The sequence below is a fragment of the Trachurus japonicus genome, chromosome 12, assembly GCF_045865225.1.
Source record: "Trachurus japonicus isolate A0001 chromosome 12, Traja_1.0".
NCBI classification, from domain to species: Eukaryota; Metazoa; Chordata; class Actinopteri; order Carangiformes; family Carangidae; genus Trachurus; species Trachurus japonicus.
In genome coordinates this window covers 3,112,340-3,256,518 of record NC_140918.1, presented here as the reverse complement: position 1 = coordinate 3,256,518, position 144,179 = coordinate 3,112,340, and the positions used below count along the sequence as shown (strand labels likewise).

General features: G+C 39.9%; 5 protein-coding genes across 7 annotated transcripts in view; 2 read left to right on the top strand and 3 right to left on the bottom strand.

Moving 5' to 3' along the window:
• Positions 1 to 2,401, top strand: part of fgfr1b (fibroblast growth factor receptor 1b) — a 22,286-nt gene extending 19,885 nt beyond the window's left edge. Inside the window, exons 14-16 of one of the 2 annotated variants that reach the window (XM_085792612.1) lie at positions 236 to 373; positions 964 to 1,069; positions 2,205 to 2,401. In XM_085792612.1, coding sequence (XP_085648738.1) covers positions 236 to 373; positions 964 to 1,069; positions 2,205 to 2,282 — 322 coding nt within the window. In that variant the 3' untranslated portion in view covers positions 2,283 to 2,401. The remainder of the gene's footprint in view (positions 1 to 235; positions 374 to 963; positions 1,070 to 2,204) is intronic. The other variant, XM_085792613.1, reaches the window with a different exon arrangement.
• Positions 2,402 to 11,788: 9,387 nt separating this feature from the next.
• Positions 11,789 to 17,512, bottom strand: stc1l (stanniocalcin 1, like). The gene is made up of 5 exons (XM_085792370.1): positions 17,348 to 17,512; positions 14,811 to 14,953; positions 13,841 to 13,948; positions 13,021 to 13,124; positions 11,789 to 12,150 (listed from the first exon to the last, which is right to left on the bottom strand). Exons 1-5 carry the CDS (start codon positions 17,469 to 17,471, stop codon positions 11,844 to 11,846), a joined length of 786 nt encoding a protein of 261 aa, XP_085648496.1. The 5' UTR covers positions 17,472 to 17,512; the 3' UTR covers positions 11,789 to 11,843.
• Positions 17,513 to 26,054: 8,542 nt separating this feature from the next.
• Positions 26,055 to 63,983, bottom strand: LOC146976836 (cGMP-dependent protein kinase 1-like). 2 transcript variants are annotated; one of them, XM_085792610.1, is made up of 21 exons: positions 63,906 to 63,983; positions 58,941 to 59,147; positions 57,245 to 57,383; positions 57,093 to 57,159; positions 56,914 to 57,013; positions 52,707 to 52,820; positions 45,028 to 45,133; positions 43,608 to 43,671; positions 43,369 to 43,446; positions 39,662 to 39,756; positions 36,295 to 36,360; positions 36,122 to 36,196; positions 34,750 to 34,846; positions 33,660 to 33,799; positions 31,977 to 32,066; positions 30,587 to 30,728; positions 29,923 to 30,086; positions 27,445 to 27,567; positions 26,529 to 26,591; positions 26,311 to 26,377; positions 26,055 to 26,205 (listed from the first exon to the last, which is right to left on the bottom strand). In XM_085792610.1, coding segments are annotated over exons 1-21 (2,097 nt in total). In that variant the 5' UTR covers positions 63,907 to 63,983; the 3' UTR covers positions 26,055 to 26,106. The 2 variants fall into 2 exon arrangements, with proteins under 2 accessions (XP_085648736.1, XP_085648737.1); XM_085792611.1 differs by lacking the exon at positions 63,906 to 63,983 and having other exon boundaries at positions 58,941 to 59,166.
• Positions 63,984 to 65,388: 1,405 nt separating this feature from the next.
• lage3 (L antigen family member 3) lies at positions 65,389 to 68,472 on the top strand. The gene is made up of 3 exons (XM_085792368.1): positions 65,389 to 65,474; positions 66,711 to 66,839; positions 68,216 to 68,472. Exons 1-3 carry the CDS (start codon positions 65,425 to 65,427, stop codon positions 68,328 to 68,330), a joined length of 294 nt encoding a protein of 97 aa, XP_085648494.1. The 5' UTR covers positions 65,389 to 65,424; the 3' UTR covers positions 68,331 to 68,472.
• A 5,464-nt stretch (positions 68,473 to 73,936) lies between these two features.
• On the bottom strand, positions 73,937 to 84,786 carry wdr45 (WD repeat domain 45). Its single transcript, XM_085792609.1, has 11 exons — positions 84,628 to 84,786; positions 84,317 to 84,412; positions 82,741 to 82,815; positions 81,674 to 81,778; positions 79,823 to 79,928; positions 79,341 to 79,435; positions 78,630 to 78,709; positions 78,315 to 78,523; positions 76,781 to 76,882; positions 75,808 to 75,953; positions 73,937 to 74,450 (listed from the first exon to the last, which is right to left on the bottom strand). The coding sequence occupies exons 2-11, from the start codon at positions 84,363 to 84,365 to the stop codon at positions 74,341 to 74,343; spliced, it is 1,077 nt and encodes a 358-aa protein (XP_085648735.1). The 5' UTR covers positions 84,366 to 84,412; positions 84,628 to 84,786; the 3' UTR covers positions 73,937 to 74,340.
• Between the last annotated feature and the right edge of the window lie 59,393 nt (positions 84,787 to 144,179).

The following is a 144,179-nucleotide window of genomic DNA, read 5'->3' as shown; positions in this document are numbered from 1 at the left end:
ACATTTCCACTTCCCTAATTCGAATGTATACATTGACTTAAAAAGTAATGTTTGTTTCAAAATTTTGTCCGATGGGGGTCCGTGGTCTAATTTGTGTCAATTTAGGAGTCCTTGATGTAAAGAGGTTTGAGAACCACTGATTTAGGGGGTTATATTGGCTGGATTTGGATTTTTTTTGTGGGTTTATAAACCCCAGTTTATAATATCAGTTTGCCTCCTTCTTTTCCTGCTGCAGGTGGTCGTTCGGCGTCCTGCTGTGGGAGATCTTCACCCTGGGGGGGTCGCCGTACCCCGGGGTCCCGGTGGAGGAGCTGTTCAAGCTGCTGAAGGAGGGACACCGCATGGAGAAACCCTCCGCATGCACACAGGAGCTGTGAGTAGCTACACCTGAACGCCTCGCCAGCCTCGGCCTACACCTGAAATCTGCTCTGTTTTTATTTGATCACCCAGAAACCAGTCAGCCAATCAGAAGAGAGGCTTTTGTATATATTCTATCAATACACGGATGAAGTCTTGATCTTTATTTCTATAAATCGCAAAGACAAATTGAAGTGTTTAGTCCTAGAATACCAGAGCACCGTCTCAGTTTGTCCCATTTAACAGCAATAAAACTGATTTAAATGAGTGAAAACTTAAAACAGATGTTGATGCAGATGTTTTCCTTTCACAACATAATTAGCAGCTGCAAAAAAAGAAAAAAAGGCGATTACCGGTAATCACAATTTATCACACTATGGTTTTGCAATACTCAGGATATCACAGAATGTTTAAAGCAGCCATAATAATATGATGATAATATCATATTGTGGGGTTTCATTTTATTTCCCATCATCCTTAGCTGCTCTTGTGGTTGTTAGCATCATTAGCTACAGACTCAGTGTAGTTTTTGTTGTTTATTTGTGTGTTTTCATTGAATTCGATCAGTTTTTTTTTCTATCACTCTGACTTTGTGTGTGTGTTCAGGTACCTGATGATGAGGGACTGCTGGCACGCCGTCCCGTCCCGCAGACCGACCTTCCAGCAGCTGGTTGAAGACCTGGACCGGACGCTGTCGCTCATGGCCAATCAGGTGAGAGGAGACGTTCATGCTCAAAACTCACCTTTTTAAATGAGCTTTTAATATATAATATTGTGTGTTTTATACAGTTTTATTGCTGTTTTAAATTTTTATTTTATTCTGACTTTGCTTTGTTTTATGATTTTTAAAGTGCAAAGTGTCTTTGAGCATATGTAAAAGTGCTTAGAAATAAAATGTATTATTATTATAAATGCAGTAAACATCACACTGTGTTTTATTCTAACTGTTAAAAAAATCAATGGGCAATAACTTTCGCTAATATTTTGCATTTGAACAGAACATCAAGTCATTCAGGATTCAGCCTTTAGTATTTTTACTCATTCAAAACAAGAAAGAAAAAACCCAAAAGTGAAATTATTTCCACAAAGCAGAGAAAATATATACGTCTGTTGGTTTAAAATGACCATGAATGTGATGCTAATTTTTGTTAGCCCGTCTATGATGTTTTCCATTATATGTTAGCATCAAGCTAGTGGACTTTATATTTAGTTTGTGATAATGAGAGTGATGCTATATCCTTGTAATCGTTGGCGACATCATTAGTTGACGTGCGTAGGCTGAGCATAGAGTTTGGTTCGGTTCATGTTAAACAGAACCCAACTAACGATTATTTTCATTATCGATTAATCTGTCAATTATTCAAACAATTAATTGATTAGTTGTTTGGTCAATAAAATGTAAAAAAAAAAATGTTAAAACATCAATCAGTGTTTCTCAAACCACCAGACGACATCGTCCTCAAATGTCTTGTTTTGTCCACAAACCAAAGAGAGACTCAGTTTATTGTCATAAAGGAACAAAGAAACCAGAAATATTCACATTGAAGAAGCTGGAATCAGAGAATTTGGACTTTTAACCAATTATTAGATTATGAAAATAGTTGACGGTTAATTTAATAATAGATTATTGTTCAATTAATTGTTGCAGCTGTAATTGTTACACATATTTCTTGTTAAACCACTTCAAACTCTGTGTTGGTTGCTGAGGGAGCAGCTGTAACTGCAGCCTGTAACTTCCCTCTGGGGATCAATGAAGCGTCTGCAGACAGATTGTGATTAATTAATAGACGATAGAGTGATTGATCGCCTGTCTGAACCCCCCGTGTGTGTGTGTCTCCTTCCTTTAGGAGTACCTGGACCTGGCCGTCCCTCTGGTCCAGTACTCTCCGGTCGGCTCCTCCTCTGCTTCCTGCTACTCCACATAAAGCATCGTGGGTCTGTTTCCCATCATGCATCACCTTCATCCCGTTTCCTCTGCCGGTGGTGGTGACGATGGCGATGGCGGCGATAGCAGCGGCGATAGCAGCGGCGGCGGCGGCGGCGGACGTCCCAGAAGAAGGAAAAGAAAGAAAAAGAAGAGGAGGAAGCTGGGCAGAGGAGCTGCTGCTGCTCCACCGTCATCCATCACAGCAGCAGCCTGATGTGAAGAACATCTGGACACAGCTGGAGCCAGCCAGCGGCCTCAGGGTGAAGGACTCGGTTGAGCTGGTTCTGGTTCTGGTTCTGGTTCGTGTGCAGCTCAGAGTCTCAGTCAAAAGACGAGAACGTCCTCAGTGTGAATAATGTAAATAAATAAATAAATAAATAAAAAAAGAGACCAAACTGGAAAAAAAACATGAATAAAGACGATGAATAGAATACACAAGAAGTTCAAGAAGGGATAGTTCAACATTTTGGCAAATTGGCCCATTGTCATAATCCCTATAGTCATAGCAGTAGGTTCGTTACCTTTAATTGTCGGTGCAAGCTATTTTTAGAACGGCAGAGCAGAGCCGTGAGCTGCTCAGAGCTACGCTACGGAGGCTCATTATGGGATTTCTTGGTTTCCCTCATCAAATACAAATACACAATCCAACAACTCCACAACGCTCTGGTGGACAAGTTGTGATCTGCACATTCACCACGCTATGAGATAATAACACAACGTTACCAGACAGAGTTGTTTTAGAGGGAAATTCATGCAAAACCGCTGATGCGCGTTGCCTTCAGGGACAGTTTTTCATCAACAGTCTCTGTATTTCCCTCTAAAACAACTCTGTGTGGTAACGTTGTGTTATTATCTCATAGCGTGGTGAATGTGCAGGTCACAACTTGTCCACCAGAGCGTTGTGGAGTTGTTGGATTGTGTATTTGATGAGTTTTAATGAGGGAAACCAAGAAATCCCATAATGAGCCTCCGTAGCGTAGCTCTGAGCAGCTCACGGCTCTGCTCCGCTGTTCTAAAAACAGCTTGCACCGACAATTAAAGGTAACGAACCTACTGCTATGACTATAGGGATTATGGCAATGGGCCAATTTGCCAAAATGTTGAACTATCCCTTTAAAATAAATCTATAAGAAACTGCAGTTTAAAAACATCAAAACTTATAGATTTATTTCTTTATTGTGCATTTTATTCATTAATTTATTCCTCAGCGCCTCGTCGCCGACGACGACGCTCGTCTACGTTGCACTTACACAACCTGCTTCAAGCTGAACGTGTGTCATGACTCATTAACAGTATTAAAGTGATTTAAGTTTGTACAGAGGCTGAGGTGTCGTCATGGTGATTTAGTGTGTCTGTCTGTCTGTCTGTCTGTCTGTCTGTCCACATTAAAGATGTTTGTTTCACTACACTGCAAAAACTCAAAATCTTACCAAGAATATTTGTCTTATTTCTAGTCAAAACAAATCACATTATATTTAAAATAAGACTTATCACATTTAAAAAGTAGCTTGTTTTTAGACACTTTTTAATTTCTTTCAAGCATATTTTCACTTGAAATAATCTGATAGTGGGGCAAGTTTTTCTTTCTTATTACGTTAAGCACAAAAAACTTGCTTTCACTGGCAGATTTTTCTACTTATTTCAAGTAAAAAATTGTTTGAAACAAGTGAGAATGATCTAAAAACAAGTTAATTTTTAGGTGATGAGTCTTATTTAAAGTGGAAAGAGATTCGTTTTGACTAGAAATTAGACATTTTGACAAGAAATAAGACAAATATTCTTGAGAAGATTTTGAGTTTTTACAGTGTAACTAAGACCGACTGAATACGGTTTCTCAGACCTGCACTGCAAAAACTCAAAATCTTACCAAGAATATTATTTTTTTGGGTCAAAATGTCATTTCTAGTCAAAACAAATCTCATTATACTTAAAATAAGACTCATCACATAAAAAGTAGCTTGTTTAAAGGCACTTTTTACTTCTTTCAAGCTGATTTTCACTTGAAATAAGTAGAAAAATCTGATAGTGGAGCAATTTTTTCTTCCTTATTACAAGAAAATGATCTAAAAACAAGTTAATTTTTAGGTGATGAGTCTTATTTTAAGAGGAAAGAGATTAGTTTTGACTAGAAATGAGACATTTTGACAAGAAATAAGACAAATATTCTTGGTAAGATTTTGAGTTTTTACAGTGTAACCTATTGAATACAGTTTCTCAGACCTACACTGCAAAAACTCATAATCTTTCCAAGAATATTTGTTTCATTTCTTGTCAAAATGTCTAATTTCTAGTCAAAACTAATCTCTTTCCACTTAAAATGAGACTCATCACCTAAAAATTCACTTGTTTTTAGATAATTTTCACTTCTTTCAAGCTGATTTTCACTTGAAATAAGTAGAAAAATCTGATAGTGGAGCAAGTTTTTCTTTCTTATGATCTAAAAACAAGTTAATGAGTCTTATTTTAAGTGGAAAGAGATTAGTTCTGACTAGAAATGAGACATTTTGACAAGAAATAAGACAAATATTCTTGGAAAGATGATGAGTTTTTGCAGTGCACCAAAATAAGAGCCCCCCCCAAAGTGGATGAATGTTAAAAAGAAAGCATTAAGAAGAGGAAGAAGAAGCATCAGGCGTTTTATTTTATTTTTATTTTATGAGGTGAATCATCAGTCAGAGAGAAGACTGACAGATGTTCAACACCTGGCTCCTCTCACCTGAACACACCTGACCAATCACTGCAGAGAGAGAGAGAGAGACGCCTTCACCGCCCTGCAGCTGGAAAAGACAAGTGTGTGTTTGTGTGTGTGTGTGTGTGTGTGATAGATGTTGCAAGGCCCCTAGGCCAAGTGTCTCTTCCTACAATTCATCTGTCTTTGTCCAACAACACACACGAACATATTATCCAGCGAGTCGACAGTTGCCGTTGGAGACACTGGGAGTCATCATGCTTCATTCATTCACCTTCCTCCTCCGGCCGGTTTCTGTCCCACCGGGAGGAAACGAAACGCTGAGATCCAAACGAAACGACAGCAGGAGCTTGTTCATCATCCAGACAGACAGACAGACTGAGTCTCTGTTACCGAGTCAGGTTCAACGGCCTCAGGTGTCCCCTTCACCTCCTCCCACCTCCTCCTCCTCCTCCTCCTCTGTTTCCTGTTTCCTACAGAAACACCTCAGAGATCTGAACCTCCCCCGAAGAACCTGAATCACTTCCAAAGAAACAAAAAAGATGCTGCAGAAGAAACTCAAGAGGACGACAACAACATCTGGACCGAACAACTAAAACTCCATAGAGTATAAAGGTAGATGTTTGTATTAAAGCTCCTTCAGAATAAAGGTAGATGTTTGTATTAAAGCTCCTTCAGAATAAAGGTAGATGTTTGTATTAAAGCTCTTTCAGAATAAAGGTAGATGTTTATATTACAGCTCCTTCAGAATAAAGGTAGATGTTTGTATTAAAGCCCCTTCAGAATAAAGGTAGATGTTTGTATTAAAGCTCCTTCAGAATAAAGGTAGATGTTCGTGTTAAGGCTCCTTCAGAATAAAGGTAGAGGTTTGTGTTAAGGCTCCTTCAGAATAAAGGTAGATGCTCGTGTTAAGGCTCCTTCAGAATAAAGGTAGATGCTCGTGTTAAGGCTCCTTCAGAATAAAGGTAGATGTTTGTGTTACTCTCCTTTAAAATAAAGGTAGATGTTTGTATGAAAGCTCCTTCAAAATAAAGGTAGATGTTTCTATTAAAGCTCCTTCAGAATAAAGGTAGATGTTTGTGTTAACGCTCCTTCAAAATAAAGGTAGATGTTTGTATGAAAGCTCCTTCAGAATAAAGGTAGATGTTTGTATGAAAGCTCCTTCAGAATAAAGGTAGATGTTTGTATGAAAGCTCCTTCAGAATAAAGGTAGATGTTTGTATTAAAGCTCCTTCAGAATAAAGGTAGATGTTTGTGTTAAAGCTCGTTCAAAATAAAGGTAGATGTTTCCGTTAAAGCTCCTTCAGAATAAAGGTAGAGGTTTGTGTTAAAGCTCCATAGAGTATAAAGGTAGATGTTTGTGTTAAAGCTCCTTCAAAATAAAGGTAGATGTTTGTATTAAAGCTCCTTCAGAATAAAGGTAGATGTTTGCGTTAAAGCTCCTTCAGAATAAAGGTAGATGTTTGCATTAAAGCTCCTTCAGAATAAAGGTAGATGTTTGTATTAAAGCTCCTTCAGAATAAAGGTAGATGTTTGTATTAAAGCTCCTTCAGAATAAAGGTAGATGTTTGTATTAAAGCTCCTTCAGAATAAAGGTAGATGTTTGTATTAAAGCTCCTTCAGAATAAAGGTAGATGTTTGTATTAAAGCTCCTTCAGATTAAAGGTAGATGTTCGTGTTAAGGCTCCTTCAGAATAAAGGTAGAGGTTTGTGTTAAGGCTCCTTCAGAATAAAGGTAGATGCTCGTGTTAAGGCTCCTTCAGAATAAAGGTAGATGCTCGTGTTAAGGCTCCTTCAGAATAAAGGTAGATGTTTGTGTTACTCTCCTTTAAAATAAAGGTAGATGTTTGTATGAAAGCTCCTTCAAAATAAAGGTAGATGTTTCTATTAAAGCTCCTTCAGAATAAAGGTAGATGTTTGTGTTAAAGCTCCTTCAGAATAAAGGTAGATGTTTGTGTTAAAGCTCCTTCAAAATAAAGGTAGATGTTTCTATTAAAGCTCCTTCGGAATAAAGGTAGACGTTTGCGTTAAACCTCCTTCAGAATAAAGGTAGATGTTTGTATGAAAGCTCCTTCAGAATAAAGGTAGATGTTTGTATGAAAGCTCCTTCAAAATAAAGGTAGATGTTTCCGTTAAAGCTCCTTCAGTATAAAGGTAGATGTTTGTGTTAACGCTCCTTCAAAATAAAGGTAGATGTTTGTATGAAAGCTCCTTCAGAATAAAGGTAGATGTTTGTATGAAAGCTCCTTCAAAATAAAGGTAGATGTTTGTGTTAAAGCTCCTTCAAAATAAAGGTAGATGTTTGTGTTAACGCTCCTTCAAAATAAAGGTAGATGTTTGCGTTAAAGCTCCTTCAGAATAAAGGTAGATGTTTGTATGAAAGCTCCTTCAGAATAAAGGTAGATGTTTGTATGAAAGCTCCTTCAGAATAAAGGTAGATGTTTGTGTTAAAGCTCCTTCAGAATAAAGGTAGATGTTTGTGTTAAAGCTCCTTCAGAATAAAGGTAGATGTTTGTATGAAAGCTCCTTCAGAATAAAGGTAGATGTTTGTGTTAAAGCTCCTTCAAAATAAAGGTAGATGTTTGCGTTAAAGCTCCTTCAGAATAAAGGTAAATGTTTGTGTTAAAGCTCCTTCAGAATAAAGGTAGATGTTTATGTTAAAGCTCCATAGAGTATAAAGGTAGATGTTTGCGTTAAAGCTCCTTCAGAATAAAGGTAGATGTTTGTATGAAAGCTCCTTCAGAATAAAGGTAGATGTTTGTATGAAAGCTCCTTCAGAATAAAGGTAAATGTTTGTGTTAAAGCTCCTTCAAAATAAAGGTAGATGTTTGTATTAAAGTTCCTTCAAAATAAAGGTAGATGTTTGTATGAAAGCTCCTTCAGAATAAAGGTAGATGTTTGCGTTAAAGCTCCTTCAGAATAAAGGTAGATGTTTGTGTTACAGCTCCTTCAGAATAAAGGTAGAGGTTTCTGTTAAAGCTCCTTCAGAATAAAGGTAGATGTTTGTGTTAAAGCTCCTTCAGAATAAAGGTAGATGTTTGTATTAAAGCTCCTTCAGTATAAAGGTAGATGTTTGTGTTAAAGCTCCTTCAAAATAAAGGTAGATGTTTGTGTTAAAGCTCCTTCAGTATAACAGTGGATGTTTATATTAAAGCTCCTTCAGAATAAAGGTAGATGTTTGTGTTAAAGCTCCTTCAGAATAAAGGTAGATGTTTGTGTTAAAGCTCCTTCAAAATAAAGGTAGATGTTTGTGTTAAAGCTCCTTCAGAATAAAGGTAGATGTTTGTGTTAAAGCTCCTTCAGAATAAAGGTAGATGTTTGCGTTAAACCTCCTTCAGAATAAAGGTAGATGTTTGTGTTACAGCTCCTTCAGAATAAAGGTAGAGGTTTCTGTTAAAGCTCCTTCAGAATAAAGGTAGATGTTTGTGTTAAAGCTCCTTCAGAATAAAGGTAGATGTTTGTGTTAAAGCTCCTTCAGAATAAAGGTAGATGTTTGTGTTAAAGCTCGTTCAAAATAAAGGTAGATGTTGAATGAAAGCTCCTTCAGAATAAAAGTAGTTGTTTATATTAAAGCTCCTTCAAAATAAAGGTAGATGTTTGTGTTAAAGCTCCTTCAGAATAAAGGTAGACGTTTGTATTAAAGCTCCTTCAGAATAAAGGTAGATGTTTGTATGAAAGCTCCTTCAAAATAAAGGTAGATGTTTGCGTTAAACCTCCTTCAGAATAAAGGTAGATGTTTATGTTGAAGCTCCTTCAAAGTAAAGGTAGATATTTGTATGAAAGCTCCTTCAAAATAAAGGTAGATGTTTGCGTTAAACCTCCTTCAGAATAAAGGTAGATGTTTATGTTAAAGCTCCTTCAAAGTAAAGGTAGATATTTGTATGAAAGCTCCTTCAGAATAAAGGTAGATGTTTGTGTTAAAGCTCCTTCAGAATAAAGGTAGATGTTTGTGTTAACACTCCTTCAAAATAAAGGTAGATGTCTGTGTTACTGTAAAGCTCCTTCAAAATAAAGGTAGATGTTTGTATTAAAGCTCCTTCAGAATAAAGGTAGGTAGGTCCAGCTGCTGTGAACTCTCTGAGCTTCGTCTTCCTCCCCGTTCAGGTTTAACGGCTCTAATTCCTGGAAACGAGGCTGTTAACACCCCCCACCCCGACCCCCCCTGACCCCCCTGACCCCCCGCTGAGCTGCTGCTGGGGCAAACACACCTCTGTCTGCAGGATGTGATGAAGGGGGGAGGAGGGGGAGGAGGAGAGGAGGGAGGGGGAGGTTGTCTCTCTTCTCTCACCTTCTCCTGATGGAGGTTAATGGGCCGTAACTCTGAGGTGAGGAGCCATTATGGGTCAGTGTCACCTGAGGGACAGATGGCCGAGTGTCACTTAACACCTCCAACAGGTCTGGACAAACACCGAGGGAGGGGTGGAGGGGGGGTTGATGAAGTTATTTACCCCCAAGACAGTAGAGGAGGGGGCAGCTGTGACCTCTCACCTGCTCTCAGCTTCCTTCACCCTCAGTCTGAAACAATCTCTTTGTTTTTGTTTTTTTAACAGGAAAAACAAGAAAAAATGCAACAGAACAGAACTGAACATTAATATTCATATTATAGCTACACATTATATATTACCAGGCCATTGCCTAAAAAATAATGTATTCTTAGCAATTCTTGCCTGGTTAAATAAAGGTTTATTCCTACATATATCTTTATATATAACACATATGTTTCTTAAATCTTTGTCTTTGTACGACAGAAATACAAAACCCAACAGTAAAACTCTTACTCCTCCACTGAAAATCTAAAGGAGAGAAAAGTTAACACCCCCCCAAAAAAGGAGAATCTAATGCAAATATATGTAAAGATTGGTAATAATATGGTAGGCTATATTAAAATAACTACTTTTGTTTATTTAAAAGTTGGCCACAGATTGAAAATGTTAACAATCAAAGGAGTCAAACAAACTGGAGGAAGTGGTGAGTTTGTTTGGGACTATTTTCTGCGGCGCATTAATCCACTGACAGTGTGACACAGCTCCATCTGATCACTGTGTGTTTTTCAAAGATGAATTTCTGTTTCTCACATTAAACTTCACGGTGCAGCTCAGTGACGCCCCCATGTGGCTGATCTGAGGTCAGTTCACTCAGAGTAAAAACTCTGAGAAAACACTGTGGGGTGTTTTCATTCATGTGCAGTGACGCCACCTGGTGGCAGCTCAGAAAACTGCAGCTGCTGTGAAGAAACTTAAAAGTCATTCTCCACTTTTTAAATTTTTTTTATAAAACATGTTAAAGATGTTTAACACACACAGACAGATGTGTTTATGACTCATCGTCTTGGAATAAAATCCAGAGGTTGAAGTTCAATTAGAGTTAAAGTTCAGAGTGAAGAATAAAGGTAGATGTTTGTATGAAAGCTCCTTCAAAATAAAGGTAGATGTTTGTATTAAAGCTCCTTCAAAATAAAGGTAGATGTTAGTGTTAAAGCTCCTTCAAAATAAAGGTAGATGTTTGTATTAAAGCTCCTTCAGAATAAAGGTAGATGTTTGTGTTAAAGCTCCTTCAGAATAAAGGTAGATGTTTGTGTTAAAGCTCCTTCAGAATAAAGGTAGATGTTTGTGTTAAAGCTCCTTCAAAATAAAGGTAGATGTTAGTGTTAAAGTGCCTTCAGAATAAAGGTAAATGTTTGTATGAAAGCTCCTTCAAAATAAAGGTAGATGTTAGTGTTAAAGCTCCTTCAAAATAAAGGTAGATGTTTGTATTAAAGCTCCTTCAGAATAAAGGTAGATGTTTGTGTTAAAGCTCCTTCAGAATAAAGGTAGATGTTTGTATTAAACCTCCTTCAGTATAAAGGTAGATGTTTGTATTAAACCTCCTTCAGTATAAAGGTAGATGTTTGTGTTAAAGCTCCTTCAGAATAAAGGTAGATGTTTGTGTTAAAGCTCCTTCAAAATAAAGGTAGATGTTTGTGTTAAAGCTCCTTCAAAATAAAGGTAGATGTTTGTATTAAACCTCCTTCAGTATAAAGGTAGATGTTTGTGTTAAAGCTCCTTCAGAATAAAGGTAGATGTTTGTGTTAAAGCTCCTTCAAAATAAAGGTAGATGTTTGTGTTAAAGCTCCTTCAAAATAAACTTGAATGAACCACAGAGTCGGAACAGATTCATGTCATATATTTTATTTCTAACACAAAGAGCCGAGTCGACAGATCTGACAGGAACCGACGTCCTTGAACGCCTCACACACCCACACACACCCACACTCACACACAGCCACACACACACACACACACACACACACCTCCCGCCATCAGACTGATCTCAGACCAGCGACGTGGCCCCTGACAGAGTCACAGGGAGACCCCACGACCAGCGTGAACATCCCCCCTCCCCCCCTCTCCCCCCTTCACTACATTAAATATCACAGCACGACGACAGCTTCATAAATTAACTCCTTATTAAGAAAATAAATACCAATGTTTTTCACTGTGATCGGCCTCGAGTCAGATAGAAACAATGACATATACAATATATATCAATATACAATGACATAACAATGCTATATACTGTGCATATAATTCATTTTTATCTATTTATTTTTATATTATTTAAAGTGTTTTTATATTGTATTTTTATAGTTTGCACTGAAGGGGGGGAGGAGGGCTTAAAATGTCGTTATACAGTAGTATAATGACAATAAAGGCATTCTGATCTTCTGACATTATAATAATAATAATAATAATAATCCTTGTTTTAATAATAATTATAATAATTATCATTCTGAATCCCGCCAGAGGGAATCACAGTGAGACGTTTACTGTAATTGCATGTTAATGTGCGTGATGATTGTGACATTTGTGGCGTTTTTTTTTGTTTTTCTTTCTACTTCTCGGCGTTATTGACTCCGCCCTCGCCGTTGTTCCCGTCCACGGAGCGGCGGGCGAACAGGTGTGTGGGGTCGCGGCCCCTGAAGCCCGGCTGGATGTTGAAGACGGGGATGTTCCTCCAGCTGGCCGGGTTGTTGTAGGACGAGGCCGAGCCCGGACCGCCGCCGGAGCACGGCTTGTTCTGCACCAGCTGCAGGAACGTCTCCATGTCGGGGCCGAGCCGCGCGATCAGGCCGGACCGCACCGCCGCCACCGTCTGCTCGTCACACGACTGGAGCGACTGCAGCAGCGTGCTGTAGTACCTACACACACACACACACAGGTTACTGTAATGAAATGAATAAAGGAAAAGAAAAAATAATATCCAGGAGACTTTGTCCCGTCCTCAGAGATGTCTGTCACTGTCAGCTGCACATCTGTCAGCAGGTCCGCTCGACCGCTCCACACATCACAAACTTTAGGAATAAGCTAGATGTTGATTTTGTAAACAGACAGTGACATGTTGGAAATAAGCAGACACCATAGGCCTACTCGCCCTCGTTATTATTGATTATTGAATTACGTAACGTCATAAATGTAGTCCGGTTCATCACCTGTCTCTGTGGGTGTGTAGGCTACGTCATCTCCAGGTGAAACAACTGTAACAACTGTAAAACACCTGGAATTGATAATAACTAAAGGCAGATCACCAAAGCTGAACTAGGCTATTAACACGTCCTAATCAGGTTAATTCATCTTTTCCTCGCATTTTTTCAAAGTAAACTTCCCTTCGCTCACCGACAGAGCAGAAGTTGCACTTTCTGAGATCATGGTGCACTTGGTCCACAGTGTTTGTGGATGAAGCCTACAGGATGAGAAGGTGACGAAGGTGAAGGTGACAATAATAAGCGGAGGGAGGACGACGGAAGCTGGAGAAGCTCCGCTCAGCTGTGCATTCAAGTGGGCACCATATGGCCGGAGAGACTTGAATTGGGACTATTTACTGGGCTGCACTACAGGCAGAGTAGCATTAGATTTGATTTAAAATGAAAGATTCTTCTATGTTTTATTGGTTTATTTCATTTGATGTGGGTGGGACCGGGGGAATTATTGAAACCGGGATAACGGCCTATGGTGATCAGCGACCGGTAGAGCAGGGCAGGGGCGTAAAGTGGGGGGGCCAATGGTCTCACCTGTTGGGGAAGTGGGCGGGGACCTGCACCACCTCTCCGATGGCGTCGGGGTTGGTCCGAGCCACGGTGCAGATGTCCAGACTGGAGTAGCACTCCTCCTGCACCTGGAGGAGAGAGGACAAGGACAACACATGAAGGAGAGAGGAGAGAGGAGAGGAGAGGAGGAAGGAGAGAGGAGAGAGGAGAGAGGAGAGAGGAGGAAGGAGAGAGGAGAGGAGAAAGGAGAGAGGAGAGAGGAGGAAGGAGGGAGGAAAGAGGAGAGAGGAGAGAGGAGAGGAGAGGAGGAATGAGAGAGGAGGGAAGAGAGGGGAGAGGAGAGAGGAGTGAGGAGAGAGGAGAGGAGAGGAGAGGAGAGAGGGGGAGGAGAGGAGAGGAGAGGAGAGGAGAGGAGAGGAGAGGAGAGGAGAGGAGAGGAGAGGAGAGGAGAGGAGAGGAGAGGAGAGGAGAGGAGAGGGGAGGAGAGGAGAGGAGAGGGGAGGAGAGAGGGGAGAGGAGAGAGGAGTGAGGAGAGAGGAGAGGAGAGGAGAGGAGAGGAGAGGAGAGGAGAGGAGAGGAGAGGAGAGGAGAGGAGAGGGGAGTGAGGAGAGAGGAGAGGAGAGGAGAGGAGAGGAGAGGAGAGGAGAGGAGAGGAGAGGAGAGAGGAGTGAGGAGAGAGGAGAGGAGAGGGGAAAGAGGAGAGAGGAAAAAGGACAGAAGAAAAATGAGTGAGGAAAGAAGAGTGAGGAAAGAGGAGAGAGGAGGAAGGAGAGAGGAAAGAGAAAAGAAGAGTGAGAACAGAGGAAATAGGAGTGAGGACAGAGCGTCGTCCTCTCCGTCTCACCTCAGCGATCATCCTCTGGAAGATGTTGCAGCGTCGGATCGTCTGGAAAACTTTGGCTGAGATTCCCTGAGTGATGCAGTGGAGACTCTTCTTCACAAAGGTCTTACCCTGAAGGACGGAGGACAGAGGTCAGAGGTCAGACAGGCAGACTGAGAGACAGACAGACAGACCAATTTTATTTGTATAGCCCGTTTTTACCACCAGTTTGTCTCAAAGGGCTTCACATGGCATCATAACAACATCCTCTGTCCTTAGACCCTCACATCCACTGAGGAAAAACTCCATGGAAAAACCCTTTTAACCCTAGAACACTAACGTTACAAAAAGTAACATCATCACTAACGCCGGGTATTTTTTACCCGATATAATATACCCATAAAAAATATTTCTCACCAAAGTATATTAAAATACAACAATACATGGCGAATTGAAGTAGGCTACACTTCCTTGATTTTCCACTATACAATGTTTCACAAAATGAAAAAAAGGAATCATGCTGACCCTATAAAAAAATGTCCAAAATTTGTGATTTTTTTTTGTTTTTTTAACAAAAACTTCCTTTAAAAAAAACAAATGGAGCTGGGACTTTGTCCTTCAGACCCATTTGTGGGACATCTGAGCCTTATTTGGTGGAGTAAAAAGAAAAAAGAAACATTTTCAGCATCACCAGAAACGGTCGCCAGATTTAGATACATAAACACTAACGTCAGGTGAAATCCACCCGAACATGTGCCTGCTGAAAAAACTAGGGAGCAGGGTTCAATGACGTCAGTGAGCAGTATGAAGCTACAGGGACCCATGAAACTCAGACTACAGCAACATAATGAAAATTATGAAACAATAATTTCATGGGTGAAAATCACCCGACGTTAGTGTTCTAGGGTTAACAGGGAAAAATCGGCCGGTGGACAGACAGACAGACAGGTGGACAGACAGACAGGTGTAGAGGTGTATGGACTCGGACTCGGACCTCGGTGTTGAACGTGGCGGCCGTGTGCAGGAAGAGTTCACAGATCTCGTGCATCCCGTCGGTGTCGCAGGTGGAGTTCTCCAGACAGGAGAAGAAGCCGCAGCCGACGGTCACAGCTCCATTCAGACATCTGGCCACATCGGCTGCACACACACACACACACACACACACACACACACACACACACACACACACACACACACACACACACACACATCTGACTGTTAGATACAAGAATATTATGTTTTTAGTCAAAGTTACAACAAAAACCACATCACCCTGCAGGCAGAAGTGTGTTTCCTGAGAGACAAAACCCAGGGATTAAAAACCCACAAATCACCTGTTGCTGCTGTTTCCACTGAGTTTTCCACACTCCTTTTTCCTTAGCTTCTTTCCACCCTCTTTTGATCCAGTTGACCTGTCTGTTCCCTCCCTCCTTCTTTCCTTCCCTTTCCCTTCCTTTTTTCCACAATCCTTTTAGCCTCCCTCCCTTCCTTCCCTTTGTCCTTACTTCTTCCTTCTTTTGACCCAATCTGTTCCCTCTTTCCTTCCCTTTCCCCTTTCGTCCTTCTTTCCCTTACTCCTTCCTGCCTTCCTAACTTCCTTCCTTCCATCCTTTCGTCCTTCCTTCCTTGACCCAGGAGGACAGCAGGAGGGTTTAAATAAAAACATGCAGCTAAAACTACTAAAGTAAATTATCATAGGAATATGTATTCAATCATTTATGCAAACACAACAAACTGCTTTTGAAAATAAATGATGTAAAACATAAAGAAACTCAAAAACAAACTGAAGCTGAGACTTGCAAACTAAAAAAATGACTGTGGAAGTTCAACCTCTGCAGAAGAAAGAAAGAAAGAAAGAAAGAAAGAAAGAAAGAAAGAAAGAAAGAAAGAAAGAAAGAAAGAAAGAAAGAAAGAAATCAGCTGCACACACACATGAATCTGACTGACTAATTCTTTTAACAAAGTTACAACAAAAACCACATCACCCTGCAGACAGGTGTGTGTTTCCTGAGAGACAAAACTCAGGGATTAAAAACCCACATATCACCTGTTGCTGCTGTATAACATTTTAAAAGTGATTTAAATAAAAACATGCAGCTAAAACTACCAAAGTTCATTTATTCAATCATTTATTATTCATCACTTCTCAGCTTGTGCCCCACACATCTGGAAACATCTACAACTAACTCTTAAATTAAACTCATTTGTCCCATTCAATCACTTCAAATTATTAATTAATAATTCCCTGTCTTCCGTTTGTAATTCTTTCCTCTGATGTCTTCTGTTCTGTCCTTTACTGTATTTTATTGTGTATATCTCTTCTGTATTTTGTTTGTTTTGCTTTGTACTCTCGTCTGCACTGTAAATGAGGCTTGCCTCAGTGTACTAACGAGTTTAAATAAAGGTAACTAAACTAAACTAAACTAAACTAATTTATGCAAACACAACTGCTTTTGCAAATAAATGATGTAAAACATAAAGAAACTCAAAAACAAAACAAAAAATTGAAGCTGAGACTAAACTAAAAGGTGACTGCGTAAGTTCAACCTCTGCAGAAGAAAGAAAGAAAGAAAGAAAGAAAGAAAGAAAGAAAGAAGGAAAGAAGGAAAGAAAGAAAGCTGCAGACACACATAAATCTGACTGACTAAAAACATAATATTCTTTTCCTGAGAGACAAAACTCAGGGATTAAAAACCCACATATCACCTGTTGCTGCTGTTTCCACTGAGTTATTATAACCTTTTAAAAGTGATTCAAATAAAAACATGCAGCTAAAACTACTTAGGCTAAGTAGGCTACATTAACATAGAAATATTTGTTCGTATACAATATAAAATATAAAATGGGCTTCCATAGCCTAGTAAAACATAAAGAAACTCAAAAACAAACTGAAGCTGAGACTTGCAAACTAAAAAAAGTGACTGTGGAAGTTCAACCCCTGCAGAAGAAAGAAAGAAAGAAAGAAAGAAAGAAAGAAAGAAAGAAAGAAAGAAAGAAAGAAAGAAAGAAAGAAACTGACTGACAAAAACATAATATTCTTGTATCTAACAAAGTTACAACAAAAACAACATCACCCTGCAGACAGGTGTGTGTTTCCTGAGAGACAAAACTCAGGGATTAAAAACCCATATATCACCTGTTGCTGCTGTTTCCACTGTGTTATTATAACCTTTTAAAAGTGATTCAAATAAAAAAAGATGCAGCTAAAACTACTAAAGGACAATAACAAAGAAATATTTGTTCATATTTAAAAAACAAACTGCTTTTGAAAATGATGTAAAATATGGAAGCCTATTTCCGCCACTTCTCAGTAGTTTGATTTAGTATCTCATAATTATGACTTAGTAGCTATCTCTCTTTTTTTGGCGGAAATGGGCTTCCATAGTAGCCTAAAACATAAAGAAACTCAAAAACAAACTGAAGCTGAGACTTGCAAACTAAAAAAAGTGATTGTGGAAGTTCAACCTCTGCAGAAGAAAGAAAGAAAGAAAGAAAGAAAGAAGAGGTGGGGACAGAGAGAAGCGGACTCACTGGGGGTGTTGGAGGAGAAGCGGGCCCGGCGGGGAGCGGCCTCCTCCGGCAGCAGCTCGAAGCAGGAGGCGCCGCCGAGGAGGAGCAGCAGGAGCAGAGCGGAGCTGGAGCCGCTGGGCACCATGGCGACGGAGAGGAGGAGGAGGAGGAGGAGGAGGAGTGATGAAGATGAAGATGTCTGAAGGAGGAGGAGGTTATAGTCAGGCTGTGGTCCTGGTCTGGTCCGGTCTGATCCGCCTCAGACTGCACAGCCGGTATTTATACTTGGCCGCGGCGGAACCGACCAATCAGAGCGCGCCGTGTCCGCGGGGGCGCAGTTAATGGTTTATTCATGGTTGTAATTAACCCACAGAGCTAATTGGATATTTTTTTTCCACACACACACACACACACACACACACACACACACACACACACACACACACACACACACACACGAGAGAGACACGATGGAATTTCCGAGCAGCAGTGAACTCACCAACCAAGATAAATTTAGCCTCTGGTCTTTTTTTTTTTTTTTTCTTCCTTTATTTTACTGTGTTTGTTTCATTCTGATATAAAATAAAACACAAAAGTAAAAATTTAGTTAAAAGTTTATTACAGGAAGAAAACTAAACGGCACGAGCACATCAGGGTTAAAGAAAAACAACAGGAAACGGCCATAAAGTGAGTTTAACAGTGTTTCCATAGCAACCTACACACTGCATGGCTCTTTCTTACCCAAGTCATTTAAATAAACCGCGGGAGTTGCGTTTCCGGTCCTCGTGTGATCTATAGGGGAGAAACATCCCATAGTAGTCATTCCAACATTACAAGGAAACTTAAAGTCTATCCTGTTCATTCTTTTAACTTATTCTGACAATAATTTAGGCTATTAATAAGTCCAAGACAATCTGTGACATTGTGACTGTGATTGTGGTTGTCACATCTGATTTCAATGGGAAAAAAAAAAAAAAAAGTGGTGAGAAGGGTGAATTTTTATTCAAATTGCATGAAAATAAAAGAGCATAAAAGAGGATAAACACGTATCCGCTCCAGCTCTGTATCCGGAAGAAATGAATTCCCAGATATCTGTCATCACTGTCTCTCAGAAAGTGAATAGTTGACTCATTGCAGCATCGTTTAACCTATTTCAAGTGATAAATGAGGCCTAACTGTTTCCATTTACATTTTATTCTAAAAAATTACCATCATTTGTTTCTTCATTTTTGCCACATGTGACAACCAACCCCAACGGGAATCTTTTGCTAGTAGCCTAACAGAGTTTACAACCATCCTGCAACAATGAAAATTAGAGCTTTCCCTTCATACTTTTTTAATTGTGTCAATTTCTTTGTTACAAACCCATTGTGTAAAAGCCCAGAAGGAAAACAGGAAAGAGTTTAAAATGTACTCTGAACTAAAGGTTGAGTGTCACGCTCCAGCAAGGAATATGTAGCTGAACTATGGCAAGAGGATTTAACATTTAAAAGCTAAGGTTGACTATCCGGAATTAACATCGTAGATATCAACAACGTCTTTCTGACTTGTCGTAACTACATTTTGAATAGTTGGATTTTTTATTCAAGATATCTGTAATTCAGTTTTGCCTCTAGTCAAAAAGAACATTTCAGATATCCACAACCACATTCTTCCTAGGACAAATGACGTCACTTTTGCCGTTCATGTGTATGGGGTTTGTCATTACAGATATCTACAATTCAGTTGCGGATATCCGCTATGTGAATTACAGATATCTGTAACTGAATTACGACTAGTACTAATTCCAGTTACAGATATCTACAATGTGATTCTGACTAGTCATAATTCCAGTTACAGATATCTACAACGTCATTTCCCCTAGTCAAAACTTAATTACAGATATCTGAAAAGGGACATGTAGATATATTTAATTGAGGTGAATTAAAGATATCTGTAACTGGAATTATGACTAGTCAGAATCAAATTGTAGATATCTCAAACTGGAATTCGTACTAGTCGTAATTCAGTTACAGATATCTGTAATTCACATAGCGGATATCTGCAACTGAACTGTAGATATCTGTAATGACAAACCCCATACACATGAACGGCAAAAGTGACGTAATTTGTCCTAGGAAGAATGTAGTTGCAGATATCTGAAATGTTCTTTTAGACAAGGCAAAATTGAATTACAGATATCTACAACACATATCCAGTCTGGCTTTTAAATGTTAAAATGGCTTGTTGCCATATCTGAACTCTGGTCATTTCAATACCAGAGCTGTGTTGTGTTGTGTGACATTGGTGAGTTATGATGAGTGTGACAACAACCAAACCTCGTTCTCCTCTAATAATCATTCAACTAACTTTCTATAAATAGCAGCAGCAGCAGGAAACTGTCTGTCCGGCTCAGTGGAGCTCAAACAGCCCATCAGTGACCGACACAGGAGGGGGCGGGGTCAAGGGGTCGCCCCTGACAACCTGCAGAGATAGCCTAGCTACTCTGGCTAGAGGCTACTGCCGCTGTTTACCAGAGTAAAAGTAAAAAATACTCCATAATAAGTTACATTACAAGAGTCCTGAGCAACTAAAACACTGATTTACTGCTTCTCAGATCAACGTGTCAGGGTAAAAGTACTTCCTGTGATTCAATGAGGGCCACAATTTCACAATAAGAGTACTTCCTGTTGTTAGGCCTTTCACAGTAAAAGAGTCAGAATCAGAGTAGGATAACTTGAGTACCTGTAAACAAATTCATTTACTTTTTGATTTATTTGAAATTTGAAACCTCATCAGCTGCTACAGTAATTAATTAATTAATTAATCCAGGCTAACTCTGGTATCAGGCTAAAATAAACTTAACAAAGCTAAAGCTTGATTTGTTAATCCAGGATTAAATTAGCTCAAACTTTAGATAAATAGGCTATAAACTGAGTAGCGAGGTGAAACGATGATCAATATGTTTTACAAGTTGTGTTAAAGTTGATATATAAAGTTTATTTTATTAGTGAATGTGGTGCTGCATGGTGCATGATGGGTAATAATCACCAACTGTGAAAATCAACTTTTACAAACGTCCATCAAAAATCTATTTCAATTACATCAAGAATTTCTCCGCAAACTGAAACTTCTGTTGTTATTATTATAATTTAATCAGCTTCAAATAATAGATTCACATTTTAAATGTAATATATATGCAAATATATAACACATGCACATGCATATTAAACTGATATATAAACTGCATTAATGTGTGATATAAGCGACAGCCGCTCTGAGCTCCTCTCTGTGAAGAACAGGATGAACTTCATGAACCTCGGATGAGTCAGAGCCTCTCGTCTCTTTGTGTTGTAAATGTTGCTATTCAGGGTTTTTCTGAGGAGTGATGAAGAGCGGCTCCTTTCCGAACGGCGCCTGAATGCAACACTTTTCTTTGACAGTGTAAAGTTGTGTGTTGTTCTTCGTCTTCTTCATCCTCTGTCTCTCGTGCTTTAAGGTTATTCTGGTTGTTTCAGCTCATCATCCCCCAGGAAACCAAACCAAACCAAACCAAACCACCGGCCTCCAAACGCCCTCATGCTCTCTGAGTTAAGAGTCAGGCACCGGCTGTGAAACCAGTTTTCAACCTCAACTTTATTATTATCCTGAAGGAGATTTGTTTTAAACACACAGAGACAAAACACTGATGAATGGACACACAAAATAAATCAATATGACGTTTTAAATAGACTTAGTGTGCTGCAGGAAGTCTTTGATGACACATAATAAAACATTAAAACATTAGAAAACTATTGGTAACACATTTCAATTAAGGTCTTATTGTTATGGCACTTTCATAACTCAACAGTTTGTTTATGAATAGCCAGTTCAATCTGTGTTTATCTGTGTATAAGCCCATTATGGTGAGTTATAAACCATTTATTATACTGTTTAATACACATAAACCTGTTACTGAGGCTTACAGTGAACCGTTACAAAACATTTTTACATAAAAAGAAAAGTTACAATTGAATATAAACCAAAAAATGTTAATAAATAGACAAAATAAGAGCAACAATCTGCATATACAAAGACATGCGTACTCTACAACACACTACACTGCAAAAACTCAAAATCTTTCCAAGAATATTTGTCTTATTTCTTGTCAAAATGTCTCATTTCGAGTCAAAACTAATCTCTTTTCACTTAAAATAAGACTCGTCACCTAAAAATTAACTTGTTTTTAGATAATTTTCATTTGTTTCAAACTAATTTTCACTTGAAATAAGTAGAAAAATCTGCCAGTGAAAGGAAGTTTTTTGTGCTTGTAATAAGAAAGAAAAACTTGCTCCACTATCAGATTTTTTCTACTTATTCCAAGTGAAAATCTGCTTGAAAGAAGTAAAAAGTGTCTAAAAACAAGCTACTTTTTAATGTGATGAGTCTTATTTTACGTATAATGAGATTTGTTTTGACTAGAAATAAGACAAATATTCTTGGTAAGATTTTGAGTTTTTGCAGTGTACAATGTAGGTTTAATTAGATATTTGGACTTTTAAAGAATGAATTTAAGTCTGAGTCAATGATTGTAGAAACTATTTTCCCATATGTTGAATTGTTTCTTCGTAAATTAAGTAACTTCACATCATTAAAGTTGTGTAATGTCTTGTGATCTTGGTGTGAAGGAGTCGTGAGGTGCAGACGAGCTGCTGCTGCTGATGAAGATGTGGAAAAAATGTGTGTGTGTGTGTGTGTCTTATCTCTGCGTCAGTCACCAGGAAAGTGTGAGAGAGTCGTTAGTGGAGACGACCGTGTTTCCATCACGACCCAGTTCAACCACAAGAACCAGTCAACCTCGCAGACTCCATTACCCCCGGGGTCAAGAGACACTGATAAACATCTACCACCTCTTAACAACACACACACACACACACACACACACACACACACACACACACACACACACACCTCCCCAGACCTGCGGTTGTGGGAAAAATGATCACGTTAAAAGGATAGCAGTTCAACATTTTGGCAAATTGGCCCATTGCCATAATCCCTATAGTCATAGCAGTAGGTTTGTTACCTTTAATTGTCGTTGCAAGCTGTTTTTAGAACGGCGGAGCAGAGCCGTGAGCTGTTCAGAGCTACGCTACCGAGGCTCATTATGGGATTTCTTGTTTTTTTTCCCTCATCAAACTCATCAAATACACAATCCAACAACTCCACAACGCTCTGGTGGACAAGTTGTGACCTGCACATTCACCACGCTATGAGATAATAACACAACGTTACCAGACAGAGTTGTTTTAGAGGGAAATTCATGCAAAACCGCTGATGCACGTTGCCTTCAGGGACAGTTTTTCATCAACAGTCTCTGAATTTCCCTCTAAAGCAACTCTGTGTGGTAACGTTGTGTTATTATCTCATAGCGTGGTGAATGTGCAGCTCACAACTTGTCCACCAGAGCGTTGTGGAGTTGTTGGATTGTGTATTTGATGAGTTTGATGAGGGGAAACGAAGAAGAAATCCCATGAGCCTCCGTAGCGTAGCTCTGAGCAGCTCACGGCTCTGCTCCGCCGTTCTAAAAACAGCTTGCAACGACAATTAAAGGTAACTAACCTATTGCTATGACTATAGGGATATTATGGCAATGGGCCAATTTGCCAAAAATGTTGAACTACCCTTTTAAGGAAAAATCTGAGGCTTGTTAAAGTGTCGAAATATTCACTCTGTGCTTTAAGTTAAGTCAAGTAATTAATTCCCTGATTCATTTGAAAGCATCACACACACAAACAAGCACTGAAGCCGACACAGTGAGACAGCAGCGAGGGCGTGTTGGTGGTTGTTGTCCGTGCAGAGCTGCTATTCTCAGAGTGGGTTTCTTTCAGCTAACACGCCACAGAAAAGCTGAAAAATGTAAAACCACCTCCACACTGAAGTGTACAACACAAACAGAGGGAGCCATGAAGGAGGCAGCAGCCTGAGGGCACATCCACCGACCGGTCGACTGTCACTCAAACAACCGGGAAACCAAACTATAACGACTAAAATATAGCTTCAATCTAAAAACCCTCGTGTGGTTTTAGTGCAAAAAAAAACAAAAAAACCCAACAACAACAAACCACAACACTGTCGAAGCTCCTGTTCTCACGGGGACACGGTCAGGTCACAACAATGATTCATCATCATCATCATGATAAGAAAAGCTTCATTTAATCTGATAACTGTTGTGTTGATTTTTCTAAAGTTTCCCATGGACTTTTCAGAAGATTACCAAACATCATGTGTTGATTAGATGGCGATTTATGGTTTATTCTAATTATGTGTTACCGATAAAACACCAAAATTTTCTTTATGTCGAGTTTCAGCACCAGAGTTTTAACATGATGTTTAATACGTTAATGAGACATGTTTAGCATCTTTTGTAAAGTTACACTGCAAAAACTCAAAATCTTACCAAGAATATTTGCCTTATTTCTCGTCAAAATGTCATTTCTAGTCAAAACAAATCTCATAATACTTAAAATAAGACTCATCACATTAAAAAGTAGCTTGTTTTTAGACACTTTTTACTTCTTTCAAGCATATTTTCACTACTACTATCTATTTTCACAGTTTTTCTTTCAAGCACAAAAACGTGCTTTCACTGGCAATTTTTTCTACTTATTTCAAGTGAAAATTTGTTTGAAACAAGTGAAAATAAATAAAAACAAGTTAATCTTTAGGTGATGAGTCTTATTTTAAGTGTAAAGAGATTAGTTTTAACCAGAAATGAGACATTTTGACAAGAAATAAGACAAATATTCTTGGAAAGATTTTGAGTTTTTGCAGTGTAGACTGATGTCTATGCAGGGTTGCCAACTTTTGGTCCTGGGCTGGAGTGAGATTCTGTTGGCGGGGGGGGGGTAGTTTTTCTCTCTGTCTGTCTCTCTCTCTCTCTCTCTCTCTCTCACTCACACACTCACACACTCTCTCTCTCACTCACACACACACACAGACACACACACACACATTATACCTGCAAACTGAGTAGGCTAGAGGTGTAATAGGTGACAAAATACGTATATTCCTCTAGGGGGGTCTGGTGGCACCCCCCCAGGAAAAAAATTGTGATTTTAACATGTATTTGAAGCATTCTGGTGTACTCAGAGAAGAAAATAAAGGGAAAACACAACATTTGCTTCAGATAACAGGGGGAAAAAAGCAGATCTGTGGTTCCTATCATTGTATGGCTGGAGTGTATGAAACTGGTCTAGTGGGGAGCTGTGGCTTTTGGCCTGGACCAGCCTATTGAGCCTATTAATTATGAAAGGACAGAACAGACATGTCCTGTGATTTTCAGTCTTCTACTACAGCCTGATGATACATGAAGTCAGGTCCTGAAATGTGTGTTTCTCTTCTGTAATAAACATTCTACATACCCATTCGGAGTTTGCAGGTATGGCACACGTGCATGCATGCGCAGTTGCGCACACACGTACACACAGACGTACACACACACACACACACACACCTGTTGCTGCGCTGTCTCTCTCTCCTCTGCTCTCTGGACTGAGCTGCCTGGCTGTATTTTTGTGCTACCCAGTCTGCATCTTGATTTTATAGTTTTCAACGGACTGGCCCAACCAGCCCGACCGCAGGCGTCAGTTCGAGCCGCGTTCAGTCTGAAAACATAACTCGGTCAGGTCAGGTTGTGTCTCGGGCTTCGCTCTCTCCCTCTTTTTTTTGGCCATCGGATTCGGACCAAGTCGGGTCCAGGCTTCAGCACCGTGCCGCTGTTGGTGGACAACTCCCCGTCCTACTGTGCTGTGATCACAGGCTTGAGCAGCCGTTCAATCGACACGCGGATAAGCATCGCGCACACCAATCAGAGAGCCTATTGATGAGTGCCAAGCTTGCTTTAATTTTTTTTTTTTTTTTTTTTGCCAAATCGCTTGATTTTGGCGTGAGAATTGTTTGAGTGGCGTGAGAGCGTGAGACAGGACCTAAAAGCGTGTGACACACGCCAGATGCGTGAGAGTTGGCAACCCTGGTCTATGTCTAATGTACTGTACAACTTATTTTCCCTCTGTTTTCAGTTAAATTTAGCCTGCCTCACTATACTAACAAGTTGCATTTCTTAGCTTTCTTAGCCTTTCTTGTTAGCAAAAACTAGCCTATAGCTAAAATTAGCCTGCTAATTACTTGAAAGCAAAAACTAGCTTTTGTTAGGCTACTTTTTTTTTTACCTTCTTTTTCTTTTTTTTCTTTAACTTTTTTGTTGTTTGTAAGCTAGTTTTTGCTTTCAAGTAATTAGCAGGCTAATTTTAGCTATAGGCTTGTTAGCTTGTTAGCTAGATTTAGCCTGCCTGGATTGTTAGCAGATTAGCCACAGTTTATTGGTGACTTGAATCAGTTCAGTGCTTTTGGTGGCTAGAAAATGATGTGTAAAATAGACTAAAGAATCAACGCTGCTCTGTCACATCATGGAGCCCGTTATTATTTATATTCTGAGGAAAGATTTAAGACCAGGTGCTCATTGTTTGTGTTGTTTGAACATACTTTGCTGTGTACGTAGCCGATGTTAATCCAACAGTGGTGGGACTACGGATGGAAATGACCCTAGAGCTAAATCTGGTGTAGGGATGTTGATGAATACGCAGAGTCCCGTTTCAGATAAACAAATAAATGAAATGAGTAAAAGGTGTTCATCATGTTGTGTCGATCTGCTCAGTGTACCATGTTTGATATTGACAATGTCTTGTTCTGTCCTTTTGACTTCTCTAGGCTATGGCTTCACTTCCTGCTCCCGCTCTTTGTTCATCACCTCGTCCTCTATCTTAAAACTCCTGGTCCCACCCGGACTCTTCGTCAGGAGGAGGATCGTCACTGTCGTCTGGGAAATGGTCGAAGTTGCTGTTGTCGAGGGGCCCGTCCACCTGATGGAGACACACACACACAAACACACACACACAATCAGTTTTCCCATCTTTTCTCTCATGTATGTTGCAGCTGACAGACTGTGGAGGATGAAGGACACCCACTGTGGGGGTGAACGGAGAGTCGATGGTTCCCTGGCGGAGACCGTCCCAGTTGAAGCCCTCAAACCACCTGAAAGATAATATAAGGACGTGCTGCCATGACAACAGTTTCATCTGCCGCAGAAAGTAGCTACACACAGATACAGAGAGAGTGAGAGAAAGAACGAGAGAGTGAGTGAGTGTGAAACAAACCACATGAAAAGCATCTGTTACTGCCTCACTTGTGTTTCTGGATGTCCTTCACGCCGTTCTTCTGATTGCCCAGTCGCTCTGACGGGTTGTCCCTGAAGACGACACACAAACACAAGCAGTTATCCTGAACAACCTCCTGTAGCTACTGTGTGTTATACTAGCAAGCATCCATGAAAGATAAGTAGCTAAATTATATTAAAAGGGATAGTTCAACATTTTGGCAAATTGCCCCATTGCCATAATCCCTATAGTCATAGCAGTAAGTTTGTTACCTTGCTCAGAGCTACGCTACAGAGGCTTCTTGGTTTCCCTCATCAAACTCATCAAATACACAATCCAACAACTCCACAACGCTCTGGTGGACAAGTTGTGAGCTGCACATTCACCACGCTATGAGATAATAACACAACGTTACCACACAGAGTTGTTTTAGAGGGAAATACAGAGACTGTTGATGAAAAACTGTCCCTGAAGGCAACACGCATCAGTGGTTTTGCATGAATTTCCCCCTAAAACAACTCTGTCTGGTAACGTTGTGTTATTATCTCATAGCGTTTTAGAGTTGTTGGATTGTGTATTCTTTCTTCATTCTGGCAAAACACTACCGCTTTTGTCCACAGGTGTCGCCAAAATCAACACAAAATGAAATTTCCTTTTTAGATTTTATACTCCAGTGTTTTTCTACTGTTGGTTGTGTAATCAAAACCCATTCATGGATTTATATAAGTTTGAGTGTCTCTATAGGGAGGTTATAAAAGAGTTATGTCACTCATTATCACTTCTTAGCATCATGGTAGCACATTTCCCAACACATTGAATGTTCCCAGTGCTATAAATATCAACATTCTCACATTTTTACATCACGATGAAAGCTGGTGATGCGTATTAATGTCACTGTAACATACAGTATGAAGAAGTTCGACATTTTGAAGGAGCTGTGAGAACCTGCAGAGCCGTTTGATGAGGTTGGCGGCGCTCTTGGTGATCTTCTTAGGAAACTCGATCATGTCGATGCCTCTCAGGATGATGTTGTAGGTCTTCATGGGGTCAGAGCCGGAGAACGGAGGACTGGAGAGAGAGAGAGAAAGAGATAAAATATCAACAGTCTCATTTAATCAAACAGGACCGGAGCTACACTGCAAAAACTCAATATCTTACCAAGAATATTTGTCTTATTTCTAGTCAAAATGTCATTTCTAGTCAAAACAAATCTCATTATACCTAAAATATGTATACAGTTATACATAAAAAAGTAGCTTGTTTTTAGACACTTTTTACTTATTTCAAGTCTAATTTCATTTGAAATAAGTAGAAAAATCTGACAGTGGAGCAAGTTTTTCTTTCTTATTACAAGCACAAAAACTGGCAGATTTCTCTACTTATTTCAAGCGAAAATTAGTTTGAAACAAGTGAAAATGGTCTAAAAACAAGTCAATTTTTAGGTGAGGAGTCTTTTTTAAAGTGGAAAGAGATTAGTTTTGACTAGAATTGAGACATTTTTACAAGAAACAAGACAAATATTCTTGGAAAGATTTTGAGTTTTTGCAGTGTAATTTAGCTCCTCACCTCTGACTTCATTACACAGTTAATACAAAATCACATTTCCAGGTTAAGGAGGAAACATTCGTTCTCTCAGACGCAGCATCTTTAGTGTCCAGAGTCGTTCTGCCACATACAGCTGCAGCAGCATCACAACATCTGGAAGCATCACTCAGCCTCAGCAACACACTGTGTTGTGTTTCTGACGGCTGCAGTTTGTCACTGTGGCCATGAAAATACAGGGATGTGGAGAAAAAATATGCAGCTGATGAGATTCTATTGTGTTTGAGTCCCTGAGTTACTGCAGCAGAGAAGAAACAGATCAATGAGGAGAAGGATGCTGGGCGAGGACAGAGTGTTTTCTGTGTTTACTGAGCGTGTGTTAGACGTCTGCTGTGCGGTTCTGTGGCGGATACACAACAGATGTGGCTCTTTGGAAAGTGCAGATGTTGTATAGTGTCTCTGTGTTTTGTCCGGATTGTTTTTTTTTCTGCTTTGAGTGACTGTCCCAGAAAATCAATATTTAAAGACCTCAAGGTTTCCTGCTCTGTTTACAACTTCCTGGATCTTGTCAATGCTGCGTCAGATACAATAGTTAGTTACAGCTGAGGAGACACCAATGTGGCCACAACATGTTCGTCTCCCTGTCCTCTACATGTCTCCCAGAAACCGAGCCTAGCCTGGCTGGTTAGCTACATTTAGCTTAAGTTGACCTGTTTTACTGGGCATGTGACGTCTGTCCGACTACCTATTTCTCTGACTTGTCATTTCTCCGACCATGCATTTCTTTATTTTTGCGTCCATTAGTCTGACCTCCCAATTCTCCGACTTAAGTAACCCTAAACCTAACCCTAACTGTAACACTGTAGAATAACTCGGATAAATGGCTAGTCGGAGAAATGAGCGGTCGGACTTTTGGGCGGTTGGACTGACGTATGCTCCCCGCTTTACTTAGTTAGCTCAGTCTGGCCCGTCTTGCTCGTTAGCTCCAGTTAACTTGCCTCAATTGTTAGTTGAAATTATCCTGTGTTGCTTGGTAGCTAATAGCATGTTCTGTGTGTTCGCTATATTCGCTTGTAGCATTTGTTAACAATTAGCTTGCCTTAGCTACTTGAAATAGTCTTTTTGCTTGTTAGTCAGAGATGGGGACTCGAGTTTGCGACTCGGATTCGAGGCGTCGCACACACAGAGAGTTAAGACTTGACTTGGACTCGTGTTTTGGGACTCGTGAACAATCATCTCTCTGCAACCTGATCCTCCATCGATCGCAGTGTGTTGCTGTTTTTTCCGTTATAAAACGCACGCACACTGCTACAGCTGTGCAGCGCACAAGTGGAAGTCTGCACGTGTCGACACACCCCCATGAGTTGACGACATAATAAAAAAACAACGACAACAAAAACAGTTCTTCTCTCAGAAACATGTGGTTCCAGATGAGTTCTGCTACACATAAACATGTCAGCCGTATCATCCAGATCTTATTACTTCCTATAATTAACATCTTAAATCATTTTCTATGTGGTTCATCTACAGGTTTTCTGAATTCAACAAAGCAAAAAAAAGAAACTGGCCAGTGCAGAGGAACAGAGCAGCCTTGATTCTTTCTTGACTCAGAATACAGCTTCATTGTGTGTTTTCTTCATATTGTATTGCAATAATAACAACTAATCGGTACTGATACTGTATGCTAATAGATAAAGGAGTGATAATAATACAGTAAATGCTTTGAATTTCTTAGATATAGCTGTGCAGTATTCTTAGTAGATCTAGTCTCTGGTTTTAAAGGGACAGAGCAACACCTAGTCTTGTTGACAACTATACGTTGGGTCTTTCCTTGTTTAGTTTCCATCCTGACTCGTGTATAAAGTGCAGCTCTTGTCCTACCTGCCACTGAGCAGCTCAAACACCAGGATCCCCAGAGACCAGCAGTCTGCCGAGCTGTCGTGGCCCTTGTTCAGGATGATCTCAGGGGCCACGTACTCGGGGGTCCCACAGAACGTCCACGTCTTCTTACCCAGACCCACTTTCTTGGCGAAGCCGAAGTCGACCTGAGGCGCAGAAACAAACGGTGGTGAGTGTGCGCTCTTTGTCAAACTGCTGCACTGCAAAAACTCAAAATTTTTCCAAGAACATTTGTCCTTTTTCTTGTCAAAATGTCTCATTTCTAGTCAAAACTAATCTGTTTCCACTTAAAATAAGACTCATCACCTAAAATCGATCTTGTTTTTAGATCATTTTCACTTGTTTCAAACAAATTCTCACTTGAAATAAGTAGAAAAATCTGCCAGTGAAAGCAAGTTTTTTGTGCTTGTAATAAGGAAGAAAAACTTGCTCCACTATCAGATTTTTCTACTTATTTCAAGTGAAAATCTGCTTGAAAGAAGTAGAAATTGTCTAAAAACAAGCTGCTTTTTATGTGATGAGTCTTATTTTAAGTATAATGAGATTTGTTTTGACTAGAAATAAGACAAATATTCTTGGTAAGATATTGAGTTTTTGCAGTGTGCATCGTGTTATCGGATGTATTGATTAACGCTGTAGTGGGCACCAGCTTGGCGTATCCTCGGTGGTCCAGGATGATGTTCTCAGGTTTGAGGTCTCGGTAGATGATCCCTCTGGTGTGGAGGAAGGCCAGAGCCTCGACGACGCAGCCCGTGTAAAACCGAGTGGTGCCGTCATCAAACGAACCCCTGGAAGAGAAGAAAGAAAGATGTCATGGATGAACTAAAGCAGGGGTTCTCAACTAGTCTCACTCTGGGCTCCACATTTTCCCATGGTCATTAAGTCGCGACCCACTTTTATAGAATTCAAACCAAGAATTTTTTTTTAAAGCCTTTAAAAACTCATTTTGCTCTTTATTGAGCAAAGTGCATTTCAGAGCACATGAATGAAACTGAGGAGTTACCATGACAACTGCATGTACGGAAGTGAATAAAAAAATATCAAACTGCACAAAATGGAGACCAACAAAACGATATATTTGACTTCTGATGCATCTCTGCATTCAGAGCATGTTCACTAAAGTGGATAAATATCAAATTGCACAAAATAAAGACCCACAAAACAAAACAAGATTCACTGCATTCAGGCCACATTAATAAGAAACTGATATCTTTGCATTCAGAGCAAATAATAAGAAAGTGAGGAGGAGCATTACAACTGAATGTGTTCACGTGTCTCGTGTGCCTTTCAAAATAAGTTATTTTTCAAAATAAAAGACATGTCCAACATCAGATGTGCATTAAATATTATTAACTTTTTTGACCAGCTGTCCACGACCCATCCAGAACGGGTCTAGACCCACTTTTGGGTCCCGACCCACCAGTTGAGAACCACTGAACTAGAGCACTGGAAAAGAGAGTAACGACACCACCATTGACTCCCGTGGTAAGGGTTTAAGGGTTTAAGGGTTTAAGGGTTTAAGGGTTTAAGGGTTTTGCGCCCCTAGTGGCAGGATATGGGTATTGCAAAAGCATCCAGAAAACCCATTCACTCCAATTTATGTGTGTTGCCCACTTGCTTGTAAATTGATGAAAACGGCCGTGTTTTTGTTTTTAGGTGTCTTGGTCATATCAAATTATACTTATAATTTGTTTATTACAAAATGTAGATTGAAACATTAATGTAGACAACTGTTTTTTTTTTTGTTTGTTTTTTTTTTTTTACTGGGCTATGTGTTAATGTTTATCTGTAAAGGATCCTCAATGATGCTATTAATGTGGGTGATCTAGAAATGTCCTTAAATTATTGAAAACACCACACTGCTCATTCACCAACAATGCAGAGATGTCAGTTCTTGGGCGCTTTTGCAAAACTCATATTCCTCCACCAGGAGGCGCTTCCATTGAACCAAAGCTGTCGTTACTCTCTTTTCCAGTGCTCTAGGATGAACGAACACCGGGGCTCAGACCCGTCAATCAAAACCTCTGCACACCGACCTGTCCCTCAGCACCGTCCACAGCTCTCCTCCCAGACAGGCCTCCAGCAGCATGTACAGGTACTTAGAGTCTCTGAAGGTCCGGTACAACCTGCAGCGACCAAAAACCACAAGTCAGTCCACAACAACAGTTTTAATGTTTTATATCCCAAAGCAGCTGCACTGTGGATTTTACACTGCAAAAATCTTTCCAAGAATATTTGTCTTATTTCTTGTCAAAATGTCTCAATTTTAGTCAAAACTAATCTATGTCCACATAAAATACGACTCATCACCTAAAAATGAACTTGTTTTTAGATCATTTTGTCATTTGTTTCAAACTAATTTTCACTTGAAATAAGTAGAAAAATCTGCCAGTGAAAGCAAGTTTTTTGTGCTTGTAATAAGAAAGAAAAACTTGCTCCACTATCAGATTTTTCTATTTATTTCAAGTGAAAATCTGCTTGAAAAAAGTAAAAAAGTGTCTAAAAACAAGCTACTTTTTAATGTGACAAGTCTTATTTTAAGTATAATTAGATTTATTTTGACTAGAAATTATATTTTGACTAGAAATAAGACAAATATTCTTGTTAAGATGTTGAGTTTTTGCAGTGTATCAAAGTGGTGTAACTGGATATTTTTTCCATTAAAATCTGACTATATACAGGAAAAAATGTGGAATAAATGTGATTCACCAATGCAACACTGTTATTTCTTGACAATTTTTCCATAATTTGTCAAATAATGTAGAAAAAAAAGTAGTGTTTTTAGGATATGTCCTGCTTAGTGTTGCAAAAATGCATTAAAATTCAACACAGCAAAACATAGAAAACAATCTATTTAAATTTAATGTTTTCAGAAGAAAGTATACTTTTATAAGTACACTTAATTATTTGAATTTATAATTTGTGGTTACACCATTTGACATTTTCAGGTCATTCAGTCTTACACTGCAAAAACTCAAAATCTTTCCAAGAATATTTGTCTTATTTCTTGTCAAAATGTCTCATTTCTAGTCAAAACTAATCTCTTTCCACTTAAAATAAGACTCATCACCTAAAAATTAACTTGTTTTTAGATAATTTTCACTTGAAATAAGTAGAAAAATCTGCCAGTGAAGCAAGTTGTTTTGTGCTTGTAATAAGGAAGAAAAACTTGATCCACTATCAGATTTTTCTACTTATTTCAAGTGAAAATATGCTTGAAAGAAGTAAAAAGTGTCTAAAAACAAGCTGCTCTTAAATGTGATGAGTCTTATTCTAAGTATAATGAGATTTGTTTTGACTAGAAATAAGACAAATATTATTGGTAAGATTTTGAGTTTTTGCAGTGTACTTATGTCAAAAAATGGTTCAAATGATATAAAACCAACATGAATACAAAAAAACATTTTATTTTTTAAAGCAGTTATAATCTATTTTCATTTATTTAAAACAATTTTTCTTTTGTCACTGACCTATATATTGTATTTACATAATTCTACCAGCTTGTGATTAACATGTAATTATCATATCATCTGTGTTTACGTGTTGAAACATCTTGGATCTGCTGCTTCTCTCGGTGTCACATCCTCATCCTGCTCGGTGAGCTCAGACTTACCGAGGTGTTAATTAAAAACCAAAATGCTAATTAAGCTCCTCTTCATGCACCTGTATTAATCACACCTGAGTTAAGTTACAGCTGTGACGTGGAGGAGCAGAGTGACCTGATGATGAAGGGGCTGTGAGCCTCCATCATGATGCGGCGCTCCGACAGGATGTGTCCCTGCTGGCTCATGTCCACGATGTGGCGCTTCTTCAGGACTTTGAGGGCGAACGAGCGGCCGTGGTCGTTCTTCAGATGCACCTGAAAACACACACTGCAAAAACTCAAAATCTTTCCAAGAATATTTGTTTTATTTCTTGTCAAAATGTCTCAATTTAGTCAAAACTAATCTCTTTCCACTTAAAATAAGACTCATCACCTAAAAATTAACCTGTACATACATACATTCTCCTTACACATGCATATATTTTCACTCACACATACATACATTCTCCTTACACATACGGAGACCGAGACACATAAGGAGAACGTATGTGTGTGTGTGAGTGAAAATATATGTGTAAGGAGAATGTATGTGTGTGTGAGTGAAAATATATGAGAATGTATGTATGTGTGTGTGAGTAAGAGAAAGTGTATGTGCTGTTGATCCCTATTCTGCACTTCATGATTTGGCGCTCCTGTTCCCTGCTTTTATTAGTGTATTCTGTCAATTTTTAAAATATTATGGTCATTATGTCACTTAATATGTCCTATTTCAATGATTTTAATACTGTATCTGCTTCCACTTTACCAGGGACTACAGGCGGAAATTAGCAATTGTTGCTATACACTGCAAAAATTCAAAATCTTACCAATAATATATAAATGTCTTATTTCTAGTCAAAATGTCATTTCTAGTTAAAATAAATCTAATTATACTTAAAATAAGACTCATCACATTAAAAAGTAGCTTGTTTTTAGACAATTTTTACTTCTTTCAAGCAAATTTTCTACTTGAAATAAGTAGATTTTTCTACTTATTCCAATTGAAAATTAGTTTGAAACAAGTGAAAACTGTCTAAAAATAAGTTAATTTTTAGGTGATGAGTCTTATTTTAAGTGGAAAGAGATTAGTTTTGACTAGAAATGACACATTTTGACAAGAAATAAGACAAATATTCTTGGAAATATTTTGAGTTTTTGCAGTGTAACCAGGCTCAAAGCATCTCTTCTTGTTTTACAAGTTTAAAAACAAGTTATCCTCCACCCACCAGCTCCACACGGCTGAAGCCTCCCATCCCCAGCGTGCAGATGATGTTGAAATCACAGAGTGAGACGCTGGAGAAGAAGTCGGCCTCGGCCTGAAGCCTGCAGAGACAGAGAGACAGAGAGAATCATCTTAGTCTCCATGTTTCTCCACTGAGCGACCCAGCTGCAGAACATCTGGACGCTGAGTGAAGTGAAGTGAAGTGAAGTGAAGTGAAGTGAAGTGAAGTGAGTGAAGCAGCAGAGACAAAGAGGCTTCAGTTTGTCTCTGCTGTGAAATAAAAACAAAAAGATAATTAGAGTTTGTTTATTGCTGAGAGAAGAGAGGAGCCGTGAGGTGATGATGATGAAGATAATTACAGGACTAACAACGACTGAGCTGTTTGTTTCCCCTGAACGAGTCGTGACAAACCAGCGACTAAATCAACCCACATGCAAATATAACATGTGTTATGGTGTGTGTGTAAAAAAAATCACATATTAGATGTTGGAAAAAATCATATACTGTATTGCCATTATGTCTAGTTTTTATAGAAGTATCTATGTTTATATTGTAGATGCCACTATTTTTTGGATACAAAATGAACTTGTGTTGTATTGACCTTTGTAGATGCTGTTTTTTGGGGGTTTTTTTTGGACAATACGGAAAAAAAGTGAAAAGATATCAACCTTTGAAAGTCTCATCAGTAAGACGGAGTATTGGCCACATTGAGAAAAAAAACAAAACACAGACTTAAGACAGAATTAAGTCATAAATTGTACGTTTCATACGAGAAAAAAGTCATGTCATAAAATCAACAACCTATGTAGCGTAAAGAGCCAAAGAAAAGAGGTGTATGAATTAAAGGGATAGTTCAACATTTTGGCAAATTGGCCCATTGCCATAATCCCTATAGTCATATGAGATAATAACACAACGTTACCACACAGAGTTGTTTTAGAGGGAAATACAGAGACTGTTGATGAAAAACTGTCCCTGAAGGCAACGCGCATCAGTGGTTTTGCATGTATTTCCCTCTAAAACAACTCTGTGTGGTAACGTTGTGTTATTATCTCATAGCGTGGTGAATGTGCAGCTCACAACTTGTCCACCAGAGCGTTGTGGAGTTGTTGGATTGTGTATTTGATGAGTTTGATGAGGGAAACCAATTAAGAAATCCCATAATGAGCCTCCGTAGCGTAGCTCTGAGCAGCTCACGGCTCTGCTCCGCCGTTCTAAAAATAGCTTGCACCGACAATTAAAGGTAACGAACCTGCTGCTATGACTATAGGGATTATGGCAATGGGCCAATTTGCCAAAATGTTGAACTATCCTTTTAAAGTGTATGAACAAAGTGATGACAGTCAGTGTAAATCCTTTAACCACCACACACTCACCTGGCTTTGACCTCGTCGCTGTCGAGCTGTTTGTTGTTGACGTCGTCCAGTCCTCCAATCAGCTGCTTGAACGACCTGAGACACAAACAGACAAACAGACGAGGCTCCTTTAAAATCTCTAACGCCACCGTGTAAAATCAGTATATTTGTGGTGAACACAGAGAAACACTGACTCTCTGTCGATGACCAGACATGTGACATCACCCACGGCCGTGACGCTCGCCGTCCGCACGTCCTCCCTGCAACAGGAAGAGAGAGAGACACACACACACACACACTTTGTTCAATAACACACTAAAAGGAACCGACTTACAACGGACTGGCCACCTCCCTCGGGTCTGGTGGCAGCCCAAAGTACGCAATAATTAATGTGATGGAGAGAGGTAAGAATAATTAAAACTGAGAATGAAATAATTAACACTAGAACCGCCAACATTCCATGTACTCCTAGAACCGCCAAGAGGTCATTTTGACCTCCATTGATTCTAATGCAAAAATGGTAAATGGATTGCATTTATATAGCCATATATATTATATAAGCAGCCAGACACACAACTCAAAACACATTATAGTAATGCTTCACATTCATATACATACACATACTTTACAAAAAATAACAATAGTCGTTGCTAGGCAACCAATATAAACGACTCTTTATTTTTCTATTTTTCGAACAGTGTGTGTATATAAAAATTTTCAAAATTGTTACAAATTTCTGAATTCATGTCCATTTCTCATGAGAGCAAGGGACTGTCATTGTTATATTCAATGTTTATGAGTAATGTTCATTTGTTATCTGTTTGACACCTGTTTTAACTGTTTGACAACTTTCTAATATCTGAACTGGTGTTGTGTTGTGGGATGAGGTCAAAATGACTAGCTAACTAAATAACTAACTATCTAACTAACTAACTGACAAACTGAGTGACTAAATGGACATTCTTAAGCCCAGATTGCAATGATTGGAAAATCAGTTTTATAATTTTTTATATACACACACTGTTCGAAAAATAGAAAAATAAAGAGTTGTCTATATTGGTTGCCTACAGTAGCAACGACTATTGTTATTTTTGGTAAAGTATGTGTATGTATATGAATGTGAAGCATTACCATAAAATGTTTTGAACTGTGTGTCTGGCTGGCTTTATAATATATATGGCTATATAAATGCAGTACATTTAGCATTTTTGCATTAGAATGAATGGAGGTCAAAATGACCTCTTGGCGGTTCTAGGTAAAATCACTCTTTTTTTCGTTCTCTTTTATACTAGAATCGTGAAAACGCATAAGATGATGTAGAACACACTTTTAGGAAAAGTCACCGACTGGGAGACATAGGGTTTTTACACAAACAGAGTTACGTGCATTTTAAGAAGCGAGAGAGGTCAAAATGACCTCACGGCGGTTCTAGTGTTAAATCCAATATTTTAAGAATGAAACAAACAAAATAAACCCAAATCAGGGAAGGAAAGGAAGAAGAAAAGAAAAGAGAAAGAATGATTAATTAATTGATACCCCTCCAGTCCCGCCCTCCTCCCACCCTGGAGGTCTTGGCCCCCGGGGCAAAGCTGGGGGTCTAAAACAATGTTACCCCCTATCCTTACTTACGAGACTATTTTACTTCTTCCTGTCTCTCATCTGTCCCCCCCCCCCCCTCCCCCTTGTCTCCACCTCCATCTCATGCTTCCATCGCATTCTCTCATTCCCTCTGCACTTTCTCTGCAATCTTACACAAGAAGTCATTCACACATGTGCACGCACACACACAAGAGAAAAATAGCCTAAACCTTTACCTACCTTTTATTCTTTATTTTCGCATTCTATTTGTATTTATTTCTTCATGATACATATCCTTCTTCTTCTCTTTTTTCTTTCATTTTATTGTGACATTTACTAACTTTATTACTATTATCATATGTATATATATATGTGTGTGTCTTGTTTTCTTCTTGTCTCTTTTCTGTTTGCCTATTTGAAGTCTTATTGTTATGATATTGTTATTTGTTAGTCACCCACGTTGCACCCTCATAGTTTGTCTGTAGTAACTGTAGCCTATGTCTTTACACTATATGGCACTATTTAAAAAAAAAAAGAAAAACCACAAACTCACATTTTATGAGATGAATCAGCCTGAATATAAAGATCTTAATGTTCATATTATTAACTAATAATGAATTCATGCAGGTCGTGGTTTCTGAATGACGATGTTTCACCTTGTTAACGTTACCGTGGAAACAGTGACCGAGTCCATTAATTCTCTTCAGCAGCAGGTTCAACATACAAAAAATAAAAACCTCAGAAATGTTCGAGGCCGCGACAACACAGAGGTCGGAGATCAGATCAGATCAGAGCGCTTTTTATTCTAATGATGAGGAAACATCAGTTTGTCTTTTATGTGGCTCTTTAGCTTTTAGCTCGTCCAGATAAACATTTCAATTCTCCACTTTTTGCCCTCGATTTACTTCTTTTTTGAAACAACGATCAGACTAAAGGAGCTAAAAACAACATTAAAGTTATTATTCTTTTATATATATATTATTATTATTATTATTAGAAAGTTTCACTTAAGCAACATTTCTCATTAGAACCTGTTGTTTTATTATATTTCTTTATTTATCGTGCCAATAAAAGCAACCAATCCAAATATGTAAGTAGGCGGAGCCAAAGAATGATAGTTGTAGGGTTATTATTATAACATGACTCTAACCATGTTTGATGTTTTTGCTAAATAAATTACTAAAAAGTTTAAAGGGATAGTTCAACATTTTGGCAAATTGGCCCATTACCATAATAAAGGTACTTTATTTGTCACATATAATCCCTATAGTCATAGCAGTAGGTTTGTTACCTTTAATTGTCGGTGCAAGATATTTTTAGAACGGCGGAGCAGAGCCGTGAGCTGCTCAGAGCTACGCTACGGAGGCTCATGGGATTTCTTGGTTTCACCTCATCAAACTCATCAAATACACAATCCAACAACTCCACAACGTTCTGGTGGACAAGTTGTGACCTGCACATTCACCACGCTATGAGATAATAACACAACGTTACCACACAGAGTTGTTTTAGAAGGAAATTCATGCAAAACCGCTGATGCACGTTGCCTTCAGGGACAGTTTTTCATCAACAGTCTCTGTATTTCCCTCTAAAACAACTCTGTGTGGTAACGTTGTGTTATTATCTCATAGCGTGGTGAATGTGCAGCTCACAACTTGTCCACCAGAGCGTTGTGGAGTTGTTGGATTGTGTATTTGATGAGTTTGATGAGGGAAAAAAAAACAAGAAATCCCATAATGAGCCTCTGTAGCGTAGCTCTGAGCAGCTCACGGCTCTGCTCCACCGTTCTAAAAATAGCTTGCAACGACAATTAAAGGTAAAAACGAACCTACTGCTATGACTATAGGGATTATGGCAATGGGCCAATTTGACAAAATGTTGAACTATCCCTTTAAATTGACTGTTAAATTGATAAGCAATACATTTTATATAGTGAGTATTTGAAATATGAGATATAGGTGAACGGTGTGGTCGTGTCTTAACCCTTTCAGCGCCTGCTCTCCGAACCAGTCGCCTTTACTGAGCGTCGTCACGGCGAGCTGCTCCTCGCCGGCCGCCTGCTGCTGAGAGACTCTCACCTGTAGAGAGACAGAGAGAGGGGGGTGTCACCTTTAAATCAGTCCTGACAACACAAACCAAACGACCAAAGACGGTTTATAAACCAAGACCTTCCATGACGAGTCAGCTTCCTGTATGATGTCACTAGGCTTCTGCACGGCCACGCCCCTTTAGGGAGACCAGAGGCAGCATAGAGTGTATTGACTCCAATGGGACAATTTAACGTGAACACAGATTATGGTCTGTCCTTTCTCCCCACAGTCACTGAAGTAAATTTTGGACTCATTTTTCACAAGCCACATCTCTTCTGAACAGTTTGACACCAAAATGGCAACTTTCAGACGGAGAGATCCGGAGAAAATCCACTTTGTTCCAGACCTGTCTCTGTCTCTACGACACACTCTCGCCAGATTTGGCACAGATCTCCTAGGCAACGTCGAACAAACGGCCGCAAACTCCCGTGAAAATGATTTAAATTATTTTTGTCATGCTAAATATTAGGGCTGGGACGATACGCTTTTCTCCCGATTCGATTCTTCTACGATTTTTTGGATGGCGATTCGATTTAAATTGCGATTCTACGATAGCGCCGATTCTCTCGATTTTACGTCAGCATTTTTAACATTTATCTGCACACAAATACTGTAGGAGCCTATAAATTAACATACTCCATTATAAAGTGAACTTAAACCCTTATAACCCTTTTCAAAACCTGTACTCTCTGTATGTAAAAAAGGCTAACAAATGCACATTGCACAATATTTAAAAACATTCAAAAAAAAAAATCGATTTTTGAAACTTTGAAACTGAACTTTTTCGTCAAAAAAGATATCGCGATATTTATGTGAATCGATTTTTTTCTCCCACCCCTACTAAATATGCCTGTTAGTAGTGTAAATATTTAATGTTATCATAAGAAAATATAAATATCTCACTTTCATCTACCTACAAATTATATAAATCCACACACACACGATCACAGACGAGGTGGTGACGGTTGGCCACGCCCCTTTTTAGAGAGACAGGAAGTGAAACCATTTCTATATCTTTCCATAGCCTATATTGAATATCTTTGGTGTGGCTGTGACCCGTCCTCCTGACTGATCCCAGACCAGTGAAACAAAGCTGCTCTGTGTCTCTGCGATGATGATGGATCGTCTCTCCGAGGGCGAGTTAAAACCCTGGAAATTGATTTTGAATCACGGTGAACTGAGATGAACCGAGTTTGTTTCTTCCAGGAAACAAGTTTCATAAGAGAAGAAACTGTCACACACACACACACACACACACACACAGACACACAGACACACACACACACACACACACACACATACACACACAGACACAGACACACAGACACACACACACACAAACACACAGAGACACACACTGACCCTGGACCAGCAGCAGCAGCAGACACCAGAGGGAGATTCATCATCGTTATCCCCCTCATATATTTGTCTCTGTGTGTTGGTACCGGCAGGATTTATCGCCTGCATGTGTTTTCCTCATGAAGCAGCTTTAGAAAGAAGGAGAAGAAGCTCCGAGCTCAGAGAACAGAGAGACATTATATTATGAATATGAAAACTCTAGCATCGTCTCATCCGATTTAAACCTTTAACAACACTACACTGCAAAAAACCAATATCTTACCAAGAATATCTGTCTTATTTCTAGTCAAAATGTCATTCTCATTATTCCTAAAATATGTACATTTATACATATACATACATAGTTATACATTAAAAAAAGTAGCTTGTTTTTAGACACTTTTTACTTATTTTAAGTCTATTTTCATTTGAAATAAGTCGAAAAATCTGATGTGGAGCAAGTTTTTCTTCCGTATTACAAGCACAAAACAACTTGCTTTCACACGCAGATTTTTCTACTTATTTCAAGTGAAAATGATCTAAAAACAAGTAAATTTTTAGGTGATGAGTCTTATTTTAAGTGGAAAGAGATTATTTCTGACTAGAAATTAGACATTTTGACAAGAAATGAGACAAATATTCTTGGAAAGATTTTGAGTTTTTGCAGTGTAACTCGGTTACCAGACCTGCACTGCAAAAACTCAAAATCTTACCAAGAATATTTGTCTTATTTTTTAGTCAAAATGTCATTTCTAGCCAAAACAAATCTCATCATCATCAAAATAAGACCCATCATATAAGAAGTAGCTTGTTTTAAGACATTTTTTTTTACTTCTTCCAATATTTTCACTTGAAATAAGTAGGAGAATCTGATAGTGGAGCAAGTTTTTCTTTCTTATTACAAGAAAATGAAATGAACACAAGTACATTTTTAAGTGATGAGTCTTATTTTAAGTGGAAAGAGATTAGTTTTGACCAGAAATGAGACATTTGGAGAAGAAATAAGACAAATATTCTTGGAAAGATTTTGAGTTTTTGCAGTGTGATCTCGTCCTCTTGGCTCAGACTCGGTGTTCACCTACATTTTGTTCTATATGATTCAGGGAAGAAGAGGAAGATGAAAAGCTCCCGTGTTGTTTACTGGTTTTCTATGGTTGCCATGGTTTCGTGTCTGTGAATCACCGGGGGTCGGTGACCTGCAGCCGTTTGAAGTTAATGGGCTAAAAGTGAACAAAGTAACCGGTGACCTCAGAGGTCGGAGAGGAAGAGGAGCTCTGATTGTTCTCTGCTCTTAGAGACGACGACATCATCACCTCAGATCACCTCTTCCTCTCTGTCCTCTTCCTCCTCCTCCTCCTCTCTCTCTCCTCCTCCTCCTCCTCCTTCCTCTTCCCCCTCCTCCTCCTCTCTCTCCCTCCTCTTCCTCCTCCACTCTCTCCCTCCTCTTCCTCCTTCTCCTCCTCCTCCTCTTCCTCTCTCTTCCTCCTCCTCTTCTCTGTCCCTCCTCCCCCTCCTCTTCTGTTCCTCTTCCTCCTCCTTTTCTCTGTTCCTCTTCCTCCTCCTCTTCTCTGTTCCTCTTTACTCCTCCTCTCTGTCGCTCCTCCTCTCTCTCCTTCCTCCTCCTCCTCCCCCTCCTCCTCTCTGTCCTTCCTCCTCTTCTCTCTCCCTCCTCCTCCTCCTCTTCCATCTCTCTCCTCCTCTTCCTCCTCCTCTTCTATCTCCTTCCTCCTCCTCTCTCCTCCTCCTCCTCTTCTCTGTTCCTCCTCCTCTCTGTCCCTCTTCCCCCTCCTCCTCCTCTCCCTCCTCCTCCTCCTCTCTGTCCCTCTTCGCTCATCCTCCTCTTTCTCCTCCTCCTCTTCCTCCTCCTCCTCCTCTCTCTCTCTCTCCTTCCTCCTCTTCTTCCTCAATCTCTCTCCTCCCCCTCCTCCTCCTCCTCTCTCTCCTTCCCCTGTCTCTCCCTCCTCCTCCTCTTCCTCCTCTCTCTCCTCCCTCCTCCTCCTCCCCCTCCTCCTCCTTTTCCCTCTCCTCCTCCTCCTCTTCCTCCTCCTCCTCCTCCTCCTCTCTCTCCTCCTCCTCCTCCTCTTCCTCCTCTCTCTCCCTCCTCTTCCTCCTCCTCTTCCTCCTCCTCTTCTCTGTTCCTCCTCCTCCTCCCCCTCCTCCTCTCTCCTCCTCCTCCTCTCTCCTCCTCCTCCTCCTCCTCCTCCTCCTCTCCCTCCTCCTCCTCCTCCTCCTCCCCCTCCTCCTGTCATCGTTTGTCCTCACCTGTCCTTCGCTGATGATGAAGAATGTGTCTCCGGTGGCTCCCTGACGGATAATGTAATCACCGTCACTGTAATGAGTCTGAGAGAGAGACGGAGAGAGAGAGGGGGATGAGAGAGAGAAGGAGAGAGGGATGAGAGAAGGAGAGAGGGAGAGAGGGATGAGATGAGATGAGTTCGGGCTTCAGACCAAGAGACAAACAGAAAGAAAGTGGACGAGTGTTTGTGTGAAATCGTCTTCACCTCCTCCAGAACGTCGGCCAGTTTACTGAGGACGTCCTCGGGGAGAGACTGGAAGGAGGGAACGCTGAGACGGAGAGAGAGAGAGAGAGAGAGAGTCAGTGTTTAACACTCCTGTTGTCCTCCTGGGTCAAGGAAGGAGGGACGAAAGGAAGGAAGGAAGGAAGGAAGGAAGGAAGGAAGGAAGGAAGTAGGAAGTACGAAGGGAAAGAAGGAAGGAAGGAAGGAAGCAAGGAAAGACAAAGGGAATGAAGGAAGGACGAAGGGAAAGAAGGAAGGAAGGAAGGAAGGAAGGAAGGAAGGAAGGATGAAAGGATAGATGAACGGAAGGAAGGACAAAAAGAAAGAAGGAAGGAAGGATAAAGGGATAGAAGGAAGGAAGGCCGGAAGGACGAAGGGAAAGAAAGAAGGAAGGAAGGACAAAGGGAAAGAAGGAAGGAAGGAAGGACAAAGGGAAAGAAAGAAGGAAGGAAGGATGAAGGAAGAGAAGGAAGGACGAAGGGAAAGAAGGAAGTTAGGAAGGAAGGAAGGAAGGAAGGACAAAGGGATAGAAGGAAGGAAGGACGAAGGGAAAGAATGAAGGAAGGAAGGATAAAGGAATAGATGGATAGAAGGAAGGAAGGAATGAAACACGAAGGGATAGAAGGAAGGAAGGAAGGACGAAGGGAAAGAAAGAAGGAAGGATAAAGGGATAGAAGGAAGGAAGGACGAAGGGAATGATGGGAGGAAAGAAGGAAGGGAAAAAGGAAGGAAAGATAGATGGAGGGAGGGAACAGATTGGGTCAAAAAGGAAGGAAGAAGTAAAGACGAAGGGAAGGAAGGAAAGAAGGATAAAGGGATAGAAGGAAGGTAGTAAGGAAGATAGGACGAAGGGAAAGAAAAAGGAAGGAAGGATGAAGGGATAGATGAACGGAAGGAAGGAAGGACGAAGGGAAAGAAATAAAGAAGGAAGGAAGGCAGGAAGGACGAAGGGAAAGAAGGAAGGAAGGAAGGACGAAGGGAACGATGGGAGGAAAGAAGGAAAAGAAAAAGGAAGGAAAGATAGATGGAAGGAGGGAACAGATTGGGTCAAAAAAGAAGAAAGAAGTAAGGACGAAGGGAAGGAAGGAAGGGAGGGAGGTAAAAAGGATTGTGGAAAGAAGGAAGGGAAAAGAAAGATGGAGGGAGGGAACAGACCAGGTCAACTGGATCAAAAGAGGAAGGAAGAAAGAAGGACGAAGGGAAGGAAGGGGGAAAGGAAAGACGTCAAAGAAGCAAGGGAAAAGGGATTGTGGAAAGAAGGAAGGAAGGGAGAAAGGAAGGAAGGAAAGAGGGAAGGATGGAGGAAGGAAGGAAAGAAGGAAGGAATGAAGGAAGGAAAGAAGGAAGGATGGATGAAGTGAGGAGAGGTGTTTGTGGTCATGTGACTGTTCTGGTCTTGTACCTGCGGAGGAAGTCTGTGTACTGGGAGTGTTTGATGAGCCCAGTCCTCATCATGATGGTCTGGAAGCCCTGACGGTCGATCGCCCACAGCTTGATGTCGGTCAGAGCTGAACACACAGAGAGATGGAGAGATGGAGAGATGGAGAGAAAGATGGAGAGACACAGAGAGAAAGATGGAGAGATGGAGGTTTAACTTCTCCTCCTCTGCTGATGAAGACTCTGTTTTATTAATCATCACATTTTTCAAACCACAGACTTCAGATTCTGAGACTGAGTTCAGACAAAAATAACAAAAAAGCATCTTAGATCGACAGGGGCAGAGATGTGAACTGAAATGCACAATTAAGTTTTTAGTTTTGGTTTTAGTTTCCAGAGCAGCTCAGTGACACTGTAAAAAAAAAAAAATCACTGTCTCCATCTGCTTTTAAAAATAACTTAAAGCAGACATTGCTCCTAAAATATGTTTAAACTCTTGTTTTCTGAACATTGGGCGCTTACAGTTTTTATTATAATTTTCGGCTGACTTTTTTTTTTAATCCATGGTTGATTTCTGATGTTTATCTTCCCTATTGAATCAATTGGACAGACATTTTGGACTATTTAGTATTTAGTTGTTTTGTTTTTACAGTGTCAGCCATTGGTTCTTAGGACTTCTGATGTACAATTCAAGATAATCTCTATTTTTACAGCACCAAATTATAATGTATATATATCATTATCCATGTATATATTTTTGTATTAATGATATTTTTGTATATACCATATATACACCCGACATGGGTTTTTGTATGTGCGTGCTGTGTTTCATTTTTGCTTTATATATATCATTAGGTTGAGTTTGTGACCTTTGACTTTATTATAGAGAGAAACTAACAGAGCAGCACAGACAGAGACCATGAACAGCAGTAGGCTAATATACCGATGACTGTTTATTGTAACTGTGCAAAGAAATGATAATTATTACTTAATTATTACTTATTAAAGTTTTTCCTCCCTGTTGGTTTGGCAGGTCATGACCTCATCGTGTAAAGAGCTTGGAGATAATGTAGATTACGATTTGGTTCTTTTATAAGTAATATGAAGGTTTAGAAAAGTTCTGTATAAATAAGAAATATTATTATGAATAATATATAACATCCAGGGATTTTGGTGGCCCCCTAAACAAGATTTTTGTTTGTGGCCCTGCACTCTAAGCGCAAACACCAAATCACTGGTTAAAACTGAATACAGACGTGTTTATCCCTCTGAGGTTTGAGGACATTTTCTCGACTTTTACATATTTTCTTAAATGTATCTTTTTAAGATACTTGCAGATGTAACAATACTCAAGTGTTTTATGTCTAAATATTAGAACCTCTGCTGTAAGCACACTGAGGCCAGTTTGTCCTAGAACACTGTAGAAAGAAATAATTTAGGTCAAATGCTGGAAATTTGAGGTCTGCTTTTTGAAAAAAATTCAAATCCCTTGTGAAAACACTCCTTCAGTCATGAGAATGAACTGTTTTGGTGCTTGAAATAGGATATGAATACAGTAATACTATATAAGTGTAGAAAACAAGTCTAAAATGACATTTTGTAAAGTCGCTTTTTGAGCACAAATGTTGTCATTCTGCCGTTCTATTTTCACCAAATGTCTCAAATGTGAGATAAAAGAAGCTGAATATTGACTTCACATTAGAGGTCTTCGGAAAAAACCGACAACCCGAAAACCCGAGGTTCCGACCGCCGGGTCGGAACCGGTGGAGTTTGCCTCGGGTCTCGGGGCTCTTATTGTGAAAGGCCGGGTCCTACAGTATCCGAGAGGACCCGGCGATTGGCTGTCACAGCTGTCAATCACCCCGCCCTCCCCCTTCCGTCCAATGCGAGGCTGCGAGCTGCCTGTGTGACTTATGTCACGTGATCAAAACAACTACACAACTCTGATGATGACGTCAAAGGTGACAGTTGCAGCAAAAGTTAGAGCCTAGGTCAGGACTCGGGGCAGTTAAAAAGTTTGTTTATTAACGTAACGTTATGGTTAATGGTTCAAAATAGTTAAACAATCGAGTTGCCGTAGCGTGTTGTTACCGCGGTAACGTTACGCTCCGCAAAGCACATGGAAACTCCAAAATGATAATTAAACAAGAGGAAATGACCGGTGGATTGGCGTTAGCGAAGAAGAAGGATTACAGTACATGACCATCTAAACAAGAAAATGACGACGTGGATTTATTTCTGTTTACATCACGTTATGGCCAGGGGTGGGGGCTGGCAGCGGCTGCAGCCGGACCCAGGTAGAAGAAGACTACGTTTAGGTAAGAAACAGAAAGTAATAGCTTATAAAAACAAGTCTTATTTAACGCTAGACAACTTGTATTAAATCATAAAGCAACTCGGGCATTTCGGGTCCACGGGTTTTTAAGGGTTCGGCTCGGGTTCGGAACTCATATTTACAATAATAGCTCAGGGCCAGTCGGGTCCGGGTCCAATTTTCACGGGTCCATTTGGGTTCGGGTCCGTCAAATTGGACCCGTGAAGACCTCTACTTCACATTACATATAAAGCTCATAGCTGCACGTGCAGACCTCAGGATGTTTAAATGACTTTAATGAACCTTTCTGATCATGTGGCCCCCCACCTAACGGCTGTGGCCCTGAACAACCACATAGAGGGTTTATGCCAGCGGCCGGCCCTGGTAACATAATATAATAACATAATATATAACAGTGTAAAACTAAAATGTTCTTTGTAATAGAGCAGATCAGACAAAACGTCCTCACAAAATAGAGACGTCCTCATCATAACCACGGTCCTCACAAAGATAGCTATACACACACACACACACACACACACTGGTGTCTGTGTGGCCATAAACGATTGATTGATGATCAGTTTTTAAATAACTGTCCTCTCTCTCTGTCTCTGTCTCCGTCACAGCTTTAATCTTCCTCCTGTCACGTCCTCGTGTTTCTCTTCTCTTCTCTGACTCTGAACAGACGACGACAGGTGACGCTGAGCCGCTCCTCCATGGCTGACCTCTATACGAGTCTCCGTGTTGCTACGGCAACGTCAGGCATCTCATCGTCCTCCTCCAATCAGTCATGTTTATTTACATGTAAACCCATTAGGCTTCTCATGACCTGCCACACTACTTACTCCTCCACTGTTTTCATTACCCACGATGCACCGTGGTTCACGCTCTACACATCCACTCAGCCTGTGAAACATCACATCACATCACGCCATGTTTTCATTCTTATTCTGTCTTTACTAGGGCTGGGACGATATGCTTTTCTCCCGATTCAATTCTTGTACGATTTTTTGGATGGCGATTCGATTTAAATTGTGATTCTACGATATTGCAGATTCTCTCGATTTTTAGTCTTGAGCATTTTTAACATTTATCTGCACACAAATACTGTAGGAGCCTATAAATGAACATACTCCATTATAAAGTGAACTTAAACCCTTTTCAAAACCTGCACTCTCTGTGTGTAAAAAAGGCACATTGCAAAATATTTTTAAAAATTAAAAAAAAAAAAAAGATAAAAAAAAAATTCCCCCCCCCAAAAAATCGATTTTTGAAAAAAAAATCGATTTAAAAATCGTCAAAAAAGATATCGCGATATTTATGTGAATAGATTTTTTCTCCCACCCCTAGTCTTTAGTATCGAAGTAATTCATTCATTCATTCATTCATTTTCATTTATTCCATTCATGGTTTACATTCTTCACATGTTTGCACATATTTACATAATGTACACATAGTCACCATGAATGAAAAGGAGCAGGATGAAGAAAACGTATAGTACCTGCCCCTCTCTGTTGTTATAATTACATTGGCTTACTTCAACACCAATATTATACTCTGTTTCAAAATATTAAAGATGATGAAACATAGTAATGACAAGAAAACAAACAAAATAGCAGTGGACACCACTTGTCTATCTATCTTTTCTTTTTTCCCCTTCGTTTTCTGTTTCTCCCTCTTTGTAGATCTTTTCTTTTTTAAACATTTTCTTAAACTGAGACATACTTGTACAACTTTTCAATTCCTTGCTTTGTGAATGCTGTAGTTTTACACCTGCAACAGAAATACATAACTGTTTATTTATCAACAAGATTCAAAGTCAGATAATCAAAATCAATATTTTCTTCTGCTGCTGTGTTTTATTTTGAAGAGTTGATCCATGAGAAGATCTAAAAAAAACCATCTCAGTGTAGTTTTCCATCTCCTCTCTCTCTCAGCTTCTCTCTGGAGCTCTAGTAACAACAGTTCGGTTGTCAGCCAATCAGAAGAGAGGAGGAGACTCCGAGCCTCTCTTCTGATTGGCTGACTGTTTTCTAAAATGATCCAGTAATAAAAAACAGAGCAGATTTCAGAATAAAACACTCAGAGAAACAAAAAATCCTGCAAGTTGCTGGATGGTGGATGGTGGGTCCAGGTGGTGAGGGGGCGGGGCTTAGTTGTGACATCACAAAGTGACAGGAAGTCCTGACGGCTGGTTTTAAGGCTCAGTTTCTGAATACAGACTGTGTGCATTTCTCTGTGGACTGAGGCTTTGATACTTTCACAGTATTAATATAGAACCTAGAGCTGCTTTATAATCACACTACACATGAACATCTACCTTTATACTGTATGGAGCTTTAACACAAACATCTACCTTTATACTGTATGGAGCTTTAACACAAACATCTACCTTTATACTGTATGGAGCTTTAACACAAACATCTACCTTTATACTGTATGGAGCTTTAATACAAACATCTACCTTTATACTGTATGGAGCTTTAACACAAACATCTACCTTTATACTGTATGGAGCTTTAACACAAACATCTACCTTTATACTGTATGGAGCTTTAATACAAGTGACCCCTTTTCATTTCTTCCAATGTCCTTCATATAACAACTTTTAATTTGACGAGTTATTCAAATTAAAACATTCATTATTGCGGCTTTGAAGCTTCAAATAAGATACAATTAAGGAATGTGATGGAGAATCTGAGTCTGATTCTTCAGCTGCTCATAAAGACGTTTTTATCTTCTCGCCTGAATGACACGGACACAAGGACGCTGACGAGGAGGAGCAGACCGAGAGGAGAAGAGGTGAGTACACACACACACACACACACACACACACACACACACACACACACACACACACACACACTCAGCAACAAGACGCTGTAAACACATTTTTAGTCACATGTACCCAAAAACACACAGTTTTATCATTCAGCGTCTAGGCATCCCTCCAGGACATCAAAGTGACACACACACACATACACACACACACACACACACACACACACACACACACACACACACTGATAAAACAGTTAGACAGTCTTCTCCTCTAACAGCCTGGGAGTGTAAACAGGAAGTGTTGCCACGTCGACAGAGAAGCGATGAGAAGTGACTGAAGTGTCTCCAACGGCGGCAAAAACTAAAGTTTCTCGTCTCTAATCTGGTTCTATGTGCTAATTGTTCATTATCTCTGAAAGATAATGAGTTTTTTCTATTTAAAACACTTTTTTTTCTCTTCTCATTAAATATTTTATGACTCATCCTCAACTCAGACGAAGAACAGATCATCTGTAAATTATATAAATATAAAAACACACAGGCTGCGTCCAAACAGTGTCACGTGATGCAGGTGTTTATTAGCAGTAATGTTCATGTCAACACCCTGCTAATATTGAAATATTGATCCTGTTAATCTGTGAATACAAACTCAACATTTCTTGTAATAATTTCAAATTAAAAGCCTTTGGAACCTTGGTGGTCGGGACCCCGGGGGCTTTTATTGTGAAAAGTCTGCAGACATTTCATGTGCAATATCGGTCGACAAAGCGAAGTGGATCCGAATGAATTAATCTAATATTCAGATTATACTGGAATATGTTTAAAGCAGAAGTGAGTGATCCGGTCGTTTTCGCTAATGCTGCGTTCCAGGCAGGTTTTTGAAATCGTAAATTACAGCTTCAAGTCACAACTTACGACTTTGTAGCGTTTCAGGCAACCCACTCGTGTTTTTCCGACCTGTTTTACCTGTGAAAGTCACTATAACGGCCACTCGTAACTTCTGACCCGTGAACTCGTACCAGATCAAACTGATACAACTTCACAGGTCGGAAAAACAGGAGTTACGAGTTTCCTTGAACGCACCATAACAGTCCTCGTCCCTACGTCACCACATTCACGGCGTCCCTTGGCTGCACACACAGCCCTGCATGCCGTTCTCTCTCCTCATTGGATAAAAACTGTAGGATACGATAAATGTTTTCTCCTCGGCTCAGAGCAGAGCAGAGGGACTGACAGACCCGTGTTTCAGACCAAACACTCTATAGAAGTGATTGCTGTCGGAAGATATAACTATTTAAGACTTATATTAACACAAATATATCACTTACTTCTGCTTTAATATTATATTATAATATAATATAATGTAATACTGTATAATATAATATAATATAATATAATATAATATAGAGCATATATTGAGTTATTTATTGATAAAAGATGTAAGTTTTCTCTTTCTGAAACCAAAATATATATAATATATATATAATTATTTCAAATTAAAAGCCTTTGGAACTTTCGGGGATGGGAACCGTGGGGGCTTTTATTGTGAAAAGTCTGCAGACATTTCATGTGCAACAACGGTCGACAAAGCAAAGTGGATCAGAATGAATTAATCTAATGTTCAGATTATACTGGAATATGTTTAATATAATATAATATAATGTAATACTGTATAATATAATATAATATAATATAGAGCATACTGTTGAGTTATTTATTGATAAAAGATGTACATTTCTCTTTCTGAAACCGAAATATATAAAAAAAATCATTTCACCTGATTCAAGGTAAACTGTTGTCATTTCTTGTAATTATTTCAAATTAAAAGCCTTTGGAACTTTGGTGGTTGGGAACCCAGGGGCTTTTATTGTGAAATGTCTGCAGACATTTCATGTGGAACAACGGTCGACAAAGCAAAGTGGATCAGAATGAATTAATCTAATGTTCAGATTATACTGGATACTGGATTATATGTTTAATATAATGTAATATAATATAATATATAATATAGAGCATACTATATTGAGTTATTTATTGATGACAGATCTAAGTTTTCTCTTTCTGAAACCGAAATATAAAAAACATCTCAGCTCAACTGCAGCAGCATAGTAAGAGGTGGCACAAAAGGTTGTGTGTGTGTGTGTGTGTGTGTGTGTGTGTGTGTGTGTGTGTGTGTCCTGATTTTCAGACAGTTCATTCATTCATTCAATCAGAGGAGAAAATGAAGTGAGCAGCCTGATGTTTGCGGTCGACCTTCATCCCAGCGACTAAACGCTGCTGCTGCTGCTGCTGAACCATTAAGAACGTTTCAACATTTCCACAGAATGAATCCAGTTCATTTCAGCAGCAGCAGCAGCAGCTTTAATGGAGCTGCAGCCTCTGTGATGTGTTCAGGGCCTCGCTGCTGCTGACACACTGCTCTTACTCTGTAATGATAATGTGTTTATGTGTGGAGCAGGTGAACGAGTCGAAGCCTGAATGAGACGTTCCCACTGAATCAGGACATCAAATTGCTCTGAAATAAATCGACCTGTTTGGGAGGACACGGCAGAGTGCAGTCAGTGTGTAGTCATGTGTGTGTTTGTGTGTGTGTGTGTGTGTGTGTATACCTGTCACTGTGGCCGTGCGGGTGCAGTTGTACAGGATGGCCAGTTCTCCAAACACCTTCCCCTGGCCGATGGTGCAGAGCTTCTTCCCCTGTTTGGTCACCTCCACCTTCCCCTCTGAGGAGACAGCAACAGTTCAGCTTTCATTTAAAGGGATGGTTCAACATTTTTGGCAAATTGGCCCATTGCCATAATCCGTATAGTTTTAGCAGTATAGGTTCATTACCTTTAATTGTCGGTGCAAGCTATTTTTAGAACGGCGGAGCAGAGCCGCGAGCTGCTCAGAGCTACGCTACGGAGGCTCATTATGGGATTTCTTGGTTTCCCTCATCAAACTCATCAAATACACAATCCAACAACTCCACAACGCTCTGGTGGACAAGTTGTGACCTGCACATTCACCACGCTATGAGATAATAACACAACGTTACCACACAGAGTTGTTTTAGAGGGAAATTCATGCAAAACCGCTGATGCACGTTGCCTTCAGGGGCAGTTTTTCATCAACAGTCTCTGTATTTCCCTCTAAAACAACTCTGTGTGGTAACGTTGTGTTATTATCTCATAGCGTGGTGAATGTGCAGGTCACAACTTGTCCACCAGAGCGTTGTGGAGTTGTTGGATTGTGTATTTGATGAGTTTGATGAGGGAAACCAAGAAATCCCATAATGAGCCTCCGTAGCGTAGCTCTGAGCAGCTCACGGCTCTGCTCCGCCGTTCTAAAAATAGCATGCACAGACAAATAAACGTAACGAACCTACTGCTATGACTATAGGGATTATGGCAATGGGGAAATTTGCCACAATGTTGAACTATCCCTTTAAGTTCTGCAACTAAATAAAAAAGCAACAAGAGCAAAAAAAAATGCCACATGGATCCCATCAGACCAAGATAAGAGTCTGAGGAAGAGTTTGGGAATATTTCACCTCTGCAAAAATATGAAATATGGCTTTGTAAAGTTTTCTGCAAGTGAAGGATTAAGGCCTACACATTTCCTCCAGAATCAGAATCAGATATTTAATTGATCCCAGTGGGAAATTAGGATGAGTTAGAGGAATAGAAAATAAGGTGGTTCAAAATAGATCATCACACATCAGGTGTTCGTACGGCTTATCTGTGCAGAGTTAGAGTTGATCCCAGCTGACAAGTAAATCAAAGTATGTTTTTAAAAAAATTCACATTTCCATCACTCGTTGTGTAGTAGGAAACATGTACCACTTATTTAACGATATGCATCATCATCAGTAACTGGGACAAAACAAACCGCAGCTGAGTTTTAACAGATTTGCTCAAGAAGTTGAGTATTAACATGAAACTACAATGTTTATTTAACACTTGACGAACATCAGAGGATCTACAGAGTCAGAGGGATTCGTCATCTGAGGATCATGAATGTTTGTAGAAAGTTTCGTATGAATCTGTCCAGTAGTTGTTGAGGTAACAGTCAAATGTTAAAGGACAATTCCGGGCAAATTCAACTCGGGGCTGTATTTTCCTAACATTTTAGGTCTAAAAGACCTAAAGACCAGTTTAATGTCTCCTGTTTTGCGGTAGTTGTGTCTGTCCCCGCATCGCCACAGCAGCGATGAATGGGAGCGGATGCAACTTCTGCTGCTGAGGCTGTTTCCATCCCTCAAAGCCGCAATTTGCCCAAGTTGCGGTGTGTTCAGGTGCAGTGGGAAGCTACCGTTTGTGTCATAAACACAGGAATATCAACTCTTGACTTGCTTCAAGTGTACATTTTTTCCCACAGACAGCGTCAGATGGCTACTCAAACATGCGCCGAGAAGTTTTTTTTACTTGAAGCAAGTAAAGAGTTGATATTCCTGTGTTTATGACACAAACGGTAGCTTTCCCACTGCACGTGAACACACCGAGCACGGCAACTGGGTCTCGCGTGAGACTCTGGGAGACTTTGAATTAGATCTAGTTTTACAAATGTCGGCTTGCTTGAAGTAAATAAACTTCTCGGTGCATGTTTGAGTCGCCATCTGATGCTGTCTGTGGAAAAAAATTGCGGCTTTGAGGGATGTAAACAGCGGAACTTGCATCCGCTCCCATTCATTGTTGCCGTGGCGATGCGGGGACAGACACAACTACCGCAAAACAGGAGCAATTAAACTGAAAATCTTCAGATTCATTCTTTTAGACCTAAAATGTTAGGAACATACAGCCCCGAGTTGAATTTGCTCGGAATTGTCTTTTAAGAGGCTCTTTCTCATTGGAGTGAATGGGGCAAAGGTTCAAACAGAGACTTGTTGTACTGACACTAATCCATGCGCTAACATCCACACTGACACCGGCTGAGCAGAAACCCATTATAAAGAAACAGCTTTAAGACCAGAGCTGCATTCAGAGCACATGATGAGAGACTAAACTGAACAATGTGAGTTTAAACGCCTCTTGTGCCGACAGCAGCAGCAGCAGCAGCAGCAGCAGCAGCAGCAGCAGCAGCAGCAGCAGCAGCAGTGTTGTTTTCCACTGTGAGTGTGTGAAAGAGCGACTTGTCCTTGAGAGTGAAGTGGATTTTTTTACGATGAGCAAGTGAACGTGTCAGGAACATGTGGCTGAACTGGACAAAGTTTCCTCATGCTTCTTCTTTTTTTTTTTTTTTTACTTTGTGTCACGACGCCACGTCTCTGATGAACCTGTTTACTCCGGCCGGTTTGTAATCTGCTGCTGCCGGCGCTCAGATAAATGGGCTGTCGGTCTGTATCAGTCCAACTCAACACCCCACACACACACACACACACTCAGATTAGTCTGGTCCCACCGAGCTGAACAGTCCAGACCCAAGATAAATAAATAGTGGCGGTGGAGATCTGTGTGTGTGTGTGTGTGTGTGTGGCCATTAGCGCTGTCACTGAGGGTTTATATTTAATGTGGAGGAACAATTAAATAAACTTTGAGTGTTAATGACATGTTCAAATGTCCAACTTTATATAAACGACAACCAAAGTCTCAACGGCACACTGGCTCCTCCTCTTTTTGGGATCAGCAGGAAATTAGGGGGCGGAGTCAGATAGAGCCAAGATGGCGACAGTGCAGCAGCAGCTCATGAGCTCAGTTCTGTCATTTTTGGTGAGTCACAAACTGTGGCTCCTGTTGCCTAGTAACCACAACCACATTGTAACTTCTATTCACAAAAATGTGAAGTTGTAAGCTTAAAGGAATAGTTCGCCAAAAAATGAAATTCAGTCATTGGTCATTAGTGACACTGCTGATGAATACTCTGGAGTAGTTTTTTATTCCTCAAAGTGCATCTGGAGACCCGGAAGGCTGGTTCATAGTGCAACCAAAACTTTATATGAGAGTAATAGGACCCGACACAAAAACGTCCATAAAACTACACAAAAACCATTTAATATTCCTCCACACTGCTCGTCCGCTGCAATCCAAGTGTCCTGAAGGGAGATAGTCCAGAGTTTACTGGAAACGACGTCATTTAGGACATTTTTACAGCCTAAACAGTCCTGGGTTGAATTTGCCTGGTGGTAAACTCTGGACTATCTCCCTTCAGGACACTTGGATTGCAGTGGACGAGCAGTGTGGAAGAATATTAAAGGGTTTTTTGTGTAGTTTTATGGACGTTTTTGTGTCAGGCCCTATTACTCTCATATAAAGTTTTGGTTGGACTACGAACCGGCCTCCTGGGTGTCCAGATGAACTTTGAGGAATAAAAAACTACTCCAGAGTATTTATCAGCATGAGGGGGAGTCAGTGAATTTCATTTATTGGTGAACTATTCCTTTGAGTTACTTAATTCTGACACAATCATTCTTTGAATGCAGCTTCCATTGGACACAGTGAATTAGTAGTCTGTCTGAGGACTCTAATACCTGTTGGCTTGTGATAGCGTTTCAGCCATTAAAAAGATCAGTCACACCAGAATCTCAACTCTCATTTCTCAGTTACATGAAACTATGAGAGAAACGTATAGAATCACATGGCTGCAGGCTGTTTGGGTTGTGTTTTAATGAGTAAGAACTAATTATGTGTTAGCTTGAATTAATTAAAAACGACTTAAAGACTGAAAAGTGGCAGTTCTACCATCTATTAAACGTTTAAAATGGAAAGTGCAAAGGGTAATGAGGAGGAGGATTTTCTTGGTTCCTTAGATCATAGAGCATGAAGATTTGGTCTTTTTCTGTTTGACCATATGTGATTGTTGAGGTGGCGACCAATCACAGGGCTGGTTGAGCCAACTTACCCTCCAGAACGTAGACGGTGGAGCCGTCATCTCCCTCCTGGATCACGCAGCAGCCTTTGGAGATGCTGGTCGGGTGCATACAGTCCATGATGGTGAGGATCTGCACAACAAAGTGAGGTGTGTTCATAAAAAAAACAAAACATAAATCAATGGTTATAAATGATGTGTTATTCTGTCACCTGTCCGTGTTCCAGGTGTTTCATGAAGTCGTTGTCCAGCAGAGCTCTCTGGATCAGCTCCCTGGACCTGCAAACACACCGATAGGTCAGAAAAACACCACAACCGCTCAGTGTGAGTGTGTGTCAGTTGTGTCTGTAGTGTCTGTGCTCACTCTTTGGACTTGCAGTAGCTGGTGAGGGTCACGTCGGTGAGCTGCGAGGGGTCCAGCACCGTGGGCTCGGCGGAGATGGCCTGTCTCTTGGTCCGCTGGGGTTCATCAGGCGTCCCTGGTGATTGGACCGCTGCTCCTTCTACAAACAACCAGAGAGACCAGACCAATTCCACAATTTATCATTTTAGTTCCCTCTAGCTTTGCAAATATAAAGAGGATTCTACTTGTTCTTCATCTACCCATCCAGAGTAGTCCAGCGGTTCCTCTCTACATCAACATCTTCTAGCTCTTCCTTGAGGATCTCGAAGCGATCCCAAACCAGATGTCTTCAGCATGTTCTGGCTCTTCTACCAGTTGGACAAGATTGGAAGAACTCCTACTAAAGCTGCCCAGAACGTGTCCCAACTAGATACCTGAACCACATCAACTGGTTCCTGTTGACATGATCGTCACCCTGCAGAGGAAACTCTTGTATCTACAACCTCATTCTTTGGGTCATTACACAGAGGTGACGGTTGGGACAAAATCTGAGAGATCTGACTTCACCACAACGACCATGGAGAAGAGGAAGACAATGGATGGATGATTGGCTGGATTTTGGGTCTTTCTACAGGATGAGGACCACAAGATAGAGGACGGAGGACCAATCAAAATCAAAGCTGTGATCCAGCTTTGATTGTGATAATTGGACGTTTGTTTCAACCTAAAGTGTAAAGACAGGTTTGATGGACACAAACTGCTTTCTGATTGTTTCACTGGAGGAACCGTGACTCTGAGTGGAACAGATCACCTTTGCCTTTGTGTATTTGTCATTGTCGTTGAACTGTGTGCATTGGTGGTTGTTGCGGCACTACAATTTGCCCCTTGGCAATAAATAAAGATTACCTTACCTTACCCTACCTTACCTTACTTACCTTACCTTACCCTACCTTACCTTACCTTCCCTTACCTTACCTTACCTTACCTTACCTACCCTACTTTACCTTACTTACCTTACCTTACCTTCCCTACCCTACCTTACCTTACTTACCCTACCTTACCCCACCTTACCTTACTTACCCTACCTTACCTTACCTTACTTTACCTTACCTTACTTTACTTACCTTATCTTATCTTATCTCACCTTATCTTACCTTACTTACCCTACCTTACTTGACCTTACTTACCTTACCTTACCTTACCTTACTTTACTTACCCTAGCTTACCTTACCTTACTTACCCTACCTGACCTTCCTTACCCTACCTTACCTTGCCTTACTTACCATACCTTACTTTCCTTATCTTACCCTACCTTATCTTACCTTACCTTACCTTACCCTACCTTACTTACCTACCCTACATTACTTTACCTTACCTTATCTTACCATACCTTACCTTACTTACCCTACCTTACCTTGCCTTACCTACCTTACTTACCCTACCTTACCTTACATTACCTTACCTTACCCTATCTTACCTTACCTTACCTTTGATGTAACTGAATAACAAACTGATCCTTTATTCTACACTTGTTTTCTCAGTGTCTAAAAGCATCAACTTAAAACCACAAGTCGTGTCCTGACTCTGTGATCTGTGTTTTACACCAGTTAGCAGGTGTAAAAGCTGTAACACCACCCCACCCCCCACCCCTCTCCACCTCTCTGACACTCTGCTACCACTTGAACTTGGCAGATGGGGTATAATTGCGCCGACACACCTGTGCTGGCGGTGTCTGCAGAGCCGACTGTGATCTGCGAGGTGCGGCGGTGTCTGTCCAGCTCGATCTGCAGCTGTCGGATCAGATCGTCCTTGGTGTCGAGCTCCAGCTCCAGCTCGTCGATGAGGGCGTCTCTCTGCCGCAGCTCCTCGATCTTCAGCTGCAGGGCCAGCTGCAGGTCCCGCAGCGTGCCGCCGTTTTTGGACACTGCCATGAACACAAGAGACGAAGGAGGGTGAGGGTGAAGACTCAGGAAATATACATGTGCAGAAAAAAAGTAGTTGCTGTTTGAGATGAATGACCTGTGAATGTAAATGTGACAGTGTTAAGGGGATAGTTCACCCAAAATTTAAATTTCACTCATTATCTCCTCCCCCTCATGTGGACTAAGGGCTGGGAGAAGTTTCAGAGTCCTCCGTGGCTTCTCTGAGTTACAGGGGGTCTCGGCGTAGCAGTGCATGTCCATATAACGGTTGCAAATGGATACCAACTGTCTTCGTAACAAAAAGACTCACCAAAAAACATCCAAATACCTCCATGCTGCTCGTATGTAATGTCCGTCTTGTACACACTAAAAACAGTTGGGTTAAAAAATAACCCAATTTTAACCCAAATGTTGGGTTGAATAAGGACCAACCCAACATTTGGGTTATTTTAACCCAACAGGTTGAGTTATTTTTTTTAACCCAACTTTTGGGTTGAATTATTTAACCCAAGAGTTGGGTTATGTTAACTACAACATTGGGTTATTTTTAACCCAACTATTGGGTCGTGTATGAAGTGCTTGCTCAACCCAATAGTTGGGTTAAAAATAACCCAATGTTGTAGTTAACATAACCCAACTCTTGGGTTAAATAATTCAACCCAAAAGTTGGGTTAAAAAAAATAACCCAACATTAACCCAAATGTTGGGTTGGTCCTTATTCAACCCAACATTTGGGTTAATGTTGGGTTATTTTTTTTAACCCAAATGTTGGGTTGTTAAAAACTACAGAGAGTGCTCCAAACTTTTCTACCAAGTGACACCACTGTCACAGAAATAAATGGCAGTGGTGTCACTGGTTAACAAGTTTGGAGCGCTCCCTGCAGACCTAGATTGAAAAGTGGTTAAGTGGTCCTTCAAGTACAATTACTTATCATTAGTACCTCTTTAAAAGAGAAAGGAAACTTCCTCGATTGATTATCTTATGTTTTAATATAAACCTATTAAAAGTAAACGCTTGTAAAAAAAATAAAAATAATATACACTTTTAACATAATTACAGTGTTTCTCAGTGAAAAAACAGGTAAAACAGTATGATATAGCACAGCACAGAATTTTATTGCAAAGTTCAACTTTACAGTAACTTACCAACAGCCGTGGTTGCCAGAATTTTACCATAACAAATATGGTACAACACATGAGGAATTACAGTTTGTCAGTATAGATTTAACAGGCAGCAACTGCTTATCCTTAAATGATATCACAAACTAAGACCATTGTGAACCAGAGTAGAACATCATTGATAAACTGAAATAAACTCTTTTTGCATTTACACATTATGTGAAAAACAGGACTGCTCCAATACCTTGTCCAGTACACAGTGTTGAGATCTTGAAAAAACAGCATGTGTCCATATATGAAGGATAATCCATGGTGAAAGAAAATTAACATCATAATAAAATTAGCCACTTGCCCTTGGTTGATCAAGAGTAATGAGTCAATAGCGCAGTCTTGGCTGTAGGGTGCTCAACACGGTGTTCTGGGAAACTGGAACTTCAAGGATTCGCAGTCACCAACTCTGCATGAGACTCTTGTTGTTCATCAGGTGTTTGGACTGGCATGATCCTCTCTGCATTCAGAAAACAGAAACATAGCAAAAGTTAGATTGATGCAGTACCTTAGCATGATGCCCACACAGAGATAAACTCAGCAATCTGTTGCTCCAATGAGCTAGCTAAGCTAACCTAAATACAGATGCATCTCCTCAAACAATCAGACAGTCACCACATTTGGTTCAACACTGCTGTATAAACTTATTAAAAATGTTTTTTTTGGCATTTGGCAACTAAACCACTGCTTACCTGTGATTAACCCTGATAAGACTGGTGTCAGAGTCATTGGTCCAGACTTGACTGAAGACAGGTGGGACAGTAGCATGGTGCGATGTTCAGGAAACTGTAACTTTGAGCAGGTGGTGTCGTTTCTGCTGGAAGATTCCCAGGGTCTCAATCAGGTGTTTACTGTGGACTGGCATGATCCTCTGTATAAGCAGACAAAGAACAATGAGGAAGATTTTTATCAGTCATAACTCAATTTTATCTATTTAATGATTCAATTTACAAATGTACTCACTGCTTAGTGTTGATAATGCTGAAGACAAATCAGTTTGCTGGCCATGCCACATTCCTGCAAAGTTGGCTGCCTTGCATTCTCCAGCTGCACCATGCTGTGGAGAAGGTGAAATTATTTTGTAGTGTTAAAAAGGTGTACAAGGGATGGTACAAAATTGTATGTTCAAATAGACAGTGGTTGAAAACAAAATTGCCGTAACTCATGCTCTACTTCATGGATATCGGACCAAGGACATTTTTAGCCTGGTGTATTTTCCCACTTCTCCATAAACAGAGTAACAAATACCTTTTACAGTAATGTGTGATGTTGCCCTCCGTTGGGAACTTCGGGAGGCCGCTCCTCCAAGAGAGCAAGGCTCCTCTTCAGACTGTCTCTCTCCATGTGCTAGCTTCCACATACTTTACTCTGATTAGAAAACACAAAACAGTATAACATTAGGCTACAGTACACACAGTTTACTCTCTGGTCTGGTCTCTCATGCTACAGTAGTTGGTAATACAGAGGTAGTAACATCCAGACATACACACAAAAAACTGCCTGTTTGCCAAACAAAAGCTGAACATAAAACAGGTTTTCTTTTAGCACAACATGCTAACCTGAACAACAACACATAATGCTGACAGCAGAGGACCAGCCATGAACGGTGCTTCACCACCGGCTGTGAGCCACTGACCCACTCTCCACGGCAGGTGAGCCCCCGTGGGGTCAGTGGCTTATTCTGAGTGAACATCAGTTGTGAACCCTGTTAGCATTTAGCATCAAACACAGGCTATTTTAGAAGGAGGAAATCTCCACATCTAACGTTAATTGACTCCAAACTTATCCATGACTGATAAACTACTAGCGTTGTTAACTCTTTTCTCTTTTTTTGCATTAACATGCGGCAGCAGCATGTAGCTCATCCTCACACATCCACTGTTAGCGTTAGCCTAGCTCATGCGCCAAAGTAACACAAATATATTCATTTTAAAATACTTACAGTTTATCTGTAGCTTTGCCACGGACAGTTGGTATCGATCCAGCCTGAGAAAGTCCAGTCCAGCGGTGCATGGACCCTTGTAGCTGAAGCAGTCAGACTTTGCCGACTGAAGCTGGGGCAAATAAAATTAACCCATGTCTCTTTGGCTGGGGGCAATATGATGGAGCGTGAGGGTTTGTCTCCAACAGAGCAGCTTTCCGGTTGTGATAGCGCTCCGGCATCACATAAAAAAAGAGTAAATAACGGATCTCCACAGGTAGCTGTGGTGGTGGGTGGAGACAGCATTTTTCAAATGAACCGGCCGGTTACGTCACAGAATAACCCAACCCTTAACCCAAAAAATGGGTCACTCACTGAAAAGTAACCCAATTACTTGAACAACCCAGGAATTGGGTTAAATTCATAGCCCTATAACCCAGAAAATGGGTTACACCCTGGAAAAATAACCCAACAATTTAACCCAACACCAATAACCCAGAAATTGGGTTACAGAAATAACCCAACACTTTTTAGTGTGTATTGAAGCCCCGAAATGCGAAATTGTCCCGAAAAAAATTAAATAAGTCTATATTTCTTGTTTTTTAGTGGAAGCTTCTCGAAGTTCCTCTTCCCGGTTCGTCAAATTTGGATGAACTGGGAAGAGGACGGACCCTGGTTCGTCCAAATTTGACAAACCAGGAAGAGGAGCTTCCGCTACAAAACATTTCGGGGCTTCAATACAAGACAGACATTACATACGAGCAGCATGGAGGTATTTGGATGTTTTTTGGTGTGTCTTTTTGTTACGTAAACAGTTGGTATCCATTTGCAACCGTTATATGGACATGCACTGCTACGCCGAGACCCCCTGTAACTCAGAGAAGCCACGGAGGACTCTGAAACTTCTCTCAGCCCTTAGTCCACATGAGGGTGAGTAGATAAGTGAAATTTCAATTTTGGGTGAACTATCCCTTTAAGCCCTTTTTATTCTGTCGTCTAATGTTTCCTCCCCCAGAAACAACACCAGTCCTGACGATACTTCAGTTAATTTCACTGCAACATCGGCATTATTTCCCTGTTCTCCTCTGGAGTCATTAAGTGACCCACTCACAGTGTAATTTATTCACACATTTATTACCTCCACATTCCCAATTAACTCAAGTGCTGTTGAGAAACTTGTGTATTTTTTCTTTTCATGAACCACTGAACACATTTCAGAGGGAAATATTATATTTTTATTGCACCTAAGACACATTTTAATTTCTTTTTACCTACAAAATCAGTGTAAATCAGCTGAGTTAATGGAGACAATAATCAGTGCATAGGGAAAATCTGTACTTTCAATAATTAAAGCTCTAATTACACCAGTAAAAAGCTGCTGACACATTAATGCACAAGTCATAAACATCTAGTGATGTAACAGTCAGCCTCTACACGGACTGATTTCACTTTTCAATGATAAATAAATCGATTTTCCGGATTGTTCATGGTGTTAATGAGCTGGATCAATGCAGCTCTTGTGTTTGAGGTTTTCTGGTCTCATTTCTCAGTCCTGTTCTGAACTCTGAGCTAAATTTGTCCCATTAAAGATCCAGTAAAAAAAAATCCAACTGAGAGCATCAGATTTTTTTTTTTTCATCAATAATCACAGATCGATCATGTAGCTACTCACTTGTTCAGTGCGAGGGACCGGACCGACCGTCAATCCGCTGCTGGACCAGCTGGAGTTCGGCGGGAGAAGCAGAGCAGCAGATGTGGATCGATCAGATCGGAGAGCGCAGAGATTAATAAAGTGATCAATAATTAGAAGAAATTCATTAACAGACACTTAGAGTCGACGTCATGGTCCTGATAAAGAGAAGAGCTGCAACAGCGATGAATGAAACAGAGACAGAGTGAGTGAGAGAGAGACTGAGCCTGAGAGGATGGAGGCACAGCTGAGTTTGACAGCACTACTAGGCTACTACAAAATAAAAGTCACTCTATTCTTTTATACTGAAAGCCAAAAAAGAGCTGCAAAAAATATCATCTGAAAAACAATGTGATTTACGTTATGTGTTTTTAATGAGATGCAGAATTCAGATGATGCAACAGAAAAGCAACGAGAAGCCCAGACAGCAGGTCTGAAATTAAACTTGTTTTTGTAAAGAGAGTGGAAAGACTGAAAATAAACAATATGGGTCCAATTATTAGGGAATATTTCAATAACTGTTTCAAATTATAGGCCTATTATTCTGTGCAAAAGATAACATTACATCAGACTATGGGTGAATTTTACTTTTGGTGCTTCGTATATTTACCTACTGATAAGAATTAGAAATCATGACTTTCACTCCTAAAATAATGTTTTTACATTGTGACATTGTTCATTTTAATAAAATAAATCCCACCTCTGTCTACATCACTGCCCTGCTCTGATTTGATCTTATTTTACATTTATCCCCAAAAATATCAGATCTGCAAATGCGGTATCCACTCTTACAATAGTGTGGTTTAAGAATTAGTTAAACAAACACTTTAGTTCCTTAATATTACGAACATGTGAAAATTTATAAAATGGTGGAAACTGCAATGCAATGAATGCAATATTGAACTGTGAAGAGTCTCAATGAAATAAAGTGCCTGATTTGTGTTTACATTTTTTATTTTCTCATGTAGGCTACCGTATTTATTTTCTGTTAGGCTATATAAAGCCTTGCAGGTTTTGTTTATAAAAATTGAAGCCTTGTGAAAAAAGAAAAAGAAAAAACAATGCAATATATGTTCCTATTGAGAGCCTATATAAGTATTTGAAATTCACAATAAAGTTTGTGGGGAAAAAAAACTTATTTTACATTTCTTTTTTTCTTTTTTTTTGATTTAGGGATTTTTTTTTTTTTTACTTTATTAACATTTATGTACAGAACAATACTGTTGTGCCAGGGGAAAAAAAAAAAATATATATATATATATAAATATACAAAGAGTTTATGCTTACCATGTATAAATATATATATATATATATATGTATATATATTTAAAAAAAACATTGAAGTAAAGAAGATTTATTTTACATTTCTAGCTGTATTTCCCCTGTTGTATTACCGTGTATTACCGCACTGCGCCGCTAGGTGGCGGAAGTGCGTCATCACGCACAGGAAGAAGAACGTCGTCGACTTCCGGTCCGGTCCCCGTCAAAGAAAACAAGCAAGATGGCGGCGACAGGCGGAGAAACAAACCACGAAACAGGAAAACTGGAGTTGTATCCTTTAAAACCAGCGGCGGGTTTTAATGTTTGAGCTTTATTTATGTCAGAAAGTTAGATTATTATTTTCTGTTTCGACTTTAATTCATAAAACACCGACAGAGACTGAGACGGTTCAACAGCAGCTGAAGTTTCTGCGGTTTCTCTCGAGCTGCAAATCAACACACGTGTGTTTTTAACCAGTTTGTTTATGTTCAGGAACATGAGAGAGCCGATGGAGCTGTAGATACTTCCTGTTTGTAGTTTTATCAGGGATGTTCAGAAACTGGAACTGAATCACTGTGATAGTGGAGAAAAGTAAAAACATGTGAATTATCAGTGAAGTTCTGCAGATATAAACCGGAGTGAATGGATACAGACAGAGCACTTTATTAGAAACATCTGGTTATTTATACTATTATAAGTAATTAGCCAATCAGGTGGCAGCTTTAGGATGAATAAAATCCTTCAGTAAGAGACTGTGAGCTTTAGTTAATGTTCATATCAAACATCAGATTCTGGAAAACTGTGATTTATTACATAGAAATGGTTGTGGAAATTGGTCAAATAATTGATTAGTCATTGAAATAAAAGCCTGTCTTTAGTTATTTTCTATAAAATAAATGATAAAATCTGAGATATGAACATTGTTCTGGTTTTAAACTGAAGATCTCTGAGTTTCAAAAGAGCAAATCAAGAAACTTTACTGCAGATTCTGGTAAAGTTTTCTTGATTTTCTGACTTCTCAGAGATCAAAGATTGATTCAGAAAACAACTGCAAGAATAGAATAGAAACTTTATTTGTCTGAAACCAAAGGGTAACAGAAATTATTTTTCATTTTTATTTATTAACCTTTATTTATACAGGTAAAATCTCATTTACAAGAGAGATCTGTAGCTACCGGATAGGCAGCAGCAGCAAACACACAGTTACAGACTAACTGAACGTACAAGAGACAAAACACAAACATTAAGATGATAAATGCAAACTACAAAAATGTGAAAAAGAATAAAGCTAGTTTAGTAGATGTGCAGACCCCCACAGACTGTAATTTGAAGTCCCCGAATAAAGCTGGACCTGCATTAGTCTTTGACAGGTCTCAACAATCACCTTTACACACACAAGACATTAAAAAGAACTAAAAATACACCAGATGAAATTAAAAAAAGAGAAATAAATAAACCACACACATTAATACTTAAAAAAAAGAAGAAAGAAAGATGTTTTTTGTCGTCCTTGACCCGGTCCTGCAGCTCTCTGGACGTCCCGTTCCCGTCGTCCCGGGAGGCGGACATCGCTCTGCGCTCTCTGTCTCCGGACCGGGAGCCGAGGAAAGGCGGCATCAGTAAAGAGCTGACGCTGTCGGGCTGCACGCTGTCGGTGTAAGACACACAAAGACACACAAAGACACAGACACTCTGTCCCTGCATGAGCTTTTGTTTTTTTGTCGACTCAGTTTTCTAATATTTTATCAGATGGAGAGTTTATAAAAGAATAATAACTCTTCAACTGGACAGAAGTTACATTAATGGTTTTGGACACCAAATATTCATCCCCCTAAATTACATTTTCAAATGGCATTTTACTTATGTAACTAGTGTTCCTAAAAGCCATCAAGTATGTGATTGGCCCCAATAGGTTATCTGTTGGAAAAAAAAATCTCACTAAAATCTTGCAGTGTGCATTTTAGCCAAATTGGACAATTTTGGACAGGTTTGGCACACTGGAGATCGCCAAGGGACACTCTTTGGAAAAACTCTATAGTGCCTCAGTAGTTTTACATATCAACCTAAAATTTGGTACACATGTGGACAGGGAGTGTGTGAACCATATATGTAAAATTCAACCTGTTTTATAATTAGGATTTAGAAATATCACCTTTTCACCAAAAATTTCAAACTAGTTTTTTTTTTTTTTTTTTCAAAAATAAAATGTATTTTCAGAAGCCCAATTTTTTATGGAATGACTCAATTCAATATTTTATAGATATAGATGTAAAGGGACAAATGTTTTCTTTCATTTAAGCCATAAACCATAGTTGCGGGATTAGTACTTCTGTGGTTATAAAGCTTTAATTGCAGTGATACAAAAACAGACGGAAATTGCCAAAAATGGCCTCGGCATGAAGAGGTTAAAGCAGAAGTAAGCGATCCGGTGGTTTTGTCTAACTTCCTGTCAGCAGATGGAGTTAGCAGTCCCCGCCCTCGTCCCTACGTCACCACATTCACGCGCATCCCTTGGCTGCACACACAGAGAGGACTGCCCCTTTATGCCGTTCTCTCTCCTCATTGGATAAAGGTTGTAGGATACAAGGAAAGTTTAAATTAAAAAAATTAAATAAGTCTATATTTCAAGCTTGTTTGTAGCGGAAGCTTCTCGAAGCTCCTCTTTCCGGTTCGTCCAAGGAGCTTCCGCTACAAAACAAGTTTGAAATATAGACTTATTTAATTTTTTTTGGGACAATTTCGCATTTCAGGGCTTCAATACAAGACGGACATTACATACGAGCAGCATGGAGGTATTTGGATGTTTTTTGGTGTGTCTTTTTGTTACGAAGACAGTTGGTATCCATCTGCAACCGTCATATGGACATGCACTGCTACGCCGAGACCCCCTGTAACTCAGAGAAGCCACGGAGGACTCTGAAACTTCTCCCAGCCCTTAGTCCACATGAGGGGGAGTTTTTGGGTGAACTACCCCTTTAAGTTAAGTTGACTTTATTGTCCCCGCTCTCTGTCTCTCTCTCTCTGTGTCTCAGGAAGTGGAGCGCAGACGAAGCTCGAATCCTCCGAGTGTCCGTGAACTCGTTTCTGGATCATCTGTCCCTCGTCATGGAAACCATGGAGATGTTCGGACCTCCCGTTTCCCAGTGAAGCTCCACAGACGCTTCATCCAGGACTCTTATCTCTGATCCGTGGACTCGTTGTCTCAGGTGAGGTGAGAGACGCCTGCAGCAGCCGCGTCACCGAGGAGACGAGCGGCAGCTGGAACAGCCACTTCCTGTTTGAGTTTGTCTCGTTCATCTGGAGCCGAGAAGAAGTTTTTATTTACTTAAACATCTCTGTTTAATTAGATTTATGTAACAACTTTGAAGAAGAATTTGTAAATTTACTATGTAATTTACTATAAGTTTCATCCTGGGCTCTGATTGGCTACATAGTTGTGATGTCATAAATCCTGCAGGTGAAAACAGGAAGAAGGGAAAGCCACTGTTTTAAGTGGAGGGAGGGAACTTTGTACTTCCTGTGTGAAAATAAAAGATGAATTGTACCAGAATAAGCTGTTAATTGATCAACCAATCAACCAATGGACAGGAAATCAATCAGCCATTTTGAAATATTTACATGAGTTTTTGTTTTTGTTGTTGCTGCAGATGAAACGAGACGTTGGAAGTCGTTTCTGTTGTCTCAGTTTTCTAAGATTTTATCAGACAGCTTATTAAAAAAAACTGAAATTGGACATAAGTTACATTAATAAAGTTTATAACTCATTATAATATAATAATACAAGTCTCTAGTGTTAAGTTATTCATGTTCGTCTTAAGGTGAGACACTACAGGTGAATAGGGGAAAAATATACTAAACAGATATCACCATGAAACTTCCCAAGTTTATCACTCACATTAAGACAAATATTTTTTGTATTACAAGTTTTGTCAAACTTTATGTTTAAATATGTAAATGAGGCAATATCTAATTAAATATGCACTAATTTGCATACATTTCCAGAACAGAAATCTGAACAATGGATAAAGCTACTTTCAAAATCCTTGTTTTATTTTGTTGACCTATTAGAGTCAGAAGTTTTTACAGAGGAGGATTTTGGATATCTCTTTTTATCACTCTGTAAATGAGAAAATACTGTCACCAGCCCTAAAAAAAAATCAAATGTCTCCATGTTTTTAGTAATAAAATGTTGTATAAATGAGGCTGTGAATGATATATCAACAATCCCCTCTGTAAAAACCTTCAGGATATAGAAAGGGATCAAAGTGGAAGGTTTGGTGTCTGTAAGTGCTGCTGAAGTGGAGATTTCTAGCTCACAAAACTCATTTTTCCAAAGATTGTTAATGTAAATCGTACTTTTACAATTGGTTGCAGATACAGAGAAAATGACACATCATTGTTCAGGAGAGAGAGCTTTACAACGACACCTGACGTGACATGGGTCAGACTAACTTTTGGTGAATTTAGGAGAAATCTACAGACGAAAGACAAAATGAAGTAAAATAAAAACCTTAATGTGGATTTTCTACCATTTCTTTATACTTTTCTGAAAGAAGACATCATATTATACATGTCTCAATCAGTGCATGAAAAAGCAGTGTTTAGTGTCTCGCCTCACATGAAAATACAACTGTGATATTATCAGGTCTAAATACAACTGTTAGCAAATATTAGAAATAAATAGACGCTTAGAATTGTCTTATGATCTGCTTATTATGTAACATAATGTGTTGAGTTTACAATTTATCATTGTTATGATTGATTATGGAAGTTAAATATTACTGATTAATAATAAAACATAATAATTAGTTGTGGCAATAATATGATTGGAGGTGAACTGTACAGAAAGTTTCATTAAAAACAATTAAAAGAGGAACAAGAAGAGTTTATTGTCTTGGTCAGGTTTATAATAACTGTGGATGTGGACACAGAGAATGAGCAGCAGGTGGCGCTGCAGCATCAATAATCCACCTGCAGCTTGTTCCAGAGAAAAAGAAACTATCAGGTTTATTAATGATGTTGTTTTGATGAGCTCGTTACAGGACAAATCAAACCGGTGATGAACTCTGAGCTTCTCTGAGCGACGCGGGAAACAACAACAGCAGGAAATGAAGCTTCACTCTGAGTCTTAATGAAACCTGCTGCACAACAACTGGGCTTTTCACAATAAAAGCATCAAGCTGCTGCTGTGAGACAGGTGGAGCTGAGTTCAGTTCAGTCAGCTGGAATAAAACCGACACAGATTCGTCTCATTTCATTTCATCGTTTCATTATTATTAATTGATTAAATCCAGTGAAGAGAAAAAACAAAGTTTAATTAGGGGAGAGTGGGGTAAGTTGAGCCACTTTTTGTATTCAGGATCACTACATCAAGACAATTATAGTTGTGTTCCTAACTAACACATCTGCATATATTTCAGGATGTTTTGCATCCCTACAAATGAACAGAATGAGTGTAAATATGACTGTTTTTAAAATATAGCATGTTCAAAAAAAGTGGTCTTGTGTGACCATAGGAGTGGGGTAAATTGATCAACCCCCCCTTCTTTCCTTCCATCCATCTCCTACCTCCCCCTTTACTTAATATTTCATCTGTCCAGGTTGCAGGTGAACACAAACTGCAGGGACTTCCTGCTGAGCCACCAACTCACTGAGATTTGGGGAGTTTTGTGATTACGTGGCATCTTGGGAAGAATCCCAGAGATTTTTCTTTGAAAGTAAAGTTTGGCCTCACTATAAACAACTTTTCCTGTTTATAGGAACATACTTACTGTAATCACAAACATACAGAATCTTGATTTAATCATTTGGACATATACAGCCAAAATACATTCATTAAGTGTATAGGATAGGTGGCTCAACTTACCCCACAGCTGCCTTAGCTTGGGTTTATTGCTCTCACAGCTAAAATGGTGCAGTTTCATGCTAAGTTTACTACCTCATGTTGTAGCTCATAGATACCACAACCCATGTATAAAACACATTTGCAATCATCTCTTTTAGTCTAAACACAATTCTCATGAAACTTATGATCGACAAAATTCACTCTCGAGAGTGAAAAATGATTTTTTGGTGATAAATGTTAAACCACTTCACTCACGTGGTTCTGATCTTCACAGACTCCATGAAATGATGTCAGCCTCCCTAATACTTGGTTACATGCTCATTTTTTCCTATAGTTTCCTAGAAACAAGGGGTGGGTCAACTTACCCACTGACTCATCTTACCCCACTCTCCCCTATTTAGAAACAGGTGGAATGTGATGATTTGTTCCTGTTGGATCTGAACTCGTTAACTCATCGTTGCTCGTTAAGAGTTTATTAGTTTCCTCTGTTTGTGACCTGAGACTGAACAACACAGTCTCTTTGTGTTTGTGTCTTTAATCTTGTGTCTTTGATGACAGGGAGGTGAATGGACCAGGTGTGTGTGTGTGTGTGTGTGTGTGTGTGTTGCAGCTCATTAGTGCAGCAGGACAAAGACTCAGGATGTTTGACTCTAAAGGAGACAAAAGGCGTCGGATCAGAGGCTCCGCAGTTTGTTTGTGTCACAGATAATGGACAATAACAACGAGCTAACGAGCAACATCTTCATCTTGATGCCTGAATATTTTTGGGAAATTGTACTGAAGCTCATTTCTGCCAAAAAAAGGGAAAAAACTATGATTAAAATTTAAGCCTTGGCCATGAGAAGTGAAAATATATTAGAATATGATGTGATAATGACATAAAAAGTGAAAATCATGATGTTAAAAGTGATAATTATGAGTTGAGATGTCAAAATTATGAGGAAAAAGGTTGTAATTGTGAAATAAAGTGAAAATTATGGTAAAAAATGATGAAGTTCTTTTAAAAAATGCACAAAAAGATGTTGTTTCATGTGATTTCCCATTGCACCCCCTGACAGTGAACGCCTCATGCCTTATTAAAAGTGTATCATGTTTTTTGCAGGGTTTTTCTAATCAGGTGACTCACAGTTAGAAAAGAGAAAAAAATACTGTATTAAGATTAAACTTTAGCCTTGGCCTTGAGAAGTCAAAATATATTAGAATATGACGTGATAATGACATAAAAAGTGAAAATCATGATGTTGAACATGATCATTATGAGGAAAAAGGTTGTAATTGTGAAATAAAGTAGAAAACCATGGTAAAAATGATGAAGTTATGAAAAAAAGAGTTAATTACAACATAAAATACATAATGCTGTGTCTGTTTTTTTTCTTTTACTGGCAGAAAAATGCACAAAAAGATGACGTTTCATGTGATTTGAAGACGTTTAAGTTTCCTATTGTGCCCCCCTGACAGTGAACGCCTCACGACTTATTACTGTAACAGTGTAGGCTATCATATTTTTTGCAGGTTGTTTTTAATCAGGTGACTCACAGTCAGAAAGGAGAAAAATCTATTAAGATTAGACTATCAAAATATATTAGAATGTTAATGTGATAATGACATAAAAAGTGAAAATTATGAAGTTGAACGTGATAATTATGAGATGAGATGTCAAAATTATGAGGAAAAAGGTTGTAATTGTGAAATAAAGTAAAAAATATGGTAAAAAATGATGAAGTTCTTTTACTGGCAGCAATTTTCTTCAATTAAATGCACAAAAAGATGACGAAGATGAGCTGGAGTTTCCTATTGCACCCCCTGACAGTGAACGCCTCACGACTTATTAACAGTGAATCACATTTTTTGCAGGTTGTTTTTATTCAGGTGACTCACACAGTCAGAAAAAAAAAAATCAAGATTAAACTTCAGCCTTGGCCATGAGAAGTCAAAATATATTAGAATATGATGTGATAATGACATGTGAAGTGAAAATGATGATGTTGAAAGTGATAATTGTGAGTTGAGACGTCAAACTTATGAAGAATAGGGTTGTAATTGTGAAATAAAGTGAAAATTATGATTTTAAAAAATGAGGTTATGTGATAAAAAGTTAATTACAACATAAAATACAAAATCCTGTCTTTTTTTTCCTTTTACTGGCAGCAATTTTCTTCACATCTGTTAAAAAAAACACTAAAAGATGACGCTTCATGTGATTTGAACGAGGTGGAGTTTCCTATTGCGCCCTCCTGACAGTGAACGCCTCACGACTTATTAACAATGTTGTTTTTAATCAGGTGACTCACAGTCAGAAAAGAGAAAAAACTATTAAGATTAAACTTTAGCCTTGGCCATGAGAAGTCAAATTATATTAGAATATGATGTGATAATGACAAATGATGTTGTTGAAAGTGATAATTGTGAGTTGAGATGGCAAACTTATGAAGAATAGAGTTGTAATTGTGAAGTAAAAGTGAAAATTATGATTAAAAATGAAGTTATGAGATAAAAAAGTTCATTACAACATGGGATTTGAACGAGCTGCAGTTTCCTACTGCACCCCCTGACAGTGAACGCCCCACGCCTCATTAACAATGTGTCATATTGTTTTTGCAGGTTGGTTTTAATCAGGTGACTCAACGGTCGTGACATTCAATTCAACCGGCGTCGCACTCAGTGAAATGACAAGAGGCTGTAAAACCAAAATGTAGAAGAGCAGAAAATGTCAAAGTGACAGAACGAGTCGGCAACATTTTCAATAATAAAGAGTAGGACAGGACACATCTGGAGCAACATCTGCACGGGAACATCCAGCGGTTCGGCCGCTATGGAAACGAACTACAGAGGAAAATGTGTTGTTTTTTTAATTCACCTACAATAAATGAAGCTGATTTTAGTTCGAACAAACGACAGGTGAATCAGATTTAACAAAAAAAACGTTTTTATTTTCAGTCTGACAAACAGGAAGTGACGTGAACCTCCTCGTGTTATTGATTATTGATCTTTTTTTCTACCTTTATTCCTCTTTCTTTCTGTTGATTTGTGTCTTTTACAGAAATAAAAACACAGACTTCAATTAACCAATGTGTGTCGTCTCACGGTTTGTTTTTTGTTTTTTTTACCCATGATGCATTGGGGGCCACAGGGCCGACAGGAAACTGTATTTACATCCTCTCTGCTACACGATGAGAGAAAGAGAAACAACGGATACAAACACATCATCGAGTCCGTGTTCGTCCACACGCCTCCAACTCATCATCATCAACTCCTCTTCCTCCTCCTCCTCCTCCTCTTCCTCTCTCCTCCTCCTCCTCATCTTCCTCTTCCTCAGAAGTCGTCGTCGTCACAAATGTCCAGATAAACGTCGAAGGCCTCTCGGTTGCAGTTTCCGTCGGGGGTGAAGACGTATTTGTGAAAAGTCCCGTCCACACAGATCGCTGCAGGAGAGAGAGGGATGGAAACGAATCAGGAGGAGGAAGAGGAGGAGGAGGAGTGTGTGTGTGTGTGTGTGTGTGTGTTAGGGATGTGCACGGTTACCCGAGTACTCGAGTACCCGAGTAGGCAATCTGCTACTCGGTTATAAATTATTACCCGGTTAACCTAGGATTAAAAAAACGGCACGTTAGAGCAACAGTCTAGCATCGGATCAAACTACATCATCAGCCGTGGTTCAGCTTTTTGTCGTGTTAAACAGTTTCAGATCAAGCAACGTGATTTCCTGCTGTGTGAAAGCGTTTTTGGATCGAGCCTCGAACTTTCAAACCTTTTACAATAATCTGTGGTGGTTCCCTCGGCGTTAACGAGTCGGGAGGGAGACGACAGGTGTCATCAAGTCTGGTAGAAAATCTGCTGCTTTCAGTTTACAAACATTCTGAAACCTTCCCAGTTATTTCCTGAGACGATGCGAGGCAGAGAGGACCGAAGGCACCAAAATGTAGTGTGGACTAATAAATAAGCACCGCTAATGATTTAAAGCAGAAGTAAGCGATATTTTTGTGTTAATATAAGTCTTAAATAGTTATATCTTCCGACAGCAATCACTTCTATAGAGTGTTTGGTCTGAAACACGGGTCTGTCAGTCACTCTGCTCTGCTCTGAGCCCAGGAGAAAACATTTATCGTATCCTACAGTTTTTATCCAATGAGGAGAGAGAACGGCATGCAGGGCTGTGTGTGCAGCCAAGGGACGCCGTGAATGTGGCGACGTAGGGACGAGGACTGTTATGGTGCGTTCAAGGAAACTCGTAACTCGTGTTTTTCCGACCTGTGAAGTGGTACCAGTTCGATCTGGTACGACTTCACCGGTCGGAAGTTATGAGTGGCCGTTATAGTGACTTTCACAGGTAAAACAGGTCGGAAAAACACGAGTTACGGGTTACCTGGAACGCTACAAAGTCGTAAGTTGTGACTTGAAGCTGTAACTTACGGTTTCAAAAGCCTGCCTCGAACGCAGCATTAGCCAAAACCACCGGACCACTTACTTCTGCTTTAAAAAAAAGAAAAAAAAAAGTGTTCTCCTCCGAGGCAGCCGCAGCATAAAGATGCACACATGCCCCGTATGTGCATCTTAAACTCCATCTCGACTCTTATTATCCACCTGATATTTTGTCTGACAACGCTGTGTGTCAGTGATGCGGACTGTCTGACGGACAGAGCGCATTTATTTCCCCCTGCTGCGCTCTGACCGTTTTTTATTACGGTATTCGGTTACCCGGGTAACACCAGGTTAGGTTACTCGGTTAGAAAATTATTCGAAATGCCCATCCCTAGTGTGTGTGTCTGTGTGTCGCCTCACCGATGACGGAGTTGACGTTCTTGGATGTGTTCTTTCCAAACGCACAGATGCAGGCGCACTCGGCGGGAACCGTGAAACTGGCCAACGACCACTGACTGTCCACGTACTGACCAATCACAGGGCCCACCTTCCCCACACGGGCCAGACTGAGGAGGAGGAGGAGGAGGAAGAGGAGGAAGGAGGAGAAGGAGGAAGAGTAAGAGCTAGTTCAATAGGACGAATCTCCTTGTTGTTTACAACTACTTCCGGGTAGAAAACCAGCATGAGAACAATAGTGACGGACGAGAGTTTCTCTTTATGTCTCATTTTTCATGTCACTATATCACCGTTTAGACTAATCTGATGTTTGTAAAGTTTATAAAACCAATGATTGGACAAACATTACTATTTATGTGTGCACATTTTTGTAATTAGTCATGGTTATCAGGGATTAGCTGGGCTAACGGTTAGCTTCCTGTTTAACTTTAATAACTCAGTGACTCAATAAACGGTCCATGAAAAAATATTTTCTCCAGTGGATATCTGAGTTCCAACATGACTGAGCTAACTGGAGTAGTTTCATGTCGTGTCCCACAACGGGAGGGTTTTAACAGCTGACGTCCTGGTGTTAGCTTAGCTACGGCCGTTAGCTTAGCTACCGTTAGCTGTCCCTGTCAGCTGAGCCACTGATGCTTTCTAGACACTGTGATTCCCCCCAAACTGAATAAATCTAACACATAGCAACACAAAACACACACACAGAAATAGTAATGTTTCTTCAATCATTTCAGATTTGTCTAAACGGTGATAGGGCGTGAAAAATATGATATATAGCTAAACTCTTGTTTGTTACTATTGATCTCATTCAAATTACGTGCTGGTTTTCTACCCGGAAGTAGAATGTAAACAACAAGGAGATTCAGTCTATACAGTTGTAACAACAGAGTGTGACGACAGTGTGACGGTGTAAAGTGGGCGGGGCTTAACTACTCACGCTGAGCGGCGGTTCAGCTTCGTGTCTTTGAGGGCGAAGATGTGGACGGTTCCTTTATCACTGGAGGCGCAGAGGAAGGAGGAGTCATGGCTGAAGTTGATGCTGAGGAGGAGGAGGAGGAGGAGGAGGAGGAGGAGGAGGAGGAGGAGGAGGAGGAGGAGGAGGAGGAGGAGAAGGAGAAGACGTCATTAACACCTGATCAACACTACTTCCTACTTCGGTATTCCATCAAGCTCGCTTAGCTCCAAGTCTGGCTTAAATGGCCGAGTCTCGCTTATTTGAGTGAGAGTTCAGTTCCATCAACGTGGCTAAGATTAGCTCCACCTCGGTAACCATGGAAACATGGTTCTGGCTAAGCCGGACACTTCGAGCTAAGCTCCGACTTTCCGTTCCATCAACCTGAGCCTCAACTCCGTTCCATCAAAGTGGTTAACACGAATGCCAGCCTTGTAACCATGGTGACTGATGCTGCCGGCCAATTCTGGTCTGGAGCAGGATTAAGGTGAAGATTAACTCCATTTATGGTCAAAAAATGTCCAAAAGACAGTTCTGCTGGTGTTTTTACACACTCACCGTCATGTAGCTAGGTAATGATAAAATGATAACATAAAATAATGAAATTCATATTAAAAAAAAAAGCCTATTAAAAAATTTTAAAAGGTAAAATTAATTAAAAACTAATAAAATGAAACTGAGGCATTTAAAACTGCTATTCACTATTACTTCATCTCCTTGAATTGATGGATTTGGTAAATATGATTTTCTACAGTCAATTCTGAAATATATGTGATGAACCATATGAAATAGTTGATAAATGTGATAAATATCACTTGTTAAAATAAATTAATACGTTTTGTGAATTTATTTAGGTCTTAGGCTAAATGCATTGTTGATAGGTGTGACTATCTATATCCACTTTGTCCCTTTGATGAGGGGATTAAAGTATCTTTTTGGACTTTTACACCTTTATTTCTTATTTTCTTTTGTATAGTAGTAGGTAGCTAGGGACACTGGGGGCGTGGCTAACGAGCTGCTGTGTAAAGTTACCCAGCAGGCCGTTCATCTGACCACCTCCCTCACTCAGGGTGTCAGTAGCTGCAGCTTTTACTATACAGAGTCATTTTAATAGTTTAATCATTGTTTTAACAGACGATCCATTTAGAGCAGTGTTTCCTTTTCTTCTTGTAGAGTCCTTATATTCATCATAAATCTCCATCAGCAGCGTTTAGTAGCTGTGGAGAAGCTTCGGTGCATTCGTTCCCTTTGCTTTCGGCCATTTTATGATACGTTCGGCACTCGACTGATGTGGGCTTGGACCAGGTGAGGCTTGAATTAGCGTCAAGTGAAGCCAGCTGATCTCGTTTGATGGAACGGGTTGGGCTAGGTTTGGAGTTCTCGCTAATTCAAGCTTCAAGATTACACCATAGTCTGGATGTTCTTAGCAACTTTGATGGAATACCCTGCTCCTTCACAATAAAAGCCTGCTGTGTGTTGTGTTCTGCTGCTGCTCCTTCACAATAAAAGCCTGCTGTACCAGTAGAGCGTGGCCGGGTCGGTTCCTCGGCGCAGCTCCACCAGCTTGTCTCTGGTCGTGGTATCGAACAGGCGGATGAGCGTCCCTTTGCGCGAGGCCGAGGCCGCCACGCTGCCCGGCTGGTTCAGAGCCACGCAGGCGATCTCACTCTGATGGGCGTTGATGGTGAACGGAGCGGAAGACGTTCCCGGTTTGGTGTTGGACAAATCCTGAAGGAAACAAGAGTTGGAGTTGAAACGGGAAAATAAAACATTTTGATCAACTTTTATTGTGTTTCTGTGTGTGTGTGTTTGTGTGTTTGTGTTTGTGACGTACGACGAGCTGCAGGCTGCCACACTTATGACCTGGAAACACCAGCAGCTGCTTCTCCAGACTGGGACACAGATCACACAGACCTGCAGGACAGATACACAGTTATACACCTGTGATCAGTCGTCAATGAATTGATCACCTGATCAGACAGGAACTAACGTCAACCAGCAAATTAAGTTTTAATGCTACAACTTCTCTCACATATAAACAACCGTGGAAAAAAAAATGAAGAGAGCAACACAAACACAACTCACACTAGATTATAAAAAACACTGCTGGGATTAAACATGTACATGATCATCACCAAAACTGATTTATAAACTCTTCCTAAGTTAAAATATTTGTGTTGTGTTGTTTCAGGAATGAATATGAACAACATCTTTTCTTTACATTATTATTATTCAAGGTCTGAAAAGACTTAAGTAATTTTCTGCCGATAACTGCTCTAAATGACAAGATTTTCATTTCAATTTTGGGAAAAATGTTGTCAGTAGTTGATAGAATAAAACAGAAAAAGGTTCATTTCACTCAAACGCACATCTAGAAATAGTAAAACCAGAGAAACTCCTCATTTTGAAGTGGTCTCTTAATTTTTTCCAAAACTGTAGATTTTTCCAGTTTTTCTCACATTAAACAGAATCAGTTTTAGATTTTGGTCGATCAAAAGTTCATGATGAACTGAAATAAAGAAGAAGAAGGAGAGGGACTCTTCACCTTTGGGGTTGTCTCTGGTGTCGAACTCAAACAGTTTGACGGGGTTGTCGGGGAAACTGTAAACATAGATCCTGTTCTTCAACACGATGATGATCCTGAGGAAACAAACACACTTTTACATCTAGAGATAGATAGATTATCTTTCTATTTATTTTGTCTCTCTCTTTCTAATAATTTACCATGCCTCTAAAGTAGTTATGTTTAAGTGTTGAATTCTTATTTCTATTATTGTTAACAGTGTCTCTACAGAGTAATTCAATTGTTGCCATCTTCTTTTCTTTTCTGCTTTTCTATTATATCTATGTTTTTCATTTTCTTTTTGTTGTTTTTGTTTTTTGCTCATGTTCTACTAGCCACATCTCAGTTTGATTCAACAAAAAATGAAAAATCCAATAAAAAACTTGATCACAAAAGAATCACAAACTACAGGAGAAGTGTGTGTGTGTGTGTGTGTGTGTGTGTGTGTGTGACGGTGAACTCACTTGTCGTGCCTCATGCGAACGGCCAGAACAGGCTTAGTGAAGGTGAACTCCAGGACCAGTTTGTCTTTGGGGTCTCGTGACTCTCGAGCGTCGTCCCAGATCAGAACTGAAGGTGAACGACACACACACACACACACACACACACACAAGGGGGCGGGGGAGTGAGTAATAATTTAGTCAACATTCATCATGTTTTTGTTGTTTAGTAAAATAATTGATTGTTCAGACAAGAATTAAAACTTGATAAAGTTCTACTCACAAATAAATCTATTGAAATGTCATGTTTTTTAATTGTATTATTTTGCATGGATGTCTGCTTATGACAAAACAAAATATGTACATTTATGTTTGGATATGATATAGTCAGGGTTCTAAATTAACTTTTTAGATCACCAGCCAATTTGGCTGGTAACTTTCTAAAGTTACCAGCCAATCAGGATTTCCACTAGCCAAATTTTTTCCGGTGAAAATAAGAGAGATTCTTTACGTTCATACTGTGTTTCCCATGAAAACAGCATGTTTTTAGCCTAGCTATCATACTGACAACTGAAATTGCGCCTCCTCTATTACAGTTTTTCTCCATTGGTTTGGCTCATTTTTCAAAACAGAAATCACATTCTCAAAACAACATGGACAAACCTCCAAACCACTTGGCAAATGTTCACAAAAGAATTGTATTTCTCATTAATTTCATCACATTGTAGCCTAAATGTCTTCGTACATATTTGCAAATGATTAAGTAGCCTACAGGTAATGTGTGATGTCAAACCTTATAAGCTACTCTTACCCTAAAATCCTGTTTTTATTATTTTATTTTATCATTTATTTATTTATTCAGTTTTACACACAACTGTATTCTGTTAGCTAGACAAAAAAAAAAAAAACTAGTCCAGTAACTATTGTCAATGAAGGACTGGGCTAAGACTGAGAGGTGGACATGGGGGATATTTCAGTGTTTCTCTTCTATAAAACACATTCTACATGTGGGGGCAGAACTCTGTGGGAAACAGGGGAGAACCAGCTGGACAGGGAACCAGGATTTGACACAACACCGACAAGCACTGAGAGCCAGGTAGCATGTTACTGCAGGACAAGCAGGTCCGTGCAGCAGCTGATCGATTCACATGACATGCAGTTTGCTTGCTGCCTCCCAAAAAGTTGAGCACCGCGGATGAAAAAACAAACAAACCGCGACGCATCGTCTGCCGCCGCTACGGCTTCACCTAGTTGTGAGCGGGCATGTGGCGCGTCTACACGTTGCATCTGAACGGTCCCATGCACGCACACACGCTTCAACTACGGGCCGGTGTGAGTCGCGAGCGACGTGTTGGAGTCTCCTCTCTGCTGTAGCGTGAAACACCGGCCTGCGCGCAGCCAATGGGCGTCTGATACGTCATCACGTAGCATGTAGTGTTCATGGGAAATGTAGTAAACTGCCAGGGGGACAAATGACTGAGAACAGTAGAGCGGCTCTGGCCGTGATGATTGCCTTGTGCATCACCGGCCAAACTGGCTAGTAAGTATTTGTTAACACCCGCCAAAATGATTTTTTACCCGCATTTGGCGGGTTGGCGGGTGTTAATTTAGAACCCTGGATATAGTTTGTTTAAATTACCCCCAATTTCCAGTTAATTCCCATAAATTCCCATGGAAAGTTTCCAATTTGGAATATGTTTGCACTGAAGGGGGGGCTCTAATTTCGTTATACCGCGAGTATAATGACAAATAAAGGCTTCTATTCTATTCTATTTCCAAAATTCCCCCGCTTAACTTCCCATGGAAAGTTTCTGACAATTTACCGGAAATTTACTGGGAATTTTCCGCCCCTTTGCAACCCTACTTCTGACTGACCTGAGATCTCTGAGAACTTGGGGTTGACTCCTCCTCCGACGACGGCCAGCAGGTTGGAGCGATGCAGCATCGAACAGGAGGCCACGCTGCCCACCTGCTCGTGGTCTAAACACACACACACACACACACAATTATTACTATTAGGAACTACTAAATAGTTACTAACATTTACTTAAAGGGCGTTTTCTCAGAAAGAGTTTTTCAGACTCAGACTCTGAGCTAGAAATCTCCACTTCAGCAGCACTTACAGACACCAAAACTTCCACTTTGATCCCTTTCTATATCCTGAAGGTTTTTACAGAGGGGATTGTTAATATATCATTCACAGCCTGACTTATACAACATTTTAGTCCTAAACAATAGGGCAAAAGTAGATTTTTTAGTGCTGGTGACAGTATTTTCTCATTTACAGAGTGATAAAAAGAGATATCCAGAATCCTCCTCTGTAAAAACTTCTGACTCTAATATGTCAACAAAATAAAACAAGAATTTTGAAAGTAGCTTTATCCGTTGTTCAGATTTCTGTTCTGGAAATGTATGCAAATTAGCGCATATTTCATTAGATAATGCCTCATTTACATATTTAAACATAAAATTTGACAAAACTTGTAATACAAAAAATATTTGTCTTAATGTGAGTGATAAACTTGGGAAGTTTCATGGTGATATCTGTTTGTTAATTTTTTTCACCCTATTCACCTGTAGTGTCTCCCTTTAAAGACTTGTACTGTAAAATTCCATAGATTGTTAATGTAAATCATACTTTTACAATTGGTTGTGGATACGAAGGAAATGACATTTTTTGGAGCCACATCATTGTTCAGGAGAAAGAGCTTTACAATGACACCTGACATGACATGGGTCAGACTAACTTTTGGTAAATTTAGGAGAAATTTACTGACGAAAGAGATAAAATGAAGTAAAATAGAAACCTCAATGTGGATTTTCTACCATTTCTCTTGACTTTTCTGAAAGAAGACATGTTAAGGAAGAAAAATACCCCAAAATCTCTAAATTGATGGCCTTAATGACAGTGTGTGTGTAGATGAGCAGCAGCGAGGTCTCACCCAGGTGACCCTTCTCCATCAGAGGCTCCACGTTATAGATCCTGACGCCCGTCTCCATAGCGCAGCAGAAACAGCCTTGTGATTGGTTGAGAAGAAAGACATAAACATATGAAATAAATATAATGTTTGTGAGCAATAAATCCTACAAGACAATTATGTTAATGTAGCGCGACAACTCAGAGCTCTCTGGTTTATTAAAGTTTAAATTAAAAGACTTTAAAGCTGCAGCAACAATATCAGACACAAGACTGAAACTAATGATAATGTTCACACTTGAATTAACTTGTTATTATATTAAAGTATTTTGAACTTCAATACAGTGAGAACAAAACTTTTTCATTTCCTCCTCTTGAGGACAACGATAATGCAGTTTCTAATAATAATAAAAAAAAACACTTCTTTGTTTATTTCTTACTTCATCTTTCTTACTGATTTTTGTTTTTGTGGTTGTTGGATTGTGTTTGTAAGTTTCTTGTAAGTTAAATCATCCTGTTTTTAATTAAATTCTTTATTTGAATTATTCAACATCCAGTTTAACACTTTACTATCACTACATTTCATTTCACACCAACATTGTTTTGTTTTTTTTCATTTGAGATCAGTTTGTTATTAAATTATTTGTATCTTTACATATGAAACACTTCTTGCATTAAACGTGCAAATACAATATAAGGTTTATTATCCTAACATAATTATTATTAAACTCTGCCAATAAAGCACAATTTAAGCATAAGTCAATAAGTTGAAAAACCAACAGACTCAAAAACAGCTTCTTTCCAAGAGCTGTGGACTCTCTCCTCAAACATAAACACACAATATTCTCATAAAACACACACTCCTGATGAACGGTACAAGTGAAACACAGCTAGATGGACAAGTGCAACATACCTGTGCATTAGGCTATTCACTTATTTATTATCATGCAACATACCTGTGCATTATTTATTATTTTTAAACTGCACTAATGCCTTTTATGCTGCTTTTTGATTTGACATGGTGCTACAAATGAAAATTTGTTGTGTTTTTCTATGCAATGACAATAAATATATCAATCTATCTAAACTTTAACCAGAGAAAAACAACCGTCTTTGACTCAGAGATAGATAGATGGATAGATAGATAGATTCTTTATTTATGCCCTAATGTAAACTCACTTGTGTTTCAGCTCATTATCAGTAACAATAATCATGATAATAGTTAATAAAGTATTAAAAACAGCTAAGATTTCAGTTTTATTTCTAACTATCTATCTGTATAGACAGAAACAGGTGTTGTTGATGATAGATAGATAGATAGATAGATAGATAGATAGATAGATAGATAGATAGATAGATAGATAGATAGATAGATAGATAGATACTTTATGTATGCCCTAATGTAAACTCATTTGTCTTTCAGTCCATTATCAATAACAATAATCATGATAATAGTTAATAAACCGCTAATATCTCAGTTTTATTCTAACTTCCTGTCTGTCGCCGCGGTCTCCACAGCTGAAGTGACCGAGCAGAGACGCTCATCCCCCGGCTTGTCTCTGCTCGTTTCTCCGCTGCTGCTGCCTCTCTACGGTTCTTACTCTGGTCCTGGTTGAACTGGAGGCTGTTGACTCCTCTCTGCTGAGCCATGACTGATACCGGACAACTACAGCCTTCCCCCGGCCTGCAGCGACGACCTGGGACGGAGAGAAACAAGACAAGACAAACACATCGGTCAGTTGATTGAGCAACACCGAGGTAACGTTAGCTACGTTAGCTACGTTAGCTACGTTAGCAACGTTAGCTGCGTTAGCTACGTCAGCTAGCAGCTAGCACACGTTAGCATCGGATAAAAAACAGCAGCCGTTGGTTTTTATTTCCCCTCGACAGTTGGTGAAAAGTGAAAACTCACCATGAACACGTCGAGTCGAACCGACACCGAGGTTTTTTAACAGCGGGAAACGAGACAGACAAAGCAAAAAACACGACAACAACAGCAACAACAGTGAGTTTCGGACAGACGGAGGTTTGTTTTTGTTTTTCTACTGAGACGTCATCGGCGCGTGTTTCCGGTTGTCTTCCTGTTTCCGGTTCATAAAATAAAAGCTCCTTCTCAAATTTATTATTGACTCTTTTACAATAGATTTTATTTTACTTTGGGAAAATGTTGTTTTTGGTTTCCATAATTATCCCAAGAAAGAAGGAAAATGTTACTTTTTAGTAAATCTGTTTTGATTTTTTGCAAAATGTCATATAAAAGTAAATTTTCTAAGAAAACCCCTTGCTTTTATGTTTTTCAAAAAGAAATGGAACTTTATTTTAAGCTAATCACCAAATCAGCAAATGAAAAGGCTATTAAAACCATAGACCTTTGTAATATGTATAACCTTGTTGTATAATGAACATCACCCCTGGCACATGTTCTTTGTATTTTCATTGTATACTGTTCCCTGTATACTATTTGTACTTGTCAACTTCTTTTAAATAAAGCTGTTGATTTAAAAAAAAAAAAAAAAAGGCATATCAGAGCAATATAAAAAAATAAAAATAAAATAAAAGCACCTTCTATGATTGAAATCAAATTAAAATGAAGCAGAAAAATGAAATAAATGGGAGTATAGTAATGTAAAAATACAGTTCAATTAAATTATTTTTCCCACACTTGTTCAAGAAGTCATATTTTACATAAAATGCTTCTCTAGTTTTCAAAAATATATATTTAAAGTAGCACTATCGCAAATACAGCAGTAATAGCAATAAAATAAAAAAAACTGAAATATGCAATAAATAGGTCCAGGGGAGACATAACTATCTGTAGGCCTACATAAAATGTTACCAATGGTGTAGTGCCTGTGGAGCAAATGCAGAAATCCTTTTTATTATGAGACAAGCCGTCCCAGTGCTTAGCTCCACCTCCTAAACGGCACGCTATGTAAAGAGGACGAGGATTGTTTTTATGTAGTTAACATATTAAAGCAGAAGTAATGTAATGTTTGTGTTAATATAAGTCTTAAATAGTTATATCTTCCGACAACAATCACTTCTATAGAGTGTTTGCACCCAAAACACGGGTCTGTCAGTCACTCTGCTCTGCTCTGAGCCGAGGAGAAAACTTTTCTTGTATCCTACAAGTTTTATCCAATGAGGAGAGAGAACGGCATAAAGGGGCAGTCCTCTCTGTGTGTGCAGCCAAGGGATGCGCGTGAATGTGGTGACGTAGGGACGAGGACCAATAGTGACGAGGGCGGGGGCTGCTAACTCCGTCGGCTGAAAAGAAGTTATGGTGCGTTCAAGGCAACTCGTAACTCGTGTTTTTCCGACATGTGAAGTCGTACCAGTTCGATCTGGTACGACTTCACAGGTCGGAAGTTATGAGTGGCCGTTATAGTGACTTTCACAGGTAAAACAGGTCGGAAAAACACGAGTTACGGGTTGCCTGGAACGCTACAAAGTCGTAAGTTGTGACTTGAAGCTGTAACTTACGGTTTCAAAAGCCTGCCTGGAACGCAGCATTAGCCAAAACGACCGGATCGCTTACTTCTGCTTTAATTAATTTTTTTTCACATTTGTTCAAGATTTTAGTTATATTTTACAGAAATGCTTCTCTAGCTTTCAAAAATATATATTTAAAGTAGCACTATCGCAAAAAAACCCCTGAAATATGCAATGGTCCAGGGGAGCTATAACTATATGTACATAAAATGTTGCCAATGGTGTAGTGCGTCTGGAGCAAATGCAGAAATCCTTTTTATTATGAGACAAGCCGGCCCAGCGCTTAGCCCCACCTCCTGAACAGCATGACGAGGATTGTTTTTATGTAGTTAACATATTTCGTTAAAGATGTTTGTTGTCTTATCCACTTTTAAAATAAGATAAAACTCTCAGGAAAAAAAGAAAGAAAGAAAAGACAGGAAAAGATTCACCAGGTGACACAAACACAACTCTGTTTTTATTTTTTACAACTGTTAAACTGCATCAGTGTTGTGCTTGTTTTTATTTTTTTTAAACAACCAGTTGTTGCAGGTTTAATTAACCAGGCGAACAACTGTGTGTCCAAAGTGAACGACAGCTTTATATTCATCCTGTTTACAGAGGTTCTTCTGACTAACACCACATCTCTAGGGGCCAAAAAAAAAAAAAAATGTTAGCGTAAACACCATGTTTGTATTATTCAGTAGATTACAGAGTGTTGTTTAAAGATCAACAGTTTATTGGCTGGTGCGTTGACACCAGAGTGCAGTAACACAGCGATCTCTCAGCTGGATAACAACATGACCCATGATGACAGAACAGAGCCCAGCTGAAAATAGCAGAAAACATCAGCAGGTCACGGTGGTTTGACCTGCGTGAGGAGATCACACATGAACATGACCACATAAAGATCACGGATGATCAGAGAACAACCAACCAACCAAGCCGCTGAATTATTTAACCCTTCTCCTCTGTTAACTGACCTGTTTTCAGCCGAACCGTCGTCGTGACTCAGACTGATTTACCTGCAGAGGCTGAAAAGTGGAGCAGTTGCAGCAGATGCAGTGTGTTGTACTGTAACCTTTAAGCAGAGCATCTCTATTGTTTTAATGCCACTGAAATAGGTCGTTTCAAGTTTCTTTACAGACCGTTGCTGCTGCTGCTCTCGCTCTGTTGTAAAGTCCTTCATTTTTCAGCCGCTGTAAAAAAGAAAAAGAATAAAGAAAAAGGCCAATAAAAAACTGTCTCATAGCGTAAATTGAAATCTATGATAAATATCAGGACATTTTCAGTGGTGAAGGGGCGCGATCGGCCGTTTCTCTTGGTTTTATTATTAGCATAGAAGCACTCAGAGTCTTTTGGCCTCGGCCCACAGACCATAAAACCTGTGTTTAATAAGAAGACAAATGAAATCAGTGAAACAAGCAGCTCATGAAACAACAGACGGAGAAACTCTGAGGAAACTTTAGGTAAACTGAAGACGACTGGAGCCGAGCCGAGTCTGGTCTGGTCGACCTCATATCAGGTTCACAACGTTGTGTGTTGCTGATAAAGATTTATGTGTTTGTATGATCACAGAAGACAACAACAACAAGTCGCCAAAGCAGGAAACTGCTCCGACCAGAAAGCGTTCTGAGTTCAAACCACTGAAGTGCAACATCAACCAAGACGGCGCCTTCGTTATGACTCATCTATGGGACGATTATTGGGGCCAGGGCCGCTGCTAGGAATTCTGGGCCCACTGAAAGAATACTAAAGTGGGCCCCTGCCCCCTGACTTTTCCCCTTCTTTCTTAGACTACGTATGTATTATCTTTTTCTTTTTTTACTTTGTTTTGATGCTAATGCAGCGTTACATATGAGTATTACACTGCAAAAACTCAAAATCTTAACAAGAATATTTGTCTTATTTCTAGTTAAAATTGAATTTCTAGTCAAAACAAATCTCATTATACTTAAAATAAGACACATCATATTAAAAGTAGCTTGTTTTTTGACACTTTTTACTCCTTTCAAGCAGATTTTCACTTGGAATAAGTAGAAAAAATCTGATAGTGGAGCAAGTTTTTCTTCCTTATTACAAGCACAAAAAACTTGCTTTCACTGGCAGATTTTTCTACTTATTTCAAGTGAAAATTTGTTTGAAACAAGTGAAAATGATCTAAAAAACAAGTTAATTTTTAGGTAATGAGTCTTATTTTAAGTGGAAAGAGATTAGCTTTGACTAGAAATGAGACATTTGGACAAGAAATAATCAATAAGTCAGGGTCTTATGCAGAATAAATCAGTCATACAAAGATTAGACTACTGGGGTTTTTTATGGGCCCCACTGGGCGCTGGACCCCTAGAATTATCATCACCTTTCTCCCCTACAACGGCCCTGGTGGCGGCTTCTGTAGCTCCACTGTGACTGTGACTGTGTGATGTGAACTCTCCTCAACTCAATCTTCAATCATGTAACTTTACATTATTTAAATACATCTCCTGATTTTAGTTCATTTGTGTTCACATAGTTTTCTGTTTTAACCACACAAAAAAACATCCTAAAATTCAGATTTTTCTGTTTTTTCTTGACTGAGACCAGGTTAGAGTGAAATCAGCAGCACTGACCGACAGAAACAGAAAAGGGTTTTATTTTGGTCTATTTTATGCCCAAACATGGACTACAGAGGCTCCTGTGAATGAATGAATGAATGACCTACTTTAAAGGGATAGTTCAACATTTTGGCAAACTGGCCCATTGCCATAATCGCTATAGTCATAGCAGTAGGTTCATTACCTTTAATTGTAGGTGTAAGCTATTTTCAGTACGGCGGAGCGCAGCAGCTGGCTGCTCAGAGCTACGCTATGGAGGCTAAGGGAATTTCTTGGTTTCCCTCATTAAACTCATCAAATTCAACATCCCAAAACTCCACAGCGCTTTTGTAGACAAGTTGTGACCTGCACAACCACCACGCTATGAGATAATGACGGAACGATACGAAACGGAGCCATTTTCGAGGTAAATTCATACAAAACCGCTGATGCGCGTTGCGTTCAGGGACAGTTTTTCAGCAAGCAGTCTCCGTATTTACCCTGTATTTACCTCGAAAACGGCTCCGTTTCGTATCGTTCCGTCATTATCTCATAGCGTGGTGGTTGTGCAGGTCACAACTTGTCTACAAAAGCGCTGTGGAGTTTTGGGATGTTGAATTTGATGAGTTTAATGAGGGAAACCAAGAAATTCCCTTAGCCTCCATAGCGTAGCTCTGAGCAGCCAGCTGCTGCGCTCCGCCGTACTGAAAATAGCTTACACCTACAATTAAAGGTAATGAACCTACTGCTATGACTATAGCGATTATGGCAATGGGCCAATTTGCCAAAATGTTGAACTATCCCTTTAACACAATGGGCAGTCATCTATATTATGATTTTGATTGAGATTATGGCAAATTGGCCCATTGCCATAATCCCTATAGTCACAGCAGTAGGTTTGTTACCTTTAATTGTCGGTGCAAGCTGTTTTTAGAACGGCAGAGCAGAGCCGTGAGCTGCTCAGAGCTACGCTACGGAGGCTCATTATGGGATTTCTTGGTTTCCCTCATCAAACTCATCAAATACACAATCCAACAACTCCACAACGCTCTGGTGGACAAGTTGTGAGCTGCACATTCACCACGCTATGAGATAATAACACAACGTTACCACACAGAGTTGTTTTAGAGGGAAATACAGAGACTGTTGATGAAAAACTGTCAAAATCTCTATTCTGATAAAGAATAACATGCTCGGGTTGTATCTGTTAATGATATATGGGTCATTCCGCCAAAAGAGTGCCATTTGCTCATTGTAACTCTTAAAAATTAAACTTCATTTTTCATTCCATTTCAGTATAGAATTTTTTAATATACACATTTACTCATTCAAAATGAGTAGTGGTCAATCTCAGGCTACTTTATTTAATTTATTGCTGCTTTTATCATTGCATTTTTGAAGAAAAAGTAACAGCAATGAGGGTAACAGCAATGAGTTTTTAGCATAAAATCAGCAATTGTGTGAAATCCAGCCAAATAGCATCTATACTAATAGCTTGAGCACACAGAGCACATTCTTAGGATTTAACTGAATATTTTACTTTTGATATCAACAAACACTGTCTAGAGATAATTTAGGTAACAGGAATGAGTTTTAAGAGTGACGGACCCTGACATAGCTACAATATCATTCAATTTCAGGAAAAATAAATTACAGAATTTAATTTTGGTCTTCCCATGACTTTCAAAAGACCTAAATGATGTCACTTCCAGCAGAACATGTCACTGGTGGGATGTTCCAAAACTTTTAGAGTGTAGAATGTGTTCGGGTAACAGCACTGAGTGAAAACCTGGGGACGGGACTAAAATGTGAATTTTAACCAAAATATAATTAGGTTTTAATTTAAAAAATGTTATATAAGTGTAGATATAATATAAAGTCACACTAATATGCAAAAAAAATGAGATTTTAGAAGGATTTTATTCATAATGCATTGTGGTAAACTATAGCGTTTGGCTCTGGGGACATGCAACAAAGGCTATGTTTCAGTGCTTTGAAAGCCTTTTTATAGTAATTAAAAATGATATATCTTTAATTTCTACAGTGATTCATGTGTATGGTGCTTTGTTTATTAATTAAATGCAATTTATATTATATTATTACATGTTTTTATACATTTAATATGCTGGGGACAGAAATGGCACTCTTTTGGTGGAATCGCCCTATAAAAATAGTGTAGACTTGTTTGATGGATGTATTTACGTATATAAACATGTGTCTGTTATATAAACTATACATTTGTATGGGGTAAAGATATATATGTGAAAACCTGCAATTGCGCCCATCTTTATGCATATATTATTTGCATATTTTACATACTTATACTGTATGTGACATGAGCATGTGTTTGGTTGTCCATGTGGCATGACATAAACATATTATTTGTATGGCGTAAAGATATATATGTAAAAATAAAAATGCAATTGCTCCCATTGTTATGCATATAGCATTTTTACATATATGTTTTAATGTGCAACATGAGCATCTCTGTGTTTGGTTGTGCAGGTAGAGTCTCTCAGGAAACACACAGTGTATGTTATATATGATATGTTGTTGTTGGATGTTGCTAATAGTTTAGCCTCCTGCTAACTGTGGTTAATTTCTCTCTGCAGTTTGTTATTTTTAAAGTCTTTTTTTTCTTCCTCCTCCAGCTTTTTCCTGCTGCTGCTCTGTTTCTAATTGTCCCGTCTTCATCAGCGTTTACAGTAATGTTGATTAATGTGCTCTGTCTCTGATAATAGAGCAGCTAATGAAAAGTGAAAACAAGTGAAGTTCCTCCTCCTCCTCCTCCTCCTCCTCTTTTACTCCATCTCATGTTTTTTATGACGAGCAGTGAATTCAAACTCTGTTTTTCTTTGAACGCAGGGCCGGCCCGTGGCATAAGCAGTATAGGCAAATGCTGAGGGCGCCAGCGCCACAAATGGGGAAAAAAAAGTGTAACTTTCACTATTTTTATAACTAGTTTATTATTTCTTAATACAAAAAACAACCCCACGTTAATTTAAATGCAAAGCAATACCTATTAAAAAGTAATAATATAATATGTTACAACATTACTTCCTAAGTCTGCTCCAGCTCTGTACACAGACCTGCTGAGCTCTTCAAACTATTTTTTTTTTTTTTACCTCTCAAACAGCACCACAGTGACAACACATGGAGGGTACATTATATAGGTTAAATATTGTAAATTTTGTGTTTTTTCAGTCAGTTTAGTTGATATTTTGTTTGGAGAAAAAAAGCTAATTTCTCATTTAGGGCTACACACATCTCATGAAGTTTGAAATGTAATGTGAAGTCAGTATTCAGCTTCTTTTATTTTACATTTGAGACATTTGGTGAAAATGACAGATAACATTTATACTCAAAAAGCAATTTCACAAAATTTCATTTTAACTTGTTTTCCACACGTATCTATTAGCCTTTATTCAGACAGTATATGTGATGTGAGGAGGCCGAGGGGCTCCAGCTGTGAACCTCCACATCTGGGCACTGGGGGAAAACTCAGGTACATGTGTGCGTGTGTGTGTGTGTTGCATTATTCAGAGCAACGTGTCACAGATCAGTCGGCAGCGAGTTTCTGTGGATCTGTCTCTTGTTTGAATCTTGTTTAGAGCAGATTTCACCTTTAATGAGAGACAGACAGGACGGTTGATGTCGGAGGATTTTCTCTCTTTTCTTAAAATTAGATATTATTGAATCATTTGCATTTTGAATTTTCCTTTAAGCACAATTCCTCCTGTGATATTTATGCCAGGAAGTGATGATTAAAGGGATAGTTCAACATTTTGGCAAATTGGCCCATTGCCATAACCCTTATAGGAGTAGGTTTGTTACCTTTAATTGTCGGAGCAAGCTATTTTTAGAACGGCGGAGCAGAGCCATGAGCTGCTCAGAGCTACGCTACGGAGGCTCATTATGGGATTTCTTAGTTTCCCTCATTAAAACTCATCAAATACACAATCCAACAACTCCACAACGCTCTGGTGGACAAGTTGTGAGCTGCACATTCACCACACTATGAGATAATAACACAACGTTACCACACAGAGTTGTTTTAGAGGGAAATTCAGAGACTGTTGATGAAAAACTGTCCCTGAAGGCAACGCAGATGAATTTACCTCAGACGTTTGATTGACAGATGACGGATGCTGATAACATTGGCTGATGAATCGTGAGCAAAGTGATGCATAATTTGTGTGCTTGCATTATCTAATGCGAAGAAAAACTATCCCACTTTCACCCCGGATTTACTTAAAGGGATAGTTCAACATTTTGGCAAATTGGCCCATTGCCATAATCGCTATAATCATAACAGTAGGTTCCTTACCTTTATTTGTCGGTGTAAGCTATTTTTAGAACGGAGGAGCGGAGCGGCAGGCTGCTCAGAGCTACGCTATGGAGGCTAAGGGAATTTCTTGGTTTCCCTCATCAAACTCATCAAATACACAACCCAACAACTCCAAAACGCTTTCGTGGACAAGTTGTGACCTGCACATTCACCACGCTATGAGATAATAATGGAACGTTACGAAACAGAGCCGTTTTCGAGGTAAATACAGGGTAAAGACAGAGTCTGCTTGCTGAAAAAGTGTCCCTGAACGCAACGCGCATCAGCGGTTTTGCATGAATTTCCCTCTAAAACAGCTCCGTCTCGTAACGTTCCATTATTATCTCATAGCGTGGTGAATGTGCAGCTCACAACTTGTCCACGACAGCCTTTTGGAGTTGTTGGGTTGTGTATTTGATGAGTTTGATGAGGAAAACCAAGAAATTCCCTTAGCCTCCATAGCATAGCCCTGAGCAGCCTGCCGCTCCGCTCCTCCGTTCTAAAAATAGCTTACACCGACAATTAAAGGTAACGAACCTACTGCTATGACTATAGCGATTATGGCAATGGGCCAATTTGCCAAAATGTTGAACTATCCCTTTAAAATTGAATTTTGAACAAAGTTTGGGCGACATGGTCTGATAGATGAGTTATTACACTAATTTTAAGACCCATAGTGGGCTCAAATTCAATGTTCTTTTCTGAACACCTTTAAATAAATAAACTTATCATGAAGCTGCGTTCCTGAGCAGCAGGTGACAGATCTGAGAACAGTCCCTGTGCAGCAGCAGCCAGCAGGAGAATGAGCAGGTTGAGTTTAATGTTTTTGTGCTGATTATTGCAAATTAAAACATCTGGAAGCTTCTTTAACCTCTGGATTTACAAACGTAACCTCTTCTTCAGCCTCTCTGGAGCTGAACTGAAGATCATGGGATCAGAAGCCGGAGCAGGAGATCTATCCGAGCTCTGAGGTCACAGAATAACTGAATTACTAATCACAGTTATTCCAATAAATCTGTTTTTCTTTTCTTTCTTTTTTTTTAAAGTCTGAAGTTTCCTGGATCAGAGTTGTCCTGCAGCGCTGCCTGCGATGCCTTTGAGCGTAGGAGGGAAACTTCAGACTCTCGGTGGAGGATATAGAGAGACTTGTTGAAGTGCACGGACGCACTCGACCTTCAGCGGCTCTTCTTCACTGAGATCTGTTACTTCTCCTCTCTGCAGCATTAATCATCAAACACCATTAATTTATCTCGTTGGCCTCCATTTGTGAACTTTCTTTCTTTTTTGGCCCGTTTCCATTTTTCCTCCCACCTCGTTCATCATCTCCACCAACAACACTGCAACACTCGCTCCTCCACTTTATGTCCATTCAACTTCTTTTTTTATTTTTTTATCTGTTTTTGGAGCTGATGGAGCATTGGAGGGGAGAAGTGAGTGTGGAGAACAGGTGCATTCAGGTGCAGGGCCGTTGCTAGGGATTCTGGGCCCCCTTAAAGAATACTAAAGTGGGCCCCTCCCCCTAACTTTTCCTTTTTTTTTTCTTAGACTACGTATGTATTATCGTTTTTTATTTAGCCTTCTTTGTTTTGAAGCTAATGCAGCATTACACTGCAAAAACTCAAGTATCTTAGCAAGAATATTTGTCTTATTTCTGGTCAAAATGTCATTTCTAGTCAAAACAAATCTCATTCTACTTAAAATAAGACACATCATATTAAAAGTAGCTTGTTTTTAGATACTTTTTTACTTCTTTCAAGCAGATTTTCACTTGGAATCAGTAGAAAAAATATGATAGTGGAGCAAGTTTTTCCTCCTTATTACAAGCACAAAAAACTTACTTTCACTGGCAGATTTTTCTATTTATTGTGAATTGAAGTGAAAATGATCTAAAAATAAGTTCATTTTTAGGTGATGAGTCTTATTTGAAGTGGAAAGAGATTCGTTTTGACTAGAAATGAGACATTTGGACAAGAAATAAGACAAATATTCTTGGAAAGATGTTAGAATTATCATCACCTTTCTCCCCTATACAACGGCCCTGTTCAGGTGCAGTCAGGAATATGGACACACACAAACACACATGCAAACACACATGCAGACTTTATCTTCCCCCGTGTTATTAATGCTAATGTTTTTGGAGACTCATCACAGGATCTGGATCACTTTCATCATTAGCAACAAATGTTTTCTGTCCAAGCAATTAGCTCCGTCCCTGAATGTTGCATCTCGCTAATTAATTTGGCAGCTGAGCGTTTGTTCGTGCAGGCAGCGAACACAACGCGGCCGGGTCCAGATGGCAGAGCGAGCTAGAACTGTAACACAACTTCTCTGGTTGGTTTCTCATTAGAGGCGTTTGATTCGCTGTCGTCTGACGCCAGTTGAGACTCTGAGTGACTTATCCCCGGTTGATGATGACAGAAGTTGGATTTTAATTTTATTTAACGAGGCTCAGTCTGATTCAGTTTTGTTTTTACAAATTAGATTTTTATTGTTTTATTATTTTTGCTCTTTATTGCATTCATTCGTCTGCTGCTGTAATACTGGAAATGTTTGTCCATCGGGGAACAGAGAGAGCATCCAGTCTTATCTTATCTTATCTGCAGTATTTCTTCATTAACCTTAAAATGCAGCATCCACAAACCCAAACTTTAACTTTTATCACACAATAACAGAAAAAGGAGCTTGGGGGTAGAAAACAGCACTGCCTTCTCCTGTCTCATCAGAGTCACAAGAAATCCCATAATGAGCCTCCGTAGCGTAGCTCTGAGCAACTCACGGCTCTGCTCCGCCGTTCTAAAAACAGCTTGCACCGACAATTATTAAAGGTAACAAACCTACTGCTATGACTATAGGGATTATGGTGATGGGACAATTTGCCAAAATGTTGGACTATCCCTTTAAGACACAACACTAACAAGATTACAAAGCAGTGGATTTTGAGCCAGTGTTTAAATTTATGATTGATGATGGGTGCATGGTCGAGTTGATTTAAAAGTTGACTTGGATTTAAAACCAGTAAAGGTCAAGTTTTATACTTTTGAATGATGTTATAATGATGCTAACTTTTTAAGAGTTTGTCCATCGAGCGTCTGTTTTTCCAGCTTGTGATGCGGTATGCATAAACCAATCAGTCTGAACAGAAACACAAACTCTTAAAAAAGCAAAGAAGCTCAGACTGAATCTGTAAAACCATACATCACCTCAACATGTGATATTTAGTTTGATAAATATTATGGGATTTGGATGGATGAGTTTTATAGCTGATGTATTTTTAATATTTAGCTTCATTTCCTCTCACTTGAAACAGAAAAACATGGTAATTATTATTATTTATAGTCTCTATTAAAACCAAATCTTAATTCTAAAATGAAATACTGTGTGTCATTCGTGCATTTTATAAACATTTATTTAGCTTTTACACCCGGCGACTCATTTAGATTCAACATTTGACATTTACATTTAATATTTGGATTTACATTTAACCTTTTTCCACATACTGAACATTTACAACATGTTTTTCTATCTCAGGTGAGAGGAAATGAGTTCAACATTCAAAGTAAACATCTACTATCCTGATGTTCCCTGTAATTTGCGGTGGTGAGTTCAGGGACAGAGAGAATCTTTACGCTCCGTCTCATTTCCACTGACGTTTCCATCTTTCTGTTGTCGTGTCTATAAATGCAGCAGCAGCAGCAGGAAATTGTGTGTGATGATTATACACAACGACTGCTGCACATACAGAATCTCTGCTGCTGTAAATCACATTCACATACTGATGATTGTTTTGTTTTGTTTTTGTTCTAAATGACTCAGTGATTGTTACGACCTCTGAGCTCGTCGTTGTTTCCAGGTCGCTGACGGAATTAGATTCAGTCCTGGCTGCTTTTTTCTTTTTTTCCTTCATCTATAGAAACTTTTATTTAAAGCAGAAGTGAGTGATCCGGTGGTTTTATCTAACTTCCTGTCAGCAGATGGAGTTAGCAGTCCCCGCCCTCGTCCCTACGTCACCACATTCACGCGCATCCCTTGGCTGCACACACAGAGAGGACTGCCCCTTTATGCCGTTCTCTCTCCTCATTGGATAAAGGTTGTAGGATACAAGGAAAGTTTTCTCCTGGGCTCAGAGCAGAGCAGAGTGACTGACAGACCCGTGTTTCAGACCAAACACTCTATAGAAGTGATTGCTGTCGGAAGATACAACTATTTAAGACTTATATTAACACAAACATTCTGCTTACCCCCACAGTGTTCACGGAGGTGGAAACTATCGGTTTAGACCAAAAAAATAAAATGTACCAGGCTGTAAATATGTTTTTTTAAGCTGTAAAGTCGGCTATTTTAACATGGGGCTCAATTGACCCTTTGTTGGCCTTCTGATTGGTCTGCTGATCCACCAATCAGAGCGCTTCTCCCCATGTCACATGTTGCACAACATTCTAAGGTTGGACAACCCTGGAATGAAACCCTATGAAACGAGATAGGTAGACAGCAACTTTTTTGGCAAAAACTACTTAATAATTTTTCAATATGGTTAAAATGTGCCTGGGGTTCCTGCAATAGCAACTCACGATATCTGTAACGTATTCCTGGAGTCATTTTTATCCCATTCCCCAAACCTAAGACATCAATAAACATAGGCTACTTGGCCCATGTGTACTGTATACATATTACTTTAACCTTCTGTTAGTTGAGCTTAATAATAGGGTTTGGGGGTGGTCCACTAGGGGGAGCTCTAGGCATAGGTCAGGGGTTAACTGCAAAGTTTTGTTTGTTGTTGTTGTTGTGTGCAGTGAGCCTGTTATTCCCTGGCTGTACTGAAGTGCTATTGAAGCTCATTCATTCTCCAGTCCACTCTCTGGTCGTGTTCATAGACAGAGGGGATCTAATACCTTCAAAGTTATCTAGCAAACGTAACATTACCGCTGCTAATGTCTTTTGAACTTTGTGAAGTTTTACGAGGAGAAACGGGAGATCGGCGGAGATTAGGCGTTAGCTTGTAGCTAACGTTAGCTAGCGTCGTTAGCTACTAGCTAGTGAGTGACCAAAACAATGATTTTCCCCATTTTTCGGAAAAGTCAGGTAATGCCCGTTCAATCGCTATTGAGCCACGTCTGTCCTCTATCATGGACACTATTTTTCTGATGCATAAGTTAATTAAAATTTTCTTTACAAGCAATTTAAATCTGCCTAATTTTCAATGGTTTCCAATGGGAGTTAACCCTTCCGTGACCATTGTTTGTCCAACCTAGCAACAGTAACCGTGGGGGGCGGGGCCTTGACAAAGGGTCAATTGGAGAGTTGCTCCCTTCTGGAGCCAGCCCCCAGAGGCCGGACGGAGAACTGCAGCTTTTTGAACGCGGAAGTGGTCTTCACTTGGAGAACCCACAACTCCCCCCTTGGGTAAAACCCAGTAGAACACGTTATTCTGCGTTCGAGGCAGGCTGTTGAAACCATAAGTTACGGCTTCAAGTCACGACTTACGACTTTGTAGCGTTCCAGGCAACCCGTAACTCATGTTTTTCCGACCTGTTGCACCTGTTTTACCTGTGAAAGTCACTATAACGGCCACTCGTAACTTCTGACCCGTGAACTCGTACCAGATCGAACTGGTACGAGTTCACAGGTCGGAAAAACACGAGTTACGGGCTGCCTAGAATGCACCATTATTTCTTGTCCGCCAGTGTGGGAATGTCGCCAACATCACCAAATACAAAAAGAACAAATACTGAAAAATACCGTGAGGTGTTAAAGGAGCCAACGGCTTAACCAGCGTTGTATCATCTCCTCTTGTAGTGGCTTGGGTGAAACGGATGTACAGACACGTAGAAGTTACGTACTATAGCTTTAAAGCAGCTTTTTAACATCACATCCTGAGACTTTACAGATCAGAGCCAGAACTTCCTGAGAAGTCTCTTGTTCTTTTACATTTTTCTGTGACACTAATCTTCACATCCAAACAGGAAGTGGCTAATAGCCAATTAAGAAATAGAGATGTAAACAAAGAGAGGCCAAACAGACTGTATTTACACAAGATAAATCCACTTCCCATGATCCTCTGCTCTCTGTGACATTACAGTCCAGTCGTCGTTGTTTCTTGGAGATGTTGTTTCTGGTCTCAAAAGTAGGAAACAGAAAGAACTGTATGTCATAAACTTGATAATAATATTAGGGAAATATCACATACACAAAGCTAAATTTAGTCACTCTAAACCAGGGGTGTCAAACATGCAGCCCGTGGGCCAGAACCGGCCCTGCAGAGGGTCCAATCTGGCCCTCACGATGAATTTGTCAAGTGTGAAAATTTGAAATTGCACATATTTTTATCAAGAAATTTCAGGTGGTTCATAATATGTTTTGTAAAGGGATAGTTCAGTAACTGTAAACATCTTATTAATGTACTAAAACAGAGGAAAATCTAAATTTTAAAAATATATTTAAAGGTTATTATGCTATAATTTTACAGGTCCGGCCCACTGGAGATTAAATTGTGCTGTTTGTGGCCCCTGAACTGAATTGAATTTGACATCCCTGCTCTAAACCCTGTTTTGTGGCATCCCAAAGGGAAACGAAACAATACATGCAAAGTATCTGTGACTCGAATAATAAGAAAGCTATGAAAACGTATGATTTGTGTTCTTTAATCTCTGTATTTATTTAATAGCCTATAGCCTACCCCCTGGCTGTTGTTCAATTGTGTGTTTGAAGGTACATTAATAATAACTGCCTTTGTATTGATTATATTTCTGTCAATAAAGATTTATTGAAAAAAAAAAAAAATGTTGTTTCTGGTCGAGTTGAGCGGTCGGTTTTGACTTTCCGCCGAGCCCAGGGCCGTTGTATAGGGGAGAAAGGTGATGATAACTCTAGGGGCCCAGCGCCCCGTGGGGCCCATAAAAAACCCCAGTAGTCTAATCTTTGTATGACTGATTTATTCTGTGTAAGACTCTGACTAATACTCATAGTACACTGTAAAAACTCAACATCTTACCAAGAATATTTGTCTTATTTCTTGTCCAAATGTCTCATTTCTAGTCAAAGCTAATCTCTTTCCACTTAAAATAAGACTCCTAAACCTAAAAATGAACTTGTTTTTAGATCATTTTCACTTGTTTCAAACAAATTTTCACTTGAAATAAGTAGAAAAATCTGCCAGTGAAAGCACGTTTTTTGTGCTTGTGATAAGGAAGAAAAAGTTGTTTCACTATCAGATTTTTTCTACTTATTCCAAGTGAAAATCTGCTTGAAAGAAGTAAAAAGTGTCTAAAAACAAGCTACTTTTAATATAATGTGTCTTACTTTAAGTAGAATGAGATTTGTTTTGACTAGAAATAAGACAAATATTCTTGGTAAGATACTTGAGTTTTTGCAGTGTAATGCTGCATTAGCATCAAAACAAAGAAGGCTAAATAAAAAATGATAATACATACGTAGTCTAAGAAAAAAAACTGGAAAAGTTAGGGGGAGGGGCCCACTTTAGTATTCTTTAAGGGGGCCCAGAATTCCTAGCAACGGCCCTGGCCGAGCCTCAGCTGCTCGGGGTCACGACCCCCCCGCTGTCTGGACGAGGAGGAAGGATGAAGGATGGAGGATGATGACGTTGTGGTGTATAAAGTGTCAGCAGACGATGTCGTTACACGTCTAACGAGCGATGATGTCATCCGCAATTAACCTGCGGGTCTGCTTTAACCTGATTTAGACGCTCGCAGGAAATCTGGAGCTCATATCATAATAAATGCTGGAAACTGAGGGATTCATATGAAGCTGAATAACTCATCCAAATGGACACAGTCTGTCTCACACACACACACACACACAGATTAATATGCATTGGCAGCAGCAGAGAGGAGCCGGCGCCGCGCTGTTATTATCGTTACTACAAATCAGAGCTGTTTTTATTGGCAGATGAGATGTTTTACCTGCTGCAGCAGAGACACAACATCTGGATGAACATCTGTTACATGGCAACAGCAGCAGCAGGGCCCAGTTGTTCAAAAAGGTTAAAGGTTAGACACTACAGGTGAATAGGGTAAAAAAAAACAACTACAGATCACCATGAAACTTCCCATGTTTATCACTTACATTAAGACAAATATTTTTTGTATTACAAGTTTTGTCTGATCTTATGTTTAAATAGGTAAATGAGGCAATAACTGATGAAATATGCGCTAATTTGCATACACACTGCAAAAACTCAAAATCTTACCAAGAATATTTGTCTTATTTCTAGTCAAAACAATCTCATTATACTTAAAATAAGACTCATCACATTAAAAAGTAGCTTGTTTTTAGACACTTTTTACTTCTTTCAAGCAGATTTTCATTTTAAAAAAATCTGATAGTGGAGCAAGTTTTTCTTTCTTATTACAAGCACAATAAACTTACTTTCACTGGCAGATTTTTCTACTTATTTCAAGTGAAAATTTGTCTGAAACAAGTGAAAATAAATAAAAACAAGTTAATTTTTAGGTGATGAGTCTTATTTTAAGTGTAAAGAGATTAGTTTTGACTAGAAATTAGACATTTTGACAAGAAATAAGACACATATTCTTGGAAAGATTTTGCAGTGCATTTCCAGAACAGAAATCTGAACAATGGATAAAGCTACTTTCAAAATTCTTGTTTTATTTTGTTGACATATTAAGAGTCAGAAGTTTTTACAGAGGGGATTTTGGATATCTCTTTTTATCACTCTATAAATGAGAAAATACTGTCACCAGCCCTAAAAAAAAATCAAATCAAGAAATAAAATGTTGTATAAATGAGGCTGTGAATGATATATCAACAATCCCCTCTGTAAAAACCTTCAGAATATAGAAAGGGATCAAAGTGGAAGGTTTGGTGTCTGGAAGTGCTGCTGAAGTGGAGATTTCTAGCTCAGAGTCTGAGTCTGAAAAACTCTTTTTGAGAAAACGGCCTTTAAAGACTTGGACTGTAAAATTACATAGATTGAAGTTGAAGTTTTTCAGTTGTAGAATATACACAAGTTAACTTTATTTAATAACTGCTATGGATTAAAAATTAGGTGCAAACTATAAATCAATAAATGTATATATATAATACATTAAATAAATATTGTTTGTTTGACCAGTTTGAATTTAATTTAAATCACATTTTGCTCCTGAATCCACCCGACTGCTGGGATTAGAATAATCCTGTTCTTTTGGATCAAAGTTTTCCCAATCCTACTGAAAAATTCTGAACAACACAAACTAAAGGTTTGATCCAGATGAAAACCAAGATCCGGATGATCTGATCCGATCTCAGAATCCATTTTTGGTTTTGAAACAACTCATTTTCAAGATTTGATCCAACCCGTTATCCAAAATCCAAAAAATCCGGCAGAGGAAGACGGGGCCTCGATCCTTTTTCATCCAGTTTCACTTCACACACTAAAGACTCTGTGTTGTGTAAGCACATGAGTCACATTCACACTGTGGAGTACTAGTACTGTATGTGTGTGAGTGTGAGTGGGCCACTTCACTTCCACAGGAAGCAGTTTGGTAACCGTGGGTTACGCAGGTGAGCGCAGGGCAGAATTAGAATTAGACCCCCCCTCGGTGTAAAAATAGGAAGCGGTATTGATGATTTACATACAGAGTCAACACGGTTGTGTAACGTCCTCTTGTGGGTCTGGGTGAAGGCAAATTATTTTTATTTTTGTTGAAGTGTTTAGTCCAAACACAAAGCAAATATCTAGAGTGTATTTATATTTATATGCTGAGTAAAGTTCAGCCATCTGTTGGGGGGGGGCTATGGTCAGGAAACATATTGGATACAAAAGGTTGTAACTCCGGTTTGCCTGCATCAATTTTAGTGGCGTTTTTTGCTCCCGCCAACACTGGGTGACCATCAGGACAACGATTTAGGGGTCAAAAGCCCCAATTTGTAGTTTTTCAATCATAAAATAATGTTTCTAAACTCACTGAAGTGGTAGAAATGTTATGTATGTATGTAACTTTCCTGTGCGGGTAGGAACGAGTTTGGTCTTCGTAGCCTTATAATTCCTCTTTTATGTCTACATATAGGCTAACAAGGGTCTTGCTTTATGTTTGTACGGCAGCCTGAAGGGACAATCCAGTTTAGTTCTTCACCTCCTGAAATACTCCCAGTCGTCATAGTCCTGGTAGACAAGTTGTTTTGTCCTCGGAGGCCAACGTCACATTGCCGATGATGTCACAGTTTAACCCCCATGTTACAGACTGGACCTTTAAAGGGACATTGTGTAACTTCTCCTGTTATCGCTTCAGGAAAATCGATTATTTGGTTCTTCAGTCTGTGTTTCATGAATCAGTAATCCCCCCATCAACAAAGTGAAGTGTTCCTTTCAGCTCTGAATGAGCCGTTCATATCATTCATATCTCCATGGAGCGGGTAAGCTCGGTGCTGGCTGCCATGTGGGGTCGCCATGGTGACGGTAGGAAACCACGGAAACGCAGCGGAGACACCGGAGCTGTCGGCTCAGGAATGGAGCGCTACACTGATGCTGCATTCACCTGCAGTCGGGCAGACGGCCGTCGCTAACAAACCAGATGTCATTTTAGTCACAGAAGTCCAGAGAAAGACGGTAAAACGATACCACATCGCCATGACAACATATTGTCACGTGTATTGTTCTGCCTCGTGCTGACGGACCACTTGTTTACATAGAGGCTTGTTTATGCCGTTACGTGCAGCGGCTGTCGTCCGTCTGCCGTCTGCCCAATTTCACGTGAATGCAGCATGAAAAATACGACTGAGTTGCTTGAGATATACAACCACAACGCTAGATGGGAGGAATTCCTACACAATGTGTAGCCTACCTTTAAGCTCCAGAGCTGCACATCTGGATCACAGCTGTAACAGTCAGGTATCAGAGACAGTGATTCGATGAGGGAGATTATTGTGACCAGAGGAGTTTGTGAGCGTCGGTTATTTTTTTCTTTTCTTTATTAGGATCCCCATTAGCACCTGCCACAGCATCGGCTATTCTTCCTGGGGTCCGACATACACACAACATACACATAAACATTCACATCAACACATAAGAAACATACATTCACATATACACATGAAAAACACACATTTATACGTGACACAACAAAAACAAACAACAAGGCTCCCTAATAATGAACAAACCACAGAAAAAAATCTGACAAGACATTTGACAGACAACACAGACGTCATAATTTCTCTGCTCAGATTCCATTCAGTACTTCAATACCTTAAGTACAACCGCAAAGTAAATAAAAAAATAAAATAAAATAAAATAACAACAAATGGATCATATAATAAGCATTGACTGTCTGAAGTAACTGCGACCATGCACTTCAACAACTCACACAAATACACTCCAAGAAAGATTAAGGTTAAACGCTTCCTCCGTAGGATGAAGATGAGGCGTCGCTAACATCATCATCATCATCATCATCATCATTTACCAGTCGAGTTGCGAAGAAGAAAAAACCGGCGTCATTAATTCACGGTTCTTCTCCGAGAGCAGCACTGCTTTGTGGCCCACTGGAGACACCGTAGCTACACGGATTCTCCATCTTATTAAACGCTGATATGACACAAACACACACACACACACACACACACACACACACACACATTATGTCACTTTCTGTCCCATTAGCGGCTAATTAAGATGTGAATGATCTCCTTGGGGGAGGAAGTGTTCTACTTAACAGGCTTTCAAGCGGCTCCCGGTCCCACATTAATCTCCCTCCCCAGGGGAACACGGATATTGATCTGCTGTTCCCATGACATCAATCTCACTCGGAAGAGAAGATGAACAAGATTAAAGTGAGTTGAGTTGAGTTGAGCAGCATCACAACATCCACAGGAAGCCAGGTGTCGTCGATGACCTCGATAACGATGCTGCCGCCGTCGCCGAGTAAAAACAGCGTACGATGCAAAAAGTTTATTCATTTGAAACTACAGAACAATAACGTTCACACAGGTTCATGTCTTCTCTCCTCTCTTTCTCTCTCTCTGGTGGCATCTGTTACCGTGGCAACTCCAAACAGGGCGGCTTTTGATTGGCAACCTTTTGAAAACCAGAGTTGGGGGGTTGGGGGGATTTCTGTCCCCCCCCCCCAGTGAGAAGCTTTCAGAAACAACAGGAAGTAACAAAATAAAAGACTCTGAAAGCTTTCACACACAGGGAAATCACACATGATGGAAAAGGAGGAAGAGGAGGAGGAGGAAAGAGGGGGAGGAGGAGGAGGAGGAAGAAGAGGGGGAGGAGAGAAGGAGAGGAGGAAGAAGAGGAGGAGGAAGGAGAGAAGGAGGAGAGATGAGGGGGAGGAAAAGGAGGGAGAGGAAGAAGAAGAGGAGGAAGAAGGGGAGGAGGGGAAGAGGAGGAGGAGAGTGGGGGAGGAGGAGGAGGAAGGAGAGGAGGAAGAAGGAGTGGAGGAGGAGAGAGGAGGAGGAAGAGAAAGAGGAGGGGTGAGTGTAGCAGGAGGAGGAAGAAGAAAAGGAGAGAGGAGGAAGAGGGGGAGGAGGAGGAGGAGGAGGAAGAAGAGGGGGGAGAGGAGGAAGAGGGAGAGGAGGAGGAGAGTGGAGGAGGAGGAAGAGGAGGAGGAGAGAGGGGAAGGAGGAGGAGGGAGGAAGAAGAGGAGGAGGAAGAAGAGAAGGAGAGAGGAAGAAGAGGAGGAGGGAGAGAAGGTGAGAGGAAGAAGAGGAGGAGGAAGAGGGGGATGAGAGAGGAGGAAGAAGAGGAGCAGGAAGAAGAGGAGGAGGAGGAAGAGGAGAGAGGAGGAAGAAGAAGAGGTGGAAGAGGAGGAGGAGAGAGGAGGAGGAGAAAGAGGAGGAGAAAGAGTAGGAAGAAGAGGAGGAGGAGGAGGAGGAAGAGAAGGAGGAGAGTGGAGGAGGAGGAAGAGGAGAGAGGAGGAAGAGAAGGAGGAGAGTTGAGGAGGAAGAGGAGGAGGGGGAGGAAGAGAAGAGGAGGAAGAGGGGGAGGAGGAGAGAGGAGGAAGAAGAGGGGAGGAGGAAGAAGAGAAGGAGAGAGGAAGAAGAGGAGGAGGAGGAAGAGGAGAGGAGGAAGAAGAAGAGGTGGAAGAGGAGGAGAGAGGAGGAGGAGAAAGAAGAGGAGGAGAAAGAGTAGGAAGAAGAGGAGGAGGAGGAGAAGGAGGAAGAAGAGGGGAGGAGGAGGAGGAGGAGGAGGAGGAGGAAGAGGGAGAGGAGGAGGAGAGAGGGGGATGATGAGGAGGAGAGAGGAGGAAGAAGAGGGGGAGGAGAGTGGAGGAGGAAGAGAAGAGGAGGAGGAGGAGGAGAGAGCACGAAGAAGGAGGAGGAAGAGGAGGAGGAGGAGGAGAGAGGAAGAAGAGGAGGAAGAGGAGAGAGGAGGAGGAGGAGGAGGAGGGGGAGGAAGAAGAAGAGGTGGAAGAGGAGGAGAAAGAGGAGGAGGAGAAAGAGTAGGAAGAAGAAGAGGAGGAGGAAGAGGAGAGAGGAGGAGGAAGAGGGGGAGGAGGAGGAGGAGAGAGGAGGAAGAAGAGGGGAGGAGGAGAGGAGGAAGAGAGGGAGGAGGAGGAGGAAGAAGAGGAGGACGAGGAGAGTTGAGGAGGAAGAGGAGGAGGAGGAAGAGGAGGAGGAAGAAGAGAAGGAGGAGGAAGAGGAGAGAGGAGGAAGAACGAGAGGAGGAAGAGGGAGAGGAGAGAGGAGGAGAAAGAGGAGGAAGAAGAGGAGGACGAGGAGAGTTGAGGAGGAAGAGGAGGAGGAAGAAGAGGAGGAGGAGAGAGGGGAAGGAGGAGGAGGAGGAGGAGGGAGGAAGAAGAGGAGGAGGAAGAGAAGGTGAGAGGAAGAAGAGGAGGAGGAAGAGGGGGATGAGAGAGGAGGAAGAAGAGGAGCAGGAAGAAGAGGAGGAGGAGGAAGAGGAGAGAGGAGGAAGAAGAAGAGGTGGAAGAGGAGGAGAAAGAGGAGGAGGAGAGAGGAGGAGGAGAAAGAGGAGGAGAAAGAAGAGGAGGAGAAAGAGTAGGAAGAAGAGGAGGAGGAGGAGGAGGAGGAAGAGAAGGAGGAGAGTGGAGGAGGAGGAAGAGGAGGAGGAAGAGGGGGAGAAGAGGAGGAGGAGGAGAGAGGAAGAAGAGGAGGAAGAATGAGAGGAGGAAAAAGAGGAGAGTTGAGGAGGAAGAGGAAACACATGAATCTTGTACCAATAGGAAGTGAAGTTCTATGACACACACACATCTACACACACACACACCTACACACACACACACACACACACACACACACACGCTGCCAGACGGTGACGATGACGCTGCTGGAGTTTAATCCGAAGTCTCCGGACGGTGATTCGACCTCGGTGATCTCACAGTGGAGCAGAGGACGCACAATAACTCACACACACACACACACACACACACACACACACACACACACACACACACACACCCTACACACACACCCTACACACACACCCTACACACACACACCCTACACACACACACACACACACCCTACACACACACCCTACACACACACACACACACACCTACACACACACACCGGCCTCTTTACAGGTGATTAAGTTCATGTCTAAATCGATGCTGTATCTGTAGACATGGCCGACCCGGCTGCGACCTCTGACCTCTGTAGTTTATGGGATGTGAACGTCGCCGTGGTGATGGTGATGGTAGTAGGACAGTCTAGAGACCCAGACGGTGCGACTCGGTGTGAGTCACGATAATAAAAAGATAAAATCAGTGATTTAGTGCATCTGAATGTGTGTTTTTATGTGTGTGTGTGCAGCAGGAGATCGAGCACATGAGGCGTCGGTTATGATACAGAAGCTGCAAATGAGGGAAAACGTCATCAAACTCATCAAATACACAATCCAACAACTCCACAACGCTCTGGTGGACAAGTTGTGACCTGCACATTCACCACGCTATGAGATAATCATGTAACATTATGTAACATTAGGACATATGAAGCAAATACTCAGAACTACTTTCTCTTCTGAAATCCCTCCGCCCACCAGCAGCCAGCAGTGTCTGGAATGTAGTTCCGGCTGCATTTCCCTCTAAAACAACTCTGTCTGGTAACGTTGTGTTGTTATCTCACAGCGTGGTGAATGTGCATTGTGTTCACTGAGCAGCTCACGTCTCTGCCCCGCCGATCTCAAAACAACATGCACCGATAATTAAAGGGATAGTTCAACATTTTGGCAAATCCACCCATTGCCATAATCCCTGTTGTCATAGCATTTCTTGATTTCCCTCATCAAACTCATCAAATACACAATCCAACAACTCCACAACGCTCTGGTGGACAAGTTGTGACCTGCACATTCACCACGCTATGAGATAATAACACAACGTTACCAGACAGAGTTGTTTTAGAGGGAAATTCATGCAAAACCACTGATGCGCGTTGCCTTCAGGGACAGTTTTTCATCAAGCAGTCTCTGTATTTCCCTCTAAAACAACTCTGTGTGGTAACGTTGTGTTATTATCTCATAGCGTGGTGAATGTGCAGGTCACAACTTGTCCACCAGAGCCTTGTGGAGTTGTTGGATTGTGTATTTGATGAGTTTGATGATGAGGGAAACCAAGAAATCCCATAATGAGCCTCCGTAGCGTAGCTCTGAGCAGCTCACGGCTCTGCTCCGCCGTTTTAAATCAGCTTGCACCGACAATTAAAGGTAACAAACCTACTGCTATGACTATAGACCGAATCTCCTTGTTGTTTACATTCTACTTCCGGGTAGAAAACCAGCACGTAATTTGAATGAGATCAATAGTAACGAACAAGAGTTTAGCTATATATCATATTTTTCACGCCCTATCACCGTTTAGACAAATCTGAAATGATTGAAGAAACATTACTATTTCTGTGTGTGTGTTTTGTGTTGCTATGTGTTGTATTTATTCAGTTTGGGGGAATCACAGTGTCTAGAAAGCATCAGTGGCTGCAGCTGACAGGGACAGCTAACGGTAGCTAAGCTAACGGCGGTAGCTAAGCTAACACCAGGACGTCAGCTGTTAAAACCCTCCCGTTGTGGGACACGACATGAAACTACTCCAGTTAGCTCAGTCATGTTGGAACTCAGATATCCGCTGGAAAAATATTTTTTCATGGAGCGTTTATTGAGTCACTGAGTTATTAAAGTTAAACAGGAAGCTAACGGTTAGCCCGGCTAATCTCTGATAACCATGACTAATTACAAAAATGTGCACACGTAAATAGTAATGTTTGTCCAATCATTGGTTTTATAAACTTTACAAACATCAGATTAGTCTAAACGCTGATATAGTGACATGAAAAATGAGATAAATATAGCGAAACTCTCGTCCGTCACTATTGTTCTCATGCTGGTTTTCTACCCGGAAGTAGGCTAGTTGTAAACAACAAGGAGATTCGTCCTATAACAGAACGTTACCACACAGAGTTGTTTTAGAGGGAAATTCATGCAAAACGGCTAATGCGCGTTGCCTTCAGGGACAGTTTTTCATCAACAGTCTCTGTATTTCCCTCTAAAACAACTCTGTGTGGTAACGTTGTGTTATTATGTCATAGCGTGGTGAATGTGCAGGTCACAACTTGTCCACCAGAGCGTTGTGGAGTTGTTGGATTGTGTATTTGATGAGTTTGATGAGTTTGAAACCAAGAAATCCCATAATGAGCCTCTGTAGCGTAGCTCTGAGCAGCTCACGGCTCTGCTCCGCCGCTCTAAAAACAGCTTGCACCGACAATTAAAGGTAAAAACGAACCTACTGCTATGACTATAGGGATTATGGGCAATGGGCCAATTTGACTAAATGTTGAACTATCCCTTTAAATGTACATGATTTCAGCCACTTGAGCTTTTTGTTAATGTTTTTGTGACACAACAGAGTGAGAAACGTTTAGAGATTAAAACACTGATGATGATAATGAGCGAGCGGCTGGTTTGACACAGAGCAGACTCAGTGTCTCTGTCTGAAGAAGCTGCAGCTCGTTTTTCATCCCTCTGTTAAACACCTTCACTCCAAGTTTGGGGAGAGTCAGTCGGTCGGGGCGAGCGGCCGGCCGGCGGTGAGTTAGAGTTAGAGCTTCGGCCTCAAACAGTCAAACAGTCAAACAGTAATAACCTGATAAACACTCGGCTCATGTGTCTGTGTGACTGAGCAGCTGCAGAACACAGGAAGCCAATTAGAGACGAACCTGGATCAGGAGTTCAGCTCCGTCTCATGAGAGTTTCTTTTCTTTTCTTTTGGTGTCGTAATTGTTTTTTTTTGTACCAGCGTCACCACGGCTCCTCGTCCTCCTGGTTAAAGGGATAGTTCACCCAAAATTCAAATTTCACTCATTATCTACTCCCCCTTATGTTGACTAAGGGCTGGGAGAAGTCAAAATAAAAGTCAAAATTATAATGTTGAACGTGATAATTATGAGTTAAGATGTCAAAATTATGAGGAAAAATAACATAAAACATAAAATACATAGTGCTGTCTTCTTTTTTTCTTTTCCTGGCAGAAAAATGCACTAAAAGATGACGTTTCATGTGACTTGAACGAGCTGGAGTTTCCTATTGCGCCCCGAAATGCGAAATTGTCCCGAAAAAAAAAACAACCTTGTTTTGAAGCGGAAGCTTCTCTTCCCGGTTCGTCAAATTTGGACGAACCAGGGTCTGTCCTCTTCCCAGTTCGTCCAAATTTGACGAACCGGGAAGAGAAGGTTCCGCTTCAAGACAAGCTTGAAATATAGACTTATTTCATTTTTTTCGGGACAATTTCGCATTTCGGGGCTTCAATACAAGACGGACATTACATACGAGCAGCATGGAGGTATTTGGATGTTTTTTGGTGTGTCTTTTTGTTACGAAGACAGTTGGTATCCATTTGCAACCGTTATATGGACATGCACTGCTACGCCGAGACCCCCTGTAACTCAGAGAAGCCACGGAGGACTCTGAAACTTCTCCCAGCCCTTAGTCCACATGAGGGGGAGTGAGTAGATAATGAATAATGAAATTTGAATTTTGGGTGAACTATCCCTTTAATCTGAGCCGGAGCTCTGAAGCTGCACGAGTTATTGTTGCTGTTTTTCATCCGCTGTGAAAATGTGAAGCAGATAAAAAGAGAGAAGTGACGCTGGTGTAAAGACTCTGCTGCTGCTGCCAAGGAGGAGGAGGAGGAGGAGGAGGAGGAGGATGATGAAGATGAAGATGATGAGGTCAATCTGACTCAAACCGCCGTGTTTATCCTCCGTGGAAATATTTAACTGAGAGTTGGATTATCGCTCCAATAATAGTTTTTATTTCCTGTCACGTTACTCACGCACTTGTACTAGAAGTTATGAGTCTGCACGGCTGCAGCAGTAAATCTCTTTTCTTTTCTTTTCTTTTCTTTTTCTTTTTTTGTGTGACAAAACTGAGCTGGTGTTTCATGATGCCATCGTCTCCTATTGGCTCCTGAACCAGGAAGTAAAATCAGCTGGCAGAAAGGGGGAGGGGCTTGTAAATATGACTTTTGCTTTCTGATGTTTTATTTTCATATCATTAGTCACATCTTTATCTTTCTTTGATTCTCTTCAGACGTTTAATACAAACACTGCAAAAACTCAAAATCTTACCAAGAATATTTGTCTTATTTCTAGTCAAAACTAATCTCATTCTACTTAAAATAAGACTCATCACATTAAAAGCAGCTTGTTTTTAGACACTTTTTACTTTTTTCAAGCATATTTTCACTTGAAATAAGTAGAAAAATCTGATAGTGGAGCAAGTTTTTCTTTCTTATTACAAGCACAAAAAACTTGCTTTCACTGGCAGATTTTTCTACTTATTTCAAGTGAAAATTAGTTTGAAACAAGTGAAAATGATCTAAAAACAAGTTGATTTTTAGGTGATGAGTCTTATTTTAAGTGGAAAGAGTTTAGTTTGGACTAGAAATTAGACATTTTGACAAGAAATAAGACAAATATTCTTGGAAAGATTTTGAGTTTTTGCAGTGAACATTTAAAAACCTTCACAGACCTGATATGACATCATTTACATCATATCAGTATTTGTTTGTTTGTCGTAGTGGTCGTAGTGATAATGACAGTAGCAAAGTGATGGAGTGTAATAGATATATATATATATATAATAGATATAATATAAATATTGCATTTATATTTATGTAATAACAAAATAACAATAGAGACAAAACGATATATTTATCGAAAATGGAGCAATTAACAAGTGTGGGTAACGTAGATTCATCCATGAGACTTTTTTATAACCAAATACAAACTCCTCATGGTCTCTTTAAATCTGATCCATACAAATATGTAAATGTAGAATATTGTTTACAATAGGTGTTAAAAGGTTCGAAGGATATAGACATTTTAAATGCATGTTGTTTTAATGAATAAAAAATAAATAATCTTATGCATATTAACATAATCATATAGAAATTTGAATATGTGAATATATGTTACAATTTTCATACATGTTATAAACACATACACTGCAAAAACCCAAAATCTTTCCAAGAATATTTGTCTTATTTCTTGTCAAAATGTCTCATTTCTAGTCAAAACTAATCTCTTTCCACTTAAAATAAGACTCATCACCTAAAAATTAACTTGTTTTTAGATCATTTTCACTTGAAATGAGTAGAAAAATCTGCCAGTGAAAGCAAGTTTTTTTGTGCTTGTAATAAGAAAGAAAAACTTGCTCCACTATCAGATTTTTCTACTTATTTCAAGTGAAAATCAGCTTGTAAGAAGTAAAAAGTGTCTAAAAACAAGCTACTTTTAATGTGATGAGTCTTATTTTAAGTAGAATGAGATTTGTTTTGACTAGAAATAAGACAAATATTCTTGGTACGATTTTGAGTTTTTACAGTGTATCGTCATTTATCCAGAGGATGTTTTTACTTTTAAATATGACATTTATGATTATGTAGGATACATGTAAAATAAAACATATAACATTAAACCTATTATAAGTGTAACATATTGATATATGTTACATAAAAATAGTTTTTATCCACTGACATGTTTAGAATTAATGATACAAACATACATAAGGATAAAGAAATGTATATTTAATACTTTGAGTTGGCAAAATCTATGTAAAATATCATCATATAGACATTTTAATAAGGTTCATATTCAAATTGTAGAATATATATCTCATACATCATCATCCTTATAACCAGAGGCTGTGAGTGTGTGTGATATACGGTTATAAAGGCGTCATATACGGCAGCATCACTCCTGCTTTAGGCCCAATGGAGTGATATATACACACATTTATTACAGTTCTGAGTGTGTGTGTGTGTGTGTGTGTGTGTGTGTGTGTGTATGTGTGTGTGTGTGTGTGTGTGTGTGTGTGTGTGTGTGTGTGTGTGTGTGTGTGTGTGTGTGAACAGCTGCTGCAGAGAGAAGTTAATTCTGTTCAGTGTGAAATGAAACAGGATCGTTGTGATCAGACGTTGAACCCCTGCACTGCAAAAACTCAAAATCTTTCCAAGAATATTTGTCCTTTTTCTTGTCAAAATGTCTCATTTCTAGTCAAAACTAATCTCTTTCCACTTAGAATAAGACTCGCCACCTTAAAAATGAACTTGTTTTTAGATCATTTTCACTTGTTTCAAACAAATTTCACTTGAAATAAGTAGAAAAATCTGCCAGTGAAGGAGTGAAGTTTTTTGTGCTTGTAATAAGGAAGAAAAACTTGCTCCACTATCAGATTTTTCTACTTATTTAAAGTGAAAATCTGCTTGAAAGAAGTAAAAAGTGTCTAAAAACAAGCTGTTTTTAATGTGATGTTTCTTATTTTGACTAGAAATGACATTTTTGACAAGAAATAAGACAAATATTCTTAAGATATTTGAGTTTTTGCAGTGTGATGGTGATGATGATGGTGGTTTTATTGTTTGCAGATGAACCTGGTTGAGGACACGCAGCTCGTTGTGGAGTGTTTGGATCCTCTGGTTGTGTTTTTATTTTATTTTATTGTGTTTGCACAGTTATCACGCACACACACAACACTGCAGCCACTTGGTTTTTTTTTACTGATAGACGCACACACAGACAGGAGTCAGACTGAAGCAGCTGGAGTTCCTTTGTCTCTCCTCATATACAATAAGTGGCTGCGGAGGCGTCGGCTGCAGCTCAACGTATATTAATATTAATGGAGGCTTATTAAGTTTGGCTTTCGACAGAGTTTTACACTCCGCTCGTCCATCACCACTTCTCCTATTGTCTCCTTGTCACATTGCATCTCTTTTTTTTCCCCCCCACAGACGAGGTTAATGAAAGCAGGAGATAATGGAAGAGGAGTCACTGTACTGTAGCTGTATAAGATTTGATAAATATTAATATGTGAGGAAAGTTTTTTTTTATGTGCAGTTGGGAAAAGTTTCCAGCGTCAAATCAAAGTACTATATTATACACTGCAAAAACTCCAAATCTTTCCAAGAATATTTGTCTCATTTCTAGTCAAAACTAATCTCTTTCCACTTAAAATAAGACTCATCACCTAAACATTAACTTGTTTTTAGATCATTTTCACTTGTTTCAAACTAATTTTCACTTGAAATAAGTAGAAAAATCTGCCAGTGAAAGCAAGTTTTTTGTGCTTGTAATAAGAAAAGAAAAACTATCAGATTTTTCTACTTATTTCAAGTGAAAATATGATTGAAATAAGTAAAAAGTGTCTAAAAACAAGCTACTTTTTACTGTGATGAGTCTTATTTTAAGTAGAATGAGATTTGTTTTGACTAGAAATTAGACAAATATCCTTTGAGTTTTTGCAGCGTATCTATAGGTTTTTTGAGTGTGTGTTAGTTGTGTTTTCATGGCGACCATAGCTATAGTAGATCTGGTGTGTGCAGGATGGATGTGGGACACGACGAGTGCAGAAGGGAGAATATAAACGAGGTAAATGAGAATAAAAGTGAGGATGTGGACATGCAGTATTCAGAGGGATCAGTGACTGGTGGGACTGTGGAGAGGGATCTCTGCTTTGATCTGACGTCACATCTGACGTCAGATCAAAGCAGAGATCAAAGGCTGTCGGTGTGTAAAGGAAACTCCACCTAAATTAACACAGCAGGGACGAACTGGCACTGAAAAGCAGCTGTGGATGTCCCAAGCAGGACTGAGGGTGGATGACTGCATGTCGCTGCCATGCACTCTGCCCTTGTGATGATCGCTTTATTTATTTATTTACTTATTAATTCATTAGCGCGAGCGACCGCATCACGCAGCCGTAATGAAAAACAAAACACAAATCTTCATCTCTCTTAGTCCACCACAACAGCCTCGGTATCAGATAGTCAGTATATAGCCTACTACAGTATACTCAGCATCTCTATCACAGAAAAAAAGAGACGGACAGAGAGAGAGAAAGAGAGAGCGTCCTTTACGCTGATTTCATGGTGTTTGTTTATGTTGTGATTAGTGTAGCCTACACCTCTCATCTTGGTTACACAGGGTTTGAATAAATGTGAGTTTCTTTATTAGTTTATTAGTTGTTGTTTCTTACACTGGGCAGCGGTTCTCAGTGTATCAGATCAAACCTGATTAAGGATAGGCTATTAGTAAACTCATTATTGGTCACTCTGAGCTCGGACCTCCGGACCAAAACAGCTGTTTCCTCCTGGGAGAGGTTCGGCCTCTGGCGTCGCTGTCTCCTCCGTCCATGTCCAAGTATAAAATGACAAACTTGCAGCGCGCATCACCCGCCGCGCAGTTAAAGGTGAGGAGAGGAGCTCCTTTGATTGGTGAAGATCTGACTCGGCTGTGTCAAACCCACTCCACGCCTTTCTCTCCTCCTCCTGTCTCCCTCCCACCCTCTCTCCTCCCTCTTCACCGTTTGCGCCGGTGGGAGGGACGAGGGGAGGGGCTGCGCTGGTCTAAGTCTGACTGCGCGGCCCAGCAAACTTGCGAAATGGACCTGGGCCACACCCCGTTGACGTGGCGAAGCCCAAAAAACATCCAAATACCTCCATGCTGCTCGTATGTAATGTCCGTCTTGTATTGAAGCCCCAAAATGCGAAATTGTCCCGAAAAAAATTAAATAAGTCTATATTTCAAGCTTGTTTTGTAGCGGAAGCTTCTTCAGGCTTCTCTTCCCAGTTCGTCAAATTTGGACGAACTGGGAAGAGGACAGACCCTGGTTCGTCAAAAAATAGACTTATTTCTTTTTTTCGGGACAATTTTGCATTTCGGGGCTTCAATACAAGACGGACATTACATACGAGCAGCATGGAGGTATTTGGATGTTTTTTGGTGTGTCTTTTTGTTACGAAGACAGTTGGTATCCATTTGCAACCGTTATATGGACATGCACTGCTACGCCGAGACCCCCTGTAACTCAGAGAAGCCACGGAGGACTCTCAATTTCAATTTTGGGTGAACTATCCCTTTAAACTTCAGCTGCTGAAGAGTTAATAGGAAATGTTTAATGATAAAGAGGCGTGGGGCTTCCCGCAGGGCTCGGCCCCGTTCAGGACGTTTCAGTGCAGAGATAATACTGTAGCAATCAGCAGCTGGAGACAGTGGGCCGCTCGCCGTGCCCCCCCCCCCCCCAGGAGAGGCCCCGTTAAACCTGGTCTGATCTGAGCTGTGGGAGGACGGATGAGGGAAGGAACCAGCTGAATCTCCAACGAGCTGCTGCTGCTGAGACCAGGAGACAAACCTGAAACCAGGGAAATTCAATTTCAATTCAATTCAAATGTATTTATACAGCACCATATCATGCAGAAGCAGTTCGGAGTGCTTTACATATAGGACAACATAACATACACAACGTATTAAAAGTAAACAGCAATAGATGGAAATGCACAGCTAAACAGAAAAGTCTTAAAGGACAATTCCGGGCAAATTCAACTCGTGGCTGTATTTTCCTAACATTTTAGGTCTAAAAGAATGAATCTGAAGATTTTCAGTTTAATCGCTCCTGTTTTGCGGTAGTTGTGTCTGTCCCCGCGTCGCCACGACAGCGATGAATGGGAGCGGATTGAAGTTCTGCTGTTTAGGCTGTTTCCATCCCTCAAAGCCACAGACAGCGTCAGATGGCGACTCAAACATGCACCCAGAAGTTTATTTACTTCAACAAGCCGACATGTTTGTAAAACTAGATCTAATTCAAAGTCTGGTGGAGTCGAGACCCAAGTTGACGCTCGGTGTGTTCAGGTGCAGTGGGAAGCTCCCGTTTGTGTCAGAAACACAGGAATATCAACTCTTTACTTGCTTCAAGTAAAAAAAACTTCTGGCTGCATGTTTGAGTCTCCATCTGACGCTGTCTGTGGCTTTGAGGGATGGAAACAGCCTAAGCAGCAGAACCTGCATCCGCTCCCATTCATCGTTGCCGTGGCGATGCGGGGACAGACACAACTACCGCAAAACAGGAGACATTAAACTGAAAATCTTCAGATTCCTTCTTTTAGACCTAAAATGTTAGGAAAATACAGCCACGAGTTGAAATTGCCCGGAATTGTCCTTTAAGTTTGGCTGTGAAGGAGCACAACGTCGGAGCATTTCTGAGGTCATGTGGTATAAACTATTCCACTCTTTAGGTGCATAGATGCTAAGAGGAGGTTTAAAAGTTTCACTTCAATCCAGTTAATTAATTCATTAATTGTACATTTTTTATTTGTTCTGAAGAGATTTGTTCCCGTTGTGGTTCAATATGGATAAACCTGCTGCTTTATTCAAACGTAACTTTATTAAACTTGAACCAAAAACAATGAGAAACATTGTCAGAAACTCTCACAGGCCTCACGAACATCAAACTGTGGGTCAGAGGTCAGAATAATAAAATATAAATGTTTTTTATCAGCAGAACTGTCGAGGCTTTGATCAATATTTATCTGTCTTTAAATTATCGATTAGCTGAGTTAGAAAAATAAAAAAACTGAAAATGTTCTCTTTATTCCCTGAAGGTGAAGTTTTGCCCGGAGCTCTTTTTTTGTGTTTATAATGTTATAATAATGTAATTTGGATTTATTGATTATTTATTGTTAATCTAGACGTGTGAACAATGAAAAAACAAAACAGATATAATAAATTAAACATTTAGAAACTAACATTAATAATATAAAGTGAGCAGCAGCGTTGAGGGATGTTTCCATTAACAGTACAAGTGTCGTTGTTGTAGCAGCAGCAATTAATGATAATGAGAGTTTTAGTGTTTTTATATGAAAAATGAGCTAAATAATGAATCAATAAGTGATGAATCATCAGATTGATCAGTGTGAGGTCACTCAGGTCGTGTAAACACACACTCCTCTAATGTTTCTGTAACAGTGTTTGGTTTAAATTTGCATTTATATTATTTTTTAACTCAGAGAGAAACTGAACTCAGATCAGTTGGATCCAGATTCTTCTTCCTCTTCCTCCTTCTTTTTTCCTCCTCTTCTTTTTCTGTTCTCCTCCTCCTCCTCCCTCTTCTTTTCCTTCTTCTTTCTCTTCATTTTCTCATCCTCCTCCTTCTTCCTCTTCTTCCTCCTCCTCCTATTTTTCTGTTATTCTCCTCCTCCTTCCTCTTTTTCTTTTCCTTCTTCTTACTCTTCATCTTCACCTCCTCCTCCTTCCTCTTCTTCTTCTCATCCTCCTTCTCCTCATCTTTCTTTCTCTTCTTCTTTTTCTGTTCTTCTCCTCCTCCTCCTCCCTCTTCTTCATTTCCTTCTTACTCTTCATCTTCTCCTCTTCCTCCCCCTTCCTCTTCTTCTCATCCTCCTCTTCCTTCCTCCTTCTTCCTTTTCTTCTTTTCCTTCTTCTTACTCTTCATCTGCTTCTCCTCCTTCTTCCTTTTCCTCCTCTTCTTTTTCTGTTCTCCTCTTCCTCCTCCTTCTTTTCCTTCTTCTTTCTCTTCATTTTCTCATCCTACTCTTCTTCTTTCCTTCTTCTACTTCTCCCCCTCCTTCTTCCTCTTCTTCTTCCTCCTCCTCTTCTTTTTCTGTTCTTCTCCTCCTCCTCCATCCTCTTCTTCTCATCCTCCTTCTCCTTCTCTTTCTCCTACTTTTTCGTCCTCTTCTTTTTCTGTTCTCTTCCTCCTCTTTCTCCTTCTCCTTCTTCTTTTTCCTCCTCTTCTTTTTCTGTTCTTCTCCCTCCTCCTCCTCCTTTCTCTTCTTCCTCTCCAACCTTCGTGCTCCAGTCTTCCACCCGTCACCAACATAATGATGACTGACTCATGTCCACTGAGGGTGAGAGTGAAGTGTGCACACCTCCTCCTCCTCCTCTTCCTCCTCTTCCTCCTCCTCCTCCTCCTCCTCCTCCTCCTCCTCCTCCTCCTCCTCCTCCTCCTCCTCCTCCTCCTCCTCCTCCCACAGCTCTGTCCACCAGGCATCATGTTATCGATCCTCTCTCTCTCTCTCTCTCTCTGTGACTCACCTAGCTGTTGTTCTGTTTCCCAAACTGCTGCTCGGCCACAAACCGTTTTACTACGGCGGCCTTGAAGGGTCAAAACACTGTAACTTCAAACACAAATTCAGTTTAACAACACATGAGCTTCATCGTGTCCCCGGACCGCAGAATAGAGACATCTGATTGGCCGACGGAGGATCGAACCACATCGGTGCTAAGTTAATGTCTGTGTGAGCAGATTTATTAAACTTCTCAGACAAACAGGAAGTAGAAGGAGTTGTTTGTCTTTTGGCTTCAGTGAGTTTTCGATGCTGGATGCAACTTTTCATTATTGTCGGTTTACATTCTGGAAATGTAAATATGCTGAAGTCTCATCCAGCAGCTTGTTGTGTGTCTGTGTGTGTCTGTGTGTGTCTGTGTGCACAGGCGACAAAACCTCCGTCTCAGCAGATTCTGCAGCTCCACCAGAAACTTCTCTGTGTGTGAGACTGAAGCTGGAGAAAATGAAATGAGGAGAGTTCAGGTCTCCACTAATGATCTAATTGTCTTTTGCTTATCTTTTTTATGCCGCTGTTAAGGTATATTAATAACACACACAGTGATGGCTGGTATAAATAGGCTAGCAGGGTTAAGGCCTCCCTGCTTTATACAACAAAAGATGATACAATTATTCTCTAAATAAAATACAAAAGATTCATCAAAGACTCATCAAATACACAATCCAACAACTCCACAACGCTCTGGTGGACAAGTTGTGACCTGCACATTCACCACGCTATGAGATAATAACACAACGTTACCACACAGAGTTGTTTTAGAGGGAAATTCATGCAAAACCGCTGATGCACGTTGCCTTCAGGGACAGTTTTTCATCAAGAAGTCTCTGAATTTCCCTCTAAAACAACTCTGTGTGGTAACGTTGTGTTATTATCTCATAGCGTGATGAATGTGCAGGTCACAACTTGTCCACCAGAGCGTTGTGGAGTTGTTGGATTGTGTATTTGATGAGTTTGATGAGGGAAACCAAGAAATCCCATAATGAGCCTCCGTAGCGTAGCTCTGAGCAGCTCACGGCTCTGCTCCGCCGTTCTAAAAACAGCTTGCACTGACAATTAAAGGTAACAAACCTGCTGCTATGACTATAGGGATTATGACAATGGGCCAATTTGCCAAATTGTTGAACTATCCCTTTAAAGGGACAACAAGGAGTTTGCATTTGGTCATAAAAAAGTCTCATATTAATGTGGATGAATCTATGTTACCCACTTGTTAATGGGTTAATAAGAAGAAGAAGAAGAGGAAGAAGAAGGGGGTGCAACGTGATGATGTCATTAAAGGGATAGTTCACCCAAAATTGAAATTGCACTCATTATCTCCTCCCCCTCATGTGGACTAAGGGCTGGGAGAAGTTTCAGAGTCCTCCGTGGCTTCTCTGAGTTACAGGGGGTCTCGGCGTAGCAGTGCATGTCCATATAACGGTTGCAAATGGATACCAACTGTCTTCGTAACAAAAAGACACACCAAAAAACATCCAAATACCTCCATGCTGCTCGTATGTAATGTCTGTCTTGTATTGAAGCCCCGAAATGCGAAATAGTCCCGAAAAAAATTAAATAAGTCTATATTTCAAGCTTGTTTTGTAGCAGAAGCTTCTCGAAGCTCCTCTTCCTGGTTCGTTTTGTCAAATTTGGACGAACTGGGAAGAGGAGCTTCGAGAAGCTTCCGCTACAAACAAGCTTGAATTATAGACTTATTTAATTTTTTCGGAACAATTTGGCATTTCGGGGCTTCAATACAAGACGGACATTACATACGAGCAGCATGGAGGTATTTGGATGTTTTTTGGTGTGTCTTTTTGAGGCGATGGATGATGTAATAATTGTGACAGGTTTGGAGGAAACCGGCGAGTCAGCATCGGTCGCCCTGGGTGACGGTCGGTTGAACAGTCAGATCACAGTGATGAGTGTTTACACGGAGCCACACAAAGGCCCCGGTGAGTGTGGAGGCAGCTGCGGCCGACAGCAGGTCGCCTCCAACCTCTAATCACGCTCACCTTTTGGCCGGACGGAGAAAAGCCGGAGCACAATGAAGCTGTCTTTGAATGCATCGCCGCAGCTCTCGTCTCGCTCCGGCTGGAAATGCCAGCTTGTACCCTTCACTCAAAAAAAAAAACCCTGAGGTAATTAAATGGAAATGGTCGACGGCGCCGCTGTGGCTCCCTCCATTTTCTTTTGCATTGTGTTCACATCCATTACGGCTGAGAGGGAGGTAGAGGGGGGAGGAGGGGGGAGATGCTGCTGCTGCTGCATGGGGGGGAATTTATGCTGCTACAGAAAAATTGATTTTTCAATTTTTTTTCTTCTTTTTTTTTCCATTTTGAAGAGATTATTATGAAACATATAATCCTGCAGAGAAACGCAGCTCGTCCACCGGACCTTCAGATATCAGAGAGAGTCTGAGTGTCGACTCTTTCTCATCGAGTTGTGGTGATTTTTCCTCCGTTTGTTGTTATTTTTGCATCTTTTTTAGATCTTTTGTTGACGTTTTTCTGTCTCTGTGGTTGTTTAGCTTCTTTTTCTCAAAGTAGTTTTCAGTTTTTGTCGTCAGTTTGGTGTCATTTTGCATCTTTTTGTAGATTTCCGTCGGCCTTCTTTGAGTAATTTTCCCTAATTTTGTGTTTCTGTCATCGTTTCACATTTTTGTTGCACAATTTACCATCTAATTTTTCATCATTTTGCATGTTTGTCCATGTTTGTCCAACATTAGATGTTTTGTTGAAGTTTTTCTGTCTCTGTGGTTGTGTAACTTCTTTTTTTCCCCAGTTTTCGGTTTTTGTTGTGTCATTTTGCATCTTTTTGTTGATTTCTGTCGGCCTTCTTTGAGTAATTTTCCCTAATTTTGTGTTTCACATTTTTCTTGCACAATTTCACATCTAATTTTTCATCATTTGTGTCCATCATGTTTGTCCATCATGTTTGTCCATCCATGCATGAATTTGAAGTTACTTTGCATAATTTTCCATCATTTTACTCATTCCACATTTTCTTTGTGCAATTTAACATCTTTTTTTCCATCATTTTGTTTAGTTTTGTATCACCTGGCATCTCGCTGTTTTCATTTTTCATCTTTTCTCAACATTTCACATATTTTTGTGGATATTTTGCATCTCTTTAGGTTATTTTGTAAGTTTTCGTCATCTTTTTTTGCATAGTTTATCTCGTCTTTTTGGTCAGTTTGTTCCATTTGCGTAATTGTGTGCATCTTTTTGTATCTCCGTCATCACAGAAACATGTGGCCTTGTTAGTTTGCATCATTTTCCAACATTTTGTCAGTTTTTCTGGTCGTTCTGCGTTGAACATCCTGTTTTATGCAATTTTGCAGTTTTCTCCACCATTTTTTGACGTTTTGTCGTCGATGTGCATCTTTTTTTTGTTACCCAGCATCTTTTTGTTGTGATTTTTATATATCATCAGCGCTATTAGTATTTTTGTGTCCTTTTTGCATCTTTTTGCATCACTATGTAGATTTTTATCAACATTTTGTCTTGCATGCTTGTCATTTTGATGGATGTTTTGCATCTGTACATTATTTTGTGAGGTTTTGTAATCGGTTTTGCATAATTTATCTCCTCTTTGTCAATTTGTTGTAATTGTGTATACCTTATTGTGTTTATTGTAGATTTGTAGTTACTTTGCATCATTTTCCATCATTTTGTTAGTTTTTCGGGTTATTTTGCATTTTCCTTGAGTAATTGAGCTTCATTGTTTTTCCTTTTTCCTTCACTTTGTTAAGTTTTTAGTCGTCACGTTGCATCTTCTTTGCATCATCTGGCATCTCTTTGTTGTCATTTTCCATATTTTGTCGTCACTTTGCATCTCTTTTGAATAAGTGGAGCTCCTCTTTGTGGTCACTTTTACATAACTGTGTGTCTGTGTGCATCCTTTTGTGTCTCTGTGGTGGTTGTGCGTGGTGGTGATTCTGTGATTTCAGCACCAGCAGCAGCTCTGGAACCGCGGCCATGCACGATGATCTTTGGTTAAACAGTTAAACAGCCCGATGAGAAACACTGAGGACGAGGAGGGAAACGTTATAATATTGCGGCACCTTATCAATGAGCGTCGTGATGAAAGAATAACTCAGGGAGACGAAGCGGAGGAGAGGAGAAGAGAGGAATAGATTGTAGAGATGAGGAAAGATAACGGTGGAGAGGCTGAGCAGAGATAAAGGGAGATTGAATCTATTCCTCAGTGGCTGTGCTCACTGTGTGCCTCTGTGTGTGTGTGTGTGTGTGTGTGTGTGTGTGTGCGCTGGGTCAGCACTCTCAGTAATGAATGGATATTTCTGATCATTTCTCACGTTGCTTTATTTCGTCATGCATTTGCACATTTCACTGCTTTTCTCAGCTGCAGCAGGAATATTAGACTGTTACTGCTCTGAACCTCCCTCAGCGTTAGTGTGTCTGTGTGTGTGTGTGTGTGTGTGTGCAGCGTCTCACACTCCATAAAGTATCTTTATATGTGAGCATGACAGCGAATGGACGCACAGTGACCACACATGATCTACACACTCACACTCATACACTCACACACATACAAGCTTCATAGATCCTGGTTACGGCCGCACACTGATTGTAAACAGCTCTCATAAGAGTGTGTGTGTGTACGAGTGTGTGTGTGTGTGTGTGTGTGTGTGTGTGTCCTCTGCCCTTTTAACAACAGCTATTGTGTGTCTGTGTGTGTGTGTGTTTTTACTGTGCCTGTGTTTCAGGTATGCACATAATCATCAAAGTGCATCTCTCTCATCGTTTTTTATATATTAAATTGAAGATTATAGAAATAATCTGAGAAAGAGGTTCATGGTTTTATTCTGTTGTGTTAGTAACTGAAGTCACACACACTCTGTGACGTGAGTGTGAACACGGAGCAAATCAGATTCACACGACTCAAACTGAAACCATGTCGTTGGAAAATCAACATGACGACACTTTTATTCTGAATCTGGTGAAACAAAATGAAAAACACTGGTTTGTGTTTAGTTACATATGGATGTTGAAAAAGTATGAAAGTATGAAAAGAGCTTCAGTTTAATTTGACTATGAATAGAAAAACAATAAAACAATATTAAAATATTTGGTAACCCTTTAATTTACAGGCCAGTAATTACGTGATAATAAGAAATAGCCAAGAAGTAATAAGTAATCTCGTCATAATGTCTAGAAGTACCCCAGAAATATTGGTAAACTGCAAGGACTTGGTGGAAATTCTGGCCTTTCCCAAAAAATTCAAAGCATGAAAAGCATGTGTAATCTTTTGCCTTTATGAAAAACATGACATTACTATGAAATTGATCGTTATTTCTAAGCAATTTCCTGACATTACTATGCAATTAATTATTATTAATTATTAATTATTATTTCTTGGCTATTTCTTTACATTATCATGTAATTATCACGTAATTAGCAAATTACCAAATATTTACCGCATATGAAGAAATGAAGGCAGCACAACACACTATATTGTGATATCTGGAACCTTAATTATTGCACACATTTGGACTATTTTGATTATAATATTAGACAAATCAATATTACTTTATGATATGATGATGATGTAATGCTCATATAATTCCATGATCAGTTGCAGCATTTTATTATTTCACATGTATAAAGTGCAGGTGTAACACTGAAGTTCAGAGCTCCAGTGATTCACACGTTCTAATGTTTCATGTGTTTTCAATAAAATGTTGATATAATTTAAAGTTTTATTATAAATGAATGTGTCCAGAGTTGAACAGTTACAGTGAACATGTGAGAACTGTGGTTGTATCTGAACTGGGAGTGAACTGGGAGTGAAGCTCTGGTTCCAGTTGTGATTTTATATTAAATCTGAATAATGGATGTGATGTCCGCTGAGGTGTGAGGTCACAGCTGTTCTGCCGTCTGATTGGATGCTGCTGACTGTGTGTTTTGTGCACATTTGGCCATGCATTAAAAATGAAAATCATACTAGAAGCTCAGTTTCCTCCGTGATGATGTCGTCCATGACACGTGACATCATCTGGTTCACCTGGAGGTTACAACACCTGATGGCGAGCAGCGGCAGCAGCCGTCGCTAATAGCAACAAACCCTTAAAACCTGCATTAAATCCACTTTCTCTCACTGGGACTCACTGGGTTTTAATAAGGAACAATGATTCACACACCGGGACGTTTCACACGCTGCTTTATTCATGAGCTGAACTGGTTTCAGTTAGAGGAACTGGATCGCACGGCCCTGATCGCAGGTTTGAACCCGACTCATCAGACTGAAACCAGTGGACAGATGTTCATGGAGGAAAGGCTGCACATCTGTATGAGGGATCACATGTTGCTCATTGATTACAGTGCAATGTAACCTGTGATCGATGATGTCTATATGACAGCGGTGTGTGTGTATGTGCATGTGTGTGTGTGTCTGTGTGTGTGTGTGCGTGTGTGTGTGTGTGTGTGTGTGTGTGTGTGTGAGGACGCTGCTGTTCATCATTAATTCAGCTGCTCTTCAGTCTCATTTATTCATGCACGCAGCACATTAGCACCAGCGTTGTGGTTTCTCACCTCGTTCACGAGAACACGAGGCCACAGGAAGAGTCGACCACACACAGACACACACACACACACTCGGCTTCAACATCTGTGAACATCTGTCTCAGTGTGTTCATATATCATATATCTGGTCACCAACCATCTGGTCTGATCCATCCGTCTGATCGGTGCAGGAACGACAGATTAAAAAGAAACAGGACGACATTTAAACGATGGATCAGAGAAGATGAACAAGCTGCAGCTCCACATAAGTTTGTCTGATTCACAGTCTGATTCCTGACAGGAAACACAACAAAGATGGAGGAAGTGAAGGAAGAACAGAACAGGGTTTTACCACCAGAACATTCATCATCATCATCTCCCATCAGGTCTGAGGAACATCTCAGTGTCCTTCAGAAGAAGAAGCTGCAGGAGGTTGTTATTGAGACTTGAAAAGTCCAGATACTTTACTTGACCTAATGGAGCTCAACCTCAGATAAGAAGCAGCAGAAGATCGATGACTAGATGGATAAATGGATTCAGGTTGGACCAGAAAGTGAAGTTCTTGATTTATCTGTTTGTCTCCTGTGGCCACGTCCTCTGGGTAGAGAAGGATCTCTTCTAGACGTCTATGCCATTGTTGAAATTGAGGTGGTTCAGACACGAGATCTGGAAAAATCTGTTAAGGAGAAGGAGGAACATCTGGGAGAACTTACTTGAATCTACTTCCGGATGGACCGGTGGACAGAAGATGAAGTTCTCAATCCACCAGTTGCTCTTCCTTCTGACTGAAAATGACCTCAATGACCAGTTGAGGTGGTTCAGACTCAAGACAGCTGGTGAGTACCAGGACCTGAACATATCTCATCTGAGGTCTTCTGGATGTGTCCAAGTCTTAGGAGGCTTTAAAACCGGACATGGAGTGTTTCCTATCTGACCTGGGAACACCTGAGGATCTGGAGAGAGTCATCTAGGATCTACTTTGACCTGACCTCAGGACAGATGGATTCAGATTGGACCAGAAGGTGAAGTTCTCGATTTATGAGTAGATGTCCTTTGACCACGACCTCTGAGTAGAGAAGGTTCTCTTCAAAAGGTTGGTGCCTTTGTTTAAGAGTGGGTCAGACAAAGGATGTAGAAAATGGAAAAAGAGAAACATCTAGGAGAACTTACTTGAACTTAACTGCTGGATGGACGGATGGATGGATGGAAGACGAAGTTCCACCACTTGGTCTTCCTTCTGACTGAAAATGACTGTAACGACCAGTTGAGGTGGTTCAGACAACCCGACGAGTACCAGGACCTGAACATATCCCATCTGAGGTCTTCAGGATGTGTCCAAGTCCTCAGAGGTTAGACCAGGACATGGAGTGTTTCCTATCTGACCTGGGAACACCTGAGGATCTGGAGAGAGACATCTAGGATCTACTTTGACCTGACCTCAGGATGGATGGATTCAGGTTGGACCAGAAAGTGAATTATCCGTTGATCTCCTGTGACCACGTCCTCTGGGTAGAGAAGGATCTCTTCAAAAGGTTGGTGCCTTTGTTGAAATTGAGAAATTGGAAAAGGTTGTTAAGGAGAAGAAGAAACATCAAGGAGAACGTACTTGAACCTACTGCTGGACTGATGGATGGACTGGTGGATGGAATATAAGTTCTCCATCTAACAGTGGTCTGAAAATTACCTTAATGGTCCACAAGACAAGAATGAGGGCCTGAACACCTCCCATCTGAAGTTTTTTGGATGTGTCCAACTCCGAGGTTAGACCAGGACATGGAGTGTTTCCTATCTGACCTGGAAACACCTCAGTATTTTCTGTGACCTGAGCTCAGGATGGACAGATGGATTCAGGTTGGACCAAAAGGTGAAGTTCTCAGTTCATTGAGCCAATGAGATCACTTCTAAAGACCCAACTTGGCGATCAGTTTCTCTCCTGGATGTCTTCAGTCAGAGATTTTTCCAGCTGGTTGGAGACTTGAAGGTTGGATCAGGTCATGGAGTGTTTCCTATCTGACCTGGGACACCTGAGGGAAGGACTCTGCCTGCTGATGTTTGGATGTTTGTTGGAGGTCGTTGGCTGTCGGCGGTTTGAAGACATCACCTATAGCTCTAAAACTAAAGTCTTAAAGTCTTCCTCCTCCTCCTCCTCCTCCTCCTCCTCCTCCGCTGCATTATCAGGATAAAGAAGTTAATGAGCTGCTTTTATTGGAGGATAATTCTCCTGGGAAGATGCTGGAGCTGATAAACTGATAATCAATCAGAGATAATGGAGTGAACAACGACGACTCCGACCTTCATTATACCCAAGTGTTGGTGCCATCGATTATGTTCAGAGGAAACTTTTTTTTCTTTAATCATCTCAAGTTTTATCACAGTTTATTATTGGATGGATTTTTTTATTTGTTTATATAGGTGGAAAGAACAAAAAATTTACATTTATACGACTTCGTTTATCGTCGTTTTTGTTGCTGTTTTTCAAGAGTTTGGAGAAGAAGTCGGGGACGAAAAAACCTCTGGAACGTTTCTCAAGTTTATGTCATTAAAGCTGCCGTGATATTTCGTGCTTAGTTGAGCAGCCATGGCCATGTCAGCACACACACACACACACACAAGCACATAAGTAGCTGCATATATAGCCTGAGGCGTGAGGTGAAAAGAAAATCATGAGCACATTACATAAATAAATGATCAGAACAGCTGCGTCCTTTAGGGAACACAAGGTGGATATAGAATATAAAAACCTCACTAATGATCATTAACACTGCGACATGTGACTATATGAGCAAACACACACACAAACACACACGTCCACATGGAAACACTCAATTTAATTTGCATACGAAGCTTTGACGATGATCCACGAGTGGAGAGGTTCTTCAGCTGGAGCTTCGTTTTCCCTCCTGGAAACTGGATGAAGTGTTATGTAAAGTGAAAGCAGGGATAATGATAATCATTAAAAAAAGAACGAAAATATACTGTATATTAAAGGGATAGTTCAACATTTTGGCAAATTGGCCCATTGCCATAATCCCTATAGTCATAGCAGTAGGTTCGTTACCTTTAATTGTCGGTGCAAGCTATTTTTAGAACGGCGGAGCAGAGCCGTGAGCTGCTCAGAGCTACGCTACGGAGGCTCATGGGATTTCTTGGTTTCCCTCATCAAACTCATCAAATACACAATCCAACAACTCCACAACGCTCTGCTGGACAAGTTGTGACCTGCACATTCACCACGCTATGAGATAATAACACAACGTTACCACACAGAGTTGTTTTAGAGGGAAATTCATGTAAAACCGACAGTTTTTCAGCAAGCAGACTCTGTATTTACCCTGTATTTCCCTCTAAAACAACTCTGGTAACGTTGTGTTATTATCATTACAGGTCGCTAATTACGTGATAAAGCCAAGAAATAACAAGTAATTACGTCATAATGGCTAGAAATAGCCTAGAAAAAACTGTCAATTTCATAGTAATGTCGAGAAATATAGCCAAGAAATCACGATTGATTGCATAGAAATAGCCCAGAAATATCGGTCAATTGCAAAGACTTGATGGAAATTCTGGCCTTTCCCAAAAAATTCAACGCACGTGTCATCTTTTCCTTTATGAAATGACGAAACATGACGAAATTGACCGTTATTTCTTGGCTATTTCTTGACATTATCATGTAATTATAACGTAATTAGCAAATTACCAAATATTTACCATATAAGAAGAAATGAAGGCAGCACAACACATGATAAATCATATTGTGATATCTGGAATCTTAATTATTGCACACATTTGGACTATTTTGATTATAATATCAAACAAATCAATATCGTCATGTTATGATATGATGATGATGTCTACATGGAAACACATGTAATTTGCATACAAAGCTTTGACGATGATCCACGAGTGGAGAGGTTCTTCAGCTGGAGCTTCGTTTTCCCTCCTGGAAACTGGATGAAGTGTTATGTAAAGTGAAAGCAGGGATAATGATAATCATTAAAAAAAAGAAAAGGAAAGAAAAGAAAAGAAGAAAAAAACAGGCAAATGGAAGTGGTGAGAGCATTTTGTGGTGAGAAGAAGCACTCAGACTTTCACAGAGGGAAGAAACATCATCCAGTGTGGATTGTTTGACCTTCAACCTGCGATTTCTGCCTTTTTTTTTTTCTGTCTTGTTTTTTTGTTCCAGGAAGGTTTCAGAGAGCAGCCGGTGAATTACGAGAGTGTGGGAGACGAAGCGTGGTCCGTCGGTGTGTGTGTGTGTGTGTGTGTGTGATATAGAGTGGGAGTGTAAATCTGAGAACACCGTCACCTTTCGTGTGAAGAGGTGAAAGAAGCGTTTCGCTTTCCTTTACATTACTCACAGGTCGAGGTGAGGCGTTCAGACTCGGGGTTTCGTCATGTGACCACCTACAGAAAACTGGAGACAGACGAGAGTTCAACCTTCAACAGCAGAGTTCAGAAACACTCACACATCCAACATACACACACACACACACAGACCAGAGGCAGCACAGTGGAGACTGGTGCAGAGACTGGTGGGTCTTTTATTTTGAAGGGTCGACCCATGAGAACGTTAAAACACCATCTCAGTGTAGCTTCTCTTGCCTCCTCCTTTCTTAATTAATCTTAACGATGTTTATTAATTGCAGTAGTTTTTTATGACCAAATACAAACTCCTCATTGTCCCTTTAAAGGGATAGTTCAACATTTTGGCAAATTGGCCCATTGCCATAATCCCTATAGTCATAGCAGTAGGTTTGTTACCTTTAATTGTCGGTGCAAGCTATTTTTTAGAACGGCGGAGCAGAGCCGTGAGCTGCTCAGAGCTACGCTACGGAGGCTCATTATGGGATTTCTTGGTTTCCCTCATCAAACTCATCAAATACACAATCCAACAACTCCACAACGCTCTGGTGGACAAGTTGTGACCTGCACATTCACCACGCTATGAGATAATAACACAACGTTACCACACAGAGTTGTTTTAGAGGGAAATTCATGCAAAACCGCCGATGCGCGTTCCCGTCGTAGCTCTGAGCAGCTCGCGGCTCTGCTCTGCCGTTCTAAAAATAGCTTGCACCGACAATTAAAGGTAACGAACCTACTGCTATGACTATAGGGATTATGGCAATGGGCCAATTTGCCAAAATGTTGAACTATCCCTTTTTCTATTTTGTGATTCAGTATAAAAATGAATGGAAGCACCTTAAATTGCAAGAAAACAATTAGATTACACCAATATGATCACAAAACAGCACATGATGTCATTACACACAGCTTTTTATTATTGGATTTAAAGGTCTTAGATGGTTGTTCGCATTAATATTTTTGTCGATCTTCAGATTATTCGATGGACAAATGGATGGAAACATGGTTAAAGAGAAGTCTGAGGAAAGAGGCTTGGACTTTTGAATTGTGTAATTAATGTGGCGTGTTAGAACCGTTTCTCCAGTATCTTCTATACCCTTCCTTTAACCATCACAATTACTCTGCAGCTGTTTAATTAAGGTAGAAATCTTACGTAATTCCTCTTTAAAGCGTGTGGTACAGTGGGTACGAAGTCGTCCACTTGAGCGAATGTGAATCTGCTCTGACACTTCTGAGAATCTCCTCGTCTCGTCTCCGGCTGTGAAGACACTCCAGCAGACGGTCACTCATCTTAATTGATGTATTAAAAATGTAAAATCTGTTTAGTCTTTATTGCTCTTTTCTTTTTTTTCTCTCTTTTGTCAGCCGCTCACAAACGTCCTCTCTCTTTTCTTTCTCTCTCCTGACACAACAGACAAATGATTCACTGCTCTGGAAGATCGGCGCTATTTCTTTTTAATAGGCCGCCATTAAGAGCTCTGCCCACAACCCCCCCCCCCCATGGGACCTTACGTGGGTGCTGCTCATTTTGCCTTTTCTCTCTCTCTCCATTGTGCTGCTGTCTGTCACCGTGACGCCTTCGTTCAGAGCAGGTAAGTGAACGCACCGCCGAGCTGCAGGATGTGAACGTAACCGAGGCTTCGATGTCATCAAGTCCAGGCTGAACACACACTGCAAAAACTCAAAATCTTTCCAAGAATATTTGTCTTATTTCTTGTCAAAATGTCTCATTTCTGGTCAAAACTAATCTCTTTCCACTTTAAATAAGACTCATCACCTAAAAATTAACTTGTTTAGACATTTTCACTTGTTTCAAACTAATTTTCACTTGAAATAAGTAGAAAAATCTGCCAGTGAAAGCAAGTTTTTTGTGCTTGTAATAAGAAAGAAAAACTTGCTCCACTGTCAGATTTTTCTACTTATTTCAAATGAAAATATGCTTGAAATAAAGTGTCTAAAAACAAGCTACTTTTTTTATGTATAACTATGTATGTATATGTATAAATATACTGTACATATTTTTAGGTATAATGAGATTTGTTTTGACTAGAAATGACATTTTGACCAGAAATAAGACAAATATTCTTGGTAAGATTTTGAGTTTTTGCAGAGTCACTTTGTGATGTCACAACGAAGCAGCCACCCTAAGCCCCGCCCACCACCACCTGGACAACACCGTCCATCAACTTGCAGGATTTGGTTTTACGGTAATTTGCCTCGCGTCACCAGGCTCTTCTCACAGAGAGGAGTAGAGACTGGTTTCTGTTCAATCTGAATTTTGTCTGAATTCACTAAAGTAAAAGTGTTTATCAAAATAAAACTTTAAATTCTGGTGCACCATCGATTTCCGTCTTTGGTTTTAAAACATTTTATTAAATTAAACTTAGACGAACAACAAAACAAAAGTCTGTTTTAGAAGAGTTTCTTCAAGAAACTTGTCAGGTAGGCTACATAAAAATGAAAGAGACGTGCTGCATGTCCACCGCCCCAAACTTTATTGAAAAGATGCATTTACAGACTACAGGTAGCTATAGTGTAGGATCAAGTGCCTATTCAATAAAACACACTGAAATAGAGAATAACTTGCAATACAATTAAAGGGACAACGAGGAGTTTCTATTTGGTTATAAAAAAGTCTCACGTTAATGTGGATGAATCTCCGTTACCACTTGTTAATGGCTCCATTTTAGATAAATCTATGGTTTTGTCTCTATGGTTATTTTGTTATTATTAGTGGTGGTGGAAATACTGGGCGAGCCGACCAGCGTTTCTTTACTTTCTTGATTCTTGATGAATGAAAACATGAGTCTGTCTTGCGCCGGTCAAAGAATTTCACGGTGCGCGGAGGCTCATAAATGTAGTGTGGAAACGCTTTGCTTTTCCAAAACTCCTCGTTGTCCATTTAAATACAATAAAATAAAAAGGTACACTTAATGGCTCTGGGATTTTATTGTAAGTTATAATCTTTAAATTAAAAAGTTTCACTGCATTTTTATTAGCTTGGTGCTTTTATTTTGACAGAACCCATCAACAGCCACTACACGGCCCCAGACTATTAGGTTTTACTTGAAATCTTCTTGACTTTTAATCGGATCGCTCAGAAAACTGTCAGCCAATCAGAAGACAGAGACTCAGAGTTGCGGATTCACTTCAGATGTGTCAAACTTTAATGAAACTACATCAAACCTCTCTGTCTTTCTGTCCATCATGTTCTTTACCTCCTGCCTCAGCAGCTTCTTCTCTCTGGTTTCATCAGCAGAGTGTTTGCAGAGAGGAGGAAGAGGCTGTGTCAGCAGCCGCCGCCGCGATGTGTTCAAGGACCTCCAGTCCATCAGGTATAAAGTGTTTAATGATGCCCTGAAAAAACGAAGTTGTTTTAAAACACCTGCGACTTCTGACCTTTCTGACATTTACTGTAAAATGTTTAATGTCTTTTTCTTTTTCTCTTTTTTTTCCTTCCCAACAGCACTTTCCCTCTCTCTGCTCAGTAAAACCCACTCTGTTTTTACCAGTTTTACCTTCATCCTCTTCTTTTAGCTTTTATTCTCTTGTCGTTTTTTTTTTTTTTTTTGTTATGTTATGTTTTGTTCTTTTCACGGCTCACGACTCCCCCATGTTTCACCTCTCTTTTCCCCTCCTCCTCCTCCTCCTCCTCCTCTCCGTCTAATGGATCCAGCCGAAGCTCTAACGTTTTAACTTTCTGACTTATTACTATTTTTCCAACGGGAGAATAAAAGAGAGGGAAAAACACGGTGGAAATGAAATGAATAATTAGAATTAGACTAAATCAAGCCGAGTCTGCTCTATTCAGCCTGTTCTGTTCGTCGTGTTTCATCTTTTATCTGTGAACACACACATGAGTTGTTGTGGTTGTGGCATTTTCAGCTGCTTTTCTCTTTCATGATAGATCTCACTCACTCACTCTCACTCTCACTCGGCTGTGGTTAATAATAATTCTGGCAACCGCTTTCATTTCCTGCCCCGATGCCGGCTGACCTTAATGGACGACTTTTATGTTGCTCTGTACAGTAATCTGGAATTAATGGCCATCATCATTTAATGTTTGTCAAACTCGCTTTTAGTTTGTCTCCGTTGGGCTGCTGGCGAGGGTGTGTGTGTGTGTGTTTGTGTGATTATCCGACATATGATGTTGAATTCCAGCTCCTTCCTGTTGTTGTTTCATTACCGCCATGAACTTAAAGGGATAGTTCAACATTTTGGCAAATTGTGCCCATCACCATAATCCCTATAGTCATAGCAGTAGGTTCGTTTTTACCTTTAATTGTCGGTGCAAGCTGTTTTTAGAACGGCGGAGCAGAGTCGTGAGCTGCTCAGAGCTACGCTACGGAGGCTCATTATGGGATTTCTTTGTTGGTTTCCCTCATCATCAAACTCATCAAATACACAATCCAACAACTCCACAACGCTCTGGTGGACAAGTTGTGAGCTGCACATTCACCACGCTATGAGATAATAACACAACGTTACCACACAGAGTTGTTTTAGAGGGAAATTCATGCAAAACTGGTGATGCACGTTGCCTTCAGGGACAGTTTTTCTGTCTGTGCGTAATGACGTCATGTGCTGTTTTGTGATTCATATTGGTGTAATCGAATTGTTTTCTTGCAATTTAAGGTGTTTCCATTCATTTTTGTACTAAATCGCAAAATAGAAGGACATCCATCCTTCAACTTTGAAGGGATAGTTCAACATTTTGTCAAATTGGCCCATTGCCATAATCCCTATAGTCATAGCAGTAGGTTCGTTACCTTTAATTGTCGGTGCAAGCTGTTTTTAGAACAGCAGAGCAGAGCCGTGAGCTGCTCAGAGCTACGACAGGAACGCGCATCAGCGGTTTTGCATGAATTTCCCTCTAAAACAACTCTGTGTGGTAACGTTGTGTTATTATCTCATAGCGTGGTGAATGTGCAGCTCACAACTTGTCCACCAGAGCGTTGTGGAGTTGTTGGATTGTGTATTTGATGAGTTTGATGATGAGGGAAACCAAGAAATCCCATAATGAGCCTCCGTAGCGTAGCTCTGAGCAGCTCACGGCTCTGCTCCGCCGTTCTAAAAGTAGCTTGCACCGACAATTAAAGGTAACGAACCTACTGCTATGACTATAGGGATTATGGCAATGGGCCAATCTGCCAAAATGTTGAACTATCCCTTTAACAACAACACACACGTTGTTCGGTCGTGTCCAGAAGTCTGAGATCACTTTTTTTTTGTTCTTACTGTTGTTGTTTTTTTTGCAGACTCAACTCTCTGCAGAGCTGCTGCTGCTGTATAAACACATAATAAATTAGTATTTAATAAAACGCAGCTGTAACAATATAAAACTGGCGAGTGCAGGTGATGAAGATGTATGGTGTGTGTGTGTGTGTGTGTGTGTGTGCATGCGCTAATTAGCAGTAAACACAGAACAGCTAAGGGATGATGGGAATGTCATTAGTTGTGAAGATATTTTCTCGTAAAGCAAAATACAGCACAACTTATTATTTATTATACAAACTTCTACTTCTTATTTATAACTTTTTAATTTAATTTGATCACGACGCAGGAAAATAACACGATGAGACTTCACGACCTCGACCAGGAAAGACAAATTATTAAGATAAATATAAATATCTGTCAGTGTAAAAAAAAAAATTTAAAATAAAACTGTAATAATCATAAAGTTTAAAGTTGTTTTGTCTCCACAGACGAACCATGTTCAGTCTCTCCACTTCCTGACTCACAGTGTTTACAGTTTAATGACCAGAGCAACAGGCCGACGACGTTTGAACTCTGGGATATTTGTTTTCCATCTTCTCAAACATTTTTGGTAAATTGTGTCATAATTAGTGTTTAAGATTTTTTTTTTGGAGGGGGGGGGGTATGAGTTCAAGAGTGCGAGTGAGTCCCAGTGAGACGCTGCATTTACATCCTGAACACATAAAACCTAAAGCTGTTTGTAAATTTGCCCATTCAGCACTAACAACATCTGTCTCCAGAGGTGGAAACTGAACTTTCTTCTCCCATATGCAAATGTAATACATGTACAGTTATTTACTTTATACATGTGAGATGGAAAATAAAGTCATTCACGTAAAAAGCATCAATTAAAAATGTTTTAAATTAGGCCAAATCCATGTTTATGTATTTATGCTTATATTTTAAATGTATATATTATATTAGGCTATATAAATATACATCCAACTTAAACCCTATTACTCTTAATATCATAAACAATGGATGGGGATGTATAAATATATGCTGTTTTATTAAATGTATTATACAAATTCAACATGGTGCAACATCTTATAGGCCTACCAAGAAATAAAAAAATCCATCATATAGATCCTTGCATATGTAGTACATATTTGACAATGGGTATTTAATATAGGTTATTATACACTTATATGAGTTGTATATGACATATACAACAACATAAGTCTTTATACGTCTTGTATGACTTTTTCTGTGGGTATTTCTACCAATTTTCTTTCTGCACCTGAAGTTAGCATGCTAACCAATTCAATTTCAATTCAATTTCCTTTAATTGTCATCGAGCGATAAAGCACAACAAAATTTAAGTGCATCTCTCCATGATAATTTAAGAAAAAGAAAAGGAGATTAAAGAATTATACAAAGATTATGTAAGAGATATATATAAAAAAGAATTAAAAGAGGTAGGTAAAGTACGGAAGCTTATTGCATTCATTCAATAAAAAAAAATACAGATCCTGTTTTTCTGAGTAATTTTTTCTGTTTTTCTGAGTAATTTTTTTTAAAATCAGTTTTTCTGAGTAATTTTTTCTGTTTTTCTGAGTAATTTTTTTTTAAATCAGTTTTTCTGAGTAATTTTTTTTTAAATCAGTTTTTCTGAGTAATTTTTTCTGTTTTTCTGAGTAATTTTTTTTTAAATCAGTTTTTCTGAGTAATTTTTTCTGTTTTTCTGAGTAATTTTTTTGGATCAGTTTTTCTGAGTAATTTTTTTCCTGTTTTTCTGAGTAATTTTTTTGGATCAGTTTTTCTGAGTAATTATTTCTGTTTTTCTGAGTAATTTTTTTTCCCTGTTTTTCTGAGTAATTTTTTTTCCCTGTTTTTCTGAGTAATTTTTTTCCCCCTGTTTTTCTGAGTAATTTTTTCCCCTTGATTTACTGAGTAATTTTTTTCCCTGTTTTTTTGAGTAATTTTTTCTCTACTTCGAAATCTCGCGATAACTACGGAAGCCGGTGCTTGGCCGCCGCCGCCGCCGCCGCCGCGGTTCATGAAGCCTGGTTGTCCCGACATGATTCACTCACAACACTGCGGCTGTAACGTTATGTTGTGTGTGTTGTAGCCTACTTTTCGGCTACAACACACACAACATAACGTTACAGCCGCAGTGTTGTGAGTGAATCATGTCGGGACCAGAGCGATTGCTGGTCTGGACAACCAGGCTTCATGAACCCGCTTCACAGACCCCGGTGCCCGGCCGTAGGTGGCTCACACACCCGGGGAAGGACATCCTGGCAGTGAGGGTGTGTGAGCCCGGCCGCCGCCGCTGCTGCTGCTGCTACGGCGGGGGCGGCCGGGCTCACACACCCAGGGAAGGCCATACTGGCAGCATAGTTAAGAGGAGAAACTTTCTGCTTCTAGTTTAGGAGCAGCGCAGCGGCTCGCGGCTGCAGCTCTGTTCACTTCATACACTGACTCCATTCTCAGTGTATGAAGTGAACAGAGCTGCAGCCGCGAGCCGCTGCGCTGCTCCTAAACTTAACAACAACTTAGAAGCAGAAAGTTTATCCTCTTAACTGCCAGGATGTCCTTCCCCGGGTGTGTGAGCCACCTACGGCCGGGCACCGGGGTCTGTGAAGCAGGTTCATGAAGCCTGGTTGTCCCGACATGATTCACTCACAACACTGCGGCTGTAACGTTATGTTGTGTGTGTTGTAGAAGGCTACAACACACACAACATAACGTTACAGCCGCAGTGTTGTGAGTGGTGCTCACAACACGCCGGTGCCCGGCCGCCACTAGAGCAGCGGCAGCGGCGGCGGCGGCGGCGGCGGCGGCCAAGCACCGGCTTCCGTAGTTATCGCGAGATTTCGAAGTAGAGAAAAAATTACTCAAAAAAACAAGGGGAAAAAATTACTCAGAAAAACAGGAAAAAAAAATTACTCAGAAAAACAGAAATAATTACTCAGAAAAACTGATCCAAAAAAAATTACTCAGAAAAACAGGAAAAAAATTACTCAGAAAAACTGATCCAAAAAAATTACTCAGAAAAACAGAAAAAATTACTCAGAAAAACAGGATCTGTATTTTTTTTTATTGAATGAATGCAATAAGCTTCCGTAGTAAAGTACAAGAATATATAAATTTGTAAAATCAAATACGTGATCTAGAAGTGTGCTGCAGATACTAGTGCAAATTCACATTGACACATTGTGCTGTGGGGTGTTTAAAGTCTGTATTGCACATGGGATGAAGCACCCAAGCTAGCAGTCTTGTCGTTTTCCGATACCGAGTCACTGCAGCCTCCAGTCTTGTATCTTCACTGTTAGCAGGGCTGAAAAATGGCAGCAAATGAACCCAGTTGTTGAAAATGCAAAAATAAATAAATAAAGTAAAATAAAACATTGACTTTACAGATTTAAAAAAAAATGCTAGTAGCTAATAGGCTAAAAACTAGTATCAGCAAACGTGTAATTTGTTCTGAAAGTCTAAATTATGACAAAGTGTTATTTTTTCCTCCCTTTCGTTTTTTTTAATTGAAATCCATAATTCACTTGTGTCAGTTTGATAAATATGACTCATGTTTTCAGAGACACAACAATAATGAAGATGACGGGGGCTGGAAGGTAATGTCATTTATGTAAAAAGTCAATTAAAAATTTTGTAAATTAGGCCAAGTCCATATATTTACATATTTGTCTATGTTTATGTAGGATTTTAAACATATTTTTTATAAATATACATCCAACTTAAAGCCTGTTACTGTTAAGATCATAAACAGTGGGGAGGATATATAAATATATGCTGTTGTAAACAAATGTAGCCTATATAAAAATTCAACATGGTGCAACATCTTATACCAATAAAATAAAAGAAAATAACATCATATAGATCCTGTACATATTTGACAGTGCGTTATTATAAACTTGCTATATGTGTAGGCCTATATATGTGCCGTATCTAACATATACAACAACATTAGTCTTTAGAAATGAACATAAATGTCATATATGACTTTTTTCTGTGGGTATTTCTACCAATTGTCTTTCTGCACCTGAAGTTAGCATGCTAACCAGCTAGCAGTCTTGTCGTTTTCTGATACCGAGTCACTGCAGTTTCCAGTCTGACCTGAATGTAGCTTCACTGTTAGCAGAGCTGAGAAATGGCAGCAAATGAACCCAGTCGTGAAAGGGGTCATCCCTATATGTTCCCCAGGTCCTATGTTCCCCGTTTTGTATGGGACCGGGGAACATAGGACCCTTTTTCTAAAAAAGGGTCCTATGTTCCCCGCTTTTCCCCAATACCTGGAAGTTGAGTTGTGACTTTGAATGAGAAGTGTAATTGTCCCATTGGTTGGGTTTAGGCAATGAAGAAAGGAGTTGGTTAAGTTACTTAAAAAGACCAGGTAGAGGCTAAACAGGCCAGATAGAGAGAGTCCAGATAAGTAGAGAGAGTCCATCGACCAGCAACAGCGGGGAACATAGGACCTTTTTTCAGAAAAAGGGTCCTATGTTCCCCAGTATGTATTGTGACCGGGGAACATAGGACCCTTTTTGGGAAAAATGGGAAACATAGGACCCATTTTCAAAAAGAGGGTCCTGTATTCCCCTATAGGGGAACATAGGACCCGGGGAACATAGGTACGCTCCCCGTTGAAAGGGCAAAAATAATTAAATAAAGTAAAACAAAGCATCGACTTGCAGGTTTAAAACAAAATGCTAGTAGCTAATAGGCTAAAAACTAGCATCAGCAAACGTGTAATTTGTTCTGAAAATCTAAATTATGACAAAGTGTTATTTTTTTTTCTCCCTTTCGTTTTTGTTTTTAATTGAAATCCATAATTCACTTCAGTTGTGTCAGTTTGATAAATATGACTCATGTTTTCAGAGACACAACAATAATGAAGATGACGACGGGGGCTGGAATTCGGGTTGGAGGGAAAAATGCAAAAATGCAAAAAGCAGCAGCAGCTTCAGCAGCATAGCAACGAGGCGTCGCCGCCGCCGCCCGAAGGAGCCCCGCTGCTTTTGGCTCAGAAAGCTCTTCACTGTCACATCACGAGCCCAGGAAACGCTGATAGCAGCAATCAGAGGCCACTACTTCCTCCAGGAGAGAAAGTGTGGTTGAGCTGAAGGCAGGTAGTTACACAGCATGACCTGGAGGAGGAGGAAGAGGAGGAGGAGGAGGAGGAGGAAGACATCAGTGGTGAGGAGAGAAGTACCCAGAGATGTGATCAGCTTCAGCTCAGAGTGGATAATAAAATCTTCAGAGCAGAGAGAGAGAGAAGAGAGAAGAGGAAAAGGAAAAGGAGGAGGAGGAGGATTGGATTTTAAAAGATTGATGTCGCTTGTGAAAGTGATGAGAAGGTGGAGGAGAGGAGAGGAGAGGAGAGGCTGCTGCTGAGACACAAGCGTTTTGATGAAGCCAGACTGACTTGTTCCACTTTTCTGTTTTCTAAAGATCCACTTCCTCTCAGAAAAGACGAAAAGACGCAAAAAAAAATGTTCTTTGCCTTCAGAACAGTTTCCTAAAACATGGCTGAAGAAGAAAAAGAAGAAGTGATCAGGTAACAAACTGCACCTGCTGCTTCAAGCCTGAATATTCACCTCTCTGCTCCGTATGTTTCTATTTATTATCTTCTATCAGCTCGTCCTGACAGTCAAACCCCAGACTTCATGACTCAAGGTTTCAACAATATTGTCACCACAGCAACAGATCGTCCTGGTTTGTCCTCATGTGACCTATGGTCTGTCCTGGTTTAGGTTAAAGTCTGGGGCCGTTCACTCGCGGTTTTGGTAGGAAACAGAACCAGGGTGAAAGACACACTGCAAAAACTCAAAATCTGTCCAAGAATATTTGTCTTGTTTCTTGTCAAAATGTCTCATTTCTAGTCAAAACTCATCTTTCCACTTAAAATAAGACTCGTCACCTAAAAATTAACTTGTTTTGAGATCATTTTCACTTGTTTCAAACCAATATTCACTTGAAATAAGTAGAAAAATCTGCCAGTGAAAGCAGGTTTTTTGTGCTTGTAATAAGGAAGAAAAACTTGCTCCACTATCAGATTTTTCTACTTATTTCAAGTGAAAATCTGCTTGAAAGAAGTAAAAAGTGTCTAAAAACAAGCTTCTTTTTAATGTGATGTTTCTTATTTTAAGTACAATTAGATTTGTTTTGACTAGAAATGACATTTTGACTAGAAATAAGACAAATATTCTTGGTAAGATATTTGAGTTTTTGCAGTGCACAGGCCTTTCCGTCAAAGTAAAAGCACCAAGCTGATAAAATGCGGTGGAAATCTTTAATTTAAGGAATATAATTTACAAGAAAGTCCCCGAGCCATTAAGTTAACATTTTGCTTTTATTGTAGGCTATTACAAGTTAATGTCTATTTTTATAAGTTTTATGTTGGTGAATGCTTTTACTTTGGTGAATTTGGTGATTTCGGTCTCCGCTACAGACGGGAACCAGAGTTAAAGGGATAGTTCGCTCAAAATTGAAATTTCATCATTTTCATTTTCTACTCACCCTCATGTGGACTAAGGGCTGGGAGAAGTTTCAGAGTCCTCCGTGGCTTCTCTGAGTTACAGATTGTTCCGAAATTCCTCATTTCGGGGCTTCAATACAAGACGGACATTACATACGAGCAGCATGGAGGTATTTGGATGTTTTTTGGTGTGTCTTTTTGTTACGAAGACAGTTGGTATCCATTTGCAACCGTCATATGGACACATGCACTGCTACGCCGAGACCCCCTGTAACTCAGAGAAGCCACGGAGGACTCTCAAACTTCCCCTAGCCCTTAGTCCACATGAGGGGGAGAAATTTCAATTTTGGGTGAAGTATTCTTTTAACAGACACCAGGCTCTTGGCTTGTCTGAAGAGCCTGGTGACGCGAGGCTACGTAGATTTAGCTAGAATTCTTTGGGATCGTCTCAGTCTGTCCTGACTTGTCCTTTTTTCCCCCTGATATATCCAGATGTTATATTCCAGAAGGTTGTCCAGGATTATCTGGACTTTGTTGTTGATTTGTTTTGGTTTTTCCAGGATTGTCTCGTTCATCTGTGATCGTCTCCTGGTTGTCTTCACGTCCAATAATCAACCTGGAAACCAAACAAAACTAGATTTAAATGTCATCATCCTCCATCCAACTCTGTCATTTTCACAGCAGAGAGGATTTCAAGTGAAGATGAATGAACTTCTCCAGATGTTTTCAGATGCGATGATCAGAGATGATTCCAGCAGCAGCAGCAGCAGCAGCAGCAGCAGCAGCAGCAGCAGCAGTCCAGATGTTCCTTCCAAGATCAACATTTCCATAAAACTCTTCAATGTGCAATAGCTCAGTCTTATGTGCAATACTCCAGCACTTTACTTGTTCTTTTGAATAATAATTAACTAGTTTTAGTCTTTTTTTCCAGTATTTTAGCATTTCTACTTGTAGGTATTTATTAGTTTATTGGGTATTTATAGCTTAATTTTATATTTAGGTCTGCAATTCTTGAGGTATATCTGTTTCTTATTTTTCGTTGTTGCAATGAATGACACATGAATGCTGCTGTAACAATCATAATTTCCTGTGAAGGATTATTAAAGTATCTATCTATCAGATGTGTGGACCACCTCATCTGGCTCCTTTAGGCTCCTCCACTATGATCCAGATGTTGGAGCTCCTCTGAGGCTGAACCCAGACAGACTGACAGGTAGATCTAAAGCTTTGACTTCTGTCTCAGCTTCATCTTCAACAGAGATTCTCCTCCACCAGAAATCCATAGATCTTTATCTTAGCGATCTACAGAAACCTTTAGAGTAAATATCTCAACATCTGGAGAGAGGCTTATGTTTCAAAAGAAGCTGAACTCTTTTTCTTTCTTTTAATGAGGTGTAAACTCAGACATGTTGGTCAAACAGCAGCAGAAACACACTCTCTTTATGAATGTTTTATTTATATTCTTTTTCTTTCTTTTTAAACAGAGCCGAGCTTTTATTTTGACAGGTCACAGCGGTGTTGTTCATTAGCGCCAACAAAAGTGAGAAGAAGCAAACGGAGACTAATGTGTAAAGGAGTTCTGCTGCTTCTGACTCTGCTGTAACTTTACAGAACCATCCCAACTCAACGTCCACTTACTGCTGCCTTTCCCAGAGCTTTCACCCATCACACCACGTCTTCATCAGCAGCTCCGGAGGGTAAAACTCTGATTTATTTTGTTTGTCCATTTGTCCATTCAGCACCACTTTGCTTCTTTACTCACCAACATCTGTCTCCAGAGGTGGAGACTGAACTTCCTTCTCCTATATGCAAATGTAATACATGTACAGTTATTTGCTTTATACATGTGACATCAAAAATAAAGTCATTTATGTAAAAAGCATCAATTAAAAAAGTCCATATTTTTACATATTTGTCTAATGTTTATGTATTTATGCTTATATTTTAAACATATTTTTTCATAAATATACATCCAACTTAAAGCCTGTTACTGTTAAGATCATAAACAGTGAGGAGGATATATAAATATATGCTGTTTTAATAAATGTATATAAAAATTCAACGTGGTGCAACATCTTATACCAAAAAAAAAAACAACATCATATAGATCAGTGGTTCTCAACGTGGGGTCCGGGGACCCCCAGGGGTCCTTGAGAGGGTTGAAGGGGGTCCCCAACCTTTTCTTGAAATTTTACCAGTTTTTTAT

Excerpts from the sequence above, each read along its gene's own strand:
- stc1l (XM_085792370.1), bottom strand. The coding sequence starts at position 17,471 with ATGGTGCCCAGCGGCTCCAGCTCCGCTCTGCTCCTGCTGCTCCTCCTC. Across the intron at positions 13,949-14,810 it reads CCGCCACGTTCAACACCGAG|GGTAAGACCTTTGTGAAGAA; the intron begins GTCCGAGTCCGA and ends TCCGTCCTTCAG. Across the intron at positions 13,125-13,840 it reads TCCAGAGGATGATCGCTGAG|GTGCAGGAGGAGTGCTACTC; the intron begins GTGAGACGGAGA and ends TCTCTCCTCCAG.
- LOC146976836 (XM_085792611.1), bottom strand. The coding sequence starts at position 59,154 with ATGGCAGTGTCCAAAAACGGCGGCACGCTGCGGGACCTGCAGCTGGCC. Across the intron at positions 52,821-56,913 it reads CACCGTCTACGTTCTGGAGG|AGGGGAAGGTGGAGGTGACC; the intron begins GTAAGTTGGCTC and ends CTGTCTCCTCAG. Across the intron at positions 34,847-36,121 it reads AGCGACGAGGTCAAAGCCAG|GCTTCAGGCCGAGGCCGACT; the intron begins GTGAGTGTGTGG and ends CTGTCTCTGCAG.
- lage3 (XM_085792368.1), top strand. The coding sequence starts at position 65,425 with ATGGCGGCGACAGGCGGAGAAACAAACCACGAAACAGGAAAACTGGAG. Across the intron at positions 65,475-66,710 it reads GAAACAGGAAAACTGGAGTT|CTCTCTGGACGTCCCGTTCC; the intron begins GTATCCTTTAAA and ends CCGGTCCTGCAG. Across the intron at positions 66,840-68,215 it reads TCGGGCTGCACGCTGTCGGT|GAAGTGGAGCGCAGACGAAG; the intron begins GTAAGACACACA and ends TCTGTGTCTCAG.
- wdr45 (XM_085792609.1), bottom strand. The coding sequence starts at position 84,365 with ATGGCTCAGCAGAGAGGAGTCAACAGCCTCCAGTTCAACCAGGACCAG. Across the intron at positions 75,954-76,780 it reads AAGCTGAACCGCCGCTCAGC|TCTGGCCCGTGTGGGGAAGG; the intron begins GTGAGTAGTTAA and ends CCTCCTCCTCAG. Across the intron at positions 74,451-75,807 it reads GAACGTCAACTCCGTCATCG|CGATCTGTGTGGACGGGACT; the intron begins GTGAGGCGACAC and ends TCTCTCCTGCAG.